We start from the raw sequence: 116,236 nt of genomic DNA, 5'->3' as shown, positions 1-116,236 counted from the left end.
AGTGCCTGCAGACTCAAGCAGCGCCACTCGATTGGGTGAACCACCGCAGTCAGGTGCTCAGCAAGGGGCGAGCGTTCCCTTCACCAACCCGGCATGGTCAAGTATGGCCAAAACCCCCCGCTGCATAACCAATGGGTTAACCCCAAGGTTAACCCCGAGGTTAACCTGGTGTGATGTGAAACACGCTCATAAAGCAGGCCACCAAGTGAAGATTCATTCTGTGTTTTAATGCGGCGTGAAACAAACCGGAATTTAACTTTATTGTGCTGTTATTTTGTGAGACCCAAACGGCCGTTCTAATTATCTGCCCATGCCCTTATTGCGTATGCGTGCATTCAAATATCAACACATTCCTTTACCAGGGATGGGCAGTGCTCACAACTTCAATTTTCCCACTGCGAACCAGCAAATCTGGCTGTGACGGTTCCACGTGATGACGGAGACTTGTGTTGCCTCCGAAACGTCGTGATTTTTATTGTTTTATTTTTTATTAATTTCAATCCCAACCAATTGTTGTGTGTGTGTCTGTTTAAAGCTGGGCCCACACTCGAGCGACGAGTTGTGAATCTCCTCGCAAGCGAGATCATCGCCCGCAACCGCTTTGTCCACATCTGAGCGGGTAGTTGCGCAACGAGGAAATAAAGCCACCCTGGTCAGGGATTGCAGCGATCAATACAAATTGCAAATGAAATACGTGGCCACAAATTGCCGAGCAGATAGATTACTTTAAAGTAGAGTCCCTCTACTGTGAGCAACCGGTTGCGCAACTGCTCCCAACCGCTTGCAATGACGTCTACAAAAGAGTGATTCGGTTGCCTGCAACCACGTTGCACAACTTATGGCTTTAAGAATTCGAAACGCACGTATATTTGCATTAGTTTTTTTATGCGCGAAATGAAAATTCCAACTTCATTTCAATTATTTCTGTACATTTAATAAGCAGTGCTTTTACGATTCATTGTGTGTGCAGTCCGCAGTGGCCAGGTCATTACAATCATATCTCACTGCACTGGAGAAGACGGTTTTAATCATGGGTGGCTGGCACGGATTTCAAACCCAGAATCTCAGTGGCGTTGGCTGTTGCTCTGACATGGCCATTGAGTCCCCCCAGAGCCACTCAGCCACCTCGCATCACGATAAATAAAGACAAAGCGGGCACACTACATTTGAACAAATTGCGCACGCGTTAAGACATATGGCTTGAAAGCGCCGGATAATTACCACATCTCGGCTACGCATCCGGCAGCACATTTCTTTCTCTATACATATGCAGCGATCACTGAAGCAAATAATCACAGCTGCTCTACATCTTTAAAGGAAGACCGCGCGACCCGCAAACACAATTGGGAGCCATTTGACTCGATGAGAACATTAATTTCGATCAACGGCAATGGGGCATTATTTTCCCGATCTACTGCTCAAATCCCGGCTCCCCGGGTTTTTTGTTGTTGTTGTCACCATCGGCGAGTTTCAAATTCCTGCTCCCGTGTGCCAAGCCCCCCTCAATTGGCCAACGTGTTGATCGATGATTCCACTTGGCTCTATCCTTTTCACTTTTGCTTTGCATCTCACTTTTAGAGTTTACAGTTCCGCAAACATTGGTCACGAACATTTTACATCGATCTTTAAGCAACACGCTTTCATAACTGATTACAATGGTCCATATTCATATATGGGCCAATATTCTTGTCGCTAACCCTCCACCAAACCGACAATATTGCCACGATTACAAAGATATTATTGTTCAGACCTGGCCAATGTATCGTCTCTCTCCGGTGGCTTAAAATTTCTCACGACCGAATGCAACATCGGCGTACGATGGCGTTTCGCTCCTCGATTTCTGAGTTCACGGTTTGATGACGCTCCCAATCAGTAGGAGCGAAAAGCCACCTATGAAATAATATCGTTGTCAATGTGAAAATCTTTGTCCGGTGGTGGAGCATTAATGACAAGAATATCGGCAAAAATTATCACGTGGCCGAAAATCCAAGAACAAACGTGGATCGCTTCACAACTGAGGTTGAAAGCGTTGTGCATGTATGTTGAACTTCTTTCGCACCGTACGTAGCTAACCATGCTATGTGGGTGGGGGAAGGACAACAATGCATTAGCTGTCTCCGTCTGTCTGTAGAGGGAGGTCAGGATAACGCTCGTAAAGATTACACCATATAATGTAATGTTAGCGTAAACTAGCTTTACTATTCGGGGAAACCCGACAAAATTGATCAAAAGGTTGCGCCGTGTGACGTCATCTCGTTGTGTGGCTCGGAAGGTAACAAAGGTAACTCTTTGCCAATTAAATACTTGCGAGGCCGAACGTGCACGTGAGAAGAAGGATTATGGAAGCCATGTGCGATGTTTTTTCTTCATGATTGCGATTCTAAATTCTACTTTCTACCCGTGAGCGATTCACCTTGATTGCAATATTAACAAACAGTGCCCCCCCATCCCCCCACCAATAGCCACTTCTGCTTTATCTACACCAGTCCCAGACAGTTTTAGCACTGCGAGAGACCGCAGTCACACGGGACGACACACAGACTGCATTTCCACATCCGACAATCGGCGAGGAGTGGTAACGTCGAACGAGGTTTGACTCAAGGAACCAGCCTGAGCTTAAACGGCACCCTGAGTCCATCGAAGAATGTAAGCCCCCTTAAGGGAGAATCGTAATCTTGGGTCTAACCTGGAGACAATTGTCATCAGGGGGATCCCCTCCAGGCGAAAATAAAAACAACTACAGCTGGGCATTAGATCGTGCAAGGCTGTTTAAGATATTGGTGCTTGTGTAAGCGTCCAATACGCACAAATAAATGTTCATAATTTCAGAATGGGCCCGTCAAGTATCTTGTCTTTGTTTGTTTTTTGTGTTACCTCCATAATATAAGTTTTTTTTGGTAGGACCACGAAAATATAAATATTGTTAAACCCGCCACCACCCGACACAGCCAATTAGTAAGGTTTGTCACGTAAACAAAACATGCCAATTCGTTACGAGTACAGAACACCGGTGTGTTGGAGAGTAAACCCACAACATTTACAATTCGAATTCTGCTGTTGTCCTACTTCTGTACTACTTTTTGTTACGTGATCTAACCCAAAAACCTCTTATGGACAATATTGGTCGCGAAAGCCTACTACATGTTAAACGGTGTGTTACCTCTTGACTTAAAGCTTTCGTGACTAGGAATTAATATTCTCTGGGTCTTTCGGTAAAGTCACGTAGATAGGTTGAAAGAAAATAACAAAAAACTACGACGTTTCGATCGCAACACAAGCGGTCATCTTCAGGAAAAGGGGGTTAGCTTGCAAAGGCAAACTGTTTGTAAGGGTTTAAAATGGGCATAGCCCAAATGTCAGCAGCCAATGTTAATGCAAGTGGTGGTTAATGTGGTGGGCTCACACGAAATTGATTTCTCTAAGACAAAGGTACTTTGCAAGCCCACTGGCTATCAACAAAGATTCGTTCATGAAGCCATCCATACTGTATATATAGACACAGACACAATTTCAACCGAGAAGATGGGTACAAACCGAGCAATCATTGGAAGGACGTTATCAACCAGTTTAAGTCATAATTGGCTATGATGTTCCCATCCTACCACCTTCCGATGTTAGTTGTGCTTCACGCCCATTTCAAACTTGCACTTTCACAGTCACTTCGCGCGCCGACCCCTCGGTTTGCCTCCCTGCGAGTTATCATTAACATGCTAATCTCTCTTTAACATGCTCATTTTCACCAGGCAGACCTTTGATTGGTGGAAAACGAACCACTGGCGGGCTCGCTGCCGAACACTTACATTATCATTGGCTGCTGACATTTGGGCCACGCCTATTTCAAACCTTTATACATTTCGATTTCCTCCTACGCATTTCCCATGAATATGCTAAATTCCTCTTCATATGCACATTCTTTTTGTTAAGGCGCTCTTCTTGCACCTCCAACCCAGCGTATATATAAGCTCCTAGCTTGGTAGTGTCTCATTCTTCACCTGAAGACGGCTGCTTGCGTTGTAGCCGAAACGTCGTGAGAATTATTTTATTATGTTTTATTTTTTATTATTTTATTACTTCCCTTCTACGTGACTTTACCGAAAGAACCAAGAAAAAGAACTTTATGCACAGTTTGCCTCTGGAAGCTAAACCCCCCTTTTCCTGAAAACGACCGCTTGTGTTGCGATCGAAACGTCGTAGTTTTTTGTTATTTTCTTTGAACCCATCTACGTGACTTTACCGTTACCGTAAGACCCAAAGAATGTGTGTTACCTGTTGGACACACCTCACCTCTGTGGTGCATCTGTCAAATCAGTTAAAACTGTGGAAGTTCACTGTATTTATACATTTTTGGCACCCCTTGCAGCCTTGCGCATGTTATTCGGCCATCCTGATCGCCCACGCCCTAATGCCATTCGCACAGAACATGTGTTTGGCTCAAGGAGACGTTCAGCTGTTGTGCACGAACAAATCCGACCACATAGGTTGTTAAAAAAGTCAAGGAACTACACTTCGCCAGACCACAAAACAGCAAAACCCTTGCCCCACCTCCCCCCGCTTTAGTTTTACGCTGCCCTACAATGACCCCCAACACATTAAACAGGAAGCATTTTGAGTGTAAAATATATTTTGTAGTGTTAAAATATAACTTGTACGGTGAATGTATAGAATGATTTTGTTTTAAATGTAGTATACAAGACTGTACGCGTGGTATCCGTGTACAGTGCTGTACAAAACGGGAAGAAAAATTGATAGTGGCTGAACCTTGCTGCCTCCTCTTGACTGGAGGCTGGGATCACCGCGTGGCCTGGCACCCGCGATGGGCCACTTGGGAGACAAGATGGAGACAAGATGGCGCCGCGTGTGTTCTTCTGCGGCAGCGTCACCGCGAGCAGCGCAGTTACGACGAGCCACAGGGGCGCGATCATCGACGAACTCTGTACCTCAACAAGTCTGGCGCGCAGTTGCAAAACCGTGATAGCTAAACCTGCGAGACGGAAGGGTTTGCTGTACTTGATGTCCCCAATAGACCAACTGCAGTATAACGGGCAGTTGGCGTAATGAGTGAAATTTGCTTTCCTCGACTGGGATTCAAACCCATTTCATTTGCTTTACAATATCGGCGTGCTCACCACTGTACCGGGATGAAACTTGTAACAGGGAAGGTTTGTGGATGTGGAACGTTGGGTTCTGAGTGGTCTTTGAGGTGTAAGAGTTTGGAGCCCTGGTAGAGTCATGGTGACTGAAATGTTTTCTCTTGGAATGATGATGGGTTTGTAGCTAATTGTACTTCGGCATCATGAGCATTCGCCTCCCCAGATCGTTGCTGAAATTCTGGTCCTGAGCGAAAACACAAACATGATCCAACGTGAAAACTCACAGCACGTCACGAGGCCGTCACCCGGTACGGCGCGCTGGATTGCAATCCCAGCGTGCCCACTGTTACACGACGGCACCATCCACGACTACCGGGTAGCTGTGGGCATCATCGGTTTGTAGGTGGGTGGCTGTGGGTATCGGGCGTGTAGCTGTGGGTGTTGTCGTGGTGCGTTTACGAGTCTCGCCGTGACCGGCGGAGGTTGAGCGCCACAGTGGCTAGGAGATGCTAACTAGCTCGCCTGGTATACAGGAGGTCGTGGGTTCGATCCTGACCTCGACGCCTGCTGCTGTATATTTGGAGTTTGCGTATTTTTCCCTCCCCATGCTCACGTGGATTTTTCTCCGCGGTCCTCCGGTTTTCCCCTCCACATTTAGAATCAACATCGCGCATTTCGAGTTATTTGGCTGCTGCTATAGATTCCACGTGAGAAGCCGCTTCGTTGACCTATCATTTGTGATAGCCAGGTTGCTTCTGAAAAAGAGCTACATAATCTGGTTTAAAAATTTACCCATAAAAACAAAGTTTTTCACTATAAATCCTTTATATGCGTGGCGGCTAGAGTCCTCTCATCCTCTGGCTTAAGATGGCTGCCACCTATGGGTCAGATGATTGCCTGCCACCATTAAGCAATTGGTAATTAAATATCATTTTTTTTCCCTAAAAAGTGTAACATTTTGGGAAAAAAATTTCACGAAAATTAATTGTCACGCACAACGAGTCTGTGTGGAAAATGTCAGCTCGATTGGATCACGGGAAGTGGGTTAAAAACGACCGAAAGATTTGCACGGTCGTAAGCACGCAAGCAAGCAAGCAAGCAAGTGAACTTAATATAAAAGATTAAAAAATGAAAATTGTTTAGTGTTATTGTGGTGGAGATGGTGCGCGTGAGTCCTGTTGCTTGGTAAGGATGGAGAGCGGGAGGGGAGGGGGGATCATTGTGTCCACTCACCCAGCTGTGAGGTCTGTACTGGTCCAGTCGGCTGTAGAGCTGAGCTCCCTCCTCAGGGCAGACTACCATCATGTAATCGCGTGACATGGCAAACAGCTGATCCCCATTGATGCCAGTCAGGTGGGCCTGAGTCCTGTATACCCACAACAAATACGAAGATCCCCCGTATAGCCTTAACACACTGTTGGGGCAAGTGCTGTCCTTCCTCACACCTCCGATGAGCACAGTTGGCTGCGTACGGTGCGAAAGAAGTTCAACGTACATTCATACAAGGCTGGCATGGCACACAAGGGGTGGTTGGCTAGCACCACGCCCGGCCGCCTCTGTCTCCCCGGTGCTGATGGTTACACACTGCACCAGGGAATCAATTAATGCCGAGTCGACCTAGGGAAGACCCAGCATCAGTTCAGATATTCGTCCCTGGTGTTGGCCGTGAGCGGGAACTGAACTCGGGTCGCTGGGTTTGTAGCGCAGTGCGCTAACCACTGCATTATACTCTCGTTTCATCGTTTAAAACCCAGGACAGGGGGTGGGCAACGCCAAGCGCCCTCTGGCCCAGAGGTTACAAACGGGTTTTGTTTCCTTACCCGTACCCGGCCGCACCAGGGTCGCAAATGGGTACCCGTACCCATACCCGGCCAGGTACGGGTACCCGTTCCCTACCCGTACCCGTACCTACCCGAAATGAGTGACAAACGGTTACTGACCAGTGACTCACGGCCTACCCGTACCCATACCCGGCTGCACCAGGGTCGCAAATGGGTACCCGTACCCATACCCGGCCGGGTACGGGTAGCCGGGTATCGGGTAGGGTACGGGTATCGGGTACCCGATTGCGACCTCTGCTCTGGCCTTTTTTCCAGCTCTGACGTTTGACGCGGGAAGGTGGCGGCGGAAGTTTGTTCGCGACCCACCGATGGTGGTAGCCCTGCGTGCTGAGCCACAGCTGAACGTCGGCTGGCTGCGAGTGGATCGAGATCTCGGACATTGAATCCCGGGTCACGTGGTTCGTCTGGCTCACGGGCGGCTTGGCTGCCAGCAGGAGCCGGTTCTGCAGCTCCATCGTGAGGAGGTCCATCTGTGTGGTGCGGCCTGGAGTGAGGTGGGGGGGGGAGCAAAACGTGAGACACAGAACACACGCAGAGAGAGAGAGAAATGGGAGGGGTGGGTGCAGAGAGATGGTGAATCAGAGAGAAATACGTGCTTGATAATTGTTTTTTTACCCTTCTATCTGGCAACAAAACTGACACCTTTTTTACAAGGAGTCATGTTTGCATAGACCACAATACCTGCAAACAAAAAACATAACTCTGATAATGTATGCACTGTCCTTGAAGTTGATTGGTCCACACCCGAGACAGCTTTCCTTAGAGCCTAGTCTCGCATGGGTTGGACCAGATGACGCCAAAAGGCACAAAAAAAGGTGTCAGTTTTGTTGCCAGATAGAAGGGTAAAAAAACAATTATCATATTTTTTACTGGCAAATGAGGTTCCAATGGTATAGATACATGGTTGTGTAGAAGCTTTTTTTTTATAAACACTTTTTTTAATTTTACCAGGTAAAGCTCACTGAGCCGTTAGCTCTTTATCAGAAGCGACCTGGTCACACATGACAGCTCAACGAAGTGGCTTATCACGTGGAAATTTAAAGCAGCCAAATACTCGAAACGCGTGTTAATTCTAAATGTGGAGGTGGAAAAACTGGAGGTCCCGGAGACAAATCCACGCGACCACTGGGAGAGAGAGAGACACGCAAACTCAAATATACAGCAGCAGGCGTCAGGATCAGGATTTAACCCACGACCTCCATACCTGCCAGTAAAAACGATGGGTCACTGTGCGGTAGCTATTTGACTACATTCGTTATGTTGTCTGACTGTGCGCTGATCAGATCGTTGTGTTGTCTGACTGTGCGCTGATCAGATCGTTGTGTTGTCTGACTGTGCGCTGATCAGATCGTTGTGTTGTCTGACTGTGCGCTGATCAGATCGTTGTGTTGTCTGACTGCGCTGCTCAGATCGAGAGAGAGAGAGACTCTCTCTCGACAAAACACCACATGAAGGTCATGCCATCTTGCTCCCTCTCGATGTCCTCAAATAATTTTGCAAATCTTCACTTTGCCATTCGAAAGGAGACGTCTGAACAAGTAAAGCCACTGGTGATGTAGCAACTGGTCGTTTGTTATTATTTATTGGTCATGTTTCTGTTTTTTTTAACCGGAAATAAAATAATTCGCTGGTCGATTCTGAGCGACTGAGACACCAAGAGAGATAGCGTGCCATGTGTCTAGGATATATTTGTAATGGGTTCCGGAGACACTTGTAGAGGTAACTTCTTTATTACAATACAACACTCCAACAGTCCTGATACTCTGTTACAGCCTAGGTACACAGCCTAGGTACACAGTCTAGATACACAGCCTAGATACACTACTCTAGCTACGCTCTGGGGTCCTCCGGCTACAATTACCCTAGGGGAGGCTATCTGACCCGACCGAGCCAAGGTGCATGTCTGGACTCTGGCTTCCTCGGAACTCGCCCTTACAAGGACGTAGAGCCGGGAGTCCCAGAGTCCCACCACTGGCCCTCATAGCGTCCCGGCCCTTACAAGGACAAGCGGGACGAGGGGGTCCAGGGTCCTAAGCTGACTGGCTGGCGGGTCTTGGGTCTTGAGCTGCGACTGGCCTCGATCGGCCAGGGAGCTGCCCTTTTATGCCTCGTCCCCAACGAGGGGTGGGGTTGTGTGCGCCCCCAGATATCCCACAGAGCACAAACAGCCCCCACTCCGTTGGTGGCGCCAAGGGGCTTAAGCGTCTGGGTTGCCTGGGATCCTAGCGCCTGGCGCCAAGGCTTATCTGTCTAGGGTCCCAGAGCCCCCAGCAGCCCCTCCCCTCTTATGGCACTACATATTCACCGAACCTTCTCTCAGGCCGGTCATCGTCGATCTGAGGCAACGGCCAACAACAACGACGTTCTGCCTGGCCATTGCAGGTTGGCTGTGCTCCTCTTTCGGGCAGCCTCGCTGACCATGCCCCCACGCACCCTCCACAATTAAGCCAAAGCTCCGATTCGGAGTTCCACCACGGCTGCCGAGCACAGCCCCCCCCCCCCCCCCAAGATTAAAAATTGCCAGGGCACCTAGCAAACAAACGGCGTAAAACGGTGCCTGAATGTTAACCGATTTTATGTTTGAATACTTACGGTCGAATGGGTCTTTTCTTCGTTCAGGCGCGCTGTCTGTCGTCGGAAGGACGGGACGGGGAATTATTAGTTTCTGTTGCCGACCACGCAATGCGCAGCACGGCAATTTGTGACGCTTCTCTCAACGTCCGCAATTTGAGATCAACATTTTCACCCACGGTGGGCGAGGCGAGTGGTGAGACAGGGGCCTCCGCCTCGCCTCGAACACTGATGCCACCCTCTGCCACCAGTTCCTCATTTGCGAGAACAGTGGCAATGCCACGTGACTCATGCCCCATAGGGCCCAGGCGTCAACCCCCAACGAGGCTCCTAAATTAAAAACTAATTTCTTTAGCACTCTTGTTCGCTACGTACAAAACAAGTTCAACGTACATACACACATATACGATGGGTGAGCACGACTCACTCCACGGTGCATTTAATAAAACTCAGCACATTGGTCAACAACACTGTGGCCTTTAAAGGAAGGGTATGTAGTAGACGACGTTTTGGGCAATGGCCCTTATTCAGAGCAAATAGCATTTCTCTCGTAACACGAAATAACACATTCCTGCGGAGGGAGCTGGTAGGAACGTTGGGTTGCTCGGTCAATGGCCAGGGTCAACGGCGGCGTGGTGTATTCCGCAAATATGCCCGACTGTGAGGGCGGGCGAGTAGGTTAAACGTTGAGTTTTATAAGGGCACCACGGGGTGACCAGCCCCTCCCTACTCAGCCCCACCCCTCCCACCCCCCACCCAGCCCCACCCTCCCCACCCAGCCCCTCCCCACCATCCCCACCCAGCCCCTCCCCACCCTCCCCTCCCCACCCAGCCCCTCCCCTCCCCACCCAGCCCCTCCCCCCCCAACCAGCCCCTCCCTGCACGACGGACGGACACAATAATCCCCTGTGGGCTGGTGGAACCAGGAGGTTCCTACCAGTATTAGTGATGGATATAGCAGGAATGGTGGTGGTAGCAACGATGGTGGTGGTTGTGGTGATGGTGGGTCTTAGTGGTGATGGTGGTGATGGAGATATTAGAGACGTTGATGGTATTGATAGTGGTAGTGGTTGTTGTTGGTGGTAGTGCTGATAGCAGCGATAGAGGTCGCGGTAGTGGTCGTGGTGGTAGTGGTCATGGTAGTGATGGTAGAGGTAGTGGTGATGGTGGTGCTCACAGATTGCGTTGTCGTCAAAGAAGTGCCTATCCAGTCCGGCGGAATGGGGGCTTCTGCCTTTCCTCTGCAATGAGATCATCATTATCATAATCATCATCCAATACCAATACCTGCCATTCACCACAGCGCCTGTGCCAGGCCAGGTGCACTTTGAGGCCACGTGAAGTGTTGAAGGCTCGCTGACAGGAGGTCTCGGGACAGATCATCATCACCACTACCATCATCATCATTATCACAATCAGCACAATCATCATCATCATCAGCAACAACCACCATCATCATGATCAATCCTGCCACCACCCCCACTATCACCATAAACATCCCCACCATAAGCATTATCGTAATATTCATCATCACTATCATCATCAATATGATCAATGTCATCGTCATTATCAACACCATTGTCATTGTGATGGTCATTATCGTCACCACCATCATCATCATCGTCTTCATCATCATCACCACCACCACCCAGTTTCAAGACCATCATAATCATTGTCACTCCATCAAAAAAATGATCACCACCACTTGTGTGAATTCGACAGCACGTGGTCTGTGAATTCGTGACACGGGTAGTGCTGGATCGTGCGATCCATGGTCTGGCTCTGGTGACCGCAGTTATAAACCCGCTCCGTTCACAAGACGCCGCTGACCGCTCACCAGGGGCTCAACCATGTTGCTGGGAACAAAGCCAACGGATCCGTTCTCGTTCTGCACCTTCCACCAGTTGCTGCTGTCATCCAGGACCTGGGAGGAAGCAAAGAGGCCAGTCACTGGAGGCGTTTGTGCAAGTCCTTATTATGTATGTCAGTTGAACACGTAGGCTTTCGCGACCAATATCATCCATAGAATAGTTTTTTTGGGTTAGATCGCGTACATATATAAATGTGTCGTTAAACCCACCACCACCCGACACATCCAAGCGGTATCGTGTAGAACTTAATTACAGTTCTTGAATACTGCGCAGTTCGGATAGATCTCGGCTGACCAAGAAATATGTCTCTGGGTTTGTTCGGTAAAAAAAAAGTGGCAACCCTTCCATTCGTACAAAAATGTTTTGTTGCAGGGTCAGACAGATATGCGTCAGGAGGTGTAGTTTTTGCACCGAGTAATGTAATCGCCTTTTTTTAAAAACTTAACTTGATTGCACCACTGCCAACGCAGCGACGTCACCGAACGATTCGTTTTACCTCGAGAGTCTCCTCCCTGTTGATTGACAGCTCTGCGCTGCTCCGGGCCACAAAATCGTACTTTGCCTTCACGAACTTTATCAGCGGAGGCCGTGAGCTGATAAGACGCAACAGACGAGACACGCAAGATAGAATTGGACGTTACTGAATGAGTACGTGTTCGACGGCGTGAACTGAAACTCAAAACGTGTGGGCTTTCAAAAGTAAGGAGGCGATGATTGCTGTGTACAGGGACTCCTCTACTGACGAACATTCGACTTACGAACTTTCAGAGATACGAACAAACTTGTCTGTATGTCCAGTTGCCTGTTAGGACCGAGAGTTCGTAAGTTCAACCACCGCGCAGTAGATGGCGGCGGCGGTGGCATCTACATATGCAGAACGTGAAGAACCGGTGGCATCTACATCTACAGGAGATTATACAACTTTAAAAGCCATTCCCCGTGTTTAGTTTACACGCCGTACAACGTGTTTGGAATCGAAAGAAGTAAAGTTGGACTTACGAACAAATCGACTTACGAACAGACCTCTGGAGCCGAACTCGTCCATAGGTAGAGGAATCCCTGTACTGTAATTTTAAAAGGGTGTTTTTTTCTTCACATTTGGCACATTTGGCCCGCGGCGAGTGATGTCACGTGATCTTTAATGTCCACTGTGAAGCCGATAGCCCGTATTTTATGATCGATACGTTTGCATCATTATTTGGGGCTGCCAATGGATTCGGACTGAGAACCTCCGCAGCAAGCGGCGAAGGCCCTGCCGCTGGGCCGCTGTCACGGTCCTGTCGGGGCCGTTCTCCAACACGGGGTGATGCACTACTCTCTGCGATGGTTTCAGAACGGGACGCTCACGTCTCAGGAAATTACGCCGGTAGGACGGTCGGAATGAAATTGAGAAAAAACGCGATGAGTAACAAAAAAGTTGGACCATTGGAACCTCATTTGCCAGTAGAAAAATATGATAATTGGTTTTTTACCCTTTAATCTGGCAACAAAACTGACACCTTTTTTTTTTACAAGGAGTCATGTTGCATAGACCACAATACCTGCAGTCGTAATGCAAACAAAAAACATAACTCTAATAATGTATGCACTGTCCTTGAAGTTGATTGGTCCACACCCGAGACAGCTTTCCTTAAAGCCTAGTCTCACATGGTGTTGGACCAGATGACGCCAAAAGGCACGCCTTGTGGTCTATGCAACATGACTCCTTGTAAACAAAAAAAGGTGTCAGTTTTGTTACCAGATAAAAGGGTAAAAAACCAACGATCAATTATCAAAAAAGTTGGACTTCAAGGTTGGATTCTGAGGTGACAAGGCCTTGGTGGTGGGGGAGTTGGACGTACGGTTGTGGCGGAGATGCTGCCATGCCTGGGTTCAGCCTCTGAAAAAACACAAAGCAAACCCTTCATCAGCATCATTATCAGCTATAATTATTAATGACACATATAATCAGCAGCATCTTTATCGGTTTGGACTCAGTTTGCAATCATACAACAACCGCCATTCGCCACTAAGTGGCGGCGATGTCACCACGGCACTTGTACCAGGCTAAGTGCACTTTTTCTTTCAACATACGTATACATATAGCCTTGCACAGACTGTTGGGGCAAGTATTGTTAGTGAGCACCTATGAAGGCCAGCATGGCACACGAGGGAGTGATGTGGCCAGGACCACTCCTGGCCGCCTTTGTCTCCCCAGTGCTGGTGTCTACACACCGCACCAGGTACTTATTTAAAGCTGAGTCGACCCAATGGAGGCCCAGGACTGGTTCAGATATTCCAGTCATGAGCAGGAGTCAAACTCTGGTCGCCGGGTTCGTAGCGTGGCACGCTAACCGCTACACCACCGCTCCCCATACACGCACAAATACAAAGCAAAGATCCCCCACATAGCCTCAACAGACTGTTGGGGCAAGTGTTCTTAGCGAGCACCTATGAAAATACACACACATACACGCTTGCACACCCACACCAACACATTTGTATATGCACCGACATTTTCTCCCTGCAACAGCGGATGCGGGGAAAAAACCCGATCTGGTGCCACTTGACCCGCGCTGGGGCCAGCTCGGTACGGGCCCCGGCACGGCTCGAGTTTGCACAGTGGAAAAAACGACCTGGTGCCACCTGACCCGCGCTGGGGCCAACTCGGTATGGGCCCTGGCATTGCTCGAGTTTGCGTAGTGGAAAAAACGACCTGGTGCCACCTGACCCGCGCTGGGGCTAGTTCGGCACGGGCCCCAGCATGGCTCCAGTTTGGGCAGTGGAAAAAACGACCTGGTGCCACCTGACCCGCGCTGGGGCCAGCTCGGCACGGGCCCCAGCATGGCTCCAGTTTGGGCAGTGGAAAAAACGACCTGGTGCCACCTGACCCGCGCTGGGGCCAGCTTGGCACGGGCCCTGGCATTACTCGAGTTAGCGTAGTGGGAAAAACGACTCCCCCCCCCCCGGCCTCCGTCGTCGTCGTCTCTCTCCCGCACTCACCTCCCCGCGATCCAGCGACCCCGACTTGTGGGCGACGGCGTGCGACGCCACTGCCATCGACTCCGGCGGCTCCGTGGGCGCGGGTTGCGCCGGTGGCGGGTGTGCCGGCGGCGGGTGCCCTGGCGGCGGATACGCGGTGGGGGGGTGCGTCGTGGAGGACGATGGGGGCATGTGCGGCGCCGGCGCCGGCTGCGCTGGGAAGCCGAGCTGGTTCCCGATCGGTTCCTTGAGTCGGGGCGTGTAGGGGCTCGACTTCCAGCCCTTTGGCCACTCGGACCTGTGCGTGATAACGGGGCGTTACCACGCGGGGGTTAGCGCGCCTCGCCCCCCGAATAGCCAGGGCTCCCGTGGACATTCCGCATTCCTATGGCAACTGACGAGATCTCAGGATTGGATGCGTCAGTGTCATTGCCACGTGATGGGGTAGGTGAGAAGTGAGACGCCGGACGAACCCGGCCAACTGAGTTGCGATTCGCGGCCACGGCGAACATCAGTCGCGGGTGAAAGCAGAACCAATCCCGGTCCTCCCCACGGGGAACTCAGCCTTAAATGAGTAAAGATGTGTAACGTCATTGCCTTTGCCGTCAGTACTTGTTGTTCATTGCAATTCAAATAGGTCGTCCAAAATTACGTATATCCAAGGCCTGATTTCGGATTGTGTGTACAATGTGTATATGTATACATGTGTGCATGTGTGTGGGGGGAGCAGTAGTGGAATGGTTGGCAACCCGAGTTCGATTCCCACTCACGACCAGCACCAGTGACGATTATCTGAACCGGTCCTGGGCCTCCCCTAGGTCGACTCAGCCTTAAATGAGTACCTGGTGCGGTGTGTACAAATCGCCACTGGGTAGACAATGGCGGCCGGACGTAGTGTTGGCCACCCACCCCCTCATGTGCCGTGCCGGCCTTCATTGGTGCTCACAAACAGCACTTGCTCCAAAAGTCTGTGAAGGCTATACGGGGGATCTTTGTGTGTGTGTGTGCACTTAGACAAAGACAAAGGGCCTCACTCTGGCTTAGTCCAGGCCTCTCCCAGGGAGCTCCAAAGCATCTTCTCCTGCGATGTGAGGGTCGCCTTCATAAAATCCACCGTGTTCTTTGACAGAGGAGGTGACAAGATTGTCCGTCCCGTATCTGGCCCTCCAGACATCAATACCATCTGCAGCAGCATCATCGACCATAATCAACAGTCATCGTCACCATCTTTATAATAATCACCACCACCATCAGTTCTATTACCACCACCGCCACAACTATAATCATCACCAACATAATCATCATCAATATCACTGCCATCACAATAACACACTCACGCGCAATCACACCATGGGCTTTCAGCTTATTCCCGGCTCAGCTCAGGCTTGAGCGGCTCAGGTGGTTTTAAAGATGCTCAGCTGTGGCCTGGCTCAGGCTCAGTTCACGGAGATCCTGAAGCCTGGCTGGTACCGTGCTTTGAGCCGGCTCATGTTAAGCGTGGCTTTGAGCTGTGGCTCACTTGAGTCAGATCCAAGCCTGAGCCAAGTCGTGACGTAGAACTCTGGCCTCAGCCCTTGCGCACACTCATTCACACACGCCATCGATCTCACCATTTGCAGTGGCCTCATGAGGTGATGGAGCATGTCGTTGGCGGGAGGATTCTTCAGTTGAAGCTTCATATCCGACTGCAAGATCAAACCAACGAAACAAAAGCAACCAAGGCGTGAGATGCCAGGACACGCGTCTTAAATTTGTATTCTTATTTTACCAGGTAAGGCCCACTGAGTTATAAATATTTTTTTCAGGAACGACCTGGCCACAAATGATAGCCCAACGAAGTGGCTTATTACGTGGAAATGTATAGCAGACAAATACTCTAAACGCATATTGATTCTAAATGTGGAGAGAAAAACCTGAGGGCCCGGAGAAAAATCCACGCAACCACGGGGAGAACATACAATCTCCAAATATATCGGCGTCAGGATTTGGATCGAACCCTGAACCTCCTGTATACCAGGCAAAGTAGTTAACATCTCACCACCATGGCATCTTACCATGGGCAGTGTGCCACGCGTGGTAGCGCGCGCCGGTAATCTGCCAACAGTGTGGTTTGGGGTGACGGATGGTGAAGGCTTTCGCAAGTCACTTGGTCAGTTTAATTTGGGTAAGGCCTGTTGAGCTGAGGCGCTCTTCTCTCAACGGCGGCCATGTTTGTTTGTTGTAGCACAGAGTTAGACTGATGGCCTTAATCTAAGTTGTCTTGTGGTTGTTGTTGTTTGACTTGCAACCCACTGGGATTTTTGCACACAGCGTTGGTGTCCGGTGCTTTTTCTGCAATGTTTTGCTGTCTTTTCTTGGATTTTCTGTTTGCACTCAGTCACATAGCCACTTTAAGATGTTTTCTTGTTCATGTTTTAGTTTTCTGTTTGTTGCGGTTGCACCCGATTCAAGAGCCGAATGGCTCACAGGGCTATACCTAACAAATGAACTTGAACTTAAACTTGAAGTAGGTCGCACGGGGGGGGGGGTTACGGGGGACAGAGCCATGGTGGCCTCGTGAGGTTGGTATGGGCCCTCTCGTGAACGAAGCGGAGCCCCCTGCATTTCGCTCCTGTAAATTTCTACGTGATAAGCCACTTTTGTTGAGCTATCGTTTGTGATAGCAAGGTCACTTCTGGAAAATAAGTCAATACCTCAGTGGCCTTTATCTGGTAAGAAAAAAAATAGTTCAGTTTAATTTGTATGTTTTTTTAAAAGTGATTTGTTTATCTTTCCTATACTTTGCACTCCTATTGTATTTATGTATTGTTTGTTCGAAAATTCTGACCCGCCCCTACTAGAAATCTGTGAAAAAGAGCTTCATAGCTCATCGGATTCCTCCAGTTTAAATAAATATTCTGATTCCGATTCTGAAATATTCTCTCTCCTTGCGCCTCCGCGTGCCGATAGCGCCTCTCCTCCCAACGACGGCATGAGCAGGTCGCGTGACACACCACCCACCGATCGGAGCCACTTTGGCCGCGAAACTTGACATCGCTGCCCCTCCCGAGTTCACTGACAAAATGCCAACGTTGCGTTGAAAGCATGGCGAACCCCTCCTAGCGCTCGCCCCCCTCACCCCTCCAGCCCGTGGGTCCCTGGTGCAGTTGCACCACCCTTCGCACCTCCGATTAGCACGGTTGGCTACGTACGGTGCGAAAGAAGTTCAACGTACATACGTAAAACGCCCGGTCAGATGATGGTGACGGTGCGTCGTGTGGGTTCCTGTTGCAGGATCGCTAAGCAGTGCTGTGTGAGCCAACCGCAAGGAAGACGATTTAAAGCTTTCGTGACTGCAGGGATTCATATTCTTGGTTCTTTCGGTAAAGTCACGTAGAAGGGAAATAATAAAATAATAAAAATAAAACATAATAATAGAAGGGAAATAATAAAATAATAAAAAATAAAACACACACGTACACACGCACACATAATAAAATAATAAAAAGAAAACATCATACTATTTTATTATGTTTTATTTTTATTATTTTATTATTTCCCTTCTACGTGACTTTACTGAAAGAACCAAGAAGACGCAAGGAAGCCGTGGTGCTGCCCCGTCTCACCAGAAGGTTAAGAAGGAGCTTGTATTTCTGAAAGTGGTCTGTAAACTCTTCTATGGTGGGCGGCTTGGCTCGTAGCGTGAGCACGCCCTCTGTGCACACACACAAAGGCAGCAATAAAGAAAATCCAGATTTAGGCACGCCGGTGCTATTAGCGAGCATCACGCTTGGCATGCAAAGCAGCCTGCGTGCAATCACAACCTCCTCCCTTAATGTCCCTTGCCCAACGCTTCGACCAGTTCCAGACTGCGAGTTTCCATTCATGCCTGCCGAGGGAGTTTAGTTTAAGTTGAGGTGGCACAGCAGCCAGCTGGTTACAAGGGTTGGCGACTTCTTCCAACCTTTTGGGGCTCCGCAAACCCTCACAGGGTCAGCTACCCCTTACCCCACGATGCTGTTCAAGCTGTGGGACTCCATCTCTCCCTGCGCACAAGACAAAGACACACCGCGCCGGCGTAGGCATTTGCGGCTGAGTCGACCTAGGGGAGGCCCAGCACCGGTGGCCGTGAGCGGGAAACCAACTTGGGTCGCTGGGTTCGTAGCAAAACACGCTTACCGCTACGCCACCATTCCCCATGCACACACGCACACACGTACACACGCACACACGCACACACGCCCACACGTACACAAGCACACACGTACACACGCACACACGCACACACGCACACACGCGCGCGCGTGCACGCGTCCACTCACCGCCAGAACTCTTCTTCTTTCCTTTGGACTTTTTATTCTTCCTTTTCCCCATTTCGTTCAGCGCCTCCTGGATTTTTTGCAGCCTCCGGACAAATGCCTCGATCTCGTCGAGCAAGTTGTTCATCAACTTCTGCACTCACATCATCATCGTCGTCGTGGTCGTCAATTACATCATCATGATCATCGTTGCCTGTAGCAGTAGCGTCTTTGTCGTCAACAACAGCAGCAGCGGCGGCATCATTAGCGATAGCCCGTCGTCATGTCCTGCTTTAGAGGCGTTCGCCACGTGCCAATCAAGCTGAAAATGTTGCAATCCCATCAAAGCAGTTGAAATCCTGAGTACATTTTGGTTTTAGTGCCATTCTCATAGCGCAAGGTTATCACACAGGTGACGTTTTTCAGACGGCGGTCGTCTGCCGTAGTTACGAAGTAGGGGGGCGATGTTGCTATGTGGCCCTTGCCGAGTTGGTAATTTGCGATGTGATTTTTAGAATTTGGCAAATTTGGACCGCGGCGCCAGCAAACGTGGGCTGCGCTCTTTCGAATGACGTCACCGGATCGGTCAACGTCCAGTGTGAAGCAAGGCGATGCATGCCACAGTATTCACGGTGAATACACCCACCCGCGGTATTAACCAGGGTGGCCCACAGGGCTCGAAGCGTGAACCTCAAAGTTGAATTGTCATGGTAAACGCCACCATCGCCGTCGTCGTCAGAACCGCAGCCTCACTCACCAAATTTGAGTCCTTGTCGTGCGACGATGGGGGTGGTTGCATTCCTGCACAGCGCATACACACTCAATGTTACACATTGCCAACAGTCTGGAGTTTTCCTTTAGTTGTCACCTGTCCTAGTGTCGAAGAAGAAGAATTCAAATAAACTACAAAAAAAATATTGTTATTTTACCAGCTACATGGCTCGTTTTCAGAAGCGACCTGGCCACAAATGATAGCTCAACGAAGTGGCTTACCACGTGGAAATTTATAGCAGACAAATACTCGAAACGCGTATTGATTCTAAATGTGGAGGGAAAATCGGAGGCCCCGGTGAAAAATTCCATGCGACCACGGGGAAAGAGAGACATGCAAACTCCAAATATACGACGGGCATCAGGGGTCGGGGTCAAACCCATGAACCTCCTGCCTACCAGGCAAGGCCGTTAACATCTCGCCAGCGTGGCGTGGCCGGGGAAGGGGGCTTAAACCATGCTCATCTGCAATAAGCGGCAGTCAAGGTGCTCATCGCTCCAGGTTCGGAAATGCTACAAAAAGTCCACCCTGGTGAATTTCGTCATCCCGGATGAGGCCCTCGCTGTGAGCGGAGAGAGACGGGTACCTTGGTCCATGAAGGGCATGGGCGGGCGTGAGTGCGAGCCCCGGGATCGGCCCTGGGACAGCTGCGCGGAGCCAATGTCCGTGCCGTCCTCTCGAATACCCATCCGCTCCAACTTCTCCTTGTTCAGCCTGGAAACGCCGATCGGATCACATGACTGGGGTGCGGTTTTGGCATTCGTGCCATTGTTCCAGTGCTAGTTTGTCGCGGAGGAAGGCGATTTTGTTTTCACGGATGGGTACAGTCTGCGGTAGTTTCATAGCTCTACCCAATCAGGTGATTTTTTTTCCCTGGCAAATTTGGAGCGTGACACTGGCACTTATTGTCTACTCTCGCTCCAACGACGCCAAAGGGACCTTTTAAATGTCTGCTGCAAAGCCGACGGTGCGTATGCATGCACGAGTAAAAGTTCAACATACAAACGTACAATAAACCTGCAGTGTCGTGATGATTCATCAAATCGCTGAAGCGTGTATGTGTATGTATTGTCACCGGTCATCGAGTGCTCACCGTAACGTCTCAGGCCTGATCTTCTTGACTGTGCTGCGTGCATCTGCAACTCCGGATTCGATGTCCGACTGGATGATGTTGGCCTTTGGAGGGCGGACACGCGGACAGCGTTAAGAGCAACGGGAATCAACCATCACGCGCGAAAGCCACCGCAACAAAACACAATTGCAAAAACCATAGCAAGCACGATAACCACAACAACACCACCACGCTACCACCACCACCACAAATCAGCCAGCACACATCAACCGCCATGACTACCGCAACAACACTTCGAGCACCTAACAACAATCACAAAAATACTTTGCTACTACCACCACCACCACACAGCACACGTGATCAATAACATAACTACCACAACAACAACAACAACAGTCACAACCACCACCACCACCACTGCCGAACAACGACGGGCGGGTCAGCAAGTCACAACAACAACAAACCAATGCAAAAAACTAACTGCGACAGGATTTGCGTGAAAGGGGTTACCTCTGCCGTCTGGAAGAGGTAAATGTCGGGGAAGTCCTCCTGCGGGTCTTTCAAGACGAGCGCCAGCAGTCGGCCAATGCTGGCGTCCCCAGCCTCTACCTTGCACTGCTCGATCCACAGCATGTCGAATTTCTCCAGCTGCTCCTGGAAACACACAAACGACACCCCCCGCCCCCCACCGACTCGTTAGCAGAGGTCGCAACAGGGTACCCGATAGCCGTACCCTACCCGATGCCCGGCTACCCGTTTGTGACCCTGGTGCGGCCGGGTACGGGTACGGGTAGACCGTGAGTCACTGGTGAGTCACCGTTTGTCACTCATTTCCCAACGTCTTGTCTCTTCTCACAATTCAAGTTCCTAGAGTCAACCCACCAGCACCTGCAACATGGCCTGCAACATGGCTTCATCCCAGAGGTCGCAATCAGGTACCCAATACCCGTACCCTATCCGTACCCGACCGGGTACGGGTAGGGTACGGGTACGGCTGGGTACGGGTACCCGTTTGCGACCCTGGTGCGGCCGGGTACGGGTAAGGAATCAAAACCCGTTTGCGACCTCTGCACATTAGCCTCGTAAACTGCCGGGGGTGCATTCTGTGAGCGAGAGCCTGTTAAGGCCAGCGTTGTGGCACGATGAGGGTAGGGTGTCACGGTGGCTGGGAAATGTTAACTACCTCGCCTGGTATGCAGGAGGTCGTGGGTTTGATTCCCACCCTGACGCCTGCTGCTGTATGTTTGGAGTTTGCGTGTCTCTCTCCCCGTGGTCACGTGGATTTTTCTCTGGGTCCTCCGGTTTTCCCCTCCATATTTACAATCAACGTGCATTTAAAGTATTCGGCTGATATAAATTTCCACGTGATAAGCCGCTTTGTTGCGCTATCATTTGCGGCCAGGTCGCTTTTTGAAAAATAACGATATAGCTAAGTGGACCTTACATGGCAAAATATAAAAAAAATTGTTCAGTTTATTCTTGATTTGAAGCTTTCGTGACGGCAGGAATCCATACTGTTTGGTTCTTTCGGTAAATTCACGTAGGTAGAAAAATAATAGATCAGTTTATGTGTTGCCAGCCCACTAAAGGGAGAGAGCCTCGACTGGGTTGATTGAGGTTACCTTGGTGTGACAGTCCAGCAAGCTGATACTGTTGGGCTCCACCTGCAGATACATCTCCTGGACCCAGATCCTGCCCGTGGTGTTGAGAAAGACGAGGCGTTTCAGTGCATCCTTCACCGTGACGAGGCCTTCATCCGGGTCCAGGATGATTGTCACCAGGTGCTGACAACCACGACCGCGGGAGAAACCCAGCAAGCAAGTGAGTCTCAAGGTGAAACACTGCGTTTGTTAACACATTTGTATATATATTTTTTTAAATAAAAACGATGATTTTTTTTACCAGGTAACGCCCACTGAGCTATGTAGCTCTTTTTCAGAAGCGATTTGGCCACAAATTATAGCCCAATAAAGTGGCGTATCACGTGGAATCAAATACTCTCAACGCATGTTTCTAAATGTGGAGGGAAAAACCGGACGACCCGGAGAAAAATCCACGCGACCACGGGGAGAACATGCAAACTCCAAATATACAGCAGCAGCAGGCGTCAGGATCGGGATGGAACCCACGACCTCCTGTATACCAGGCGAGGTAGTTAACATCTCGCCAACTGGCGTGCCGCGAGACACCAGTGTGCCACACAGACGTCCCAGGTGTACTGCGGTATATTCTGAAATTATAGCAAAGAACCTCACGATACTCTTTGATTATTTCGATAAAGTCACGTAGGTAGAAAAAAATAATAGATGACAACGTTTCGATCGCAACGCAAGCGATCGTCATCAGGCGACTTTCTACCCACGTGACTTTACCGAAAGAACCAAAGAGTATGGATTCCTGCAGGTCACGAAAGCTTTCAAATCAAGAAACGAACCTCACTGTTCGCAAGCAAGGACAGATTAACTCTCCGCGCCGTTCAGTGGCTGATTTCAGCTCCCATCTGTATCCCGCCCTCCCCTATCCATCGATCTCGGAGCGGTACGGCAGAAGTCTGTCAACCCCCCCCTCCCCGGCCCTCTGAACCAGAAGTCGCAAACGGGTTTTGATTCCTTACCCTTACCCGGCCGCACCAGGGTCGCAAATGGGTACCCGTACCCGGCCGGGTACGGGTAGCCGGGTATCGGGTAGGGTACGGGTATCGGGTACCCGGTTGCGACCTCTGCTCTGAACTCCCTCTGTCGCGAATGCGCGTTCGGGCACGCAGCTGAGGGTTAGTGGATGACACAAATGTTGTGAAAATCCCTTCCCCTGGGCACTGAGGATCCATACCACGGACTTGCCAGCAGAAGGCGGTACAGCAAAAATGTGGACTGATGTCATGTGTCCCTTCCGTATGACTGTCTTGCCGCTTGTTTAATTCATTCTCTCTCTCTCTCTTCGAGAGTGAGCCAACACTGTGCAGCGCATTACAAGTTAAAATTATGATTCCGTGCAGTATGTATCGTGTGTTTTTGTGTGTGTGTCTGTGCTCGACAAACTGGCTCAATCGAGTTTTTCGGTCACGATTTTAAACCCGCTGAGAATGACGTTTCCCACCATCACGTGCTAGTTCTCAAATGTATATAGATATTTTTTATAATGGGCAGGGTGGGATTAATGTAAGGCCGTAATTATAATATTATAATATTCAAATGTGCTCAAAATGTCACCCCAATATATTGCTATAAAATAGATTTATGTTCATATGATTGCGGTTATGGTTGTTCTTTATTAATCCCTATTATCTCCTATTACATACAATGAAACAAGAAAAGGTAAAAAAAACAGAGCAATGTAATACAATACACTATTAGACATTGTAAAAAATAAATAAAAAGTCCATCCCATGTGTTAATGAATTTTTAAAATATTTTAGGCAGGAAATTAGTTTTCAAATTTAGATTTTTTCTCGGGGGGGGGGGGGGACCCTCAGACCCCCTTGAAGATTTGGTCCCCCCCAATGTTGACTCCATGGCTACGGCCTTGGATTAATGCCCCCCGCCACCACCCCGTTATGACGTTCCTTTCAAACAGCCGCACGTTACTCATTCACGAGCTTCAAAGCGAATTCGTCTCCTCGCGAAGGCGACGGTTGGGCAGCGATGGACGTATTTGTCGCCACAGGAGTAAAGGTGGCGGTGGTTTATTGTGCCCGTGAAGGGTGGCGAGGCGTTGTGCGCAGAGCGAGGAGGGGGGGTGGCAGCCCACCTCCACGTGGTACTGTGACGTCTCTCCTTGCAACGTGCCTCTTCCCAGTTTCTTCCTTTGTTCTGCAACACGAGAAATCACCGTCGTCGTCACCACCACCACCATCATCATCATAATCATCAAGGCATTCGTGATTCTCGTGATATGTTAGAAGCGAATTTTAGCGGCACTCCATTGCTGTTTCTCCACATTGATATTGATGATTGTTTTTTTTACGCAGGAAAGTCCGGGGATGGGCACTTGCAGCGTTCGGCTAGCGATAATCGATTTGTATCGAGATATTGACACCGGTATTGTTGAATGCACTGTTTTGATAACAGGCCAACGCTGAGCGAGCAATGGGTTCGGGTTTGGTCTACAGTGGTAAAAGGTGGCAACTCTAGAGGCGTTCTACTGCTGGATGAAGGTCTCCTTCATCCTTGGGGTACTGCTTTATTGAGTGCATTGTAGGCTTGAGCTGCTGTACTGACATCCGTCCCCCCTCCCCCCTCATTTCCAAGTCATGCACTGGGCGAGGTGGTGAGACAAAATGCGTTCCCTTCACCAAACTAAACTATTCAACATAAATTTTACTTTACCAGGTAAGGCCCACTGAACTGCATAGCTCGTTTTCAGAAGCGACCCTTGGCACAAATGATAGCTCAATGAAGTGGCTTACCACGGGGACATTTATAGCAGGCAAATACTCTAAACGCGCGTTGATTCTAAATGTGGAGGGGGAAACCGGAGGGCCCGAAGACAAATCCACGCAACCACGGGGAGAGAGAGAGACACGCAAACTCCAAATAATCATTCGTCGGGTTCGGGATCGAACCCGCGACCTCTTGCATACTAGGCGAGATGTTAACAACCCACACAGGCCAGCTTGGGGGCCGTCCATAAATGACGTCACGCACCTGGGGGGGGGGGGGGTCAGACACTTGTGACGATGTGCGACGAGGGGGGGGGGGGTGTTGAGAAATGTGACGCCACAGCAAAATGCGCAACTTTAAATAAATATAGACAACACGTTCTACTTCATTAAATAGACTTTTTAATACATGTTTTCTCCTACAACATCAGAGTGCAGCGTCACATTAAATACGCACTACAATGACAATAGTTTAAAGCGAATTGAAGCATGTTTTATTTATTTTGGGGGAGGGGCAGAGCTTCGTGACGTCATATTTGAGGGGGGTGGGTCTGACTTTTTGTGACGCCGTGTGACGGGGGGGGGGTAAAAAATCGTCCAAAATAGCGTGACGTCATTTATGGACGGCCCCTTGGTCCAATATGGTAGAATCACCACCCCCCCTCACAATTGACGTACCCAAAACAAACTTACACCCGGGGATGAATTCACGGTGGGTGAGCCGTGGGTGACGATCAAGGGGAATAGAGGAGGGAGAGGGGGGACACACACACACTCTCTGTAGTTGAGTTCTGTCCAGAGGTCGCAACCGGGTACCCGATACCCGTACCCTACCCGATACCCGGCTACCTTGAGTCACCGGTGAGTAACTGTCACTCATTTCGGGTAGGGTACGGGTACGGGTAGGGAACGGGTACCCGTACACGGCCGGGTACGGGTACCCATTTGCGACCCTGGTGCGGCGGGGTACGGGTAAGGAATCAAAACCCGTTTGCGACCTCTGGTTTTGTCGAAGAACTCGCTCACCGTAAATTGTCTTGGCGCTCTTCTCTGGATAGCCGGCACCTCCACCTCCCCCAGGCGCCCCGTAGCCCCTGCGACACGAGCAGATTTGACGCAAGATCAGAACATCGGCAGGTAAGCGAGTAAACTCGTGATTGGTTCATCTCCTTGGTTCTTTCGGTAAAGTCACGTAGAAGGGAAAAAATACAATAATAAAAATAAAACATAATAAAATAATTCTCACGACGTTTCGGCCACAACGCAAGCAGCCGTCCTCAGGTGAAGACCAGGTCTGTCGGGGAGACAGCGTTTGTCTTTCCGACAGACCTGTTCTTCACCAGACAGCATCTGTCTTTCCAACAGACCTGTTCTTCACCTGAGGACGGCTGCTTGCGTTGTGGCCGAAACGTCGTGAAATTATTTTATTATGTTTTGTTTTTATTATTTTATTATTTTCCTTCTACGTGACTTTACCGAAAGAACCAAGAAGAAGCTACTGCGTTTTAGGGGAACAAGCCGAAGGACCGATTTTACCTATCCACATTTTGTGTAGCGACTTTCTCCTGGCGATGCGGCGCATGGCATCCCCTTGACATACACGGGAAGGGCGTTTCGCAGCGTTCGTGCGATGATCTGCCGACCGTCGCCTACCCAGGGCTGAATGACAGGCCGCGTGCGTAGCCGCCACGGCCGCCGCGGCTACGGAAGCGAAGCTTCGCAAAGTCCGGACAAGAACGCGGCCGATGCGTTGCCAGCACCACGTGGCTTGCCCAGGGGTTGCCGTCGCTTGAACGCACGAGGTCAAGAAGCGGACTCAACCGGTGCGCAAATGTGGCGATACGCGCCGCCGCCGCGACAAATTGCCACGTCAGGTGGACGCTTGACAAGTCCAGTCTGTCTCCACTGCGAGCAACCGGTTGCAGTTGCACGCAACCGATCGCTCGGGCGTGGACCTGGCTTAACCGACATGGGCTCGGGGGCGTTTGTCCGTGGCCGCGCGCGCGCGCGTCAGATCTCGCTAAATTTAGAGGCGCTGCACTTTGCAACAGGGCGCTATTTGCGCGTCTTATCGAGGCAACCTTAGGACCACATTTACGGCCGCCTCCCGGGCTCGTTAAGCCGCACGGCGTTCGTGAAACCAACCGCGTCGTCGCGACCACCTCCATGGGGGGGGGGGGGGGGGGGGGGGGTCGGTGTAAGGTTCAGTTACTAAATCGGTGACACGGAGCGAGCGGCAGCGCGTCGCAGGGGGGCTCGCGGTTTCGAAACCGCACGGCCGCCCTGGATAATACCCGCGGCCGTGTGAAGAGCTGTCTGCTTCGCGGTGGACATTACATGTCTCCGGACGTCATCGAAACGTTACTCGAAAGCAGTAGGCCGTTGCGTGCTGCCATCATGAATCGAACTTTGTCAATTTGAATAAGTGAATTTTAAAAATTCCATTAAAAACCGGCAATCATTTATTATTTCCCTTCTAAGTGACTTTACCGAAAGAACCAAGAAGATGAATCCCTGCAGTCACTAAAGCTTTAAATCGAAACTCGGTAGCTGTTGCCTTCCTGAAGAACACTGGGTACAACATCAAGTGAAGCACAGTCCGCGATAGCACGTGAGGTGTGCACGCAGACCGAACAAAGGCTGAGGCGCGTGGGTAGCGTCTAGGAACATCCAACAGCATCCCGCCTTGTGTGATACTATGCCCAGGCAGCCGTACGAACACTCAGTCTTACTCGCGCGAAGTAGTTCTGTTCACACAATCGCGTTGTATCCAATTCACATCAGCGTCATTAAAAAATTAACCCGTAAAAACAAAGTTTTTCACTATAAATCCTTTATATGCGTGGCATCGGTTTTATTTGATTATTCATTTCCGTTTTTCTTGAGTAAGAGTTTCATTTTTATCACATTGGTATTTTAAATTAAATATGAATATTTTTTTTTCCTAAAAAGTGGAAAATTTTGGAAACATTTTTTCACGAAAATAAATTGTCACGCACAACGAGTCTGTGTGCAAAATGTCAGCTCGATTGGATCACGGGAAGTGGGTTAAAAAACGACCGAAAGATTTGCACGGTCGTAAGCGCGCAAGCAAGCAAGCAAGTGAACTTAATATAAAGGATTTAAAAATATATATGTTCCCGAATACATCAAGAGCCTTATATCCAGTTCGCGCTTTGAAAACCACACGCGTTATAGGAGAACAGACTGTATCTGCACGGGGATAGAGTGTTTCCCCCTCGCACGCGTGGATTTTCGACGCGTGATCCATTTCCTCCGACACGTATGAACACCCGTTATTTGGCTGAAAACATTTAAAGCACTCAGGTGTGGACCCACCTCTTGGAAATACAGTATTTCATAACAATTAAATGTTTAACACGTAGGCTTTCGCAACCAATATCATCCATAATACAGGTTATTTTGGTTTAGATCGCGTAAGTATATAAATGTGTCGTTAAACCCCCACCACCCGACACAGCCTATTAGTAAGGTTTGTGACGTAAACAGAACGTGGCCAATTCGTTACTAGTACAGCACACTGGTGTGTTGGAGAGCCAAGCCACACCATAAATGTGGTTTGGCTCTATATTTAAACTATTAACGGATAGTTTATATATATATTTTCTATCTACGTGACTTTATCGAAAGAACCAAAGAATATGAATTCCTGCAGTCACGAAAGTTTCAAGTCAAAATGTATAATTCACTAATTCAAAGTGAAATAAGCGAAGAGTTCCAACTCAATATGGGGCAGTGAATATCTCCCTTGACATTGCTGCGCCAGTAAAATTCGATATTCCTATGCCGAGTACCATTCTGTCCATAAGACGACCACATTTAACTTCCCACAAAGTGGTACTCGTTTATCGATCCCAAAAATTATTATGGTCCGACTCCCCCGAGTGGCATTTGAACCAATTTCCTTCTGCTTGTGAGTTGCGTGCCCTAACCCCCCAGTGGTACTGAGACACGTGACATTGGAAAAAGTTGTCGGTCCACTACTGGATGAATGCCTCTCCGTGTCACGCCAGTCATGGTGGTCACGTGGTCATACTTCACCACGTGGTCAGCGAGTGTTGGTGAAGGAGGGGAACTCCAGATCCAGATCACAACTGATGGAAGCCGTGGACGGGAATCAAACGTAGGTAAAGCTCATGGTTTCAGTCTGCTAAGGTGCCGTCCATAAATGACGTCACGCGATTTTTGACGATTTTTGACCCCCCTCCCCCCCTCGTCACACGGCGAAAATAAAACATGCTTCAAATCGCTTTAAACTATTGTCATTGTAGTGCGTATTTAATGTGGCGCTGCACTCTGATGTTGTAGGATGAAACATTTATTGAAAAGTCTATTTAATGAAGTAGAATTTGCATTGTTTTATATTTATATTATTTTATTATTTCCCTTCTACGTGACTTTACCGAAAGAACTAAGAATATGAAGTAGAACGTGTTGTCTATATTTATTTAAAGTTGCGCATTTTGATGTGACGTCACATTTCTCAAACCCCCTTCCCCTCCCTCGTCACACATCGTCACAAATGTCTGACCCCCCCCCCCCCTAGGTGCGTGACGTCATTTATGAACGGCCCCTAACTACTGAGGTGCCACTCCTCCCCCACACCCCGGACTCTTACCCAAGTCTGGCACGTCTACGTTTATCACCCAAGACTATTTATTAGCTGCTGTGATGAGGCACTTGTTGTATGGTGGAGATAGGCGGTCGAGAGGCAGAGATAATTAGTTTCCAATGATAAGTTGCGATTAAGACGGCAAGGGTGGAGGTGGGTTCTACATCATCCTGCTTTCACCTGGGCGAGACCGCTTGCGAGATAACGCAACGGAAATTTCAACCTTGTGACGTGCAACACGATACAGCAGTCGTGCTGTGATGGTTCCAGCTGAAGACGGAGGCTTGTGTTGCCTCCGAAACGTCGTGATTTTTTATGGAACTTTTATTAATTTAAATTGTATTTTTTAGTGTGCGACACGAATTTGCTCGCTCTCGTCACCACAGGCATGTGAAAGGTGAGAAGGCACACCATTCCCCCCAAGCTCTGCGGTCCTCTGTGCACGGAGATGTTTTCAGCCGAATAATGAGCGTTCACATGTGTCGGAGGAAACCAGAGCATCCGGACCACACACACACACGTGTGCGAGGGGGCAACACTCGATCCCACACTGGTGGGACAGGTGGAGGAGATTCGTCCTCTCTCCCCATGATTGCGTGGATTTTTCTCCAGGTCCACCGGTTTTCCCCTCCACATTTAGAATCAACACGCGTTCAGAGTATTTTGTTGCTACATATTTCCACGTGGTAAGCCACTTGCTCTGTCAAAAAATTTCACCTGGAAAATTCCCTTCGGGCAGAACGTCACCATTTGCAAAGGTGTCCTGCGTGGTGGTTGCACACGTGCATCGCAAGCGTGTGATGTCGTGCAAACATGCATTTACAATCGATCATCTACATCGTACGCTATCTGAATCAATTGGAAATGCCCCAAAAACACTTAAGAAAATTTGTAAAATTTGCCATTTTTGACTTAAATTCTGGAATTTTATTGTTTTTAAATTATTCTTTAACAAGCTCGGCTTTAAAAACAATAGTGGTGTGTGTCATATTTTTGTTTCTATTCAAGTGAAAAAAATTAAAGTAGATTTTTAGGTGGGATCCTGCCCCACCCGATTTCCGTGACCTTTCCGTGAATAAATTGTTATTTCGTGCCACTCGGTTATGAATTTAAGCACAAGCATTCACCCGAACGAAACGCAGCCCTGGAAAATGGGACACGAGCGTGCTGCGTTCTTAGGGGCCGTCCATAAATGACGTCACGTGATTTTGGACGATTTTTGACCCCCCCCCCCCCTCGTTACGCGGCGTCACAAAAAGTCAGACCCCCCCCTCAAGTATGACGTCACAAAGCTCTGCTCCCCCCCCCCCCGCCATAACCATATTTCCATTTTGAAAATAAAACGTGCTTCAAATCGCTTTAAACTATTGTCATTGTAGTGCGTATTTAATGTGGCGCTGCACTCTATTTAAAGTTGCGCATTTTGATGTGACGTCACATTTCTCCCTCCTCCCCCCCTCGTCACACATCGTCACAAATGTCTGACCCCCCCCCTCCCCCCAGGTGCGTGACGTCATTTATGGACGGCCCCTTAATGGCGCCGTGAATGGGCCCACAGGTCCCGCGGTTCGAGCCCCCATGGCCGCCCTTGTTAATTCTGCCTTCGTCTCCAGCTCCAGTCCATCATGCTCGGCAATGATGATGGGTCTGGGTGAAGTCCCTCCATTGCTGCCTGTCATCCACCATGTCTTTCACGGCTTTGCCCATCACCAATCCCCTCTGCTTGACGTCTCTCTTCGCATCATGAATCCAACGCGTTGTCTCTCTCTCCGTCTCTGCTTCTTCTTATTCTCGATCTTTGTAAGTGTAGTACGGAGTAATACTGATGGCCTTAATCTAAGTTGTCTTGTGGTTGTTGTTGTTGCTTGACTTGCATCCCACTGGGATTTTTGCACGCAAGCGTTGGTGTACGGTGTTTTTTTCTGCAATATTTTGCTGTCTTTTCTTGGATTTTCTGTTTGCACTTAGTCACATATTCACTTTAAGATGTTTTCTTGTTCATGTTTTGTTGTTGTTGCGGTTGCACCCGATTCAAGAGCAGAATGGCTCACCGGGCTATACCTAATAAATGAACTTGTATCCTAGAGTGGTGTGCATCACCATATTCTGGTGTGCGTGGCCACATTTGGTGGTCTTGTCAGGGTTCCTACCGTGAGTTTATTTGCCGCAAATGCCACGCGCCGCCTGCGTCACAGTTGAACGTTAAAGATCCCCATGACGTCACTCGGAAACGAGTAGGCCACGTGTTATCAGCGTCAGGGTCAAACTTTGCCACGTTTTTTTATCTACCGGCAAATGACCTCATTGAATAGAGCCACAGTGCTATGGCTACATCCAACTGTGAAAACTTAGCAGGACCCTCCTGCACGCATGCACGCACGTTGAACATCTTTCGCACCGTACGTAGCCAACCGTGCTAATCGAAGGTGCCTCGGGCAAGGACAATCAACTGAACACAACAAAAAGCTTTTCGATTTAAAGCTTTCGTGACTGCAGGGATTCATCTTCTTGGTTCTTTCGGTAAAGTCACGTAGAAGGGAAATAAAATAATAATAAAAATAAAACATTATAAAATACAATTCTCACGGCGTTTCGGCCACAACGCAAGCAGCCGTCCTCAGGTGAAGAACAGGTCTGACTTTACCGAAAGAACTAAGAAGACAACAAGAAGCAGTTGTACAGAAATGAGGAGGATACTAGAGCCACTTGAAGGATGTTTTGGAGGAGAACTTATGTGAACCAAATGCTTCCGCGGGTCGTTCTCTGGCACAATGGACGCATTTCTCTGTGACATTTCCAAACGGATTATAATTTCTATTGCAACACTAGCAATCGTCATCAGGTGGAACAACCACAGCAAGAAAAAACTGCCTACTTCAGCAGTTTTGACGATTGCTTGTGTTGCGATCGAAACGTCGTGATCTATTATTTTTCTACCCACGTGACTTTACCGAAAGAACCAAAGAGTATGGATTCCTGCAGTCACGAAAGCTTCAAATCAAGATTGGATTATAATTAGTCTCATGACACCATGACCTTGATAGCACAACTGGAATGATTTTTTTTGTGGAAAATATGCAGGAAGCGCCGGGTGGCTTGTGGGAATATCATTTGATGGTCCGAATAAAAACAACGAATTCAAATCATCGGTACGTTTTGGTTATTCGGGATATTCTTGGAGCGTCAGGGCTATCGCGAAGCAATGGTGCTGCTGTGGTTTCACGTGCAAGTATCGTCTGTCAAGGCCGTAGCCACGGAGTCAACATTGGGGGGGGGGGGGGCAAATCTCCCAGGCGGTGTTGGGTCCCCCCTCCAGTAAAAAAAAAAAATATCTAAATTTGAAAACGAATTTCCTGCCTAAAATATAAAAAAATCACTAACACATAGGATGGACTTTTTTTTTTTACAATAATGTCTAATAGTGTATTGTATTACATTGCTCTGTTTTTTCTTTTTTACCTTTACTTGTTTCATTGTATGTAATGGCAAAGATTAGGGATTAATAAGTACAACCATAACCACAATCATATAATTCTAGATTTGAAGCTTTCGTGATTGCAAGGATTCATACTCTGTTTTTTTCGGTAAAGTCACGTAGGTAAAAAAGTGAAATAAAATAAATGAAAACAACTAAATTAAACCACGACGATTCGGGCGCAACACAAGCGTCCTTGACAATCATATAAACAGAATTGTATTTTATAGCAATATATTGTGGGGTATGCTGGATTCCTCTTGATATGCAAATTATTTTGTCAAGGCGCTCCCTTTCCCCCCCCCCCTTCCAACCCAGCTTATATACATGCTCCAAGCACGTGTGCTGTTTCATTCAGACGCTGTCGCCTCGACAGACCTGGTTTCACCTGAGGACGGCTGCTTGCGTTGTGGCCGAAACGTCGTGAGAATTATTTTATTATGTTTATTTTTATTATTTGATTACTTCCCTTCTACGTGACTTTACCGAAAGAACCAAGAAGAAAAAAGTTGTGGGGGACATTTTGAACATATTTGAATATTGGTGGGGAGGGGATGTCTGCCCCCCCCCCCCCAATATACTGTATATTATAATTACGGCCTTGTCGTCTGCAGTAGTTCCGCAGTAGGGGGGCAATTTTGCTGCGTGGTTTTAGCCAATGAGGCCAGTGGAGCGGTTGCGGTTGTAGTTGTGGGCCAGACCGCTAAGGAGAATTAACTTTGGGTGGGCCAAACCGATGTCCGGCATCGGAGGGCCCAGACACAGCACCCACCCCTCAGCACGAGGCCTGTTTGAGACCCAGTGAGGCTGCCTTTCCTGGGTAGAAATAAAAGTTAATAATGCACCACGCGCACCGCTGGCCCTCGCCATTACGGCATTTACGACTGGTGCCTCGTGCTCAAGAACTTTAGTCCGTCGCGTGGAAGGCGTACGAGCGAGTTGGGAGATAACGTATCTCCAAGTGGCAGAGGGATAACCGCGTGTATATATATCTCTCTCTGCTTCCATGTTTTACGGTAGGGCACTGCCTCAATCGGGATGCACGGGGCAAGATTTGCATCTTGACAATTAAAATTTAAAAAACCCCCACGTCTTGCTCGGCGATTCATCTGGCTAGCTCTCCGCTGCGTCTGCGGGTTGCATGGAACGTTGGGTTGGAACGTTGGGTTGGTCCAACGTTAGCTCAACGTCGACTCAGTGGTTCCAACCACGTGGCCAACGTTGGCCCCACGTGGCATGTCTGGCACGATGTCCGACGTTTCGCAGCACGTGTCGGGAGCTTCTCCGGGAAACAGGGGACAACCCAGCAGCACATCGCACAGAGTTGTACAGTGCTACTGCGACAAACCCTATTCTCACCCCACCTCGTTGTCAGTCTTGGAGAGATGTTGTTTGTTTTGGGTACGAGTTTTACACTTTGCGGGTACATGTAACAATTCACCCACCCCTCCCCCTTTGGGCACCCCCCCCCCCCAACCCCGCACCCGGCTAATGGGTACAGGGCGGGGGGAGGGCTCAGAAAATATTCCATGAGAAATTAAGCCCTGGGTTACAGGGTTGCAATTAAATTGATGAACGAATCAATCGTTTGGGCTTATTGCCTTTGTGGTGATCGCACGACCGGTGAGAACGGCGTCGGATGATAATTTGTGTGGATGTAGCTGATACTCGGTGTGGATCAGTGGTGCAGCGGTTAGCACACCACTGCACCCGGCGATCTGAGTTAGATTCCCAACCAGAGCTAACATGGGTGCCGAGTGATATCTATAACCGGCATGGTGAAGTATGGTCAAACAGCCTCCGTGGACCGACGCAGTTTTGGGAGCACTTCATCCAGCAGTGGAATTCCGATCGCAACATCATCTCAGAGGTCTTGTTATAATTAGGCGTGTGACGGTACGTCGATACATCTATTGTTATGTTTATGATACGCCCAACGCAGAGCTGTCCAGCGGAGGGGCCAAATTGGAGATTTTTTTTCCCTGGGCCTCACAACAAAGGAGGACCCCACAATGGGCTTGTGGATTGTGGGATGAGAGGGCCCAACGTGACATTCCGCCCCAGGCCACCAGGAACCTCTGAGTGGCCAAACTTCCACCATGATCGCCGCGGCATATGGGAGGCCTTCATCCAGCAGTGGATTGACAAGGCTGAATGAAACATGGCCCTTTAAAATGTTAAAGACACGGAGGTAAGGTAGTGTGTGACAAATGTGCAATGTTTCTCTGGGGAAGATTAACAAGCGACATGCACCAAATAATTTTCGAATTTAATATTTAAAATGCAAATACGTTACCCATGGCCGCCAGGGTATGAAGTCATTGTTGGTCCTGAAAAGAAAAACAAAAGCAGATATTGTAAATAAATGACACATGGACCAGCGGCGAATATGCACAGCATACTCAGGATTTCACATTTTTTAAATATCGGATTATGGGTTTTCAGCATTTCGTTTTAAAGCACAATTGAGGATGTCAGATGTTGGGGTTTTGGGATTACATCACAGAGTAATATACATGTCGTGCTTACAGAAGTCACGTCCACGTGACACCACCTTTCGGATCAATCCACAACAACATTGTTTTTGGACCGTCCGAATTTTCAAATCTAGACCAGATTTTTGTATCTAGAGGCCGTCGTTCATAAATGACGTCACGCACATAGGTGGGGGGGGGGGTCAGACATTTGTGACGATGTGTGACGAGGGCAGGGGGGGTTTGAGAAATGTGACGTCACGTAAAAATGCGCAAATTAAAATAAATATAGACAACACGTTCTACTTAATTGAATAGACGTTTTAATAAATGTTTTCTTCTACCACATCAGAGTGCATCGCCATATTAAATACGCACTACAATGACAATAGTTTAAAGAGAGTTGAAGCATGTTTAATTTTCAAAATGGAAATATGTTTTTTGGGGGGGGGGGGCAGAGCTTTGCGATGTCATATTTGAGGGGGGGTCTGACTTTTTGTGACGCCGTGTAATGAGGGGGGGGGGGGGTCAAAAATCGTCCAAAATCGCGTGACGTCATTTATGGACGGCCCCTATATATATATTTTTTATCAATCCAAAAAATGTATGCAAACACATCCCGAACATATACCATTTTCAGTATTCACATAATTCAAAAACCTTGACTCACGGAAGCTTCTCTGGACGTCTGTGAAAAAGGGCTTCATAGCTCCTCAAATTTCTCCGGGGAAAGATTAAGAGTCTGACGGCTGCTTGCGTTGTGGCCGAAAGGTCGTGCGAATTGTATTTTATTATGTTTTATTTTTTATTATTTTATTATTTCCCTTCTACGTGACTTTACCGAAAGAACCAAGAAGATGATTCTGACTCTGTTACGCAATTCAATGCAGCCACGGGTGGCTATGCACGCCTGTAATCCAGCACTTTGGAGGCGCGTATTGGGTGGTGCATTGCACACGTTTGTGAAACTCCCTCCCTACCCGTGGGTGATGGTGGAACTCACCATCTCCCGGCTTGCCACAGTATTGCAGTACAGTGGGCGGCTAGGAGATGTTAACTACCTCGCCTGGTATACAAGGACGTCGTGGGTTCGATCTCGAGCCTGACGCCTGCATATTTGGAGTTTGCGTGTCCTCTCCGTGGTCGCGTGGATTTTTAAATCCTTTATATTAAGTTCACTTTCTTGCTTGCTTGCGTGCTTGCGTGCTTGCGTGCTTGCTTGCTTACGACCGTGCAAATCTTTCGGTCGTTTTTTTAACCCACTTCCCGTGATCCAATCGAGCTGACATTTTCCACACAGACTCGTTGTGCGTGACAATTCATTTTCGTGAAATTTTTTTCCCAAAATTTTACACTGTTTAGGAAAAATAAAATAAATATTTAATTACCAATTGCTTAATGCTGGCAGACAATCATCTGACCCATAGGTGGCAGCCATCTCAAGCCAGAGGACGAGAGGACTCTAGCCGCCACGCATATAAAGGATTTATAGTGAAAAACTTTGTTTTTACGGGTTATACTTATTATAATCAACATTACACTTTTAGAGTATTTGGCTGCTATACATTTCCACGTGTTAAGCTACTTTGTTGAGCCATTTGTGGCCAGGTCGCTTCTGAAAAGAGCCATATAGCTCCGTGGGCCTTACCTGGTAAAATAAAAAAAAAGTTTAGTATTAATTTCCACCTGTATTCCATCAGTGGGGGGAGTACTCCATATTGAGTGGCGACACCCGCTTATGATTATTAATGAGGAGGGGGGGGGGGTGTCCATTTGGAGGACGTCACCTGCTCATGATTATTAATGAAGGGGGCTGGTCGATGTGGAGTGACGTAACGAGCGTGAAGGACAGACAGTCCTGGGTGATTATAGTCGGTATAGGACCACAGCGTTTAGCCAATTGGTGGTGCCGGTTCCGATTGCTTTACCCCTTGTCTGTAGTTACCCGTGCTGGCTCTGCGCGCGTTAACACATTCTGTCGCGTTATTAGATGCAACTTGCTGGAATGTTGAACGTTTACAATTTTGATTTAAAGCTTTCGTGACTGCAGGGATTCATATTCTTGGTTGTTTCGGTAAAGTCACGTAGAAGGGAAATAATAAAATAATATTAATATAAAATAATAATAAAAAATTCTCACGACGTTTCGACTGCAACACAAGCTGTGGATTTCACACCTGATGATGATTGCTTGTGTTGCAGTCGAAACGTCGTGATAATTTTTATTTTTTATTGTTTTATATTTATATTATTTTATTATTTCCCTTCTACATGACTTTACCGAAAGAACCAAGAATACGTTTACAATTTGTCCAAATAAACAAAAAAAATCCACAATGCATACTTATTAACAATGTTGAATAGTACACAGTGGGCAAAGTTTCTGTCTGCGATCCCAATTGAATAATTTGAAGGTATTATTCAGCATTGGCATGTTTGGCTCACACCAGCTACAGACACATTGCATGGTATTCTTATTCTTGGTTCTTTCTGCAACACAAGCAATCATCAGTCGAAAAGTCGTGATAATTTTTATTGTTTTATATTTATATTATTTTATTACTTCCCTTCTACGTGACTTTACCGATAGAACCAAGAATATGAATCCCTGCAGTCACGAAAGCTTTAAATCAACATTGCATGGTGTTTCTTTTTTAGTCGTGGAATAAAACCAGGCAACCCAGAGGAAACCCGTGCGGAACAGGGAAGGTTGGGAACGTACAAACTCCACACAGAGAGGTGCCAATGCCAGATATCGAATCCAGGGCCCTTCATGCTGCGGGGTGCGGGGCCCACCCCCCTTGACCTAACAAAATAACGCGCAGAGGCACAGCCAGGAGCGTAGCTACCAGGGGTGTCGTGGGGGTCCCGACACCCTCCGCCCTCCACTAATTTTTTCTCGAACACACCCCTATATTCTAGATTTGAAGCTCTCGTGACTGCAAGGATTCATATTCTTAGGTTTTTTCGGAAAAAAAACCTAAGAATACACACCACTATACCCCATCCCTATTCACCGTATCACCTTTAGCTACCCTAATTGTACCTCTCGTAACCCTTGTAAAAGCGCCTTGTATAATAGCGCGATATGAATATGAGATAAGACATACTGTTTTCAGTATTCACATAATTTGAAACTATTTATACTGCTAGGAACCTCCTGGTCCCACCAGCCCACATGGGATTATTGTGCGCGGGTGGCTAGGCATGGGCCTTACCTGGTTTAATAAAAACAGAAGTTTCATTTTAGTTTAATTTCGACATGGCTAAGAGACTCCCGTGACATTGTGGACACCATCTCTGGCACTTTTACATCCTCGTTGTTCTCCCTTCAGCACCAAAACTCTGAGTGTGCTGACGACGGAACCATTTCCAGTCACGGCAGCGCACGAGCAGGAGCGGGGGACTCACCGCTGATCATTTAGCCAGAAGTTGCGTAGATGTCGCGTAAGTATGGCGCAGTACAACTCTTCTTATCCGTGAAGAAGTGTGGAGTGGACAATCAGTAATATGACCAATAACCACCGTGAGCATTTCCCTGGTTTACTGGTCCGATGTGGATGCTCCCCTGCATAGAGATATGTTGGCTAGAGCGGCCACGTTCACACCGGCAAATACTTTGACTCCAAAATCTAAGCCAGTGACACCGTTAACCACGTGCTAGTAAGACACGCAGCTCCAACTCCCGCGGTTACCTCTGCTGCCCTGGGCACAATTCGCCACCGCCCACTACAGCTCACCACCGCTCACCACTGCTCACCACTGCTCGCCACGGCTCGCCAAAACAAGGCACCGTTGGGTCATGAACATTACCAAATGCTCACGCTCCGTTTGAGTGCCTGCCCTGCCTTGGCAGTGAAACGAGAGGCGTTGGCCCGGCACCGTATTGCCTGCCAAAGTCACATTCCAGTGACGAGTTAAAACATTCCACTCTCAAAGTTCATGTCGGCGGCTGCCACAACTCGACTTTAGTAATGTTCGTTGCGTGGTTAAACTTCTACCGTTGGCAGCCTTGTAGCCACGGGGGACTGGAGGAGTCTGAGCCCCCCCCCCCCACCACCCTTCCCCATACTGAAGTTCAACATCCATCCATCCATCAAGAGTACTACGTAGATCCAGTATGGAGCTGCTCATTCAACCTCAAGTTAAACGCAAGACAGTGGGTGGGCAATTTCGCCTTCCCATATGCAGCTCCCACCATGCGGAACGCACATCCCAGCTCCATATTCGCCAAATTGAGTCCCTTCCACGATTTAAGTACCATTAAAATAACCGTTTGTGTTGACTATGGCCTTCAATTGAGTTGACCTTGATTTGGGTGTGGGTCAGGAGAGATGAGGGCAGCGAGGAAGTGGCTACGTAAGGGCCTCGAAGCTGCCGTACGGAGCGGCGTCCATTTTCACAGCGGGCGGTGGGGAGAGGAGAGGCATTCAGATTGGGCGTGGTCACACAGAGGTCACGTGACGTACAGGAGGCTTGAGCTGATATAGATGTGACATATTCTTAGGTTTTTTCGGTAAAGTCACGTAGGTAAAAAATATAAAATTAATAAAAGTAAAATCAAAATAAAATACAAATCACGACGTTTCGGAGGCAACACAAGCTTCCGTCTTCAGGTTGTGTTGCCTCCTAAACGTCGTGATTTTTATTTTATTTTTATTTTACTTTTATTAATTTTAATTTTAATTTTTTACCTACGTGACTTTACCGAAAAACCTAAGAATATGAATACTTGCAGTCACGAAAGCTTCAAATCTAGAATAGATGTGACAGACACCTCTATAGAAAGGGGGCATGTGGTGCGAGAGTTCACGAGCACCTAATGCGGATACGGACAGAAGGAAAATATACGAGAGCCTGGTAGTAGTTCAGCGCTATTATCTTCCACGGGTCATTATCTCCCGTGTAGCGAAGGTGTTCTACTTTACGCGAGATTTACAAATGGGAAATGTGTTTGTCTCGTGACACGGCACCGTAGATGACACAGTTCTAATATAATTGCCGTAAAAGAGTACAAAAATGTGCCTCCCTTGGGGTGTTGACGTTAAAAATTAACAACAGTTGGAAAGAAAAGTCAATGATGTACAGTATTGCACACCTAGTATAGTGTTGTGTAACGATTCAAGTAAAACGTGTTAAATAACGCGATTCACAGGCACACAATACATAGACAAGACGCCTCCTTCACATGCATGTCCCTCGACTTGAACAATACAAGATCGTTTTTTTACTATCACGTAAGCCACATGGCCTTCTGGGTGTGCATAATTTCAGCAACATTGGTTCAACACAAATATCCACAAGCTCTTCTAGCCGTGCTCATCTCTTTGTGACTTTGATTACAACTTGGATTGTGCTGTTCGTTGCTGGACACTTTGACGTTGGCTGTGTCGCGGTGGCGAGATGTTAACTCCCTCGCTTGGTATGAAGGAGGTTATACTGGTAGGAACCACCTGGTTCCACCAGCCCATAGGAGATTATTGTGTCCGTCCGTCCATCGAGCATCCAAAAATGGGAGGGGTGGGGCTGGGTGGAGAGGGGAGGGTGGGGAGGGGCTGGGTGGGGAGGGTGGGGAGGGGCTGGGTGGGGAGGGTGGGGCTGGGTGGGGGGTGGGAGGGGTGGGGCTGGGTGGGGAGGGGCTGCTCACCCCGTGGTGCCCTTATAAAACTCAACGTTTAACCTACTCACGCCGGCTTGTGGCTGCCCTCACAGTCGGCTATATTTGCGGAATACACCACGCCGCTGTTGACCCTGGCCATTGACTGAGCAACCCAACGTTCCTACCAACTCCCTCCGCAGGAATGTGTTGGGTTCTATTCCGACTCTGACGCCTGTTGTATATTTGTAGTTTGTGTGTTTTCCCCGTCGTCGCGTGAATTTTTCTCCGGGTCCTCCGCTTTTTCCCTCCACATTTAGAATCAACAACGTGCGTTCAGAGTATTTGTCTACTGCTAGAAATGTCCACACGATAAGCCACTTCGTTGAGCTGTCATTTGTGGCCAGCTCGCTTCTGACAAAGAGCTATATAGCTCAGTGGGCTTTACCTGGAAAAAAAATTGTTGAGTTTTTATCGTTTTGGAACTTTGGGGTTTAACTCTATATACACACATATAAGCATATACAAACATTTGTAAATGCCACGAGTCGCAGGGTTATGCTTTGCGCATTGACCTTCCCTTTTCCATTTCAATCGCCTGACTTTGGTGCACTATTCTCATGTTCGTGTGTTGAGCGGCGGTGCAGCGGTTAGCGCACCGCGCGGCGACCTGGGGGGGGGGGGGGGCTCCAGCCTTGAACCTGCAGTGTCCTTGCCAAAGGCCTGTAAATAACCACTGTTTACATCTTTGTGCTGTGCACGCAAAAGGCTGAAAGACACGGAACACTCGACCGCGGGGGGTCAGTGAGTATATTATTCGTGCGGCGGAGAGAGGAGGGGGGGGGGGGTGTCCGTTGTACATACAGCTATGCTGAGAGGTGACGTTGGTGAAATTGCCAAAAAGAAAATCATTCATCACCGCTTGCCAAACCACTTTGTTTGCACCGTTTTCACGGACAGACGTGCCGAGTGAAGTGCGTTTGGCTGTGCAAATCCTACGATGTCCTTAGCGACAATTGGCAAGCCGACTTTGTAGCCCGGCGTGGGCTAGGCGGTGATGCCACACTTCACCCACTCTCTACCCCCCCACCACCCTCCTCAACTCGGCTTTGAAACAAATTATTTGGCGATGCCGCAGCTGTTGCTGCGTCTTCGTTGCTGGTGATGCGTTGACGAGAGGTCAACAAGAAGAGAAAAGTCACAGCACGTTCCTCAAAAACACGGTGGTCTTAAAAAGGGGAACTATATAATGGCCGACGTTTCGGGCAACCGTCCTTGTTTATGACACATGAGACTCATTCAGGAGCATGTCAGGTAAGGAGTGCTGTGCGTGCATCACTGAGTCATAACCACCCCTTCCCCCACCAATGGGGCATTCACTATAAGGAAGCCTCTGGAGCTATGTAATTTTAAAATGTAGATTGAAAACTAATTTTTTTTTAAACTGCTTTATGTGTTTAGTTTGTTGTCTTTTCCCCCGCACCTCCGATTGGCACGGGTGGCTACGTACGGCGCGAAAGAAGTTCAGCGTACACACATTGCCTAGCGGCAGCACCAGCGCTGCCTTTTTACGGAGTTTCGCGCCTCGAATCAGGCAGGCCGCCCTGGTTAACGCTGCTCGTCAATTGATGGTGCAATACTATGCACCGTCTGCTTCGACGTTAAATATCCTCAGATTTCGTTCGAAGAAGAGAAAGAGATTTGTGTGCCAGTCAGCAGAGGTGTGGACTCGAGTCATGTGACTTGGACTCGAGTCAGACTCGAGTCATGAATTTGATGACTTCAGACTCGACTTGGACTTGCATAACAATGACTTTGTCCCACCTCTGAGGTGTGGACTCGAGTCATGTGACTTGGACTCGAGTCAGACTCGAGTCATGAATTTGATGACTTCAGACTCGACTTGGACTTGCATAACAATGACTTTGTCCCACCTCTGCCAGTCAGTGTAATGATCCAAATTTTCCAAATTGGAAAAAATACTTGCACATTACTTAACTCGGAAATGCATAGCAACATCGTCCCCGACTGCGAAAACTGGGCATAATTCTCCCGAAACGTAATTTTCATCCCACTTAAAGCTGAAATGTCTCATTTTCACAGCGAACCAAAGACTCGCATAGAGTTCCATAGACTCACACAGAAAGCCACTGACTCACACAGAGATCCATAAACTCACACAGAAAGCCACTGACTCACACACAGACCCATAGACTCACACGTAAAGCATCTGACTCACTCAGACCCATAGACTAACACGGAATCATATAGACCCACACAGAAAGCCACTGACTCACACAGAGAACCATAGACTCACATGGAGTCCCATAGACTCGCACAGAAAGCCACTGACTCACAAAAAGACTCAGACTCACACAAAGACACATAGACTCACAGAGAAAGCCACTGACTCACACAGACTCATAGACTCACATGGAGTCCCATAGACTCATACAGAAAGCCACTGACTCACACAGAGACCCATAGACTCACACAGAGTCCCATAGACCCACACAGAAAGCCACTGACTAACACAGAAACCCACAGACTCACAGACAGCCACTGACTCACACAGAGCCCGATAGACTTACACAGTCCCACATTAATTCAAGGAAATCATGGCCAAAAGTCCCAATGTAGCGGGTGCCCCTCCTGAAAACGAATCTTAAGACTCAGCGAGGCTTTCCACTGCAAAAAAATCTAAATAAATATTCATAATCAGCCATAATGATGACAAATACAATTTACAAATATCATCATCATTACGACCAGTGAATCAAGTAATTTGCCTCCCGTGGAGCGTATGCGTGTTGAACTTCTTTCGCACCGTACGTAGCCAACCGTACTGACTGGGGGGGGGGGGGGAAGAAAACAAACTAAAACACAATGAGGCCGACAGAATGCAGCGGAGACCCGCTTAGCCGCTACAAACACGTACACAGTATCCTCTTCCACGACGCCGATCCAGAGTGGTTGTCACTGGACCTGGCGAACGGGCACCTCGTTACGACCCCCACACAACAGCAGCCCCCCTGGATTCAACCTCTCCAGGAAGGAGTGGTCCACCCTCTCAACAGGTTCACAACTGGTCACGGCTCACCGACGGGGGCATAAGAGCAAGCCCCCCCTGCTCAGCGTCTGTGGGGTGGAGCAAAACCATGCAACCGACGACATCCTTGAAGTCTAATTCTAGATTTGACGTTTTCGTGACTGCAAGGATTCATACTTCTTCTTGGTTCTTTCGGTAAAGTCACGAAGAAGGGAAGTAATACAATAATACAAATAAAGCATATTATTATATTATTTTATTATGTTTTATTTTTATTATTTTATTACTTCCCTTCTACGTGACTTTACCGAAAGTCACGAAAGCTTTAAATCGAGGATTCATACTCTTTGTTTTTTTCGGTAAAGTCACATAGGTGACTTGATACAGTAATTTTGCTGTGACGGTTCCACCTGAAGACGGAAGCTTGTGTTGCCTCCAAAACGTCGTGAGTTTATTTATTTATCTTCTTGGTTCTTTCGGTAAAGTCACGTAGAAGGGAAGTAATAAAATAATAAAAATAAAACATAATAAAATAATATTATTAAAAATATTATTAAAATTATTTTATTATGTTTTATTTTTATTATTTTATTACTTCCCTTCTACGTGACTTTACCGAAAGAACCAAGAAGATGAATCCTGCAGTCACGAAAGCTTTAAATAGGAAATAGTTATTTATTCATTTATTTTTTACCTACGTGACTTTACCGAAAAAACCAAAGAGTATGAATCCTTGAAGTCTGCCCGATCCACAAACTGAGCGAAGGTCTACTCGCCCTCGACAAGGCTTGGGCCTTTGGGACTTCGCATTCGTTGAGTAAAAAAAAACAAATGATATCTATACCAAAACGTGGAAGAACAGGTCCAAAAATACCAATTGTGAGCGTTGTGCCATTTTAGTCGAGGCCTTTCAGCCACGGCGGAGTGCTCGAGTGAGTCACTTGCAGGGCTGACACGCAGCACGGAGGGACCTCACCTTACAGGCGAAGGAGCAATTCTGAGATATTTACAAGCGGTTTATGACACGTGGCCTATGCGCCGTAGTGTGCAAGTTCGGTTAAACGTATCGCCTAGCCCCCCCATTGCTCAAGCTCCGATTGGGCGCAATGTGGCTCGTAAGTCGTCAGTTATGATGTTGACACTTCAAGGGTTGTTGGGACTCGCCTGTCTTTATGCTGACCGCTAGGCCAAGCAAGAGAAAAAAATGTATGACAGGCGAAGCAGTGATAATTGGTTTTTTACCCTTCTATCTGGCAACAAAACTGACACCTTTTTTTGTTGCCAGATAGAAGGGTAAAAAAACCAATTATCATATTTTTTACTGGCAAATGAGGTTCCAATGGTGTAAATGCTTACCCCGAGCTCTCATACTCTGATGGTGCATTGTCTTTGAGTTGTGCGCCTTTTGGCGTCATATGGTCCAACCCATGTGAGACTAGGCTCTAAGGAAAGCTGTCTCGGGTGTGGACCAATTAACTTCAAGGATAGTGCACATTATCAGAGTTATGTTTTTTGTTTGCATTATGACTGCAGGTATTGTGGTCTATGCAAACATGACTCCTTGTAAAAAAAGGTGTCAGTTTTGTTGCCAGATAGAAGGGTAAAAAAACAATTATCATATTTTTTACTGGCAAATGAGGCTCCAATGGAGGCGAAGCAGTGTTACGTTACATTTCGGATTTGACTACGATCGGAGGCTGACGAGACAAAACGTGTAAGCGCAGTCGATTCGAAATGAACTCAACACATTCAACAAAACTTGTGGCCGAAATAGGAACATAAATACGGCAATAGGTGACGCGTTTCAACGGCCTCAGTCCACCACGCAGTATAATAGGGGTAAAAGTACAGCACTAGTTAGTATATGATCCACAGCTGTCCACCCACACGGTTTACCCCGTATTCTTGTACAGGGAAATTGAGTTTTCAGATCCATACGGCGTACAGTCGTTTCAATACGGGCAAAACAAATTGTATTTTTGTTTGTGTTTCTCCCTTGTGATGGGTCTTTGTAGGATGGACATTGAGATTGATAAGGGACACAGGGGGTGACCAGTAAGGTCTGAATTGATAATCAACGTTTTTGGGTTTAGATCGAGTTTATTTATAAATGTGTCGTAACCCTCCACCACCCGACACGGCCAATCAGTAAAAATGTGTCACGTTGACAAAGACAAATAGTTCACTGCTTTAGCCCACCGGTGTGTTGAAGCAACAACATTTACAATTTGTCAACGTGACACATTTTTTACTGATTGGCCGTGTCGGGTGGTGGAGGGTTACGACACATTTATAAATAAACGCGATCTAAACCCAAAAACGTTGATTATGAATAACATTGGTCGCGAAAGCCTACGTGTTAAACTGAAGGTCTGAATTGGTCTGTAAATAAGGGGTTGACAGGTACGTAGTGGTTAGTGTAAAGTAGTGGTGAGTGTACGTAGTGGTGAGTGTAGCGGTGGTGAATGTGCTAGTGGTGTCTATTTATCTTCTTGTTTCTTTCGGTAAAGTCACGTAGAAGGGAAGTAATAAAATAATAAAAATAAAACATAATAAAACAATTCTCACGACGTTTCGGCTACAACGCAAGCAGCCGTCTTCAGGTGAAGAATGAGACACTACCAAACTAGGAGCTTATATATAAGCTGCATTGGGGGTTGAAGAGCGCCTTAACAAAAAGAATGTGCATGTGAAGAGGAATTTAGCATATTCATGGAAAATGCGTAGGCGTTGGGCGGGGGGGTGTCAAAGTCATATTATGCCCATGCATTATGCAGGATACTGCATAATGCATGGGCATAATTACAACTCAGTGGGCTCACATGATATCGACTTCTCCAAGACAGAGGTTCTCTGCAAGCCATCTGGCTATCATGAGAGATTCGTTCATGAGGCGATCCACATATACAAACACAGAGACAATTTTAACCGAGAAGATGGATTCTGGCTCAGCAATCATTGGAAGGACGTAATAAACCATTTCGATACACATTAGGGTGTGTAGAATAATACATAGTGTTATATTAAATGTATAAGATATAGGTTGGTTTACAGCAATACAGTATATAATTTAATGTTGGGTTTATCTATGGCAGTATATAGTACGGTATATGCTCGTGTGATATAAGAGAATAAGGTTTAGATGGAAGCATATTATAGAATTTTTACGAGGTAGAATTGTAATGTATTACTTGCTGTTAGTAACTCAGCTTATTATAGAGTATAGTAAGTATACTGATGGTGCGATGCAGTTTATACTTTAGTTTTTTATGTAGTTTATACTTTAGTTTTTCTACGTGGTTGTTGAGTAACTGCAGCTACATATCATTAACATTCCTTTCCTTTGTTACTGCTAATCCCTGCACCCCCCTTGGTTGCTGCTGATCCTGCATAATGCATGGGCATAATATGACTTTGACACCCCCCCGCCCAACGCCTACGCATTTTCCATGAATATGCTAAATTCCTCTTCACATGCACATTCTTTTTGTTAAGGCGCTCTTCAACCCCCAATGCAGCTTATATATAAGCTCCTAGTTTGGTAGTGTCTCATTCTTCACCTGAAGACGGCTGCTTGCGTTGTAGCCGAAACGTCGTGAGAATTGTTTTATTATGTTTTATTTTTATTATTTTATTACTTCCCTTCTACGTGACTTTACCGAAAGAAACAAGAAGATGAATCCCTGCAGTCACGAAAGCTTTAAATCGAAAAATTGGTGTCTATTTGTTTGAGTTTCTTCCTTGTGATGGGTCTTTGTAGGATGAACGTTGAGATTGATAAGGGGCACGGGGGGTGACCAGTAAGGTCTGTAATAAGGTAGGGCACTGATATGGGGGTTGACAGGTGTATGAATATACATTTTTTTATTTTTTAGTCTATGACCAAAAATAGTTCTCGTGCCGCTTCGCACGCAGACCTACTTGTCCACACACACACACACACGGCACGTATACAGCCGGTGACAAAGTCTACTCAGTTGTTTTTCCTCCCCTCGGTTGTTCGTCAAGAACACCGCTTGTTGTACGTTTTGTTGTCAACCAAGACATTCCACAGTGACCCGTATTGAATCATTTAGCTTTGGCCAGAATGGCACAGTCGAGGGGGTGTTTGTTTGGATTAGCTCAGGCTCTTACGCCAGCCGCGGCTTGAGCAAAAAATTGGAGGGCTGCGTCTTTATATTTTGATGATTGTCGAGGGAAGGGCCCAGTGGTGAGCACACGATGCGGCTGTTACGCACGAGTTTGCGTGTTGAACTTCTGTCGGCACCGTACGTAGCCAACCGTGCTAATCGACGAGATCGATTTCTGGCCGAGGCTGATTGATCAAGTTGCGAGTGATGACTGAAACCGGCAACTAATTAATTCATTCCCTGCACCACGCGATGGACCCCGCGTGGAGCCGTCGGTAACAATACCACAGAGTAATTCAGACGGCAAGGATAGACATCGGTGAAAAAACATATAATCGTTAAGCGATTTTTGCTTTTATTTTTACGCCGGTCATAAATATACGCCGCAGAATACATTGCGACAAATTCGAATATACAGTAATTTGAAAAAAATATATATACGGTATATATGGGGCCAAATTAAAACTGAGCGTGCACATACAGTAGGTCAAATAAAACAAATAATGCCTGTCCGCGTAACTTAATATTGTACTCGAAGATAGTCCAAGAAGGGTATCATATCTCGTACGTCCGTCGCTCGCTCGCTCGCTCGCCACCCACCTCCCCCGATTAAATAAAGCGCGAATTGCAGTCGTGTTTAATTCTAATGCCACGGTGTCTGCACGTGCACAGCGCCTGTGGCACTCCACTGCTAGACGAGGCGTCACGTGACGCTGGTCAGTGTGGGTTGGCGACATGCAAGTCGGGTAGGGTAAAGTCCTTGGATGGACGAAAACTTCCCGAAACCACCGGCAAACCTCTCACGAACCTTGCCGATGTTAACGATCCACCCGGCACCTGCATCGTGAATTGGCTTTCGTCGCTCCATCTCCTCGGTGGTAGGGAAAATTCTCAGACGCGTTCCATTCCTAGGCTGCCACTTTTAATTCTTATTGGCTATTGACCGTTGTATTAACCCAAATCATTTGGAAAGTCGCAAGTTCGAAACACTAACAAAATAGGGGCTTGACGTCGCTCATGATTCCTCCAGTGTAGGTCAAATTAATTCCACTTTACGGGATTAAGCTCCATTACGGTGTTCTACAAGTAGTAAGAGTTTTTTTCCTGGATTTTTCTATTTGCGCATAGTCACTTTAAGATGTTTTCTTGTTTATGTTTTTTTGTTTGTTGCGGTTGCACCCGATCTAAGAGCCGCATGGCTCACAGGGCTAATACCAAATAAATGAAACTGAAGGAGGATGGGCCCCCCCACAATTGAAATCTGGAATTTCCACCTTCGGATGAGGACCGCTAACGAGCACTGCTGTAGAGACCAGTTACTTGACTCCGCGTGTCATGTGACCGACGCCGCAAGCTCGCTAGGGTTGCCTGTGATATCATTGTCCCGAAACGACATCTCAATTTTCACACAGTCATGTAAATGAACATCAATACAATCGTCAATAAGACTGTGGCCTTAATAAGGAAACGTACCGATTGACGTTTCGGGCAGATGGCTCTTCTTCATAGGGCATAAATGCGCCCTTCATGTGATATGAAGGACCATTGTGGAATGGTCACGTATATTTTTACTCTTAAGGTCACGGTGTTATCGATGAATGTGTTGAGTAATTTTTTGGTTTGTTAATTACGCTTGTGCACCACTCCTAATAATATTTCACGATGATATGACGATTGTCACGATGCCAGCTTCCCAAAAGTGTGACATTGAATCCGCATTTTTCTTGGGTCTTTCGGTAAAGTCACGTAGATAGGTTCAAATTAAATTACAAAAAACTACGACGTTTCGATCGCAACACAAAGCGTTCGTCTTCAGGAAAACGACTGCTTGTTTTGCGATCGAAACGTCGTAGTTTTTTGCTATTTTTTGTTATTTTCTTTGAACCTATCTACGTGACTTTACCGAAAGACCCAAGAATATGAATTCCTGCAGTCACGAAAGCTTTAAGTCAAGATTGATATCCACATTGTTGTTGCGCCTTGCCATACTTCCATGCAATGTATTCTGGTCTCCTTGAGTTCTTGCCAACGAGTTAAATAAAACATTTTTTTAACTTAAACTTCCAGCGCGAATAAAGATGACCAACATAGACCACATTACCCAGCATGACTGTATCATCAGAACTCGGAGGCTAAGCAGCCTTGGACCTGGACAGTGCTTGGGTGTGTAATCACCGTGCGGAAATCGGTATGTGTAATAGTTAGGTGTAATAGGTAGGTGTCATAGGTAGGTGTCATAGGTAGGTGTCATAGGTAGGTGTAATAGGTAGGTGTCATAGGTAGGTGTAATAGGTAGGTGTCATAGGTAGGTGTAATAGGTAGGTGTCATAGGTAGGTGTCATAGGTAGGTGTAATAGGTAGGTGTCATAGGTAGGTGTAATAGGTAGGTGTCATAGGCGTTGTTCACAACGGGGAACGGGCACTAATCGGCGTGGTCAAGTATGGACAAAGGCCCCTCAGGGTCGCGAGGAGTGGACACCTCCTCACCCAGCAGTGAATTTACAAAACGGGCTCTACATGTAGGGGGCCTAACATCTTTAAGTTATTCAACGGCAGTTCACCCAAACATAAGCGTTATATTCATTGTCACCTTAAAATCCATAACGCTTCGAGCACACGTGGTAGGTCAACAGTACAAGACAATGAAATTAACTACCGCAATAGTCCATGCTTGACTTTTAGTTTAATGGGTAATAAGCTTTAAACAGCAAAAAAAAACCGTGCAGCGATTTGACAATATGTATGAAAGCTGCCATTATCACGGGTCAGCTTCTGTTAATCAAACGGCATGGTAATATCGCGGTCACGTGGGCACAACAACATACGATCAGGGCGAAGGCTCCGTCGTTCAAAACCTCTCCCGAAACATCTCGTGCTGTCATCCGTCACCTCGCGTGCATCTCCGCCATCAATAAATCACTACCCCGCGTCTATTCGAGCTCTTGTATCGACACCGCAAAGGCCAACCACGCTGACGGTGCCTAACACGACCCTTCGCTACACACCAACCTCATAAGCACGGTCGGGATACGTACGGTGCGAAAGAAGTTTAACACACATATACGTGCATGTGGCCGGCGCCTGCTGATGCCGGTTGTTATTACTGGCGAAACGTCGAACTCGAATTGTAAATGTTGTGGATTTGCTCTCCGACACAAGTGGTGTGTCGTTGCTGGTGACGAATTGGCCACGTTCCGTTTTACGTGACAAACCTTACCGATGGGGGCTGTGTTGGGCGGTGGCGGGTTTTAACGACACATTTATATGTTCTTGGTTCTTTCGGTAAAGTCACGTAGAAGGGAAATAATAAAATAATAAAAATAAAACATTATAAAATACAATTCTCACGACGTTTCGGCCACAACGCAAGCAGCCGTCCTCAGGTGAAGACCAGGTCTGTCAGAAAGACAGCGTCTGAATGAACACCACCAGGCTTGGAAGCGTATATTTAAGCTGGGTTGGAGGGGGAAGAGCGCCTTGACAAATGAATTTGCATATCAAGAGGAATTTAGCATATTTATTGGAAATGCAGATATGGGATTAGTCACTACTTGTGAAATGCCTAGGAGGTGGGCGGGGGGTTTCAAAGTCATATTATGCCCGTGCATTATGCAGGATTAGCAGCATCAAAGGAAGGGAGTAGAGTTAGCATTAATAAAGGGAAGGAATGTTAATAGTATGGAGCTGAAGCAACTACATTTATACACACGTGCAACGTACACACACATATACCCCGCGCCACAAAACGTGCGTGGGGAGGACACGCAATGACCGTACCACCCACCCACCACAGTCATCACCACCCAGCGAATTTTACAAATTCCTCGAGTTGCCGCTGCGTTAAGGTTTACAGGAGGCTGGCCGAGGCTGGCTGGCTTGTCAGAACCATTTGAGCACCTTGCCACCACTCGCCAATGGAGCGTGGTTTGATTCTTTTCTTCCCCCCATCACCACCACCACCACATGCCCCCCTTCACAAGCGTTGAGCACTGAAATATGCAGTCGCTCTTAAACCGTGAGCAGTAGTAATCGAGACGTCGCAGCAGCAGCAGCAGCAGTTGCAGCAGCAGTCACGGTGTAAACAACTAAAAAAGAACAGCCCTCACCTGTCTTTGCCGAGTCTTGCGAGCTTGAATTTCCAAAACACCGGGTCGTCTTCTCCGACAACAACACCACTGGCTACTCCAACACGAAAAAACACAATTTAAAAAAAAAAATCTTTTCCAACAATAATGAGAGCGATGTAACGTGAACTGTGGCTTCACGCAGTCGCCGTACTATTCGGGCAGAGATGGCTCCATGTCTGATGCCTCTGCGAGTGAGCCGTGTGCGCGCGTGTGTGCGTGTGTGTGCGTGAGTGCCCTCCCGATGCCCGCGTGACGTCTCCCAGCTGCGCGTTTTCTGCCCAGCCCATCCGACCGCTCGCGGGTATCAAAGAGCACCTTTGGGCTCGAGTTGTCCAATAAAAAACCCTGCCCCGCACGGAGACTCTGCCGGTGGTTTCAGGTGGACCGAAGTGCACGCGTTTCTCTGCACCTTGAACCCAGAAGTGACCTCAGAAATGGCTGCCGACTTACCAGTCACACCAGACCGCAAGAAGGAAAGGAGTTAATGGAATCCACAGGGCTGGTTTGACAAAACAAAGCGCAGGTTTTATTTACTCTGATTAAATGATTATATATACACACACAAGCAGGCCTATGTTGCGTCACCGCATATTAATACACAAACGGCGCGTGAGTCGATTGGCTTTCGAGATGCGTGTTTATCCAGCAGCGTTAGTTAAAGCATCCAAACTCTGGACCGGTTTTGACTTGTTGGGCCTCATCGGCAGTCAGGCTTGTTAAACGAATGCTTATTCGTCAACGGTGTCTCTGTTTAATCTTCGTTGGCCTGATACACAGGTACATTTTTCTATCTCTCAAGTCTCTCTGCACAGTCTTCCGGACTAGTTCTGTAGTTATAATTGGTTTTTTTACCCTTCTATCTGGCAACAAAACTGATACCTTTTTATAAGGAGTCATGTTTGCATAGACCACAATACCTGCAGTGATAGTGCGCCTTTTGGCGTCATCTGGTCCAACCCATGTGAGACTAGGCTCTAAGGAAAGCTGTCTCGGGTGTGGACCAATCAACTTCAAGGACAGTGCATACATTATCAGAGATGTGTTTTTTGTTTGCATTATGACTGCAGGTATTGTGGTCTATGCAAACATGACTCCTTGTAAAAAGGTGTCAGTTTTGTGGCCAGATAGAAGGGTGAAAAAAATTTTATCATATTTTTACTGGCAAATGAGGTTCCAATGGTGTAGTTCTGTAGTGTCATCTTCCCGGGCTGTTCTGTGCAATGACGCCAGGCTCAATCGGTTCTATGATGATAGGTATATTACATTTGCCCTTTTGATGTGACTGATGAAATTAAAAGTAATAATGCAGGCGGTTAACTTGGACTAAGCAGTGACGGAGTGGTCAGCGCACTACGTTGTGAACCAGGCGGGTGAGTTTGACTCCCAGTCACGGCCAACGCGTGACCGACCCTAGAGCGACGATTATGATGACTGTAAATAAGAATTGGTTTTGGTCGGGCATATTGTTTAAACAACAGTTTTTGGTATTGACGATCATGCTGACATACAGCCCATTTGTCAATCCACTGCTGGATGAGGGCCTCTCAACACGACGTGGGTTATTTCGCCATACTTCACCACCCTGGTCAGTGCGAGTCGTTTGACGTTCGGGTAAGAGTACAGTACAACAATGGAGTTCTGCTTCCTCTGCTGCCCACGTGGCAGTCCTGCAGCAGCATATGACACCTGTTATGTGTGCATAGTGATCGCCCATCCGAGCACTATCCAGGCTCAACACAACTTAGCTTCATGAGAAATATGATGAGTTGGCGCATATTCTGGATGATTTGGTCATAGGCAGTCATGATTGTAAAGCAAATAATGACGATAATGACGATCAATAATAATAGCGGAGGAAGCTAATCAAGTAAATTTGAACTCAGGCTCTGATAATTACGATTCTCCTAGAGGAAAAGTGGAAAAAAATAAATTTGAAGCTTTCAGTGAAAACGCCTCGCTTGTATTTTATTATTTTTATTTCAGGTTATTTTGGAAACGGTGCAACGCCAAACACGCGTAGCTCTCGCCTGCTTCGTTAGGACGTCGTGATCCGACGACATGCGGTGGTACGACCCGAAAGACACATCGCGAGAAATAAGCGTGGCCATGTGTGCCAGAGTTCAACTTTGTCACCCGTCTCGGTCACCACGTGACGGTTTATGTCCGTCACTGGCACCGCCAGTCGGTACGTATGTACCCAATTATTTGTGAAAGGTTAGGCTAAATATATCAGTGACTTGCATGTCCACATAATTTGCATGTCATTTTTTTGGGGGGGGGGAGGGATACCCACAAAGCACGCGAGTTTCTCATGTTGCGGACGTTTTTTTTTCTGCGGCCCACCGCGCAAATTTGTTTTGCAATGCCGCACGGTGGAACTTCAACCTTCACTATCAAGGATGGCTTTCGTGACTGCAGGAATTATTCTTTGGTTCTTTCGGTAAAGTCACGTATAAAGATAAAAGAATAAATTAAATACTAGCATACGACGTTTCGATTGCAACACAAGCAATCATCAGGTATAAATTAAATAGAAACACAAATCTAGTATACTTAGAAATGTAATGTAGCATTCTCAGGAAGAACGTAATCAACCAGACAGGGTGTTGACTGTTATGTTATCCGACTCTCTGTTGTATTACATTACATTTCTAAGTATACTAGATTTGTGTTTCTATTTAATTTAGACCTGATGACGATTGCTTGTGTTGCAATCGAAACGTCGTATGCTAGTATTTAATTTAATTTATTATTTTATCTTTATACGTGGCTTTACCTAAAGAACCAAAGAATGATACCAAACCTGATCCTTGTGGACGGAGGCTGGGCGGTCCAGAGGTCAGCGGAACGCCGAACCGGCAATCGCCGAAACCCTCGGCACGGTGCGGGCAGGCCCACGATTCAAGCGGGTTCTCGTATCGATGGGGGGGGGGGGGGGGTTGATCGTTTCATCTCCGATTACCAATAACTGCACCAAAGAAATCCCATCGTATTCAATTTTATTTTCGCTAAATTTGGATAAACGTTACTTCCGAGAATGAGAAATATGGGGTTTGGACTGCCATTCGATGGGCATTTTCCCCGTCTCGCGATCAGATATGGAAAGATAAAGCGGCCCTTAAGATGTGTGGATAGCCAGGGTCGCTTGAATGGATAGCAGAGGTAGTAGCTTTGCGATATCTGGACCCTTCGTGAAGAGAGAGAGAGAGAGGCACAGACACAAAGACAGACACCGAAAGTGACACATGGTGAGAGATGAAAAAAGACATGGCGAGAGACGTGGCGAGAGACATTGGAGAGAGGCACACATGAAGGGAGACACGGAGAGATGGATGGAGTGTGTTGCATGGCCTCCAGCCAGTCACGATTGCGTGCTGGGTGGTGCATGCTAGCCAGACATAAAAAAAAAATACACTTTTTATATTTAATAACATAGGTTGACATTATGATGATTCAGTACATTTAATTTTGGTGCTGTCATTCTTAGAGTGCTAAGCTGAGGCACTGGTGTTTCACAGACACAGTCTGCAGTAGTTTCACAGGAGGTGGCTATGATGCTGATGCTGATGTTGCTGCGTGTAATCCCAAGTGAGTAGTTTTGCGGGTAATTGTAATAGTTTTGAAAATTTGAACCATCATGCCGACACACAATGGCCTACTCGTTTCGAACGACGTCAGGGGATCATTAAACGTCCACTGTGAGGCATACAGCTCATATTTCATGGCTACTACACCGGCAGTAATAATCAGGGCGGCCTGCCGGTTTTGAACCGCGAACCTCTTCAACCAAAGTGACGAACGCGCTACCGCTGGGCCATGTCACTGCGTCTTTCGAGCCTCGTGTCATAGCCAGTGGTCACTATTGGCCAAGCGGTTACAACTGCGCAGGGACGTATGGGGAAGCTGAGTCTGTGTCAGATGTACTCGTAAAAAAATTAACCCGTAAAAACAAAGTTTTTCACTATAAATCCTTTATATGCGTGTTCAATGGGCCACAACCCAGCCCACATTGGTCTTTGAAACGGGCGGCTAGAGTCCTCTCGTCCTCTGGCTTGAGATGGCTGCCACCTATGGGTCAGATGATTGCCTGCCATCACTAAGCAATTGGTAATTAAATATATATATTTTTTCCCCTAAAAGTGTAAAATTTTGGAAACATTTTTTCACGAAAATAAATTGTCACGCACAACGAGTCTGTGTGCAAAATGTCAGCTCGATTGGATCACAAGAAGTGGGTTAAAAAACGACCGAAAGATTTGCACGGTCGTAAGCGCGCAAGCAAGCAAGCAAGTGAACTTAATATAAAGGATTTAAAAATATGTCGCGTCGTCCTCATAGACGACTTATCCCGGTGGGGCTTGGAGCTTGTGCCCCACACTTGAACCAACTTACTCTCGCCAGTTGGACACGCAGTAGGCTTTCACGACCAATATTCTCCGTAATAAAGTGTTTTTTTTGGGTTGGACCGAGCAAATATAAATGCGTCGTGAAACCCGCCACCACCACTACCACCCGACACGGCCAATTAGTAAGGTTTGTCACGTTAACAACACGTGCTCATGAGTTTCTGCTAAAGCTGTTTCGGGTGTGGACCAATCAACTTCAAGGACAGTGCATACATTATCAGAGTTATGTTTTTTTGTTTGCATTATGACTGCAGGTATTGCGGTGTATGCAAACATGACTCCTTGTAAAAAAGGTGTCAGTTTTGTTGCCAGATGAAAGGGTAAAAAAACTATTATCATATTTTTTACTGGCAAATGAGGTTACAATGGTGTAAATGCTTACCCCGAGCTCTCATACTCTGATGATGCATTGTCTTTGAGTTGTGCGCCTTTTGGCGTCATCTGGTCCAACACCATGTGAGACTAGGCTCTAAGAAAAGCTGTCTCGGGTGTGGACCAATCAACTTCAAGGACAGTGCATACATTATCAGAGTTATGTTTTTTGTTTGCATTATGACTGCAGGTATTGTGGTCTATGCAACCATGACTCCTTGTAACAAAAGGTGTCAGTTTTGTTGGCAGATAAAAGGGTAAAAAAACAATTATTATATTTTTTACTGGAAAATCAGGTTCCAATGGCACAACCGGTGTGTTGGAGGGTAAACCCGCGACGTTTACAATTCGAGTACGACATTTGGCTGGTGATTACAACGGCCAGAAACATCAGGCGATACCCAATCTTGTGAAGTCGTACTCCCCACAACTCTTCCTCTGTCGACGCAGCAGTCATAATAGGTGCGACACCAATTGATCAATCGGTAGTTATTAAAATAATAAATCACGACGTTTCGGAGGCAACACAAGTCTCCGTCATCAGGTGGGACAGTCACAGCTAAATTTACGTGACTTTACCGAAAAAACCAAAGAGTATGAATCCTTGCAGTCACGAAAGCTTCAAATCTAGAATCAATCGGTAGTTCGCGTGTGCTGGAGGAAAAGCTTGGACAATGGACACAGCCGTCGTGTGCTCAGCGGATGTCACAGTAGGAATTATACATGATGGTGAAAGAAAAAAACACATCGTATATTTGACCGTCATTGTTTAACTCTCACTCCAGATCAAACTCAGACGTATTCCTCAATCATGCTATAGGTCTGTCAACATTGCGTTGCGGATCGTTGAGCCGTTGCTCTGGAGACGGGGAGATGGTTTTTGATCGATGTTGGGTCACCGGGCCGATGGTGACATACGTCGTGATTTCTCAACTTAATGGAGTGTTCCTCTCCCCGACAACAATGCCACCAAATCTCAGTACGGTACAGTACCATCAATTCTTGCCACCCGAACACGGATGCCAGTTCGTGGACTGAACGCGTCGATGCCTGGGCAGGCGGGCGAACCAATCCGGTGCAGAAACTTCACTCAGAAACGCCCGAACGGCTTCAGCCGCGCTACGTGCGAGCCAACAGGCTGTTCTGCTTTTACGACGAAAGCCATAATTCACGAACTTTAAATGGTAACGGTTTTTACTGCCTCGATGTTTGAAACGCCCAGCAATCTGCATGCTTACTGGCGAGAAAACAAATAAAGCCCCAACACACCCCGGTTTTTTTTTAACGAACACTAAGATGCGACAGTGTCGGACGTGAAATGTCACACCTCCGTGATTTGACCGCGCAAAGATGCGTGGAAAAGAGAGGCTTTTCGATGTAAAGCTTTCGTGACTGCAGGGATTCATCTTCTTGGTTCTTTCGGTAAAGTCACGTAGAAGGGAAATAATAAAATAATACAAATAAAACATAATAAAATACAATTCTCACGACGTTATTTCGGCAAAGTGACTGCAGTTATTCATCTTCTTGGTTCTTTCGGTAAAGTCACGTAGAAAGGAAATAATAAAATAATAAAGATAAAACATAATAAAATACAATTCTCACGACGTTATTTTGGTAAAGTGACTGCAGGGATTCATCTTCTTGGTTCTTTCAGTAAAGTCACGTAGAAGGGAAATAATAAAATAATAAAAATAAAACAATAAAATACAATTCTCACGACGTTTCGGCCACAACGCTGTCTTTCCGACAGGCCTGTTCTTCACCTGAGGACGGCTGCTTGCGTTGTGGCCGAAACGTCGTGAGAATTGTATTTTATTATGTTTATTTTTATTATTTTATTATTTCCCTTCTAAGTGATGACTTTACCGAAAGAACCAAGAAGAAAAAAAAGAGAGGCTTCCTTGGAAATCGCACCGAAACACAAACACCGACCACGTGGCTTCGAGATTTCAGATTGTGCGCAGGCTAATGACATCGTCCCGACGGTTAATAGAACTTAGCGGGGCCTGGGCAGGACATGTCATGGTTAGAAGGGACGATGGCCGATGGCTCATAACAATTAACAGAGTGGGAGCCAAGGGAGAGAATATTTGTGGGGCGCCATGGTGGCGAGACGTTAACTACCTCGCATGGCAGACAGAAGGTCGTGGGTTCGATCCCGACCCTGACGCCTGCTGCTGTATATTTGGAGTTTGCGTCTCTCTCTCTCATCGTCATCATGGTGGCTAGGAGATGTTAACTACCTCGCATGGCAGACAGAAGGTCGTGGGTTCGATCCCGACCCTGACGCCTGCTGTTGTATATTTGGAGTTTGCGTCTTTCTCTCTTTCATCATCATCACGGTGGCTAGGAGATGTTAACTACCTCGCATGGTAGACAGGAGGTCGTGGGTTCGATCCCGACCCTGACGCCTGCTGTTGTATATTTGGAGTTTGCGTCTCTCTCATCGTCATCACGGTGGCTCGGAGATGTTAACTACCTCGCATGGTAGACAGGAGGTCGTGGGTTCGATCCCGACCCTGACGCCTGCTGCTGTTTATTTGGAGTTTGCGTCTCTCTCATCGTCATCACGGTGGCTCGGAGATGTTAATTACCTCGCATGGTAGACAGGAGGTCGTGGGTTCGATCCCGACCCTGACGCCTGCTGCTGTATATTTCGAGTTTTCATATTCTCCCCGTTGTCACGTGGATTTTTCTCCGGGTCCTCCGGTTTTCCCCTCTACATTTAGAATCAACATCACGCGTTTAGAGTATTTGGCTGCTTATAATTCGTTGGGCTATCATTTGTGGCCACGTCGCTTCTGATAAAGAGCTATATAGCTCTGTGGGCCTTATCTGATAAATAAAAAAAAATAGTTCGTAGTTTTAGAGGTCCATGGTAAACTGGACTCCCATGGGATCGGCCAAAAAGTAACAATATTTCTCGTTAATCGAATTAGGTAAAAAAAAAATCCATATTTCAAGAGCCACAATGCATGTGAATTTAAGACGGTGGTCCTTAATGAATAACGTCACAAAGCAGTCATTAAAGAGGCGCATGAGGCTCTGGAGCCTCGCGTTGCCGACCCCTGGTGTAGAGGCATAGAGGCATCGGTGCAGAGGAGACAAGGAGGAGGAGGAGTGGAATCCTGAATGATGAGGTGAGTGAATGGGTATCTTAGTGAGTAGGTGAGTGAGTTGGTGGGCAGTAGGGCGCCACTTAATACACACAAAGGCATAGCAGAGGCAGAGGCGCAGACGCGGAGGGGATTATGAGCACCATGTAAACATGAACAGAGTCTCGATTTAAAGCTTTCGTGACTGCAGGGATTCATTTTCTTGGTTCTTTCGGTAAAGTCACGTAGAAGGGAAGTGCGTTGTGGCCGAAACGTCGTGAGAATTATATTATTATATTATTATATTATATTATTATATTATGTTTTATTTTAATTATTTTATTACTTCCCTTCTACGTGACTTTACCGAAAGAACCAAGAAGATGAACAGAGTCGAATGAGATTCTCAGCTGTTGATATTTTACACCAGAAGTGATCAATTGAGAGGAGGGTGTGATCCAAGGGAACTGAAAACTCACTTTTCCATTTACACATCGAGTGGCACCCGACTGGAGACAGACACAATATGGAACGAAAACTGAACTATAAATTAAAACTGCAGTGGTACCCCGGAGATCGAACATGATTCGTTCCAGAAGGCAATTCGAACACCGATTTGTTCGAGTTCTGGTGCGTTCGATCTCCGAGGTTTTACCGTATTTATATTTTACCAGGTAAGGCCCACTCAGCTACAGAGCTCATTTTCAGAATCGAACTGGCCACATATACGATAGCTCAACGAAAGTGGCTTATCACGCAAGATATTGATTGCAGCCAATAATTGACAGCACGGTCGATTTCGGGAAGTGAGTTCCAGACTCATGGGGATAACAAACGAGGAGGGGTGACGCCCGACTGAACAAAGGTTGTTTTGGGGGATTTTGCGGAAGGGCTTTGTTGCTGCAGAATGTTTATGCATCTCCTCCTCCCCCAGAACCAATTTGTAACGCATTTAAAAAAAAAAAGACTGTCATGACTCTGTCAAGGAAATTGTAAAAAAAAAAAGATCTTTGAGTTCAGTGCATGCCCTTAAAAGATGATTGTATTAAACAGCGACTTCCTCCAATGCACTTATGCCGCTTTTGTGAACAACGGGAAAACACATTATATTTATGTATTTGTTTGTTCCTTGAGCAGGTAACATTTAAATCACGTCTCCATTTTCAAACAAGACTAGCTTGGGTCGGGAATTCCAGACCCTGTGATCCAGGAAAATGCTCCTTTACGTATCCTGTACAACCAGTGATTGAAACCAGCTCCCTCGTGACACTATGGAAGATTTTCCAACCAACATCAACATATAAAAAAGAAGAAACACGTGATTTACAATAAGCTTGACCGGTGATAACTTTTGCTATTTCACATGGAATAGATTTGCATTGTGTAGTTTTTTGTTCGTCACCAGACAATGGTAATCAATACACGAAACTAACTACACCATGTATGTATGATTAACTTCTTTCGCACCGAATGTAGCCAACCGTACTAATCGGAGGTGCGTGAGTGACCTTCCACTGACCGAAGGCTGACTGGGGTATTCAATGGGAAGGCCGGGGTTGCTGGAGTGGAGTGCGTAGGGTGGAGTCGAGTGAGATAAGGGGGAGAATGACGAGAGTGTGTGGAGGGGGGGAGTGAGGTGAGAGGTAAGAGAATGCGTGGAGGGGAGTAGAGTGAGGTGAGAAGTAGGAGAGTGTGTGGAGGGGAGTAGAGTGAGGTGAGAGAGGAGAGGTAGGAGAGTGCGTGGAGGGGAGTGGAGTGAGATTAGGTGAGAGGTAGGAGAGTGCGTGGAGGGGAGTGGAGTGAGATGAGAGGGGAGAGGTAGGAGAGTGCGTGGAGGGGAGTAGAGTGAGATGAGAGGGGAGAGGTAGGAGAGTGCGTGGAGGGGAGTGGAGTGAGAGGAGAGGGGAGAAATTTGAGAGTCCGTGGAGGGGAGAGGTAGGGACGAGTTGATGAAGGATCCTGAAAACGGTGAGTGTGGATATCAAAATTTATCTGGGATTGGATTGGGAGCCGGTACGAGGGACACGAGGACTGGGGGGAGACGTGGCGTCGTTTACGGGTCCGGATGAGAAGACTGAAAGCGGCATTTGGGATCATCTGTAGTTTGGAGACTAGACATTTTGGGAGGTCGTTGGCGAGTCCTGCAAGACATGAGTTGGGCTACAGTACGCCGGTTAGTGTGGGCTAGTGAAGGTGCACGACCCAGGCTCAACCCTCTGCTTAGCTTTTGAAATCTGCTAGCAATTCCGGGTGATTTGGGCATAGTCCAAACATAGAAAATTAACACAAATACAACCCTAATAGAGGTTTTTCTCGCTACTAGTTCAGCACAACGGTGTGTTGGAGAGTAAATCCACAACATGTACATTTTGAGTACGACGTTTCGCCAGTAATTACAACTAGCATCATCATCAGGCCTGATGATGATGCTAGTTTACGTGACATACCTTACTAATTGGCTGTGTCGGGTGGTGGTGGGTTTAACGACACATTTATATTTACACGATCTAACAAAAAAAAACACTTGCGGATATTGCTCGTGGGAGCCTCCTACGTGTTAAACTGAAATGCAAACTCTCTACACCCCACTCAGGTACAAGATTAAGATGCCATCGTGGCCAAAAGCCATTGATGCCACAATCAAGATCTGCCCTGGCAGCATCCCACCATCTGCACTTAGATTATTTAGATGATTTTGCTGCTTTAAATTTCCACGTGACAAGCCACTTTGTTGAGCATTCATTTGTGGCCAGATCACTTCTGATAAACAAGTTAATATCTCAGTGGGTTTTACCTGGTAAGATAAAAAAAAGTTAGTTTTATTTGTATGTGTTTTGTAAGTTATTTGTTTACATTCTCTATACTTTGCACTCCTATCGTGTTTTTGTATTGCTTGTTGTTATAACGTTCTGACCCCGTGCCCCTCCTGGACATCTGTGAAAAAATAGCTTTACAGCGCATCAGATTCCTCCAGTGTCAATATTCTGATTCTGATTCTTAGGCCTCCTCGTCCCCTTGGTCGCCCGACTCCTGAAGGCCACTCCACTGCCTGGCTGAGTCCCTCCCTCCCCCCATCGAGCAAACAAGTCCTACCCAGACCCCAGCGACTGTTGTAGATATGCCCTAATCATATCTAAAAACACTTATCTGCCATGCACATATATATTCCACTCAGATTTTACATGGGGGGGGGGGGGAGGTAAACATCTTTGGTAAATAAAAGCACACGCAAATCCATGTTATCATCATCGCACTGCATTCCGCGATGTTGAAGTCGGGCCCGCACCTGATCTCGAGCCCGCACCTGAAAGCCGGTCCTCACGTGAGGGCTGAGTTGTGCAACCAAATCGCCCCCGCAATTGTGCCCCGTGTCCCGCCACCTGCAACTGCTACGTCCACATCCGGCCGACAAGTTTAACCACGATAAGGGTGCGTCTGGGGGTCGCTAAAGTAACTGGTCAAGTCCCTGAAACGTCGTCACCTGTTTTATACGTACGGGGACTCCTCTGCTTACGAACATTCGACTTGCGAACTATCAGAGATACGAACAAACCTGTTCGCATGTCCAGTTGTCTGTTCGGACCTAGTTTTCCAAGAAAGTAGAGAGGAAACAGAAGGACCAAAGGGAATTAGCATCTACATCTGCAGAACTTAAAGAACCAGTGGCAGCTACATCTGCAGAACATGAAGAACCAGTGGCATCTACATCTGTAGAACATGAATAACCAGTGGCATCTACATCTACATGAAATTATTCAACGTTTAAAGCCATTCCCCGTGTTTAGTGTACACGCCGTACAGCATGTTTGTAATCGACAGGAGTAAAGTTGGACTTACGAACAAATCTACTTACGAACAGACCTTCGTTACCTAACTCGTTCGTAAGTAGAGGAGCCCCTGTATTGCCAGAGCCATCCATAGAGGGGATGCCAGATCTTGGGGTAAATCACACCGCCTGCTCCCCCTCCACACCTTCAAACTAAACATTACATTTGACACCGTGACATCGAAGCGCAGCCCCCCCCCCCCCCCCACAAATGCAGGGCCATATGTATAATACAGTATGTATAATAGGCGACGTTTCGGGCAATGGTCCTTCCTCATAGCTAATGAACACTATTGCATTAAAAAAAATATGATATATATATATATTTTTCAATTATAACTATAAATTAAATTATATTTTACTTTACACGAATGATTACCGCGATCCTCACCAGGACAAGCGGCTTGAGAAACGAGCGATTAATTGATTGCTGAAAATGAGCGCATTTTGGCCTCTATCTGCCACTGGATCTCACTCATTCTTCATTCACACGTCAGCTCACTCTGACTGCACTCGGTACACCTCGTTTGGAGGCCCACCCGCTTAACTGCTCGCTCCGGAGTGAGAAATGATATATGCTATGTGTTAACTTTACATACCTGTCAACCTGTACGGTTTATCTGTATTCTTGGACAGGGAAATTGAGTTTCCAGGTCCATACGGCGTGCAGCCGTTTCAATAAGGGCAACAACATGTTTTTGGTCTGTTTGAGTTTCTCCCTTGTGATGGGACTTTGTAGGATGAACGTTGAGATTTATAAGGGCACGTGGTGACCAATACGGTCTGAGTTGGTCAGTAATAAGGGAGGGCACTGATAAGGGGGTTGACAGGTATGAATTGTCTTCTTGGTTCTTTCGGTAAAGTCACGTAGAATGCAGCTACATACCATTAACATTCCTTCCCTTTATTAATGTTACCCCTATCCCTTTCCTTTGATGCTGCTAATCCTGCATAATGCACGGGCATAATATGACTTTAAACCCCCCGCCAAACCCCATACGCATTTCACAAGTAGTACTAATCGCATATCTGCATTTCCCATAAATATGCTAAATTCCTCTTGATATGCAAATTCTCTTGTCAAGGCGCTCTTCCCCCCTCCATCCCAGCTTAAATAGACGCTCCAAGCCTGGAGTGTGTCATTCAGACTCTGTCTTCTCGACAGACATGTTCTCCACCTGAGGACGGCTTCTTGCGTTGTGGCCGAAACGTCGTGAGAATTATTTTATTATGTTTAATATTTCTTATTTTATTCTTTCCATTCTACGTGACTTTACCGAAAGAACCAAGCAGATGAATCCCTGCAGTCACGAAAGCTTTAAATCGAAATTTAAGGTATGAATTGATCACATTTTCTCATGGCCACCAGGCTCGCGCTTTGAGACTCCGACCATATGCAAGGCGCCTCATAAAATGCCTGTGCATACAACCGCGCCATGCGTCGAATTGCTAAACTAGCCATAAACATATGCAATTGATGACAACGGGTGGATGTAATTTTCGTCCGGGTTGGGTGTGATAACATTTATGTGTCACTCTATTATGTTCGATGGTTAAACAAATACGCGTGTTTGTTTGTGCGTTGCAATAAACTCTGTCGCCCGTGTGTGCAACATGCTGGGGTGTTGTTCCTAATTACATTTTTTTGTTTAACCCGGGTGAGAGAATTTCTAACAGACCGAGGATGCGGAGGCTCGTTCGCAACAGAGAAAAAAAGAATAAATTGCATTAAAGCATAAACACCGATCTTGATTTGAAGCTTTCGTGACTGCAAGAATCCATACTCTTTGATTCTTTCGGTAAAGTCACGTGGGTAGAAAAAAAATAATAGATCACGACGTTTCGATCGCAACACAAGCGATCGTCAAAACTGCTGAAGTAGGCAGTTTTTTCTTGCTGTGGTTGTCCCACCTGATGACGATTGCTTGTGATGCGATCGAAATTATAATCCGTTTGGAAATGTCACAGAGAAATGCGTCCATTGTGTGGCGATCGAAACGTCGTGATCTATTAGTTTTTTCTACCTACGTGACGTTACCGAAAGAACCAAAGAGTATAAACACCAAGGACAACAAATGAAGTGAAGAGAAATCAGAGCAACAACAAAAACAAGCGGAAGAAAAATCAACCGTCTTCACAGGAAGACATCGAAAACCAACAGTGCACAAATAATTTGAACTCAAGAGGAGTTCAAATACGTTTCCCGTAATTGGAACCTCATTTGCCACTAAAAAATATGATAATTGGTTTTTTACCCTTCTATCTGGCAACAAAAAAAGGTGTCAGTTTTGTTGCCAGATAGAAGGGTAAAAAAACCAATTATCACACGTTTCCCGTGTTAGAATTTAAATCCAGCGCGTGCTCTCTCTTTCTCCACTAAGTCAACTTGCACGGGGGCCACATTTGGATTCCCAATGGCAGTAGAACGTGGCATATCCGCTCGTCGCATATCCGCCCTGACCAACTAACGCCCGCACCCACTACAGTATATTTTAGCCCTCACGTTCACAAATCCGACACTTTCACGTACACTAACGTTCTTAATGTCACACACTGACCATTTGCATACTTCTAAAAGCACATCTCAGCATTTGCCCACGTTAAAAGCAGCGTGCGCTTTACATACGTCCAGTTAACTATTTGTGTACGGCGTCTGTCATTTTCTAAGGATGTTCACACGGTGGCTAGGAGATGTTAACTACCTCGCCTTGTATACAGGAGGTTGTTGGTTCGATCCCTACCCTGACGCCTCTAATATCTGCAGCGTGTGTCTCTCTCCCCGTGGTCGCATGGATTTTTCTCCGGGTCCTCCGGTTTTCCTCTCCACATTTAAAATGAACGTGAGTTTAGAGTATTTGGCTGCTACAAATTTCCACGTGACCAAGCCACTTCGTTGAGCTGTCATTTGTGGCCAGGTTGCTTCTGAAAAAGAGCTATATAGCTGAGTGGGCCTTACCTGGTAAAATAAAAAAAAGATATTCGCCTATATATACCTCTGTTCCCAGCGAGTCGTTTAGGCGCCTGATGCGCTGAATTACCTTATTCTCTTCATTATAAGACACGCTGCGACCCCCACCGACCCCCCAGTATTTTTAAGAAAACGTTTATGATGCGTCTAAGTGTCTGTGTGTGATTTCGATTTAAAGCTTTCGTGACTGCAGGGATTCATCTTCTTGGTTCTTTCGGTAAAGTCACGTAGAAGGAAAATAATAAAAGAATAAAAATTAAACATAATAAAATAATTCTCACGACGTTTCGGCTACAACGCAAGCAGCCGTCCTCAGGTGAAGAACGGACGGCTGCTTGCGTTGTAGCCGAAACGTCGTGAGAATTCTTTTATTATGTTTTATTTTTATTATTTTATTATTTTCCTTCTACGTGACTTTACCGAACGAACCAAGAAGATGTCTGCGTGTGATCAGACATGTGTAACCTCATTGACACGGGGCTGAAATTTGGGATGCGTCTCACTTTAGAATTTTAATCTCGACTAAACGGTACCCAACTTTCACGATCCACTGTGAAGTGGACAGAGAAGGGCCCTATCGATTCCAGCGCCATCACGCAAAACAGTTGGCTGTGTTGTGCCCGTGTCAGAGTCCACCCGACAAACACAGTGCACTCCTTTACAGACTAAAAATAAATAACTAAAGCAGTTGGACTGTATGCCAATGTGGCGGGAGTGCGCAACTCAGAATCACAAGGTAACAAAGTCAAACCCGTCACCCAGTAAACATGCAAACATTGGGTCAACGTCGGCTGTCATTGGGCCAACTTTGGCTCAATGTGCAGATGGTCAATCCCACTACAATTGAGCAATATTTTACAACGCCATTTATTTTTATTTCCAGGAAAGCCTCCTATAGCGCTCAAGGCTCATCTTTCAGTCAAGGCCAGAGCGACGTCTTGCCAAAATGTGCATTAAAGCGCTGCTCTCCTCCTGTTCGCAGTGGTGCGTAAATCCTCACCGACTGTTGTGGAGGCGAGTCTCTCAATTAAGACGACCACTGATGACTTCCCCACAAACAAACGGCGAACTCATTTGATCAACCCCAGGGGCATGACGGGCCGAGTCAACCTTCAATTGGGATTTGAACTTCGCAATTAGCTTCCAATTGAGAGGCGCCTAAACGTTACCGAGTAAAAACGGCCACATCCAGGAGGCACGTGCTGTGTTCCAGCAGGGTTCCAGGAGGGTTTTCTTTTGCATCGAGACGTTTGACCAATTGTTGAGCAAACTTGTGTGTGTGTGTGTAAACCTTGCGAGCCCACAGAAAACCTCCACGCAGCGTTATCACTGCCACAAGTGCGGTGTGCCTCTGCTCCCTAACCATCAGCAATCATCCTGTCCCTACTATAAAGTACAGTGCTTATTAATGATTTACTTTTGGACCACTCAAAAGAGACCCCTTATTGCCGTGGACTCTCACCTGGCCATAACGCCTTTGATTGGCGTGTGCATGTTTAAGGGAAAAGAGAATGTGAGAGGCAGATAATGCAAGAATGAGAGCCAGAAACTGGAGAAAAGTGACAAAATGAACTCACAAGCTACATAATTAAATTACGCCACTGCGTGGATCTCAACCACTTCACGTAAACACTTGTAAGCTTTTTGGCATGACCGCCCCTACTTTTATGCCTCAATACTTTATATACGTATCTGCAAATGATGGGGTCAAAGGGCACGATTTCGAAAACATTTCCTTGATATCGCCTTCCGATTAAATGCCGCTCTGACTGTGCTCATCAAAAGGGGCACGGCAAACTATGGTAGGTCTGTGTCATCGTTTGTGCGAAGATATGCCTGGTTACGTTGTTATTTTTCCAGTGGGCCCCTTTATGGTGTGAGATAATAGCACGGTTACAAAAATACTTCACAAGCAACAGCAGCATCTGTGCATTCTAGATTTGAAGCTTTCGTGACTGCAATGATTCATATTCTTAGGTTTTTTTCGGTAAAGTCACGTAGGTAAAAACATTTACTTGATACAGCTGTCGTGGCTGTGACGGTACCACCTGAAGACGGAAGCTTGTGTTGCCTCCGAAACGTCGTGATTTTTTTTATTTTACTTTTTAATGTTTTTACCTACGTGACTTTACCGAAAAAACCTAAGCATCTATGCATGTTGTTGTTTCTAAAGGTTCACCTTCACACACCCAGACATGATGGCCTTTTGTCGCGCGATATGCAAATACGGTAACAATTGTTCATTTTGAATGACGTGGGCTAACCAGTTATTTTATATATATATATAAAACAAGCAATAAAGTTACTGAGACGCGATTTACCGCAGCGATGTCAAGCCCAAATGTAATTTTTCAAGATTGTCAAAAGCTCTACGCTCTCGTATCGGTGCAATGGGCCAGAACTGTTTCAATCCTGGTGCTCATATCTGAAGTAATGTCCACAGTCGACTCACGATAATCAGCCGTGCGGTTTATGCACTTTGCGGATTAACCACGCACCTGCGATTTTGACATAAATTAATAACTCGTGGATTTTCATATGCTTTGGTTCTTTCGGTAAAGTCACGTAGATTTTTTTTTTTTTTTTACAAAAAAACAAAACTCACAAAGTTTCAATCGCAACACAAGCGGTCGTCATCCCGTAGGCCCACATGAAATAAACTAAAACAGTTATACATTGTTATTCTTGGACATTTTTTTATTACAAACAAACACGTGCTCCGGTTAATCCGAAATCCACGTGATCGCCTCTACAGTACAGTTGTTGCATATCTTGACAACAGTGGGCGTAGATTGATGTTGATTGGTGTGGCTCTGCTATCCACTTCGTGGGCCGAGTCTATTTCCGGGCGGGAGCAGGAAAGTGTTATCACTGAGCACTCGCATCGATCGGTCGATTGTGAACATTCGTTCTTAAACCGAAAGAGGAAGAATGAAAATCGTCAGTTGCGCTTCATTTTGATTGATTTATTTTGTGAGTTTTAATTTACGAAACTGTGCGATGCCAGAGAAACTGAAGATGGAAGCTTGTGTTGCCTCCGAAACGTCGTGATTTTATTTAGTTGTTTTTTCATTTAATTTTTTTATCTACGTGACTTTACCGAAAAAACCAAAGAGTATGAAACTGAAGCGTGTTGTTTTAACTTTAAGTCAGGATTTTTTAAAACCTGTTTGAGTGTGTTTTTCTATGGACCATTGTAATGAAACAAGATCGATACATGCTTTACTACATATGTTGGTTTTGTTCATGAACAAACTTCATTTTTTCAACTTAAACATAACATATATTAGTGGTTTTGGGATAGAAATCTGCGGAAAATGGTTACATTTTTGGATTATCCGGGATTTTTAATTATCTGCGTCCGTCCTCCCCGTCATTAGCGCGGATAATCGAGACTCTACTGGAAATCTAACTCAGTTCAAGCCTCGTGTAAATGACGCGACTCCTGAATCCCTCCTTTGTACTGTCTCCGGAGAATATTGGTACACCCTTAAAGTATTGCCTTAACAACAATGTAATTCACAACATTACATCAGCAGTCCCTTGTCAATCCGTGTTTGGTCGGTGTGGGTTGGTAAATAATGCGCATAGGGCTGGTTCAAATATCAGCTGTCAGTGATGTGAGCCATGGCAAGGAGTCAAGCTTCGGTTGCTGTGCTTTTGCATTGTGCAAGACATATAAAAACCGCCAAGGTGACGTGATGTTAACTACCTCGTCTGGTATACAGGAGGTCGTGGGTTCAATCCCAACCCTAACGCCTGCTGTATATTTCGAGTTTGCATATCTCTCTCTCTCTCTGAGGATTTGTTTTGGGCCCGCGTGGATTTTTATGGGTCCTTCGGGTTTTCCCTCCACATTTAGAATCAATATACGTTTCGAATATTTGGATGCTATAAATTTACACAAGATGATTAGCCCCTTTGTTGAGCTATTGTTTGTGGTCAGGTCGCTTCTGAAAGAGAACTGCTGTATAGCTCAGTGGGCCTTATCTGGTAAAATACACAAGTATAACCCGTAAAAACAAAGTTTTTCACTATAAATCCTTTATATGCGTGGCGGCTAGAGTCCTCTCGTCCTCTGGCTTGAGATGGCTGCCACCTATGGGTCAGATGATTGTCTGCCAGTATTAAGCAATTGGTAATTAAATATTTAATTTGTTTTCCCTAAACAGTGTAAAATTTTGGAAAAAAATTTTCACGAACATTAATTGTCTCGCACAACGAGTCTGTGTGCAAAATGTCAGCTCGATTGGATCACGGGAAGTGGGTTAAAAAAACGACCGAAAGATTTGCACGGTCGTAAGCAAGCAAGCAAGCACGTAAGCAAGCAAGCAAGCGAACTTAATATAAAGGATTTAAAAATAGTTTAGTTTACTTAACACCCAACACGTTATGGGGAGCCCTGTGTACAAGTCTGTCATTTTAATAATTGGGGTACGGCGTGAAACTAGAGATCTCCCTATCTCATCCACCACCTAACTCCTGTAACGCAATAACACATTGTCACACTGGCCATTGTGCATCTTGGGCACACATTGCATTAAATCTTAAGACACACTCATTGTCTGTTGTGGAAAAAATCTATAAGCAAAAACTCCCTTCCTTTGTCTCCACGTATATATACATTTCACGTATGTTTTAGTCAATCAGGCTTTCCAGGTCAAACACTATCCAGCAGCGTTCATTTAAACAAGCAAACTCTTGGACCCGTCTGAACTGTATGGGTCTCTTGACGGGTCTCATCAGTAGAGATAGGCTCGTCAACTAAACACTGACACATGAATTCGCAGGTGAAATGGGGAAGAGTACACTCTATAAAAGAAAAAAGTATAACCCGTAAAAACAAAGTTTTTCACTCTAAATCCTTTATATGCGTGGCGGCTAGAGTCCTCTCGTCCTCTGGCTTGAGATGGCTGCCACCTATGGGTCAGATGATTGTCTGTCAGCATTAAGCAATTGGTAATTAAATATTTATTGAATTTTTCCTAAACAGTGTAAAATTTTGGAAAAAAAAAAATCACGAAAATTAATTGTCACGCACAACGAGTCTGTGTGGAAAATGTCAGCTCGATTGGATCACGGGAAGTGGGTTAAAAAACTACCGAAAGATTTGCACGGTCGTAAGCAAGCAAGCAAGCACGCAAGCAAGCAAGCGAACTTAATATAAATGATTTAATAACACGTCGTGGGGCTTTCGCGACCAACATTACCCATGATAGAAGTTTTTTTGGGTTAGAGCTTGTCAATATAAATGCGTTGTTAAACCCGCCACCACCCGACACAGCAATTAGCAAGATTTGAGACGAAAATATAGGTACATAGTTTAGTCTTTATTCAGTGTCTACTCGGCGCTACTTGGCTTGTTTATTTTATTCATTACATGGAGCATCTCTCGTCACTGTTCAGTAACCTTCACCCTCCCCGCTGCCCCAACACGCAAAGTCAATTCTCAATCAGACGCGGAGGTTCCGTTACTCTGGAATTCCTATCTTCACACCGCCAAAATATCATCATCCCTCAACAACTTCAAGCATAGACTACGGGGTCAGGCTTATGAAGTCACTATGCTGGTTGGCGCCAGCTACTGCCATAAAGGTGGAATTGTAAGTCTTGAGCTTCTCTCTGGCACCGGAGCGGCTATGGCATGGAAGCGAGCCCTAGAGGGCATGCTTTGGAGAAGTTTTCAGTTTTCAGTTCAGTTCATTTATTAGGTAATAGCCAGAGGTGGGACAAAGTCATTGTTATGCAAGTCCAAGTCGAGTCTGAAGTCATCAAATTCATGACTCGAGTCTGACTCGAGTCCAAGTCACATGACTCGAGTCCACACCTCTGGACTAATAGCCCTGTGATACATGCGGCTCTTGAATCGGGTGCAACCGCAACAAACAAAAACATGAACAAGAAACATCTTAAAGTGACTACGTGCAACAGAAAAATCCAGGAAAAAACTGCAAAGTCTTCCAGAAAAAACACCGCATATCAACGCTGTGTGCAAAAATCCCAGTGGGATGCAAGTCAAACAATAACAAGCATAAGACAATTTAGATTAAAGTTACGTCTAACTCTGTACTACAACAAACAGATATGGCTAAACCAAAACGTTTTCGAAATCACCAAACCAGAGCTATAAAAAAACAATTCAGAAGCTGTCTTTCCGACAGACCTGTTCTTCACCTGAGGACGGCTGCTTGCGTTGTGGCCGAAACGTCGTGAGAATTGTATTTTATTACGTTTTATTTTGTTATTTTATTATTTCTCTTCTACGTGACTTTACCGAAAGAACCAAGAATAAAAATGTAACAGTGGTTCAACGGTTAAAATAAGGGAGGCATGTGAGGACGTGATAGGCTGGTTGACCCCGAGAGGGGATGTGATCGGCACGGGGTAGCGAGGTGGTGGGGGACGAAAGAGGGCTTCGAGGGACAGACACATCATGCTCGGACGGGGACCTTCTGGAAAGTTCTAGAAGGAGGGAGGACCGAGGGCGGAGCGGGGCCACGCTCAGGGAGCATAAAGGACATGTCCCGAGAGGAATCGGGGCTGTTGTATGGAATCAACCCTCGGTGCTTCGTCTCTTAGATCTTCGGTCCTTCGCTCGGCATCGTGGGTCAGTCAGAATGTGACTGATTGACCCAGTTATGGGGCCGTCCATAAATTACGTCACGCGATTTTGGACGATTTTTGACCCCCCCCCCCCCCCTTCGTCACACGGAGTCACAAAAAGTCAGACCCCCCCCCCTTCAAATATGACGTCACAAAGCTCTGCCCCCCCCCCCCAAAATTAAACATGTTTCAAATCGCTTTAAACTATTGTCATTGTAGTGCGTATTTACTGTGGCGCTGCACTCTGATGTTGTAGGAGAAAACATTTATTAAAAAAGTATAATTAAGTAGAACGTGTTGTCTATATCTATTTAAAGATGCGCATTTTGATAGCATGCAGTTACCCTGTTGGGGTCTAGTTAACCAAGAGTGTGTTATGCAGTTACCCTGTTGGGGTCTAGTTAACCAAGAGTGTGTTATGCAGTTACCCTGTTGGGGTCTAGTTAACTAAGAGTGTGTTATGCAGTTACCCTGTTGGGGTCTAGTTAACCAAGAGTGTGTTATGCAGTTACCCTGTTGGGGTCTAGTTAACCAAGAGTGTGTTATGCAGTTACCCTGTTGGGGTCTAGTTAACTAAGAGTGTGTTTTGCAGTTACCCTGTTGGGGTCTAGTTAACTAAGAGTGTGTTATGCAGTTACCCTGTTGGGGTCTAGTTAACTAAGAGTGTGTTATGCAGTTACCCTGTTGGGGTCTAATTAACTAAGAGTGTGTTATGCAGTTACCCTGTTGGGGTCTAGTTAACTAAGAGTGTGTTATGCAGTTACCCTGTTGGGTTCTAGTTAACTAAGAGTGTGTTATGCAGTTACCCTGTTGGGGTCTAGTTAACTAAGAGTGTGTTATGCAGTTACCCTGTTGGGGTCTAGTTAACTAAGAGTGTGTTATGCAGTTACCCTGTTGGGGTCTAGTTAACCAAGAGCGTGTTATGCAGTTACCCTGTTGGGGTCTAGTTAACCAAGAGCGTGTTATGCAGTTACCCTGTTGGGGTCTAGTTAACTAAGAGTGTGTTATGCAGTTACCCTGTTGGGGTCTAGTTAACTAAGAGCGTGTTATGCAGTTACCCTGTTGGGGTCTAGTTAACTAAGAGCGTGTTATGCAGTTACCCTGTTGGGGTCTAGTTAACTAAGAGTGTGTTATGCAGTTACCCTGTTGGGGTCTAGTTAACCAAGAGCGTGTTATGCAGTTACCCTGTTGGGGTCTAGTTAACTAAGAGTGTGTTATGCAGTTACCCTGTTGGTGTCTAGTTAACTAAGAGTGTGTTATGCAGTTACCCTGTTGGTGTCTAGTTAACTAAGAGCGTGTTATGCAGTTACCCTGTTGGGGTCTAGTTAACTAAGAGTGTGTTATGCAGTTACCCTGTTGGGGTCTAGTTAACCAAGAGCGTGTTATGCAGTTACCCTGTTGGGGTCTAGTTAACTAAGAGTGTGTTATGCAGTTACCCTGTTGGTGTCTAGTTAACTAAGAGCGTGTTATGCAGTTACCCTGCTGGGGTCTAGTTAACCAAGAGTGTGTTATGCAGTTACCCTGTTGGTGTCTAGTTAACTAAGAGCGTGTTATGCAGTTACCCTGCTGGGGTCTAGTTAACTAAGAGTGTGTTATGCAGTTACCCTGTTGGGGTCTAGTTAACCAAGAGCGTGTTATGCAGTTACCCTGTTGGGGTCTAGTTAACTAAGAGTGTGTTATGCAGTTACCCTGTTGGGGTCTAGTTAACTAAGAGTGTGTTATGCAGTTACCCTGCTGGGGTCTAGTTAACTAAGAGTGTGTTATGCAGTTACCCTGTTGGGGTCTAGTTAACTAAGAGTGTGTTATGCAGTTACCCTGTTGGGGTCTAGTTAACTAAGAGTGTGTTATGCAGTTACCCTGCTGGGGTCTAGTTAACTAAGAGTGTGTTATGCAGTTACCCTATTGGGGTCTAGTTAACTAAGAGTGTGTTATGCAGTTACCCTGTTGGGGTCTAGTTAACTAAGAGTGTGTTATGCAGTTACCCTATTGGGGTCTAGTTAACTAAGAGTGTGTTATGCAGTTACCCTGCTGGGGTCTAGTTAACTAAGAGTGTGATATGCAGTTACCCTATTGGGGTCTAGTTAACTTAGAGTGTGTTATGCAGTTACCCTGTTGGGGTCTAGTTAACTAAGAGTGTGTTATGCAGTTACCCTATTGGGGTCTAGTTAACTAAGAGTGTGTTATGCAGTTACCCTGCTGGGGTCTAGTTAACTAAGAGTGTGTTATGCAGTTACCCTATTGGGGTCTAGTTAACTAAGAGTGTGTTATGCAGTTACCCTATTGGGGTCTAGTTAACTAAGAGTGTGTTATGCAGTTACCCTGCTGGGGTCTAGTTAACTAAGAGTGTGTTATGCAGTTACCCTATTGGGGTCTAGTTAACTAAGAGTGTGTTATGCAGTTACCCTGTTGGGGTCTAGTTAACTAAGAGTGTGTTATGCAGTTACCCTGTTGGGGTCTAGTTAACTAAGAGTGTGTTATGCAGTTACCCTGTTGGGGTCTAGTTAACTAAGAGTGTGTTATGCAGTTACCCTGCTGGGGTCTAGTTAACTAAGAGTGTGTTATGCAGTTACCCTGCTGTGGTCTAGTTAACTAAGAGTGTGTTATGCAGTTACCCTGTTGGGGTCTAGTTAACTAAGAGTGTGTTATGCAGTTACCCTGCTGGGGTCTAGTTAACTAAGAGTGTGTTATGCAGTTACCCTGCTGGGGTCTAGTTAACTAAGAGTGTGTTATGCAGTTACCCTATTGGGGTCTAGTTAACTAAGAGCGTGTTATGCAGTTACCCTGCTGGGGTCTAGTTAACTAAGAGCGTGTTATGCAGTTACCCTGCTGGGGTCTAGTTAACTAAGAGTGTGTTATGCAGTTACCCTGTTGGTGTCTAGTTAACTAAAAGCGTGTTATGCAGTTACCCTGTTGGGGTCTAGTTAACTAAGAGTGTGTTATGCAGTTACCCTGTTGGGGTCTAGTTAACTAAGAGTGTGTTATGCAGTTACCCTGTTGGGGTCTAGTTAACCAAGAGTGTGTTATGCAGTTACCCTGTTGGGGTCTAGTTAACCAAGAGTGTGTTATGCAGTTACCCTGTTGGGGTCTAGTTAACTAAGAGTGTGTTATGCAGTTACCCTGTTGGGGTCTAGTTAACCAAGAGTGTGTTATGCAGTTACCCTGTTGGGGTCTAGTTAACTAAGAGTATGTTATGCAGTTACCCTGTTGGGGTCTAGTTAACTAAGAGTGTGTTATGCAGTTACCCTGTTGGGGTCTAGTTAACCAAGAGTGTGTTATGCAGTTACCCTGTTGGGGTCTAGTTAACTAAGAGTGTGTTATGCAGTTACCCTGTTGGGGTCTAGTTAACCAAGAGTGTGTTATGCAGTTACCCTGCTGGGGTCTAGTTAACTAAGAGTGTGTTATGCAGTTACCCCTGTTGGGGTCGAGTTAACTAAGAGTGTGTTATGCAGTTACCCTGTTGGGGTCTAGTTAACTAAGAGTGTGTTATGCAGTTACCCTGTTGGGGCTAGTTAACTAAGAGCGTGTTATGCAGTTACCCTGTTGGGGTCTAGTTAACTAAGAGTGTGTTATGCAGTTACCCTGTTGGGGTCTAGTTAACTAAGAGTGTGTTATGCAGTTACCCTGTTGGGGTCTAGTTAACTAAGAGTGTGTTATGCAGTTACCCTGTTGGGGTCTAGTTAACTAAGAGCGTGTTATGCAGTTACCCTGTTGGGGTCTAGTTAACTAAGAGCGTGTTATGCAGTTACCCTGTTGGGGTCTAGTTAACTAAGAGTGTGTTATGCAGTTACCCTGTTGGGGTCTAGTTAACTAAGAGCGTGTTATGCAGTTACCCTGTTAGGGTCTAGTTAACTAAGAGTGTGTTATGCAGTTACCCTGTTGGGGTCTAGTTAACTAAGAGTGTGTTATGCAGTTACCCTGTTGGGGTCTAGTTAACTAAGAGCGTGTTATGCAGTTACCCTGTTGGGGTCTAGTTAACTAAGAGTGTGTTATGCAGTTACCCTGTTGGGGTCTAATTAACTAAGAGTGTGTTATGCAGTTACCCTGTTGGGGTCTAGTTAACTAAGAGTGTGTTATGCAGTTACCCTGTTGGGTTCTAGTTAACTAAGAGTGTGTTATGCAGTTACCCTGTTGGGGTCTAGTTAACTAAGAGTGTGTTATGCAGTTACCCTGTTGGGGTCTAGTTAACCAAGAGCGTGTTATGCAGTTACCCTGTTGGGGTCTAGTTAACTAAGAGTGTGTTATGCAGTTACCCTGTTGGGGTCTAGTTAACCAAGAGCTTGTTATGCAGTTACCCTGTTGGGGTCTAGTTAACTAAGAGTGTGTTATGCAGTTACCCTGTTGGGGTCTAGTTAACTAAGAGCGTGTTATGCAGTTACCCTGTTGGGGTCTAGTTAACTAAGAGTGTGTTATGCAGTTACCCTGTTGGGGTCTAGTTAACCAAGAGCGTGTTATGCAGTTACCCTGTTGGGGTCTAGTTAACTAAGAGTGTGTTATGCAGTTACCCTGTTGGTGTCTAGTTAACTAAGAGCGTGTTATGCAGTTACCCTGCTGGGGTCTAGTTAACCAAGAGTGTGTTATGCAGTTACCCTGTTGGTGTCTAGTTAACTAAGAGCGTGTTATGCAGTTACCCTGCTGGGGTCTAGTTAACTAAGAGTGTGTTATGCAGTTACCCTGTTGGGGTCTAGTTAACCAAGAGCGTGTTATGCAGTTACCCTGTTGGGGTCTAGTTAACTAAGAGTGTGTTATGCAGTTACCCTGTTGGGGTCTAGTTAACTAAGAGTGTGTTATGCAGTTACCCTGCTGGGGTCTAGTTAACTAAGAGTGTGTTATGCAGTTACCCTGTTGGGGTCTAGTTAACTAAGAGTGTGTTATGCAGTTACCCTGTTGGGGTCTAGTTAACTAAGAGTGTGTTATGCAGTTACCCTGTTGGGGTCTAGTTAACTAAGAGCGTGTTATGCAGTTACCCTGTTGGGGACTAGTTAACTAAGAGTGTGTTATGCAGTTACCCTGTTGGGGTCTAGTTAACTAAGAGTGTGTTATGCAGTTACCCTGTTGGGGTATAGTTAACTAAGAGCGTGTTATGCAGTTACCCTGCTGGGGTCTAGTTAACTAAGAGTGTGTTATGCAGTTACCCAGTTGGGGTCTAGTTAACTAAGAGTGTGTTATGCAGTTACCCTGTTGGGGTCTAGTTAACTAAGAGTGTGTTATGCAGTTACCCTGTTGGGGTCTAGTTAACTAAGAGTGTGTTATGCAGTTACCCTGCTGGGGTCTAGTTAACTAAGAGCGTGTTATGCAGTTACCCTGTTGGGGTCTAGTTAACTAAGAGTGTGTTATGCAGTTACCCTGTTGGGGTCTAGTTAACTAAGAGCGTGTTATGCAGTTACCCTGTTGGGGTCTAGTTAACTAAGAGTGTGTTATGCAGTTACCCAGTTGGGGTCTAGTTAACTAAGAGTGTGTTATGCAGTTACCCTGTTGGGGTCTAGTTAACTAAGAGTGTGTTATGCAGTTACCCTGTTGGGGTCTAGTTAACTAAGAGTGTGTTATGCAGTTACCCTGCTGGGGTCTAGTTAACTAAGAGCGTGTTATGCAGTTACCCTGCTGGGGTCTAGTTAACTAAGAGTGTGTTATGCAGTTACCCTGTTGGTGTCTAGTTAACTAAGAGCGTGTTATGCAGTTACCCTGTTGGGGTCTAGTTAACCAAGAGCGTGTTATGCAGTTACCCTGTTGGGTCTAGTTAACCAAGAGCGTGTTATGCAGTTACCCTGTTGGGGTCTAGTTAACTAAGAGTGTGTTATGCAGTTACCCTGTTGGGGTCTTGTTAACTAAGAGTGTGTTATGCAGTTACCCTGTTGGGGTCTAGTTAACTAAGAGTGTGTTATGCAGTTACCCTGTTGGGGTCTAGTTAACTAAGAGTGTGTTATGCAGTTACCCTGTTGGGGTCTAGTTAACTAAGAGCGTGTTATGCAGTTACCCTGTTGGGGTCTAGTTAACTAAGAGCGTGTTATGCAGTTACCCTGTTGGGGCTAGTTAACTAAGAGTGTGTTATGCAGTTACCCTGTTGGGGTCTAGTTAACTAAGAGTGTGTTATGCAGTTACCCTGTTGGGGTCTAGTTAACTAAGAGTGTGTTATGCAGTTACCCCTGTTGGGGTCTAGTTAACTAAGAGTGTGTTATGCAGTTACCCTGTTGGGGTCTAGTTAACTAAGAGTGTGTTATGCAGTTACCCTGTTGGGGTCTAGTTAACTAAGAGTGTGTTATGCAGTTACCCTGTTGGGGTCTAGTTAACTAAGAGTGTGTTATGCAGTTACCCTGTTGGGGTCTAGTTAACTAAGAGTGTGTTATGCAGTTACCCTGTTGGGGTCTAGTTAACTAAGAGTGTGTTATGCAGTTACCCTGTTGGGGTCTAGTTAACTAAGAGTGTGTTATGCAGTTACCCTGTTGGGGTCTAGTTAACTAAGAGTGTGTTATGCAGTTACCCTGTTGGGGTCTAGTTAACTAAGAGTGTGTTATGCAGTTACCCTGTTGGGGTCTAGTTAACTAAGAGCGTGTTATGCAGTTACCCTGTTGGGGTCTAGTTAACTAAGAGTGTGTTATGCAGTTACCCTGTTGGGGTCTAGTTAACTAAGAGTGTGTTATGCAGTTACCCTGTTGGGGTCTAGTTAACTAAGAGCGTGTTATGCAGTTACCCTGTAGGGGTCTAGTTAACTAAGAGTGTGTTATGCAGTTACCCTGTTGGGGTCTAGTTAACTAAGAGCGTGTTATGCAGTTACCCTGTAGGGGTCTAGTTAACTAAGAGTGTGTTATGCAGTTACCCTGTTGGGGTCTAGTTAACTAAGAGTGTGTTATGCAGTTACCCTGTTGGGGTCTAGTTAACTAAGAGTGTGTTATGCAGTTACCCTGTTGGGGTCTAGTTAACTAAGAGTGTGTTATGCAGTTACCCTGTTGGGGTCTAGTTAACTAAGAGCGTGTTATGCAGTTACCCTGTAGGGGTCTAGTTAACTAAGAGTGTGTTATGCAGTTACCCTGTTGGGGTCTAGTTAACTAAGAGTGTGTTATGCAGTTACCCTGTTGGGGTCTAGTTAACTAAGAGCGTGTTATGCAGTTACCCTGTAGGGGTCTAGTTAACTAAGAGTGTGTTATGCAGTTACCCTGTTGGGGTCTAGTTAACTAAGAGCGTGTTATGCAGTTACCCTGTAGGGGTCTAGTTAACTAAGAGTGTGTTATGCAGTTACCCTGTTGGGGTCTAGTTAACTAAGAGCGTGTTATGCAGTTACCCTGTAGGGGTCTAGTTAACTAAGAGTGTGTTATGCAGTTACCCTGTTGGGGTCTAGTTAACTAAGAGCGTGTTATGCAGTTACCCTGTAGGGGTCTAGTTAACTAAGAGCGTGTTATGCAGTTACCCTGTTGGGGTCTAGTTAACTAAGAGCGTGTTATGCAGTTACCCTGTTGGGGTCTAGTTAACTAAGAGCGTGTTATGCAGTTACCCTGTTGGGGTCTAGTTAACTAAGAGTGTGTTATGCAGTTACCCTGTTGGGGTCTAGTTAACTAAGAGCGTGTTATGCAGTTACCCTGTAGGGGTCTAGTTAACTAAGAGTGTGTTATGCAGTTACCCTGTTGGGGTCTAGTTAACTAAGAGCGTGTTATGCAGTTACCCTGTAGGGGTCTAGTTAACTAAGAGTGTGTTATGCAGTTACCCTGTTGGGGTCTAGTTAACTAAGAGCGTGTTATGCAGTTACCCTGTAGGGGTCTAGTTAACTAAGAGTGTGTTATGCAGTTACCCTGTTGGGGTCTAGTTAACTAAGAGCGTGTTATGCAGTTACCCTGTAGGGGTCTAGTTAACTAAGAGCGTGTTATGCAGTTACCCTGTTGGGGTCTAGTTAACTAAGAGCGTGTTATGCAGTTACCCTGTTGGGGTCTAGTTAACTAAGAGCGTGTTATGCAGTTACCCTGTTGGGGTCTAGTTAACTAAGAGCGTGTTATGCAGTTACCCTGTTGGGGTCTAGTTAACTAAGAGTGTGTTATGCAGTTACCCTGTTGCCCTCCCAGTTCAAAGTGTGTGATGACCACATTCGGTTACAGTGCCGGGAGGGGGCCACGTTTGGGGCCCCGGAACATGCATGGCGAGTGCGGTGGCGGCCCCAGAACATGCATGGCCGGTACGGTGTGGGCCCCGGAACATGCACGGCGAGCGCGGTGGGGGGGGGGCCCGGAACATGCATGCCCAGCGCGGTGACGATGGGGCCCCGGAACATGCATGCCCAGCGTGGTGGCGGTGGAGGGGCCACGGAACACGCATGGCCAGCGCGGTGTGGGCCCCGGAACATGCACGGCGAGTGCCGTGGCGGGCCCCGGAACATGCATGGCCAGCGCAACGGCGGTGGGGGCCCCGGAACATGCATGGACAGCGCGGTGACGATGGGGTCCCGGAACATGCATGGCCAGCGTGGTGGCGGTGGAGGGGCCACGGAACATGTATGGCCAGCGCGGTGTGGGCCCCGGAACATGCACGACCAGCGCGGTGTAGGCCCCGGTACATGAATGGCCGCGCAGTGTGGGCCCCGTAACATGCATGACCAGCGCGGTGACGGCCCCGGTACATGAATGGCCGGCGCGGTGTGGGCCCCGGAACATGCATGACCAACGCGGTGGCGGTGTGGGCCCCGGAACGTGCATGGCCAGCGCGAGCACGTGGTGCGGGCGGAACTGACATTAGCTTGTCCAATGCGCGGTCCGGGGCCCCGTGTGGTGTGTGCGCGCTACACGTGTGCGGGTGGCGTGGGGCGTTGTTGGTGTTACCTCCACCACAAAGCCAGCTCGCCAGCAAGTCAGCAAGCATCACCGTACCTACAGCCCGAGGGCGGCCGCAGCAGAAGCAGCGGGCGATATTTGAAGTTACAATCGCTCAATTGCTATTAGTTTCCCCCCTAAACCCCCCCTTTAATGCGCGTACTGCGACCACAACGAGCACAACGCAAATGGACGCTAGCGCGCGCGACTCGTCGTTCGCGAACAATAGCAGCGGCGGCGGCGGCGTCGGCGGTAACAACGCGGAGAACAACAGCTGGACGAAGAAGAGGAACGCTTTGAACGATGACCACCGTCGTGGCGGCGATGGGGACGACGACGACGCGAGCGACGAAGCTTCGTTGAAGCAGATGAAGCTCTGCGTCGATGACCTGGGCTGCCAGCTTAAAGTTCTGCGGCTCAACGACCAAATACGCGAGCTGCAGACCATCATTCGCGACAAGTGAGTTAGTTCGCGCCCGCTTTATTTTTGTAAAAAAAAAAAACTGCTCGTAGACATTGAGCCGCTGTGTTAAAAAAATTCACTGTTTAAAAAAAATTCACTGTAAAAAAATCTTTTTAAAAAAATTCACTGGTAAAAAAAACTAAAAATTCACTATTGGATGACCGTCGCCTACACCCCCTCCACTGTGTCCGGTGGGGAGTTTTTTCACCATCGCTGATCCGTGCGGGGTTTGAAGTGGGGAGTTCTTTCCCACCTTGCCCCGGACCCTGAACGGGTTCAGATGTCACAACCCTCGCCCCCGGCGTGAATTGGTCGTGGTAGGGAATCGAACTCTGCCATCGTTGCTGGCTTCATTAGTGGCAGTGCGCCGACCGTTGCGCCACCGCTCTCCTCTCCTATATCTAAACAGGACCCTGCGGGGTGGGCTGGTAGGAATAATACTAATACCGGTACAGGGATATCGACCGGGTATAGAGGAGTTAAAAAGAAAATGATTTGTGCATGGGGGGTGAGCGATGACGTCCACACCCCCCTCCCCACTGACTCGCGCGCCCACAGAGCAAGGATTGCAACAGGCGATGTCATTGGCTGCGCCGGATGCGACGGCCATCTTGTTTAGTTCATTTAGTTCACGGATCGCAGGGGGAGCGGGCGGCCATCTTGTCAGACTATCTTGTCATCTTGTCAGAGGGACGGCCTCGCGAAGCCTGTCGCAGTAGGCCTCGCGAAGCCTTCTGCACTAGGCCTCGCGAAGCCTTCTCTGCACTAGGCCTCGCGAAGCCTTCTCTGCACTAGGCCTCGCGAAGCCTTCTCTGCACTAGGCCTCGCGAAGCCTTCTCTGCAGTAGGCCTCGCGAAGCCTTCTCTGCACTAGGCCTCGCGAAGCCTTCTCTGCACTAGGCCTCGCGAAGCCTTCTCTGCAGTAGGCCTCGCGAAGCCTTCTCTGCACTAGGCCTCGCGAAGCCTTCTCTGCACTAGGCCTCGCGAAGCCTTCTCTGCACTAGGCCTCGCGAAGCCTTCCCTGCAGTAGGCCTCGCGAAGCCTTCTCTGCACTAGGCCTCGCGAAGCCTTCTCTGCACTAGGCCTCGCGAAGCCTTCTCTGCACTAGGCCTCGCGAAGCCTTCTCTGCACTAGGCCTCGCGAAGCCTTCTCTGCACTAGGCCTCGCGAAGCCTTCTCTGCACTAGGCCTCGCGAAGCCTTCTCTGCACTAGGCCTCGCGAAGCCTTCTCTGCACTAGGCCTCGCGAAGCCTTCTCTGCACTAGGACTCGCGAAGCCTTCTCTGCACTTGGCCTCGCGAAGCCTTCTCTGCAGTAGGCCTCGCGAAGCCTTCTCTGCAGTAGGCCTCGCGAAGCCTCCTGCACTAGGCCTCGCGAAGCCTTCCCTGCAGTAGGCCTCACGATGCCTTCCCTGCAGTAGGCCTCGCAAAGCCTCCTGCACTAGGCCTCGCGAAGCCTTCCCTGCAGTAGGCCTCACGATGCCTTCCCTGCAGTAGGCCTCGCGATGCCTTCCCTGCAGTAGGCCTCGCGAAGCCTCCTGCACTAGGCCTCGCGAAGCCTTCTCTGCAGTAGGCCTCGCGATGCCTTCCCTGCAGTAGGCCTCGCGATGCCTTCCCTGCAGTAGGCCTCGCGAAGCCTCCTGCACTAGGCCTCGCGAAGCCTCCTGCAGTAGGCCTCATGATGCCTTTTCCGCAGTAGGCCTCGCAAAGCCTGCCGCACTAGGCCTCGCGCCGTACTTTTCGTGCACAAATAAGGCGATTAAATGTATCTCGTCTCTGTGTTAATAAATGTATCTTGTCTCTGTGTTAAAAAAAACGTGCTGCGTTTCAGTAAAGTAAATTTGAAGCGAAGTTTAAAGTTTCGCCGTGAGGCGCCAGAAGCGACGGCCATCTTGTTTAATTCACAGATCGCAGGGGGAGCGGGCGGCCATCTTGTTGGACAGGGTCATGCCAAGTGTGTGCAGTAGGGGGCGATGTTGATGCACGGACGGACGGACAGACACATTAATCTATTGGTGGTCTGGTCCACTTCATTCCTACCAGAAAAATTCACCATTGGATGACAGTCGCCCCCACCCCCTCCACTGTGTCCGGTGGAGAGTTTTTTCACCATCGCTGATCCGTGCGGGGTTTGAAGTGGGGAGTTCCTTCCCACCTTGCCCCGCCCCATGACCGGGTTCAGATGTCACAACCCTCGCCCCCGGCGTGAATTGGTCGTGGTTGGGAATCGAACTTTGCCATCGTTGCTGGCTTCATTAGCGCCACCGCTCTACTCTCCTATATCTAATACTATGCAGTTGTACTGTACTCTACGCCTTTACGTGTCACCATCAAGCACATTCCACGTGCGGTAAACGTTGCGGTAGCTTCAAAGCGATGCTGTTCTCATTCTTAAGACGAGCCTCATGGACAAAAAAAACGAACTGCCTGTAAGATGTGTATCACACTGGCTGGGTCGTATAGCGTTACACATCCACACACCGAGAAAGTAAAGGTTTATATGTCTGTTGTACGGGCGTCCCGGACACTTCGCCGACGATTAAAACAAAAACAACCAAACAAAAACTTGGATAAAGTCACGGTCGAAATGCGGCTTCGACTTGGCCGCGAATTCAGAAGCGGTTTGGCTGGAGTTGTTTGAAACGCACTGCGGATTATGAAGCCCCCGGGGCGACAGGCGTGATGAGTTCGATTCGACGGCCACGCCTCGGTGTGTGATGTCTTTTGACACTTTGTCTGGGCCTTCCCTCCCATCGTCTCGCCAAAACCTATGTTTGACCACGCCAAAACCCACGTTTGACCACGCCAAATCCACATTTGACCACGCCAAATCCACATTTGACCACGCCAAACCCACGCTTGACCACGCCAAACCAAACCCCACGTTTGAATTATGATCAAGCAAACCTCTAAACCACGAGTTTTTCCATCAGCAAGCAGTGGATTGCCAAGGGTCTGTCGATCATTTCAATGGCACAGGGATTTGTCTTTTTGTTTTCTATTTGTGTACACGCAATGAGAGCGTTGTTCAACACGCTCCCGGAATGTACGTCTCAGCTGCTTGTGATCTTGTGCTGTGTGTCAACTCGTGTTGTCACTTGCCGTGGAAAATTGCGGAATTTTCTTAACTGGAAATGAAACTATTTGACGACAGTACAGTATAACTATAAATGCTGATTTCTGTCACCGAGAGGATTTATTTATTTCTCAGAATAGACTTGTTCAGAAATTCAGGGGCCTTATTTGTCATTATGTATGTTGTGTTGCACTTCTTTCGCACCGTACATAGCCAACCGTGCGAATTGGAGGTGCGGGGGAAGGACAACAAACTAAACACAACAAGAAGAAGCAGTTCTCAAGAAATGAGGAGGATAACAGTGCCACTTGAAGGCTATTTTTTTTTGGGGGGGGGGGGGGGGGATCTGTAAAAGAATTGCTTCTGTGTGCCGTTCTCTGGCACATCGGACACATTTCCTCTGCAACATTTCCAAACGGATTATAGTGTCATATTCTTGGTTCTTTCGGTAAAGTCACGTAGAAGGGAAACAATAAAGAACCAAGAATATGAATCCCTGCAGTCACGAAAGCTTTAAATCAGGATTATAGTTTGTTTCACGACGACATGACCTCGAAAGCACAACTGGTATTCGCGAAAAATATACTGGAAATACTGGGTGGCTTGTATGCATATTTTTGTTCATGGTGGAATGACTAAAAAACACGAAATCAAATCATCGGTACGATACTTTGCATGCGGTTTCACATGCAAAATATCCTCTGCAAAAGTAGTTAACGAAGTGCGGGGCAATGTTTCTGCATGGATTTGGCCAATCGGCCAACGTGCGGGGCGACGTTATAGTTTTGTCAAATTTATACCACGGCTCTGGCACGTGTGGCCCTACCACTTTTATTTACACGCTTTTATTTAACTCACTCTGTTGTATCCTCAAATCTTGTAACTCAATTTTAACCCACTTCCCAATGTCGTATCGACTGCTAACTTGGTATACGTATGTCATACTGATGACAATACTATATTCTATCATTAAAAAAAGAGAGGGTTGATGATTTCCATGGTAAATAGAAGCAACGGCACCAGCGAAACAACACGTGGTGTGTGAAGGGATGTTGGACGGTGTGAAAGATTGAGGGGGTGGCTCCTAAACTGTGTACATGTTGAACTTCTTTCGCGCCATACGTAACCAACTGTTCTAATCGGAGGTAAAAATGCCACGTTTCTTTTTTCAAGGCCTGTTCTGTCACCGTGCACCGGTAATGCACGTGTTTTTGTCACACAACATAAACGACTAGTTTGTTTACCTGTCCTAGGACGGAAGCTGTAATATTTTTGAAAAAATTGAGCAGAGTATAATTGTATCTTGTGGAAACTTAATGGCAGTGAATCTTGCACAAAAGTACGTCATAAAACACTTCACTGCACTTCACTGTGGCACTTAATGGCAGTGATTATTGCACAAAACTAAGTCATAAAACACCTCACTTAATGTCACTGTAGCACTGTATATAACTGACCTTTAATTTGTTCAAATTCACGGCTCTGATACTTGATTCTCTTCTGCTTTCGGTCGCCGAGGTTGAAGTAAATTGGAATTCGATACAATATCTGGAAAATCTATTTTACCATAATGTAGCATTAGACTTACCTTTTTTCTCAAGTGCTGAAGAAATAACGACACCAAAATCCACTTTGTTGCTGCATATCATTATTTATTAGAATAACTTTCAATAAAGAAACGTCAAACTTAAAGCGAACTTGCGAATTTTTATTTATTTTCACTCGACCTTCTGGACGAGTGTAAAAATCCACCCGCTCATGAATATTAATGAGGGGGGGGGGTGCGGCATGTGGAGTGACGTCACGCGCGTTACACACAAACTGGCATTCTTTGCTCATTATAGTAGTAATTCTCATCAGTTCCTGCAGGATAGAATACAGTTCTCAAAATATTCGTAAGTAGTGCCACGCTTTAAAGCGTTCGTGACTGCAGGGATTCATCTTCTTGGTTCTTTCGGTAAAGTCACGTAGAAGGGAAGTAATAAAATAATAAAAATAAAACATAATAAAAAATAATTCTCACGACGTTTCGGCCACAACGCAAGCAGTCGTCATACGCTCCAAGCTTGGTAGTGTTTCATTCTTCACCTGAGGACGGCTGCTTGCGTTGTGGCCGAAACGTCGTGAGAATTATTTTATTATGTTTTATTTTTATTATTTTATTACTTCCCTTCTACGTGACTTTACCGAAAGAACCAAGAAGATAGTGCCACGCTTTGGGAAGTCGACACCAGTGGCTGTGCATACGGGGGGGGGGGGGGGGGGGGGGGGGGGGGGGAGGCTCCGACCAGTCTCTGCCTTCGGGCTGTTATCAGAGATGAGCACCACTACCCTGCTGCTCGAGCAGTGACGCGCTTTGATTGAACTTGAGTAGGTGTTGGTCTGCATTCCAGCCTTGTGCTGGTGGGGCCGTTGAAATGTCAGATTTGTTTGAATTTACTTGAATTTTTTTTGTACGAATCTGACTTTTTTTCTTCTTGCTTAGGCGACTGGCGTCGTGTCTTGAGACAAAGCACAACCTATTTTTAAATCCTTTATATTAAGTTCACTTGCTTGCTTGCTTGCTTACGACCGTGCAAATCTTTCGGTCGTTTTTTTAACCCACTTCCCGTGATCCAATCGAGCTGACATTTTGCACACAGACTCGTTGTGCGTGACAATGTATTTTCGTGAAAATTTTTTTTCCAAAATTGTACACTTTTTAGGAAAAAATTAATTATATTTAATTACCAATTGCTTAATGGTGGCAGCCATCTCAAGCCAGAGGACGAGAGGACTCTAGCCGCCACGCATATAAAGGATTTATAGTGAAAAACTTTGTTTTTACGGGTTAATTTTTATTATACCAGATAATGCCCACTGAGCTTTTTAGCTTCTTTTCAGAAGCGACCTGGCCACAAATGATAGCTCAACCAAGTGGCTTATCGTGTGGAAATTTCTAGCAGCCAAAAACTCGAAACGCCACGTCGATTCTAAATGTGGAGGGGAAAAAACCGAAGGACCCGGAGAAAAATCCACGCGACCACTGGGAGAGAGAGAGACACGCAAACTCCAAATATACAGCTGGTGTCAGGGGTCTGGATAAAACCCACGACATTATACTCTTGCATTGATCGTAATGTTTGTTGCATAATAAACTAGAAAATGGAAATTCCCATAGGGTGGAATTTAACCAACTGAAACGCAGAACCAAATTTAATGTGATGCTGTTTATTCGTGCATTCATTGTTGACGTTAGCGGTGTGCCGTCTGTATTCCGCAGGTCGACCAGCAGAGGGGACTTCGTGTTCAGTGCCGACCGGCTGGTACGTTGCGGTGTGCGCACGCGCGCGGGGCCTAACGCAAAGCCGACCAGACGGGGAGCTTCAAAGCGTTGAAATGTCACGAGCTAGGGGCGGGGGCAATAGCAGCAGTAATAAACGACGCTGCCAGCATCGGCAAATAAACGTCAAGGCCCTCTTTGCTTCGTTTGTTACGCTTTATTGAACAAAAGCTAATAAACTAATACTAAACGATAAATACATTGACGGTCGTTTTGCCGCACAGAAATGTCTTGCGAGTATGGCAGATCTAGACCTGATAATTGGTTTTTTACCCTTCTATCTGGCAACAAAACTGACACCTTTTTTACAAGGAGTCATGTTTGCATAGACCACAATACCTGCAGTCATAATGCAAACAAAAAATATAACTCTGATAATGTATGCACATTATATTTTTTGTTTGCATTATGACTGCAAGTATTGTGGTCTATGCAAACATGACTCCTTGTAAAAAAGGTGTCAGTTTTGTTGCCAGATAGAAGGGTAAAAAAACAATTATATTTTTTACTGGCAAATGAGGTTCCAATGTTGTATGAGCGTGTGTGCGTGTGTTGGTGGCAAACCGTACTGTCTTGATTAACGCCGTTGCTCTACGAACATGGCGACCCGAGTTTGATTCCCGCTCGCAACCAACATTGGCGTGAGGAATACCTGAAGGACACCTGGTGGGCGTCCTGTGCTTGTGTGCGCTCCGCCCGTTGTGCGTGCTCCGCGTAGATTCGCTTGGTCGTGGAAGAGGGCCTCAACCAACTCCCGTACAGCGACTGCACGGTGACCACCCCTACAGGTGAAGTCCTCACCGCTCGCTCACCCGCCCGCCCGCCCCTCCAGATGCCACTGCTAGTCTTGACACCTGTGATAAAGAGCTTCAGAGGTCATCGGATCAGAATCAGAATCGGAATATTTACCCTGGAGAAATCCGATGAGCTATTGAGCTCTGTTTTTTCACACATTTCCAGTCGGGGCACTGGGTGAGAAAGTTACAACAACAAATAATATAAAACAACGATAGGAGTGCAAAGTATAGAAAAGGTAAACAAATGACTAAAATTTCGATTTAAAGCTTTCGTGACTGCAGGGATTCATCTTCTTGGTTCTTTCGGTAAAGTCACGTAGAAGGGAAGTAATAAAATAATAAAAATAAAACATAGTAAAATAATTCTCACGACGTTTCGGCCACAACGCAAGCAGCCGTCCTCAGGTGAAGAACAGGTCCGTCGGAAAGACTGTCTGTCCCTACTACGTGACTTTACCGAATAAACCAAGAAGAGAAATCACTAAAAGTAAATGCATAATCTGAAACTAAGCAACTTTTATTTTACAAGGTAAAACCCACCGAGCTATTCTTTTTCAGAAGCGACCTGGCCGTAAATGGTAGTTCAACGAAAGAGCCTTATCACGTGGAACTCCAGTCTAAAGAAAGATTCTGAGATGGTTTATAAAAACAGGGGAGCGCTGGTGGTTAGGCCATATAAATGATTCGGCCAAATTTGTGTTGTGAAGACCCTCCACCACCTGCTGCAGCCAAACAAAATCAAATGATCCACGTGTAGTACAAGCATTTAAACGTCGATTGGTATTGTTCCATTTTCTTGGTTCTTTCGGTAAAGTCACGTAGAAGGGAAGACAGCGTCTGAATGAAACACCCCAGGCTTGGAGCATATATTAAAGCTGGGTTGGAGGGGGAAGAGCGCCTTGACAAAATAATTTGCATATCAAGAGGAATTTAGCATATTTATGGGAAATGCAGATATGGGATTAGTCACTACTTGTAAAATGCGTAGGAGGTGGGCAGGGGGTTTCAAAGTCATTATGCCCGTGCATTATGCAGGATTAGCAGCATCAAAGGGAGGGGGATAGGGTGTAGCATTGTTCCAGCGAACTCACCGGTAAGTTGAAGAACAATTCTCACAGGTCATGCTTGGCAGCAATTAGACACTCGGCGTTTCACTTGAAACCATATCGCACATTGTCGGGGCAAGGTCCAGGAAGTCGGGAATAAACATCCGGGAGGTTCTGATGATGCTTGACGCAGCGTCAAGCGAATAGTCTTATCTAATTACGGCTGAGAGAATGTTGCTCAATTCACCGATGAGTGAGCGAAGACAATAGCAACTACTGGGGCTCTGTTACATGCTTGTACACCATGTGACATATTTTTAGATTTGAAGCTTTCGTGACTGCAAGGATTCATACTCTTTCGGTAAAGTCACGTAAGTAAAAAATAAAATTAAAAGTTAATGAAAGTAATAATGGAAATAAAATAAAATAATAAATCACTTGATGCAGTTATTTTTGCTGTGACGGTCCCACCTGATGACGAAGCCTTGTGTTGCCTCCGAAACGTCGTGATTTATTATTTTATTTTATTTCCATTATTACTTTTATTAACTTTTAAATTTATTTTTTTACCTACGTGACTTTACCGAAAAAACCTAAGAGTATGTGACGTATTAATTTGTTTGGCTGTGTTGTCATGGCCTTGCCCAAAAACATCTATTATAAATCTTGACTGCAAAAATTGTACGTGTTATGTTAAAATAGCACTTTGCATTTCTATTGCTTCTAAATGACTCGTCATCTCAAATTACACCTGTGTCGTCGTAAAAGGTGCGGTGCGGTCACGTGATGATGACTTCTTCCTCTGCCACCATGGTCCCCCTTGTGGTGCAGGTCACAAGTACGAAGGCGTAAAGTTTGAGAAGGGCAACTGTGGCGTGAGCATCATGCGGAGCGGTGAGTCCATTGGGGCTGCGCGGCATCAAGCAGGACAACGTTTATTAGTTACGAGGCCGCAACCCACCTGGTTCGCGGAGCAGATAGAAGGGTTTGTTTGAGACGCCGCCGCCGCCTCCTGCGCCCCCCCTCCCTCCCCGCCACAGTCGTCCAGTGCCTTCCCGGAGCCGCCGAGAGGCGCCGAGGAGCTGGGCCCGGCGAGGCTCGAATCGGCTTCAGAGACTGCAGCCATGAGCCGATCAGACTCCCTCCTCACGGGGGGTAGGAGGGGTGATCGATTCTCTAGAGTCGGGCGCGTCGATTCGTGCGGTGTCGATTCCTATTGTGTGCGGGAGGAGATGCGTGGGATTTCGATTCTATTTTTAAGCGAGGAAATCGATTCTTGCGTTGTCGATTCCTATTGGGTTGGGGTTGATGCGTGGATGGGTTTCGATTCATTCATATCCCCCCTTGCCACGAGACTGAACACAACACAGATAACCCCCTTGCCACGGGGCTGTGCGCGGTCATAATAATAAAGATGCTTCCCTTCCCATCCCGGCAGAGTCTTCCGGATGACGCTGGGTCAAAGTTCACCCCCATTTAAAATTTGATTTAAAAATAATGTATTGGCCTTGGGGGATGCGGGAATCGATCCCGCCACCTCTCGCATGCTAAGCGAGCGCGCTACCCACTGAGCTACTGCCCCTCGACGTGGAACATGTCGAGTCCCTTATCTGCGACACCGTCTCACCAGGGCGCATCCATCTCCGCTCCTCCCCCCCCCCCCCCCCCCCCCCATCGCGTTCACTCGCTCTGTATCTCAGAGTCGTAATCTTTATTCAGATCGGAGGAATCCGATGAGCTATGAAGCGCTTTTTCACAGACGTCCAAGTGCAAAGAACGAGATGAGTGCAAAACAACGACGTGGCAAGCAAGCCACTGACAATATATGAATATAATAAAGTATGCAAGGACAAATTGCATAGGTACAGTACATTGCAAAGAAGCCATTGGAGTCGGCGTAGCTCTTCAATACAGATTGTTTTGGCGCGTTATTATCGCATAAACAAAATGTTTTATTACTTTAAGCGCAAATGGCTTCTATGCTCGTGAATGTAAAAAGTAGTTGCCTTTTTGAAAAATACAGTCTGTGTGGAGGACGCGGGTATCGATCCAGTGACCTAAACATCGGAGAATTCAACACACTTTGTGGCGTGCTCACGCTACCAGGTACGCTGATGTCTCCGTAGCCACCATGGTCCCCCTTGTGGTGTAGGTCACAAGTACGAAGGCGTAAAGTTTGAGAAGGGCAACTGTGGCGTGAGCATCATGCGGAGCGGTGAGTCCATTGGGGCTGCGCGGCATCAAGCAGGACAACGTTTATTAGTTAAGAGGCCGCAACCCACCTGGTTCGCGGAGTAGATAGAAGGGTTTGTTCGAGACGCCGCCGCCTCCTGCGCCCCCCCCTCCCTCCCCGCCACAGTCGTCCAGCGCCTTCCCGGAGGCGCCGAGAGGCGCCGAGGAGCTGGGCCCGGCGAGGCTCGAATCGGCTGCAGCCATGAGCCGCTCAGACTCCCTCCTCACGGGGGGTAGGAGGGGTGATCGATTCTCTAGAGTCGGGCGCGTCGATTCGTGCGGTGTCGATTCCTATTGTGTGCGGGAGGAGATGCGTGGGATTTCGATTCTATTTTTAAGCGAGGAAATCGATTCTTGCGTTGTCGATTCCTATTGGGTTGGGGGTGATGCGTGGATGGGTTTCGATTCATTCATATCCCCCCTTGCCACGAGACTGAACACAACACAGATAACCCCCTTGCCACGGGGCTGTGCGCGGTCATAATAATAAAGATGCTTCCCTTCCCATCCCGGCAGAGTCTTCCGGATGACGCTGGGTCAAAGTTCACCCCCATTTAAAATTTGATTTAAAAAAAATGTATTGGCCTTGGGGGATGCGGGAATCGATCCCGCCACCTCTCGCATGCTAAGCGAGCGCGCTACCAACTGAGCTAATGCCCCTCGACGTGGAACATGTCGAGTCCCTTATCTGCGACACCGTCTCACCAGGGCGCATCCATCTCCGCTCCTCCCCCCCCCCCCCCCCCCCCCTCCATCGCGTTCACTCGCTCTGTATCTCAGAGTCGTAATCTTTATTCAGACCGGAGGAATCCGATGAGCTATGAAGCGCTTTTTCACAGACGTCCAAGTGCAAAGAACGAGATGAGTGCAAAACAACGACGTGGCAAGCAAGCCACTGACAATATATGAATATAATAAAGTATGCAAGGACAAATTGCATAGGTACAGTACATTGCAAAGAAGCCATTGGAGTCGGCGTAGCTCTTCAATACAGATTGTTTTGGCGCGTTATTATCGCATAAACAAAATGTTTTATTACTTTAAGCGCAAATGGCTTCTATGCTCGTGAATGTAAAAAGTAGTTGCCTTTTTGAAAAATACAGTCTGTGTGGAGGACGCGGGTATCGATCCAGTGACCTAAACATCGGAGAATTCAACACACTTTGTGGCGTGCTCACGCTACCAGGTACGCTGATGTCTCCGTAGCCACCATGGTCCCCCTTGTGGTGTAGGTCACAAGTACGAAGGCGTAAAGTTTGAGAAGGGCAACTGTGGCGTGAGCATCATGCGGAGCGGTGAGTCCATTGGGGCTGCGCGGCATCAAGCAGGACAACGTTTATTAGTTAAGAGGCCGCAACCCACCTGGTTCGCGGAGTAGATAGAAGGGTTTGTTCGAGACGCCGCCGCCTCCTGCGCCCCCCCCTCCCTCCCCGCCACAGTCGTCCAGCGCCTTCCCGGAGGCGCCGAGAGGCGCCGAGGAGCTGGGCCCGGCGAGGCTCGAATCGGCTGCAGCCATGAGCCGCTCAGACTCCCTCCTCACGGGGGGTAGGAGGGGTGATCGATTCTCTAGAGTCGGGCGCGTCGATTCGTGCGGTGTCGATTCCTATTGTGTGCGGGAGGAGATGCGTGGGATTTCGATTCTATTTTTAAGCGAGGAAATCGATTCTTGCGTTGTCGATTCCTATTGGGTTGGGGGTGATGCGTGGATGGGTTTCGATTCATTCATATCCCCCCTTGCCACGAGACTGAACACAACACAGATAACCCCCTTGCCACGGGGCTGTGCGCGGTCATAATAATAAAGATGCTTCCCTTCCCATCCCGGCAGAGTCTTCCGGATGACGCTGGGTCAAAGTTCACCCCCATTTAAAATTTGATTTAAAAAAAATGTATTGGCCTTGGGGGATGCGGGAATCGATCCCGCCACCTCTCGCATGCTAAGCGAGCGCGCTACCAACTGAGCTAATGCCCCTCGACGTGGAACATGTCGAGTCCCTTATCTGCGACACCGTCTCACCAGGGCGCATCCATCTCCGCTCCTCCCCCCCCCCCCCCCCCATCGCGTTCACTCGCTCTGTATCTCAGAGTCGTAATCTTTATTCAGACCGGAGGAATCCGATGAGCTATGAAGCGCTTTTTCACAGACGTCCAAGTGCAAAGAACGAGATGAGTGCAAAACAACGACGTGGCAAGCAAGCCACTGACAATATATGAATATAATAAAGTATGTAAGGACAAATTGCATAGGTACAGTACATTGCAAAGAAGCCATTGGAGTCGGCGTAGCTCTTCAATACAGATTGTCTTGGCGCGTTATTATCGCATAAACAAAATGTTTTATTACTTTAAGCGCAAATGGCTTCTATGCTCGTGAAAAATACAGTCTGTGTGGAGGACGCGGGTATCGATCCAGCGACCTAAATATCGGAGAATTCAACACACTTTGTGGCGTGCTCACGCTACCAGGTACGCTGATGTCTCCGTAGCATCGAGAGGCCCTAGTGTCGTTGGTAGCGTGCAAGCTGTGTGCGTTATCTTCTTGGTTCTTTCGGTAAAGTCACGTAGAATGGAAGTAATAAAATAATAAAAATGAAGCATAATAAAATAATTATATTAGTATGTTATATTTTGATTATTTTATTATTTCCATTCTACGTAATAAAAATAAAACATGATAAAATAATGATTTTAGTATGCACTAGCAGAAGTACCCGGCGTTGCCCGGGTGAAAAATATATATTTTAAAAACCTTACATATATACACAGATACTAAGGTATTGTCAAAGCCCGGTGGGCTTTGACTAGGGGTCGGCACGGTTTGAACCGACTCAAACTGGTTTCAAATTGAGCAAACCAAACCAAACCAGCGACGACTGAACCAAACCAAACCAAAACCAAACCAAACTAAGCTAAACCAAACCTCTTGAGTTGGCTTGAACCGAAAAGATGCGCGGCAAACAATATTCGCATTCAATACAAATATCAAGTGTATTAATCGCTAATTTCTACGCAGGCTTTCTTCATATTGAGATTCACTAGCAAGTACTGGACGACGATGTCGTCCACAGCCATCTCCTCAAGCTTGGCACGCCCAATGTCCTTGAACGCAGTGTGGTAGTTCAATGGCAGTGAAACCCCAACACTAGGCAACATCCGCGCCCACGAGCGCACACACATCTCGGCCTTGAACGTGCACTTGTGCAGGTTTGGTCGGTCGAGAAAGGAGCGCTTGGCGGCCGAGTTTGCTCTCTCGGAGGGCACGGACGACGCCGGGATAGGCAAATAGTCGAGGGCCACGCGTCGCAGGCGCGGGTACTTGCCGCCGTACAGCTTCCACCACTCGACGACGTCCATGCTCAGGTCCTGAGTCGGCTCAAGCAGGAAGCGGTCGACCTCGGAGGCGGCGCCGTCGTGAGCGTTGGGCGCGTAGACCATGTCAAAGAGGATGTTAATGCCGCCACGCGGCGCCGAAGGCGGCGCCGCGTCCGTCGTCAACGCTGGGTAGCGCTGGTTGAGAATGTCCGTCATCATGTCCTTGATATTGCTGTACTCGGCCTTTACAACCAACCAAACTAGTTTGAGCCGGTTCCACCCTGTCCGAGCCAAACCGAGTCGGTTTTCGTAGCCCCAAACCAAACCGAACCAGTTCAAACAGAGCCAAACCAAACCGATTTGGTTCGGTTCAAACCGCGGTTTGGTGGTTTGAGCCAAACCGTGCCGACCCCTAGCTTTGACAATACCTTTAACCACTCACAACTCACCCTCACCACTCATCCTCACCACTCCCACTCACTACTCACCCTCACCATTCACCATCACAACTCGCCAATCTCCCTCACCAATCTCCCTCACCCTCACCACTGACCCTCACCACTCACCAATCACCACACACCCTCACCACTCACTCTCACCACTCACTCTCACCACTAACCCTCACCACTCACTCTCACCATTCACCCTGACCATTCGGCCTCACCACTCACCACTCACTATCACCATTCACCCTGACCATTCAGCCTCACCACTCACCCTCACCACTCACCCTCTCAATCACCACTCACGCTTACCACTCACCCTCACCACCACCACTCACCCTCACCACTCACGCTCACCACTCACTCTCTCCCTCTCCACTCACCCTCACCACTCACCCTCACTACTCACTAATCACCCTCACCACTCATCCTCACTACTTACTACTCACCTTCACCATTGACCACTCACCTTCACCACTGACTCTCGCCACTAACCACCACTCATCCCCACCACTCACCCCTAACCACTCATCCTCACTACTCACCATCACCACTCACTCTCTCCCTCTCCACTCACCCTCACCACTCACCCTTACTACTCACTAATCACCCTCACCACTCATCCTCACCACTCACCATCACCATAAACCCTAACCACTCACCCTCACCACTAACCCTCACCACTCACCCTCACCACTCACCCTCACCACTCACCCTCACCCCTGACCACTCGCCCTCCCCACTCACCACTCACCCTTCCTACTCACCACTCAACCTCACCACTCACCCTCACCCCTGACCACTCGCCCTCCCCACTCACCACTCACCCTTCCTACTCACCACTCAACCTCACCACTGACCACTCACCACTCACCCTTACCCTCACCACTCACTCTCACCACTCACCCTTACTATTCACCACACACCCTCACCACTCACCCTCAACATCAACACTCACCCTCACCACTCACCATCATCACAAATCCTAACCACTCACCCTCACCACTCACCCTCACCACTCACTCTCACCACACCCTCACCACATACCCTCACCACTTAACCTCACCACTCACCCTCAACAATCACCACTCACCCTCACCAATCACACCCTCAACAATCACCACTCACCCTCACCACTTACCACTCACCCTCACTACTCACCCTCACCACTCACCCTCACCATTCACCCTCACCACTCTCCCTCACCACTCTCCATCACCACTCTCCCTCACCACTCACCAGTCACGCTCACCACTGACGCTCACCACTCACCCTCACTACTCACCCTGCCCACTCACCACTCACCCTCACTCACCTCATCGCTCACCACTCACCCTCACCCTGACCACTCACCACTCATCCTCACCAATCACACCCTCACCAATCACACCCTCACCAATCACACCCTCACCAATCGCACCCTCACCAATCACACCCTCACCCTCACAACAACCACTCACCCTCACCGCTCACGACTCACACTCACCACTCATCTTCCCCAATCACACCCTCACCAATCACCACTCACCCTCACTGCTCACCCTCACCACTCACCACTCACGCTCACCCTCACCCCTCACTAATCACCACTCACAACTGCCACTCACCCTCACCACTCACCCTCACCCTGACCACTCACCCTCACTACTCACCCTCACAACAACCACTCACCCTCACCGCTCACGACTCACACTCACCCTCACCACTCACCAATCACCCTATTCCCGTTTTAAAAAAAACTTGCTTACGTGCCGCCAAGTATGCTTAACATTTCTTACAGACACACACATTCAGTAATTTAGATTTTGACATTACACATACAAAACGTCAGCTTGTACTACTGTCATGATAGCAGGTACCACCACCACAGTGATGGTGAGTGGTGAGTGGTGAGCGGTGAGGGTGAGTGGTGAGGGAGAGCGGTGAGTGGTGAGGGTGTAGGGTGAGTGGTGAGGGTGAGTGGTGAATGGTGAGTGGTGAGGGTGAGTTGTGAGAGTGGTGAGTGGTGAGGGTGAGTGGTGAGGGTGAGTGGTGAGTGCTGAGGGTGAGTAGAGAGGGTGAGTGGTTAAGGTGAGGGTGAGTGGTGAGGGAGAGTGGTGGTGGTAAGGGTGAGGATGGTTGGTGATGGTGAGTGGTGAGCGTGAGTGGTAAGGGAAAGGGGTGAATGGTGAGGGTGAGTGGTGAGGGTGAGTAGTGGTGGTGAGGGTGAGTAGTGAGTGATGAGGGTGAGTGGTGAGGGTGATTAGTGAGTGGTGAGGGTGAGTGGTGAGCGTGAGTGGTGAGGAGTGAGGAAGAGTGGTGAGGGTGAGTGGTGAGCGTGAGTGGTGAGGGTGAGTGGTGAGCGTGAGTGGTGAGGGAGAGGGGTGAGCGTGAGTGGTGAGGGTGAGTGGTGAGGGTGAGTGGTGAAAGTGAGTGGTGAGGGTGAGTGGTGAGAGGTGAGTGGTGAGAGGTGAGTGGTGAGAGGTGAGTGGTGAGAGGTGAGTGGTGAGGGTGAGAAGTGAGTGGTGAGAGGTGAGTGGTGAGAGGTGAGTGGTGAGGGTGAGAGGTGAGTGGTGAGAAGTGAGTGGTGAGAGGTGAGTGGTGAGCGGTGAGTGGTGAGGGTGAGAAGTGAGTGGTGAGAAGTGAGTGGTGAGTGGTGAGAGGTGAGTGGTGAGAGGTGAGTGGTGAGAGGTGAGTGGTGAGAGGTGAGTGGTTAGGGTGAGTGAGAGGTGAGGGTGAGTGGTGGTGAGGGTGAGTGAGGGTGAGTGAGGGTGAGTGGTGGTGGTGAGGGTGAGTGGTGAGGATGAGTGGTGGTGGTGAGGACGAGGATGATTGGTGAGGGTGAGCGTGAGTGTTGAGGGAGAAGGGTGAGTGGTGAGGGTGAGTAGTGGTGGTGAGGGTGAGTGGTGGTGAGTGGTGATTGTGAGTGGTGAGTGATAGTAAGTGGTGAGTGGTGAGGTGAGTGAGGGAGAGTGGTGAGGGTGTATATATTTTTGCCTATGATGACAGCAGTACATGCTGACGTTTTGTATGTTAAATGTAAAAGCAAAATGTGTGAATGTGTGTGTCTGCGACACGCAGTTTGTTAAAAAGGGAATAGGGCGATTCTAAAGTAATCTACAACCCATGATTCCTTCGCAACGATTGCAGAGAATCGCTTCTTTTCGCGCTTGGGCTACATTTTTAATTACAGAGTTTTATTTGCATTGGTATGTTATGTTTGAAAGTTTTCAGGAGTTTTTATTTATATTTTTGCCCCGGTCAACGCCGGATATTTCCCATTCGTAGCAGTTTATATCGACTCTATAATCAACTTATTTTAAACGGGAACAGGGCGATTCTAAATGAATCTATAACCATCGATTCCTTTGCACGATTCAGAGAATCGATTCTTGGCGCGTCGGGTTTAAAAGTAATTACACAGTTGTATTTTCATTGGAATGTTATGTTTTATATTGTTCAGAAGTTTTTAAATGTATTTTTCACCCGGGCAACGTTGGGTATATCGAGTTTATAGCACAAAGTGCTCGCCTGACACGTGTGGGGTGTCGAGGCCTAGTACCGTGCAGAGCCTCCGGCCTCGCCTGGATTGCCCAGCCGGCCGAGGCTGGGTATTGGGGTCGCCTCCCCCCCCCCCCCCCCCCCCCCCCCCCCGCGCTAGAATAATACTGTCTAATCGCTATAATTTTATTATCTGCAGACCCTATAATAGTAATTGCGCACACTGGAGTGGGGGGGGGGGAGTGAAGAGGACGTGAAACTTTGATGTATTTACCTCAGCGTCGCGTGTTAATGCGTGTGCATATTTTTAACGGGAATTAAAAATGGCGTCCACCCCGCAGCGAAGGCGTCGCTACCCGTTGCCAGGGGCAACCGCCGTGGTCCGCGCCGGTCGGCAATAATAAATAAATAAAGATAATTCTCACAAAATCGATAATCGGACCGATTTATGCCTACGTTCACCGCGGGACCGGGGGCGTGCCCACCTGCAAAAATTTTTCCTCCTAAACCCCACGGCCCGAGCGCCAAATCCCTCAAAGCGAGCGTACGCAGAGGGACAGGCGGACAGACGGACAGACAAAAAATGAATTATATAGGTTATATTTTGTCACGCTCGTTTACCCCGGGGGAGCCTCGCTGGGCGCCCACACTCGTGTTTCAGGAGGGTCCTGCTAAGTTTTAACAGTTGGTAGCGGGGGGGGTGTGACAGCATTTGATTTGTACATTTGTAATGCGGGCGTAAATGGGCAGGTCGGATGTGACGATCCGAGAGGGAGGAGTCAGGGTCACGTGGGGGAGAAGTTATAGCGGGGAGACAGGAAGACATCGGGGGCAGTCGGGGGAGTGAAGAGGGGAGACCACGTTGGGTGGTCGCCGTGCCTCAGCCTGGTGGCTGAGGGGCTCATGACGGCGCCAGCCAGCGGGGTGGAAGAGAGAGTTGGGGATAGAGACAGGGAGAGGCCACGCAGGGCGGAGGTTGGAGAGTGGCGAGATCGCCACAGAGGCCACGCAGGGCGGAGGTTGGAGAGTGGCGAGATCGCCACACACGGTAAGACTCGGCACCGTCGGCCAGCGGTGACCGAGCACGGAGGAACGGGGAGCAGCGGTGGAGCTGCTGTTAGAGCAGCCGGAGGACTGCACAAGGGGAACCTGCAGCGGAGCTGCACCGGAGCGAGAAAGGCTACGGGAGCGAAGGCAGAGGTCGAGCTGCCAAGCGGGGGAGGCTCTGAGCGAGGGCCGTGTGGGACAAGTGTAAAGAACCCAAATAAAGGACAACGGAGACAGACCCAGTGAACGAGTCCTTTATTACACTGGTGTCAGAAGTGAAACGGCATGTCAAAACAGCTCCGAAGAAAGAATATTCCTGCGCCATCATCTGCTACATCATCCGACGACGACGACCTTCCTCAGGTGGTGGACCTGCCTGCGATGGAGGAGGAGATCCGTGCGGGAACGAGTACGGGTCCGGGAGTCCAAGATGTCGCCGCGTCGGTGGACCCGTCTGCGCCGGAGGACGCGGACTTACGATGGAGACAGATGGCGGCGCAGCTGGAGACCTTGAAAATCGTGCTGGCGCAACTGTGTGAGCTCGTCACGACGGCATCGGGGAGGCCCGGTGGTGATCCGCAGGCCTCCGCCTTGCCTGCGCTGCCAGCGCCATCTGCCACGCGGCACGAAGACGCCATCTTGGGCGTGGCAGGGGAGAAACGGCGGGAAGCCGCCATCTTGTCTTCACCGCGGCGGGAAGACGCCGCCGTCTTCAACATCGCGGCGGAGAGGCGGCCTTGCGCTGCCATCTGGAGGTGCCGCGGGGTGAGCAGCCTGCTGTGAGCTGCTGTTTTGCGAGGAGGAGCTGCGAGGAGAGGACGCCGACGCCGCAGCTGCTGGGGCGGGAGCTCTCCCGTCCTGGCTCGGGTGCGAGACAACGGAGCAGTCAGGTCATCGTTCGAGTTCTGCGAGGCGTCTCAAGTTACCACCCTGCCGTCCTCTGCTCGCTGCAGCCCCGGGCGAGTCGTAACGATACGCACCCGGCCTTAACACACACCTCACCCATCTAGCGTGTGCCGGGGGGCGATTTTTGTCATGTTTCGAGCGTGCGGAGCGCGGTTCGGGCTGTGTGTGTGTGTGTGTTCAGGATGAACGCGCTATTTGTTGTTGCTCGGTGTCAATTAGTGTGTATGTGTGTGTGTGTTGAGGATGGACGGAGAGTCTGCTGTGCTTGCTGAGTGTCAAATAGTGTGTGTGCGCTGCGGCGTGGAGTTGTTATCTTGATGGCAAAGTTAATTATTAACTCGGGAGTGTCGGGTATCCTGCGCTGTACCATCTCGTGGGTTACCGTGTGCGACGGGCTTAATTGACAAAATATTTTTTTTGGTGTATTGTGCTGCAGGGTGCCGTGTGCGATGTGGGTGTTGCAAGAGAGAGAATATTTGTGTTGTTGCTGCAAAGTTACGACAGGATTAATGGTGTGTTGGTTGCCTGCAGATCTGCTTGCTATTGTGCTTAAATGTACGCGTGTGATCGCGATATGCTGACTGCATGTGCTGTTTACGCCGTTCTGTACGGTTACGGGGTGTGATGCATTGGTTGACTATTGGGGTTGGGATTGTTATTAATTGTGCGTACCTGTTTGGAAATTGGTAACAAATTCGAGGGGGACCCAAAAATTTGGTTGTATGGGTGTTTATGCACACGAGATTGCGTGTATATTTATAGGTAATTGCGCTTTTTGAGAGAGAGAGCGCGCGACGAGGGTGCGCGATGACGCCGTTGTGGGTGGCTCAGATGTTAAGGGTGATGGGGTCGTAAATTGGCGCCAAGTGGCGTCACTCATTCGGTTGATTGCATGCAGCCAGGGGTTGCTTTGCGAGTTGGTGTGTGTAAGCAATGTGTAAAATATTGGTTAAAAATTCCCCGACATGACTGCTGTGCGCAGCAAGCTGGGGCTGTGCGTCTATCATTGGTGGGGTTGTTACAACGTGACGGGGGATGCGTCTTGTGACCCCCAGCAAAGGGCAGCTGGGGTGCACGCACGGGGAAAACTGGTGACGTTTTTGCACGTTGGGCCACCATTTTGCGCGCACGCGGGGTATTGCGACGATGCGCTTTGCGCAAGGGGCCGCCATTTTGAGTGCGCGCGAGATATTGTGAGAACGCGCTTGGCGAAGGGGGCCGCCATTTTGATCGCGCGGGAAAAACCTCGGTGGGGCAAATATTCCATCTGTTTATGCCTGCCATTGTTGATTGGGTGATGCACGAGTTGTGGTCACATCGGCCTATGGCTGATGGCTGACCTGACAGCTCGGAGGCGAAACCTCCGTGGTATGTCTCAAACTAATGGGCCGTGTGCTCATATGGCTCGGGGAGTCATGGTTGCGGTGGCAGACTGAACCTGGTGTGCCGGGGGCTCACGGGATTGGAGTAGAGGGTTTGTTACGTGCCAGCGAACGGGGTGACCTGGCTAGCATGGAGCAGGGATTCTCTATGCGGGTCCTCCAGCGGGAAGGGCTGCGGACTTGTTCCGCTCTGGGGTTAGGGCGTTATTGACTCTATAAGAGAACATTGCCCCGTGGGGGGGGGGTCGTTGGTGTCTGGCCTTGCCGAGGGATTAATCTTCCCTTGGCTATACAGCGTCAGACTGTAAGATGCTGGTGTGTGTCCATCGCTGATGGGATAGTAAGGGAGGAGCATGGCCGAGTTGCTGCTCATCCCCGAAATTGCACTGGCCGAGAGTATGATCAGTGGATGTTGCTGTGGTTTGACGACCACCGTGAGGGTTAGGACGAGTTAAACGTTACCGCTGGGGAGCGTGGCTCTCTCCACGCGGGGGTGTGCGACTGGGGGCTTTGCTGAGAGTGACCGTGGGTACATGCTGTGTACGTGCGATGTCTGTGCTGGTCCTCAAGGGAGGACTGCTGGTGGGCAAGAGCAGGAAATTTTGTTGTTGTTGTTATCACGTGTAAATAATATTGTTGTTAAAATGTAAATACTGGGGCATCCATCGCGTCTATTTGGGTATTTATGGGGGTTTTCTTAAGCGGGCCGGATTTACATCATCTCCACTACCCTGGGGCCGGGTGGCTGTCGTGTACGACATGTGGATGTGCGTTGTGTGCCTCAGGGGATTGGATTCTCCTTCTCGTCACAGATCTTCGGCGCCTGCCACACTGGGTGTTACCTGGTGTGCTAACTGGATGAGGACTTAAAGGAGCAATCGAGCGCCCGTTCGTCATTCCTGCTCTGCCACTTGCTCTTTGATGTTGGACTTGAGCCGAGCCGATGGAACAGCAACATGGACACGCTCTAAGACACCACCGTGATGCCCGGCACACAATACAATGGGCCCCCACGCAGTTTGGAATGACATGGCGGGATCTTTAACGTCCACTGCGATGTCCAACCGCAACGACGAGTCGAACCGCGACACCGATGGGCCACGCCGCCGCCGCCCGTGACACGTGACGGTTGCCCCACCCCGATCCCCCCCCCCCCTCCCCCCCACTGTGTAGGAGAAGCCATGGAACAGGGCCTCCGGGACTGCTGCCGCTCAATCCGCATTGGCAAGATCCTCATCCAGAGCGATGAGGAGACGCAGAAGGCCAAGGTGTACTACGCCAAGTTCCCGCCGGACATCGCGCGCCGGAAAGTGCTGCTCATGTACCCCATCCTCAGTAAGTTTGCAACCGATTTCACCGCCCACTGCCAAGGCTCGGAGGCTCTACAAACAGCGGTGGGAAATCTGCGTTCCCACGGAGCCCCTCCTCGTGGTGGCTCGGTCTAAGTGTTTCTAAGGCAGCTGTCGGCAACCAAAATAACAAGAAGAGCCATTTTTAACGAATTCGGTAAAAAAAATTATTTCCAGAGTCGCAATGCAAGTGACCACAAGGCGTTCCTTCCTGAATAATGTCAAACCATTTTTTCTACGGTCCCTATTTCAAGAACAGCACATGCACAATCATTTGTAATGCCGCACTACAAATCATTGTTGGACTTTTAGGCGTTCACCGTTTATCGAATGTAATAAGGATTGTTGATTTTTTTTTTACTTCAAGTGGCGGTGACGTCAACACTGCGGTTGTGCCAGACCAGGTGCACTTTGAGGCCACGTGAAGTGTTGACAGGAAGTCACTGGGATGGACCGCCAGGTGCCATGGGTTGACTGAGATAACTGGCAGATGTGTAGTGGGTTCTAACCCGGCGCACACCAAGTCTTGGAGGCAACACGTTTATTTACCGACACAACTTGAACCACTAACACAACCAACAACTACTCAACATTCCAAGGTTAACTATGTACATTTCGGGCAACTATGTACATGACGGGTTAACTGCGCAAGGTGGTTGCCACCTTTCTTAACCACTTGAACAGAATCCCTATATGGTTGAATCAGAACAGCCGACACACCGTCTGGTCGTCGTGTGCGGAGACCGAAGAGCGAGGATCGAAGAAGGCGGCTTCATTCCCGGGGCGACCAGCCCCGCTCCCTCTTGGGACTCGACTTATACCGCCCCTGGTCACGCCCCCTGGTCACGCCCCCTTCTCGATCCTTCGTGGAGGCTCTGGGTCCACATCACGTGGCCCGCTCACCCCCTTCTGGGGGTCCCCGTGCCCTCTCGTCCGGTCACGTGCTCTTGCGGGTTCACACAGACTGTCATGTCCTGACCTGACCTCTGTGACATCTGTAACCTGCTCTCTAGTGAGCCCCGAGGTGTAGTACACCCACTGGCGCCATAGAACGGCTCATTTATGTCCCAACAGATGCACCAGCTGTACGCCCTACTGTGCCAACTCGCTGCATTTTAGCCGCCCCGGTGCTCCGCTCGTTGCGAGCCCCAAATGTGCGCACACAAGTTCACACGTAGACCTCAGGTCACTTGTGCCACTGCGAGCATCGGGGGAGGAGGTTTGAGCTCGGGGCCTGTGTGTGTGTGTGCGCGTGTATCACAGGCACTGGCAAATACGGTGATCGAGGCAGTCGACTCAGCCTGAAATGAGTACCTGGTGTGGTGTGTAAAAAAATATCACCACCGGGGAGATGAAAAGGCGGTCGGGCGTGGTGCTGGCCATCAACCGCCTCGTACCATGTCGGCCTTGATAGGTGCTCGCTCTTAACTGCACTTGCCGCAACAGTCTGTGAAGGCTATGCGAGGATCTTTGTCTTGGTTTGTTTTTTGTGCGTGCGTCGCAGGCACTGGCAACACGGTGATTGAGGCGGTCAAGGTGCTCATCGAGCACGGGGTGCCCACAAAGCACATCTTCCTCCTGAGCCTCTTCTCCACGCCACACGGTGAGGCCCTCCTATACGTGAAAAAATAAATACGTGAACAACATTTCGATTTAAAGCTTTCGTGACTGCAGGGATTCATCTTCTTGGTTCTTTCGGTAAGGTCACGTAGAAGGGAAGTAATAAAATAATAAAAATAAAACATAATAAAATAATTCTCACGAAGTTTCGGCCACAACGCAAGCAGCCGTCCTCAGGTGAAGAACAGGTCTGTTGGAAAGACAGCGTCTGAATGAAAAAACGCTGTCCTTTTCTGACAGACCTGTTCTTCACCTGAGGACGGCTGCTTGCGTTGTGGCTGGAAACGTCGTGAGAATTATTTTATTATGTTTTATTTTTATTATTTTATTATTTCCCTTCTACGTGACTTTACCGAAAGAACCAAGAAGAAGGTAATAGTTTTATTTTGCGTTCATCCCAGTGGGCGCTGTAGGGCGGAGAGCTCGGTCTGGAGCCGGCTCAATGCCCGAGTGATGGGTTACAGCTGACATCGCTGCAGGAATTACTCTTTGGTTCTTTTGGTAAAGTAATATAGAAAGAGAAAATAATAAATTAAATAAAAGTATGCTTTTTTAATTTATTATTTTTAGGTTTTTTCAGTAAAATCACGTAGGTAAAAAATAAAATTAATAAAAGCAAAATACAAATTTTTTTACCTACGTGAGTATGAATCCTTGCAGTCATGAAAGCTTCAAATCTAGAATTCATTATTTTCTCTTTAAATTAAATAAAAGAATGCTATTTTTTTGTTTATTATTCCCTCTTTAAATTAAATAAAAGTATGCTATTATTTAATTGCTTACTTTCTCTTTAAATTAAATAAAAGTATGCTATTATTTAATGTATTACTTTCTCTTTAAATTAAATAAAAGTATGCTATTATTTAATTGCTTACTTTCTCTTCCTACGTGACTTTACCCAAAGAACCAAAGAGCAAACCAAATCTGTACTTGCTTGTGGTAGAGACCGACTTTTGACACTCGCGCAACGGTCTTGCTGGGCGATTCGTAGCTGCGACACGTCTCGCCCCTCCGTGCACACGGCGACGATTCGCCGAGGCGGATCGATGCCGTGACGCCCGTGTACGGAGCGGACGCGGTCCCGCTGACTTCGTGTGGCGCTCATTGCCTCGTCTCTGCGCGCTTTGTCGCCGGCAGGAGCGAAGTCGATCATTCAGGAGTTTCCGGACATCACGGTGCTTACCACGGAGGTGCACCCCATCGCTCCGACTCACTTTGGGAAGAAATATTTTGGGACCGACTGAGTGGGGGAAGAGAGAGGGAGGAGGGAGAGTGAGTGAGACTCCCCCCTCATGGCTGCATGTGGTGGCTATGGGCATTTTCTTGACGTTTTGTTTTATTATTTAACATTTTCACGTGAACTACAGGGTGATCCATTCATGTTGTGACGGGACATTCTCCCCATTCCTCAGTCTTTGATGCGCGTTCGTTTATGTTTTTAATTCGAACGCGCGTCATAGAATATTTTGATTTCGCTTTTCTTTGCAGTGGCACACTTTCCATGCGTCGTCTCCTGCAACAGACGTGTGCGTGGGGCGGCGTGTGTGGGGAGTGGTAGTGTAGCGTCGGCACGCTGTGCTACGAACCCGGCGACCAGAGTTTGACAACACCAGTGACGATTATCTAAACTGGTCCTGGGCCCTCCCTATATTGACTCAGCCTCAAATGAGTAACTGGTGCAGTGTGTAAACATCGCCACGAGGGAGACAAAGGCGTTTGGGCGTGGTGTTGCCCACCCAGCCGCCCGTTTGTGCTGTGCCGGCCCTCATAGGTGCAACTCGCTAACAGCACTTGTCTCAACAGTCTGCTAAGGCTATATGGGGGATCTTTGTCTTAAGGGGGTGTGAGAACCACAGATCCGTGAATCGCCACCCACGCTTTCACCTTCTCCGTTCCTCTGTAACATATGGAGCCATGACTTCCAGAAAATTCGGTCGAGGCATCAACTCGTTCGTACATTTGGTAGTCGTGCCATTCACCTACAGCGCAAAGTGATCACCAACAGATAGTTGGCAGTAGTTTGTGACCAACAATTTGACCAAGTTCTGTAGTGGGAAGAGACCGGAGCACAGAGAAAACCCACACGTGCAAGGGGGAAACGCTCTATCCCATGCAAGCGGAGCATGTGTCGTCCAAATTTGCTGTACCACCTCCTGGCGAGCCTTACATTGGGCGCCACCTCGACACCCACGGGAAGGGAGTTTCACATTGTGTGCGCACGAGCCACAAAACCATTGCCCCGTGACGTTAGTTATGAATGGATCACCCCGTATCTTCCAAAGGGTTCTGAATGAGTTTGGTGGAAGGCACAGGAGACGGATGCGCTGTGTGTGCCAGCATTTGAGCCAGGCACTCGCGTGTAGATCGCACTGCAGCCTCGAACCGGTCATCTGTGACTACCACCCTGCAACAAAAACTGCCATTGTAGAAATGAGTTTTTGGAAATTATTTTGCTCAGATTATATGTTTATTAACATGTTTTTATTTGTAAATGTTTTGAAGGTGATGGTCATATATATATCTATATTTCTTTTGACTGGCACCTTGAAACTAAAATGGATTTGATGCAAAAGTCAAGCCCCGCACTCCCACCGATAATATAATCCGACCGAGTGGATTAATCTCTCGGAAAGGTTTGTATGTTTCGATTTAATGCTTTCGTGACTGCAGGGATTCATCTTCTTGGTTCTTTCGGTAAAGTCACGTAGAATGGAAATAATAAAATAATAAAAATAAAACATAATAAAATAATTCTCACAACGTTTCGTCCACAACGCAAGCAGCCGTCCTCAGGTGAAGAATGAATTCATTCTTCACCTGAGGACGGCTGCTTGCGTTGTGGACGAAACGTTGTGAGAATTATTTTATTATGTTTTATTTTTATTATTTTATTATTTCCATTCTACGTGACTTTACCGAAAGAACCAAGAAGAGGTTTGTATGTGTTATGCTCTCAAGCGACTACGACTGCCTGTTACTCTTTGGGTTTTACCGTCTAGATGCTGTTTTGCCACACCATAGGAGTTTGCGAGGCTTGTACTACAGATGATGCTGCTGCTGCTGGTTGCGGATTGCAATAGAGTGAGCACAAGTGGGGGGGAGGTTACAGGGCAAGTAGTCTTTGCACGTGGTTTTGTGTGATGGGTGAGGGGGGAAGTGTCTGACACACGTGTCAAACTCGAGCCAGTGTGTCTTAACGCCACTTTTTTCCCACCACTGGCGCATCCGAGCAGAGCCAGCGCAGCTCTGGCGGGTTTTTTGCCCCCTCCCTGCTGCATATTTGCCGTGCAGACACCGAGGCTTGCTAGCGATGGCCACACGAGAAGACGGTCCGAATCTAGCTGGTGGCCAAGCAGGGTCCTGGGAGCGGGACTCGTGCGACGTCGGTGTAAACGCGCCACGAGGGATGTAGCGTCGCAAGCTCATACGTTGCGGTTGACAACGACCATGTCAGCGGCACGGCTCTGCCGTGGAAAAACAACCTGAGCCATGCTCGGCTGGCTTGGCACGGTGACTGGCCGTGGATAAGTCGCGACTTGGTCTTCAAACCATCAAAATCGGATGTTGTCCCGGTTTGAAGTACCGTACACAAAGATTGTGACTTAAGTACGATTCATCGATTGTAAAGTCGCTTCTTGCAATCGCGATACACGGATTGGAGCGCGCGTATGAGAATCGGCAATTTACTCGTTATGGAAATGGTGTGCGTATGGTATAGTAGTATTGTTACAATCACGTTCATGGACGGAGCCAGCAAAACTCCACGAGACAAAGGGAATAATAGAAACGAGACCAAAAAATATTATTTGTTGAATTGATTGGCAACTTCTAGATTGCAGTTATGCATGGCATTATTGGCTGGCGGTGGAGGGGGGGTGGATTATGAAAGGCCTACTGTATACTAGAGATGTACCGATGCATTGATTTATCAATTAAAATCCGTTCTTAACCTGACGATATACATCGAATGTCACTGATTCGTAATAAAATGTATAACGCGTGCGGCATTTAACTGAAAAGGTCTTGCAGAGGCATGGAAGACAAAAAGCAATAGTCTTCGGATTTTGACAGCAGAACGATGCCGATGAGCAAGGCGGTGAAAGAAGGGGAGCTGAGCTCCAGAGGACAGCAGCTGTGACGGAGAACCGACGTTCACCTAGTCAGCTGCGAGATACTTTTGGGGCGAGGAGGAGGGAGGCAGCCGCTTGAGGCGCAAGAGAAATAGGATGACCCGGAACAAATACTACATCAACCGGCTCGCAGAAGTCATTTTATGTTCACGTTCTTATCGTGAGCCATGAGCTGTCTACTGCTCGATAAAGCCTCCCCCCCCACACCCCAAGCTGTGAAACAACTTAACGCTGGATTGTTTCACAAACTAGTGAACTACATGATACTTTTTATTTTTACCAGGTAAGGCCCACTGAGCTATTTAGCTCTTTTTTTGGAAGTGACCTGGCTATTTCAAATGATAGCTCGGCAAAGTGGCTTATTACGTGGGTAATTATAGCGGCCAAATACTCTAAAACGCACGTTTCTCAAATGTGGAGGGGAAAAACCAGAGGACCCGGAGAAAAGTCCACGTGACCAGAGTGAGAAGCAGTGAACACGCAAATTTCGAAATATACAGCAGCAGGCGTCGGGGTCGGGATCGAACCCACGACCTGCATACCAGACGAGGCAGTTAACACATTCCTGCGGAGGGAGCTGGTAGGAACGTTGAGTTGCTCGGTCAATGGCCAGGGTCAACGGCGGCGTGGTGTATTCCGCAAATATGGCCGAGTGTGAGGGTGGGCACAAGCCGGCGTGAGTAGGTGAAACGTTGAGTTTTATAAGGGCACCACGGGGTGACCAGCCCCTATCCACCCAGCCCCACCCAGCCCCACCCCCTGTCGCCGCCTTCCCACGTGGTCTCGCGAAGCATCAACCAATCCGGATGGTCCACGCGAGCTGCGGAATCCCCCCACCTCCCCTCCCGGTGTTGCCACTGTGGCCAGCCCCGCTGTACTGCCGTCGCCTCCTTTGCCCACACGGCTCTGCAAGTTCAAGGAGCCCCCCCCCCCCTCCCTGAACCGGCCTTCGTTCCTTCCAGCCCCAAAGTGTCCTCCCGACGATTTAAAGCTTTCGTGACAGCAGGGATTCATCTTCTTGGTTCTTTCGGTAAAGTCACGTAGAAGGGAAATAATAAAATAATAAAACATAAAATTATTCTCACGACGTTTTGGCCACAACGCAAGCAGCCGTCATCAGGTGAAGAACATGTCTGTCGGGAAGACAGCGTCTGAAATCATTTCACATTCGTCAAAATAATGCTGTGTGCGACTTTACACGGACAGGGTCGCACCTGGGAGGCAATCGCATCGATTCATTTGTAGGGAGTTTGATTTGTGCTCCTGCGCCACTGCCAAAATCACGCGTTTTACTTTCCTCATGCCGGTCAATGCAGCGTATTCACGTGCGCGTGGTGGCTCTTTAAATAAGCCAACGTCATACATTTCCGGGCCCCAATTCCCAAACCCGCGCATTTTTTTTTATTCTTTATATTAAGTTCACTTGCGCGCTTGCTTGCTTGCTTACGACCGTGCAAATCTTTCGGTCGTTTTTTAACCCACTTCCCGTGATCCAATCTAGCTGACATTTTCCACACAGACTTGTTGTGCGTGACAATTAATGTTTGTGAAAAATTGTTTCCTAAATTTTACACTTTTTAGGACAAAAATATTATTTAATTACCAATTGCTTAATGGTGCCATGCAGTCATCTGACCCATAGGTGGCAGCCATCTCAAGCCAGAGGACGAGAGGACTCTATCCGCCACGCATATAAAGGATTTATAGTGAAAAGCGTTGTTTTTACGGGTTAATTTTTTGTTCACAGCGCTCTGTGCACGCGTTTCAGATTTTTGTCAGCGTCCTCTGATCCCGCGTGCCTGCCGCTCGTAATCAGCGCGGATTAGGAACGGCGCTCTTTAACGTCACCGTCTTTCATTATAAAGTTCAGCTTTCAAATAGCACTCCATCCCCGTGTGCATTCGTTATGTAATCTTGCTTTTCAGTTATCTACCGTGGCTCTTAAAAATTGTCCTGCGTCTTCCAGTTGTGTGCCTTCGATTGGTTAACGAACTTGTTTTACACGTTATTAAAAACTCACTTTCGTCAATACATATCGATATTTCAAAGAACGTTGCTTGGCTGGCTTGGCGTGCAGATTATCGGCATAAGGCACTACCACTGGAGTAAAATATACTCCTATTCCATAATAATCCAACGACATGTTACCCAGTATTATTTAGTACGATATATCCCTTTAATTCGATGTTATATACCAGAGGATCATCGATACTCATCTAAATCAGCTCAGTAATCCTGTAAATCACGTGCCTCCCGTGTGACCACGCCTACTCTGAACCCCGCCCACTCGTTTGGCAATTAATTATTCCACCCTTTTCTTCACGTCCCAATGATTTCGCATCTCAGTTTAGCGCGTAGTAGGTGTTCCCAACCAATATTACCTGTAAGAGGTTTCGATGTTAGAAAACGTAACTATAGAACATTGTCGTTAAACGCACCACCACCCGACACAGCCAATTAGAAAGGATTGTCACGTAAACATAATTGGCATGTTTGGTCTACGTAATAAACCTTATTAATTGGCGATGCTGGGTTGTGGCGGGTTTAACGGCACATTTAACCCAAAAACCTCCATCGTGCATAGTTTCGCGTCTCTCTTCCCTATCCCCGTTACTTTTTCTGCACATCATACACTCGACCCTCTTCTCCCCTTCCCGTGGTGCGCCACGGGTACAGATCTTAGATTTTTTCGGGAAAGTCACGTAGGTAAAAAATTAAAATTAATAAAAGTAAAATAAAAATCACGACGTTTCGGAGGCAACACAAGCTTCCGTCTTCAGGTGGAACCGTCACAGCACGATAGCTCTTACTTGATACAGCTATCGTGCTGTGACGGTTCCAACCTGAAGACGGTAGCTTGTTGTTGCCTCCGAAACGTCGTGATTTTAATTTTAAATTTTATTTTACTTTCATTAATTTTAATTTTTTAACTACGTGACTTTACCGAAAAAAACACATAAGAATATGAATCCTTGCAGTCACGAAAGCTTCAAATCTAGAAGAAATAGGGTACAGATCTCTTCGTGAGGAGGACAAACCAAGGCAGGCGAGGTGGATGTTGCGTCGCGAAATCTACTTCACACATTAACCGTTTCGGACCGTAACCGATTGAAAAGTGTTCGCTGGTTGTACCCTACGGGATAGAGAACGCGAGTGACAAAGCCACGGAGACCAGAGGCCACGACCACGTGCACATCTTTCGGCGTTCACCAATTGACTCCCCCCCCCCCCATTCAAATGTAAAACTCTGTCGTTCCACTCAGCTGCATTCGCCCGATGATTGATAAAATCACTCCCCGCGTGACGCGCTCGGCAATTAGCGCAAAGCCTGCACACGTGCACCACGTGGAACAAGGCGTACGTGGGACACGTGTTGCACGCGCACAGATCTCAATTTTAATTTGAAGCGGCTGGAGAAAGGAGGGAATGGAAGGGTATTAATTCTAGATTTAAAGCTTTCGTGACTGCAAGGATTCATATTCTTGGGTTTTTTCGGTAAAGTCACGTAGGTAAAAAATTAAAATTAATAAAAGTAAAATTACAATAAAATAAAAATCACGACGTTTCGGACGTTTCAAGTGATACAGCAAGCGTGCTGTGACTGGTTCCACCTGAAGACGGAAGCTTGTGTTGCCTCCGAAACGTCGTGATTTTTATTTTATTTTACTTTTATTAATTTTATTTTTTACCTACGTGACTTTACCGAAATGGAACTCAAATCGGGGAAGATAGAGGGGAAATTTGTCCAGCAGTGGATAGTTCTAGGCTGACAACAGCAGCAGCAGCAGAATCAACGATAGCGCGACGTTCACATTCCCTAGCTGGCTTTTCATACCTCTTCTTTTCTTCTTCTTCTGCTGGAGTGAACTTGCATGGATTTCCTCCCCCACCACCACCACCAAAGCCAGAGAGCGATTAAACCACAAATCGCCCGCGGAAACAAAGGCGGACGCGGAGAGCGTGCCGTGATTGAAGCGGACACGCATTATAATCAGTGGGCATTGTCCCACACCTGCGGTGAACGCCACCCTCCCCTCCGCCACCCCCCACTAATTAGTGCTATTGTGCACCCCGGCACCCATCACTGATCGCTGCTGCTGCTGCGGGTTTCAACAAAGCGCCGGGGGGGGTGGGCTCGCGATGGTGATGGAGTGGGGAGTGGGTGGTTAATAGCATTAATTATACGGGTCTAACTTCACTCATGCAACTCACCTCGTCTGCCCGCAGCATTAACTAAGATGATGATTTGGCATCACACCAGCAGAGAAGATGCGTTAAATAAGGCACACACATAAACAAACAGACGTACAATCTATGGGAACCTCATTTGCCAGTAAAAAGTATGATAATTAGTTTTTTACCCTTCTATCTGGCAACAAAAAACTGACACCTTTTTACAAGGAGTCATGTTTTCATAGACCGCAATACATGCAGTCATAATACAAACAAAAGACATAACTCTGATAATGTGCATCATCTGGTCCAACCCATGTGAGACTAGGCTCTAAGGAAAGCTGTCTCGGGTGTGGATCAATCAACTTCAAGGACAGTGCACATTATCAGAGTTATGTCTTTTGTTTATATTACGACTGCAGGTATTGCGGTCTATGCAAACATGACTCCCTGTAAAAAGGTGTCAGTTTTTTGTTGCCAGATAGAAGGGTAAAAAAACAATTATCAGACGTACAATCCGTCACATTTTTTTTTCAAGTGGGTTCTCACAACCGATCTTATAGGCAAAGGTAAAATTGAGTCGTTAAACCCGTCACCATACAATGGTTCACTCAAAATCATCTTTATCGTTCTTGTGGGGACTGTGAAGAAACTAGTAACAATTATCCCATTTAAAAAAATGCAAGTATTTCTCTACTCTACCCATCGGCCGCACAGCCTTCTGGGAGTGTGTGATATCAGCAGCATTGATTCAAGACAAACAAAGCTCTGGACCAATCTCGACACATCGCGTCTCATCAGCAGAGTCGGGCTTCCTTACATCAATGTTGATCATCTGCCGCCGGTCTTACAAGCAACAACCATCTCTGAACAATATGGGGGTTCCAAATTCGACGCAAAATAATGCGTAGTACAGGGACGCCTCTACTTACGAACGAGTTAGGTTCCAGAGTTCTATTCGTAAGTCGATTTGTTCGTAAGTCCAGCTTTACTCTCGTCGATTCCAAACATGTTGTACGGCATGTGCACTAAACACGGGGGAATTGCTTAAAAAGATGTATAATCTCCTGTAGATGTAGATGCCAC

General features: G+C 47.5%; 2 protein-coding genes and 1 long non-coding RNA gene across 3 annotated transcripts; 1 reads left to right on the top strand and 2 right to left on the bottom strand.

The window, feature by feature from the left end:
* Positions 1 to 212: 212 nt before the first annotated feature.
* LOC133343268 (epidermal growth factor receptor kinase substrate 8-like) lies at positions 213 to 52,610 on the bottom strand. Its single transcript, XM_061552729.1, has 22 exons — positions 52,297 to 52,610; positions 35,238 to 35,271; positions 25,860 to 25,927; positions 24,203 to 24,264; positions 22,078 to 22,239; positions 20,966 to 21,109; positions 20,477 to 20,559; positions 19,970 to 20,097; positions 19,369 to 19,412; positions 18,636 to 18,765; positions 17,940 to 18,028; positions 15,945 to 16,019; positions 15,369 to 15,517; positions 14,356 to 14,632; positions 13,215 to 13,252; positions 11,870 to 11,966; positions 11,340 to 11,426; positions 10,680 to 10,743; positions 9,524 to 9,559; positions 7,238 to 7,415; positions 6,324 to 6,456; positions 213 to 5,334 (listed from the first exon to the last, which is right to left on the bottom strand). The coding sequence occupies exons 2-22, from the start codon at positions 35,261 to 35,263 to the stop codon at positions 5,275 to 5,277; spliced, it is 2,130 nt and encodes a 709-aa protein (XP_061408713.1). The 5' UTR covers positions 35,264 to 35,271; positions 52,297 to 52,610; the 3' UTR covers positions 213 to 5,274.
* A 29,674-nt stretch (positions 52,611 to 82,284) lies between these two features.
* UPRT (uracil phosphoribosyltransferase homolog) lies at positions 82,285 to 109,576 on the top strand. Its single transcript, XM_061553463.1, has 7 exons — positions 82,285 to 82,836; positions 89,174 to 89,216; positions 89,952 to 90,021; positions 91,908 to 91,970; positions 105,052 to 105,213; positions 106,732 to 106,830; positions 107,985 to 109,576. The coding sequence occupies exons 1-7, from the start codon at positions 82,565 to 82,567 to the stop codon at positions 108,089 to 108,091; spliced, it is 816 nt and encodes a 271-aa protein (XP_061409447.1). The 5' UTR covers positions 82,285 to 82,564; the 3' UTR covers positions 108,092 to 109,576.
* LOC133344027 (uncharacterized) lies at positions 88,191 to 92,244 on the bottom strand. Its single transcript, XR_009755300.1, has 3 exons — positions 92,038 to 92,244; positions 89,886 to 90,100; positions 88,191 to 89,247 (listed from the first exon to the last, which is right to left on the bottom strand). It is a non-coding gene; the product is annotated as an uncharacterized LOC133344027 (long non-coding RNA).
* Positions 109,577 to 116,236: the final 6,660 nt, after the last annotated feature.

This window comes from Lethenteron reissneri, chromosome 2 (genome assembly GCF_015708825.2).
Source record: "Lethenteron reissneri isolate LAM-NWPU_2019-01 chromosome 2, ASM1570882v1, whole genome shotgun sequence".
NCBI classification, from domain to species: domain Eukaryota; kingdom Metazoa; phylum Chordata; class Hyperoartia; order Petromyzontiformes; family Petromyzontidae; genus Lethenteron; species Lethenteron reissneri.
The sequence above is the reverse complement of the archived record's forward strand: the minus strand, read 5'-3'. Positions and strand labels throughout refer to the sequence as shown.

Coding starts and splice junctions, on each gene's coding strand:
- LOC133343268 (XM_061552729.1), bottom strand. CDS start 35,263: ATGACTTCATACCCTGGCGGCCATGG. Junction 18,029..18,635: donor AAAGAAGAAGAGTTCTGGCG/GTGAGTGGACGC, acceptor GTGTGTGCACAG/AGGGCGTGCTCACGCTACGA. Junction 13,253..14,355: donor GGTCGCTGGATCGCGGGGAG/GTGAGTGCGGGA, acceptor GTGTTTTTTCAG/AGGCTGAACCCAGGCATGGC.
- UPRT (XM_061553463.1), top strand. CDS start 82,565: ATGGACGCTAGCGCGCGCGACTCGTCGTTCGCGAACAATAGCAGCGGC. Junction 82,837..89,173: donor CAGACCATCATTCGCGACAA/GTGAGTTAGTTC, acceptor TGTATTCCGCAG/GTCGACCAGCAGAGGGGACT. Junction 89,217..89,951: donor TGTTCAGTGCCGACCGGCTG/GTACGTTGCGGT, acceptor TGCTCCGCGTAG/ATTCGCTTGGTCGTGGAAGA.